This window comes from Ammospiza nelsoni, chromosome 1 (assembly GCF_027579445.1).
Source record: "Ammospiza nelsoni isolate bAmmNel1 chromosome 1, bAmmNel1.pri, whole genome shotgun sequence".
NCBI classification, from domain to species: Eukaryota; Metazoa; Chordata; class Aves; order Passeriformes; family Passerellidae; genus Ammospiza; species Ammospiza nelsoni.
The window spans coordinates 147,624,305-147,768,483 of record NC_080633.1 but is presented as its reverse complement, the minus strand read 5'-3'; the positions used below and the strand labels follow the sequence as shown (position 1 = coordinate 147,768,483).

The window sequence follows — 144,179 nt, the reverse complement described above, 5'->3', positions numbered from 1 at the left end:
CCCTCTGCTCCCCAGGCAGCTGCTCCAGCCCCAGCCATCTCTGTGGGGCTTTGCTGATCTCCTGCACTTTGCAATGTCTTTTTTGCAAAGGGGAGTCCAGCACTGAACACAGATGTGGGCTGAGAAGAGAAAAACCAGACCAACCCTTCTGCAGTCTGACCCTTTTCAATTTGCATCTCCCAGAGCATCAGGTGAAGGTACCCAGAGCCCTCCAGGCTCAGCTTTCACCCTGACTGCTCAGGAGCTGTGCCTGCATTTGCAGTGACAAGTGATCCTCAGATTCCTGGCAGCAGAAGTTGTCAGCTCTCCAGTATTGCAGCTTTTTAGGTCTTGGGGCTATCAGGCTGTCAATGCCATGGGCTGCTGACCTAACAGGGTTGTCAGCAGATGTCCCCACTGAATCCCTCCCCATCCTTGTGACTTCCTAACACATTTTACTTTGGCTTCAGGATGCCTACAGAGCTGCAGAACACATCCTCAAATAAAAAGGGTAACAATGACAGCAACAACAGCAGCAGAAGGAGAAAAGACTCATGCAATCAGTCAGGGAGGAAATTAGGACACTGAGGTTGGGAACTAGGGGTAAGGGGGAATGCTGCAACTGACAGGAAAGCAGATTGAGTTTGAAAAGATTTTTTAGGTCTGTATACAAGAGGACTCAAGAAGATCTCACCTGAGGCTGTCTGAGAGCTCACCTTCTGAGATGGCTTCATTGTCAGCAAGAGACAATGCTTTTGGAAAACCAAGACAGAACATGCACAGGAAATCCATAGTCACACAGTCAGGTGAAATCAGGCTTAGAGAAAAAAACTACATATTTCTTAGACTATCCAAAAGAGTTGCTTCAACTTAGATGTAATCCAGCCCAATGTAGGTACAAAAAATAAAAATAGTAAAACTGACCTGCAGCAGAACTGCAGTAGACTGATTGGTTAACTATAAGCCAAATTTCAGTTTCTCCAGGAGACACATCTGTAATCTTTATGTGCCACTGGTAGAAGTATGAGGATTTCTGAAAAACATTATTTGGGGATTATTTTAAGCTTTTTCTTTCCAAGTTGTAGTAGCTTGGCCCCTGCCTGGACAAGGAATAAAAAATGGTGCTTTCAGAGGCTTTTTTTCCCCCACTGAGATTTGATCTGCCTCTAACAGCATGCTATGAATAAAGTCAGCTAGCAACCTGGTCATCTGGAAACAGGACATCAGAATTAGTTTTTCTACTCTGCTAGTGACTTTGCACTAGACCCTGAATAAATTATTGTATCCCTCTGTTTGTGGATTTCCCATCCCTTCAGGTTTCCAAGGCCAGGCTGAATGGGGCTGTGAGCAACCAATTCTAGAGGAAGGTGTCCCTGCTCATGGAGGGGGGTTGGAACACAATGATCTGTAAGGTCCTTTCCAACTCCAACCATTTTGTGGTTCTACAATTTCATTCTTCTTATCTTCTTTCACTTTCTTTTTTGCTGTGTGAGTAACAGAGTGGTGGTAGCTCCAAGAATTTACAGCAGGTCTGGCTTTAATCTGAGATCCAGATTACTGCAGCATAGCTGGACCAGAGCATCTATGTTTGCTCTAGGTCTTGCATCACCCTGTTCTTACTTGCTTCAGTGTTCCTCATGATGGAGGGGTTTCAGACTACACACAAGCACTGAATTTTTCCTTTTTTACCCAATTCACCCTCATCATCTAACAGAGTCTTTTCCTGGAAGTGAAAGGAAAAATTCTCCACTAGCTGAAAATGGTTCCTAGTTTTTCACTGCTGATTTATGCACAAGGTGCCTGGTCAGTGCTCAGTAGGCTTTTTGGCATTTTGGTAGATGAAATTGGAATCATCTGATCCCTGTCTGTGTTTTTAATTCCCAATCTGTCTCTTTGGCTACATCTTGATTAATGAAATAAACAGGACCAGAACAGCACAGGACTGGAGCCCCAGTGTTGTTTGAAATATAAATTTCTATTTTCCTGCATTCTCCATTTTCACAGAAAATGGTCAGGCTGATCCAGGGAGCAGTGTGAACCAAGAAGCAATTTGGTTGTGTTTTGGAGAAGGGAATTCAGCCCCACATACACAATCTGCAGTGTGCCAGCTCTCTCCATAGCCAGCCAGTATTTTAGCAGAGACAACAAACTTCCATATTTCACCTGGCTTGAATTCTGAATTGCATCCTTAAAGCATTCTAGGAATACTGCTGCCTAATTTTGACTGCCATAGAATATTTGCTCTTTTCCCATCTTATGAGAAAAGGCCTTCTTGGAACTCAAATTTGGGAGTAAAAAACCCTTCCAGAAATGATCTGCAATTCCTAATAACAAGGGACAAATGAGTAGTGCACCTTCCATAGAAATTTTGCTCTCAGTTCCTCTAAGCAGGTCTGAAAAAATCCCTTGGTCTCCCTATGAGATCTCTCCTGTCATGAAATGGAGGCTGTCACAGAAAGAACCTTAAGGAAAATTTGATGCAAAAGCAAAATACAATTATTGCTGAACAGCTTTTAGATTTTACATCAAAATCTTGGGTTTTTATAAGACAAGGAGGTGAGAGGCAGGATCACCACACAGCTTAACATAGAAAATATTTGCACTGGCTTTACACCTGTGCATCTCCACTCAGTTCTGCTGATCTACTTACAGAAACAAGAAAGAAGATTCTGGCCTAGAGAATCAAACATCAAAAACAAAACTAGAGGGAAAATTTGCATTTTGTTTTTCACTTTCCCAACTTTGTTCTTAATAAAACTTTGTAATATAAAAGCACAATAAATACAGATAGCACATTAGAAATGCTTCTCCATATCAGGAAATTATGTTCTTAAAGCAATTTTGGATTCCCACCTGTCTTTACAATGGAGCACTAAAAACTTGTTTGTGCTGAATCTATTGTACAAACTATTAAAAAGCCAATAAGTCCAAATTACATACTAAAATATGAAGTGAGTTTAGGAATTAAGAACAGATAAGAGGAAAAAAATTATGTTTTTCTCTGAAACAATCTTAAAGCCTTTACTGACACTCATTTTATTTTCTCTACTGATTTTATTGAGAGAATTTTGATAAGTTCTCTTTTTTGCTGGGTTTCAATATTTCATGGTGGTTGTCAATCCGATGTTGACATAATGATAGGATTTTATGTGACCCCCAATACTTAAAAGCCAACTTTATTTTGGAAGCAATAGCTGCCAACACTTTAAACAGACATGCACTCCTGATATATTACACCTTTCTTGTGTGGGAGCAAAATATGATGTGAGGTGAGCCACCAAAATCTTTGCCTTGTTTTCCCTTGAATAAAGTTCCCAAGGGAGCAAATGGCTTTTTCTCTCTTTCCTTTGTGTTTATTTATGCATTTTTCCCGTGCTACCATAGTATTACAGGCAGCAGATGTTACAGCACAGCTGGAAAGGGTTCCAGTGAGGGCACACAGAAGTTTTGGGGTGCTGCACAGCAGCAGGGCCTCTGGCCAGACAAGGGAGAAGCCGTATGTGCAGTGCAGTTTTCCAGCTCCTGGTCCTAATGGTCTCCTGTCCTCATGGAACACAGTGAAAGGCTGTGACTGGACAGGGAACCAAAACAAAGATGTTCAAGACAATCCTTCATGTTCCAAATGCAAGAGGAAACAGCATCAAAATGTTTTTATTGGATACTAAGAAATTTTCTTCACTGAAAGGGTTGTTAGGCATTGGAAGAGGCTGCCCATAGCAGTGGTGGAGTCTCCATCCCTGGGGATGTCTAAAAGATGTGAAGATGTGTCACTGAGGGACATGGTTTAGTGGTGGGCTCGGCAGTGCTGTGCTGATGGTTGGGTTTTAGGGGGCTTTTCCAACCAAATGATTCTGTTATTCCAAATGATTCTAAGGCATGGGATCTTAAGGACTGACCCAGTTCTAATACTTCTCCTTTGCTCTATCAGAGAGGAATTCTTTGAGGAAAGGAAACTTCTGAGGAAGTAACAAAGACATCCCTGAATATCCCTGGACTATGCTATGTCAGAGGAGACATAGTCCAAGTACTGAGCAAAATTTTGAACATTGTTCCAATTATAAACATCTGCTGCATCAGCTTCAACAGCAGCTTTAGCTTTAGAAACACACAAAGATACATATTCCCAGGGGCAGCAGTTAGGACCATTTTATGGGGTCTCACTTATACTGACACTTCAGCTCTGTATCGCTCATTGCAATTCTGTCAGCAGATAAACTACTCCAATTTGACTCAAAATCTACATAAGTACAACAATTAAAAGCATCATCTTGATATCTAATTGTTCCCTTATACTATCTTTTGGGACATAAAGACCACGTTTTTCCACATTCTTCCACTAGCCCAATCTGCACATGGGTGTCTAAAGAGCTGCTAACAAGTGGCTCACGCTACCTTTGCAGAGGCCTTGGCATACTCCTCTCATAATTTTTAAGGTACTTTAGCACATCAGCTTCACCACAACAAGATTGACAACTTTGAAAACAAGAATATCTGGAGAAAACATTTAGGCCTTTTGTCTTTTAAGGAAGTAAAAAGCTCTTCCCAGAAAGCCATTATTTTCTTGTTCCTACTGAATGCAACATTAGGGAGCTGTCTGAATACTAGTTATAGTGTTATTCATAATAACTGGTTTCCATTTAAGACCCTAACACAGCTGACCTGATAAAAAACAGCTATTACTGCACATCAGCTCCATGTCTATGGCAATGCCTTCTATTTGGCTGTCAGAGCTTCTCCTCCTGATTAACACATTGTACTTCAGGTCACTTTTATAAAATAGGGAAAATGCAGTTATGCCCATTTTGTGCACAGGAGGTGAGCACAGAAACACTGCAATGACTTACATGCAAAGTCTGTGCCCCAGACCTGCATCACACTTGAGAATCTAAATTGCAACACTACTGTAATTTCCTTCCCTATTCCATCAAATGAAATTTGCCTAAACTAATGCACCAGCAGATGCTCTGTGTACAAGGGTAGTGCTGCATCAAAGGTTTCCCCTCTGCCAGCCACAGACTATGAAAGGGCAAGGAGTCACCTGAGCTAACTTGAGTGATCTGTGCTATAGATGTGCACTGTGATCATGGCAGTGCCATTTCAGATCTCCTAGAGTCTCACAATCTGGCTTTTAGCATCTGGTCTTGAAGACTGCCAGTCTGTGAAGTACTGTCTCACTTCAGACTTGCTTGTTCAGACACCTCAAGCCATCTCACATGGCACTAGAAATCTGTTTGTAGGCAAACAAATTGAGATCCAGCTCGGATCCAGCCAGCCCCAGTGCCTTTAGTTGGTGCAGAGTCACACAAGGAAACAATGCCTTTTTTTCACACCTGGCTAGTCCTGTCCCTTTTAAAGCCATGTTCATTGCCCACTCTTTGCATGGTCAGCAATTTCCTACTCCAGTAATCTTCTAATGTTCCTCCTTGCATTGCTATAAAGGTAATCCCCAATGAGGTGAAAAACCTCATTTCTATGATGTTATGAGATGCCATTTGAAGGAGGTCAGGAGAAGGAGTCCTCATGTTTATTATTAGTAACTGTCAATTTAAGATTTTAGCTGTTTTACCTCCTTTAGCCTCTCTTGCCTTAAGTTTAAGGCAGTGGCTCTGGGATGTGTTCAGCTGTATGAATTATAGCCTGACTTGGAGCAGGAGGTTTAAGTACACAAAGTGAGTCACTAGATTGATGGCTCGTTTGATCAGCTGTGCAGGCAGGGTCCTTGCTGTGCTGCAAACCTGACTGCACAGTCAATACTGCAGCATCCCTGGCTGGCAGGAGGATTCAGGGTCAGTAGCTGCACTATAATAAAATCTGCATCACTGTGAGCTGGTGTCTTGTATCTTGCCCATCTCTTCCCCTCAGCTGCATTTCTTTGTTCATATAAGTAGTCCAGGTAAGGGGGCTTCCTTCTTGTCCTCCACTCTTCTGCTCGAGCCAATCTGTCCCCTGCCAGCTGCAAAAATTCCTGTGGCTTCTTGTCTCCAACTGCTGACCAAGAACAAGGTCTCTGTCGCACTGCTCTGTTTTCACAGGAGTGGATTTAACTTCCAAGAATGTCCCTGAGCTTGAACATAATGGACAGTGAAAATATCACCAGTGAGAGCTGGTCTACTTCTATTGATTTGTTTGGTTTTTGATGAAAGAAAACTGTGTGGAAAAGTTATGTCCTTTCTGTTTTCCAAACAGTAAAACTTACTGTTCAAAAAAAAAAAAAAATTACACTGAATCACAGGGACAGCTCAGCTATCAAGAAACCATGGTGCCTCAAGGGAAAGTGAATACAGGTGAGGACACCAACCTGAGGAGGAGTGAAAAGCTCTGGACTATCTTTTTGAGATTCACCACAGCAGCTTAGATAGACATAATTCAATGTCAAGCCTGAAAGGAGGTTGTGGTGATATGGCTCTCTTTTCCCAGGTAACAAGTGACAGAATGAGAGGAAATGGCCTCAAGTTTTCCCAGGCTTTTTTCCCCACAAGTTTTAGCTTAGATATTAGGAAAAAAAACATGGAAAGAGTTGTTAAGAACTGGAACAAACTGCCCTGAGTGCAATGGAATCTCCACCCCTGGATGTGTTCGAGCTACTTGTGGATTTGGCCCGTGAGGATGTGATGTAGTGGTGAACATAACATGGTGCTGGTGCTGGGTTGATGATTAGACTCAATGATCTTAGAGGTTTTTTCCAACCTTAATGATTCTGTGCTTCTATGAAATATCTCTGAACTGCAATAGTCTGGGTGTTTGCTAGAATGAAATATTTGGATGTGAGGTGGATGGACTTGAAAAGCAAAGTTTCATTTCTACTCTGCCAAGTCCACACCAAAGGTCTGTTCTCTGGCCTCCAAGACCCCTGAGCCCACCAGCAGATTTTGTGGGAAGGCAACACTGACCTCTGCAGAGGAAGATGTGGGTAGGAAGCACTTAAACCAACTGAACACCTTCAAGTCCATTGGATCACAGGACATACAAATTAGCGTGTGGGGAGTTGGCATATGCCATTGCCAAGACTCTTGTCACTGTTTTGGAAAAGCCCGGGGGAGTGGTGGAACCACTGTACACGTGGTACCTGGGGACAAGGTTCAGTGATGGACTTGGCAGTGCTGGGTTAATGGTTGGACTCCATGATCTTGAACAATTTGGAGTGATGGTGTTTGTCTTCCCAAGTAACTGCTATGAGTGATGGAGAGCTGCTTCCCTGGACACTGCTGAACTTGGGAAGTGGTGAATGAATTCCTTCTTCTGCTTTGCTTGTGTGCATGGCTTTTGCTTTACTTATTAATGTGTCCTTATCTAAACCCACGACTTTTCTCACTTTTACTCTTCTGTTTCTCTTTCCCATCCCACAGGGAGCAGGGGAGGACTGGAGTGAGTGGTTGTGTGCTACATAGTTGCCTACTGGGGTTAAACCACAAGCGTATTATATAAAACGCATAATTATATTATATTAATATGGTTATTTTTGTACAACTGGCAGTGTATTTGTTATGAATGCCTCACATGTACTGTGTTCTATGTATGTTGCATGAAGTGCACAGCAGTTCATGCGCAGACACTACAGCAAAGCCTTTTTATAGATATCTACAAATGTGTTTATGGAGTTGGCTATTACATAAAACCACCAGCAACAGCTTCTTGGGGAACCCAGTTCTGTCACTGCATGTTAGGGAATATCTAAAAACTGCATGGAGCTCCTCAGGAGACACCAGCCTTGTGCTGCCTCCTTCCTGCTCCCTGATTGGATTCAGACAAGAGGCAGGGGCTCAGAGAGGGCTCTGCTGAGGCTGAGGAAATTTGAAGAGGCAGGAGTTCAGATGTCACCAGTCTTGAATGCCACCTAAAAACAAGTCATGGGAATGAGATTTCAGAGCCAGACACCTCAGTCTCACTTACTCCTTGAGCTAGTTGACTGCATCTGTGCCCAGATCAAGCCCCCAGGCTGGGAAGAAGACAGATTCATTTCTAAATCTTCCATACCTATACTGTTCCTAGGACCAGCCCCATGATTTCTTTCCAGGCTGCACATTTCCAGCCACTCAAATATTACTTTGCAGCCATGTTTTGAGTCAATTCTCAGTCAGCAGCTTCTTGTGGAGCTTGGTGATTTCACTGGATGAGGTATCTCTCTCCACAAATAAAGTACTGTTGGTTTGTACCAAACCTCTTCAGAATCACTGGAATCTGTCCCACTTGCTAATGCAGAACAGAGAGATCTGAGTAACAGGAAAACACTCTTAATATCACAGATCACTTCTGCATGGGGCTATTTGTCAGAAACTCTTGTGAAGGTTGTGATCCACATTCACTCCTGCAAGATCACAGCAAGGGAGGGTACCAGAGAGTAATTCCTGGAATAAGGAGCAGGTAAAGGGTGAAAAGAGCAGGATAAGCAATGCTCAGAAGCTCTTTGGAAAAATATAAACAATCTGGTAAGGGGGAGGAGGTGTGGGAGTTGAGCAGAAGAAAATTAAAAGGATAATTAGAAGAGGAAAAAAAATGCATTGCTGAGAACATTTTAGCTGGTGAAGCCAGGGATTTCAGATGAAATCACAGCAGACAGATGGTAAAAAGGGGGAAAAAACCACCAGCCAACAGCACACCCTATAATCAGTTCCTTACCATGAATATTAGGGAGATTTAGTTAGGGATAGGGAATAAGGAACTGGCAGCCTTAACACACAATTATTTTGTTTTGTATCTTTGCAACAGAGCAAGAGGGATCAGAGCAACTAGAAAAAAAAGCCAGAGCCCTGGTTTGTTGTGGGGTGTGAGCTGGAGCACTTAAATAACCCTCACCATCCACCTATAATGATATTTTAGCCACAAGTTTCGCATTTCCGTGTGATTGTAGTTGGGATTCTCTTTTTTCCTTGGACATAAATATCTCTGGGCACCTGAAAATTTAATTGATTAAAAAATGGGTAAATAGAGAAGTCTTTATCCCATATCAATAATCAATGCATCCCAAAGAAAAAAAATTAAAAAGTGGAATTCAAGAAAAAAATTATAACCAACTCAAACACGTCAATCCCCCATACTCTGATACCATCAAATAACAGGAGCTATAATAAGCAAAACAGGAAAGAAGGAAAATCGTCTCCCCAGTGACTAAGAAAGCACAGATTTTCCCAAAGCAACAGGGTGAAGGACAGAGTTTTGAAAGCTGCTCTGACTGCAATGCACCCTCATGGCATAGGGCAGAGGTCAAGAAAGCAAAATTGCTTTGGCTCAGCACCATGAATGCTGTCTTGCTTTGGATGCAAACATGACCCACACAAACCTGCTTGGAGATCCCTTCACAGTATTCTCCAGAGCCCTGGATCAACGTCTCAGCCCTTTGAGGGCAGGGGGGGTGTCCCTATGACATATTCTTTGGCAGAAATGCTTCCCTTTGGGTTGTTTCTCCTTTTTTAGTAGCTAAACTGAGATGCTCTACACAGCACCAACTTTCTTGAGGGATATGCTTACAGAGGTGCCTTGTTACTCCTGCCCAGTCTAAAGCTGGACTCAACCTATTCCCAAGATGACAAGAACCCTCATGCAGACATGGAGAGGCCCTAAAAATATAAAACATTTCATTTGGAAAAACAATTTCGCACTGAAATTACTAGCAGAACTCCCATTGATTCAATTAAGGGAAGAACCACAGTGCTTATAGCCCCCAAACCTGCTTAAAGATGAGGACATCTGACTCATGGGGATAGTAACCAGAGGCAAGCTATTCACACACTTTATTTTTCATGGAGTCATAACTCTGGATAGCACAGATGAGACCAAATTGATTTTAAATAAAGAAGCATTTTCATGTAAGGCCAAAGCTTTCAGATAATTTTTCTGATTTCAATAATAATTTAAATTTGCACTCTCATATTAATTTGGGATGTTTTTAACTGAGATATTACAGAAAGTTAAAGGAAATTAAATGGGAATGAAATTTAAAAAGCACACCACCTTTGTGATTCCTCTAGTGGAGTCTCTCTAATGGAGATGATTTGATTTTGAAGTGTTTCAATTTCATGTTATCAGTTCATGCCTGCTTGGAAACAGGTTATAGTTTTGTGTGGTTTGGTTTGGTTTCTTCTGTTTCTGCTGAGGTACCAAAAACTATATAAAACAAACAAGAAGGATTTTCACAAGTACATGTGTCACAGGCAGGTGGGAGATCAGGAGGGAATTTTCCATCCCAGCCATGGATGTCCCACATTTCCCCTCACTCGATGTGGTGCTGCCCATGAGCTGTGAATCCCTGGACACAACCCTGGCTACAAAGACCACCAGCTCCAGGAGAGAGCTGCAGCCCCCCAGGCCTGGTCAGGGGTGCACACAGAGACCTGGCAGGCTCTCCCAAGACCATCTTTGCAGATAACGTCCATGTTGTCCATAGGTTTCCCAGAATCCCTCAGAAACAGATTTCCAGCCTTCCCACTCCCTCCAGGACAGCAGTTCCACCATGTAATGGGCTGCATTAAACATCAGCAGCTGTGGGAAGTTCCACATAACATCTTTGACGTGTTTTCTCCAAACATCTTTCTCTCCCAGCTGTTGGATGCTCCAAGACCCTTTTTTCACAGCCCAAGGTTATGAATAAAATGGCTTGGAGAACCTGAAAATGAAAGAAATGTCAAATGATGGTGGGTAACACTGCTCCACTGGAAGGACAAACCTCCTTTCAAAAGAATTTCTAAAGAATAAAAGTCTCCATTTCACCCTGGCACCAGGCCTGGCTTTGCAACAGCCACTTCCATATTTCAGTTGCTTCTTCTCAGAGGCTGTGATTCCTTGATAGATCGGAACTTGCATCACTTCATCTCCCACTTAACTAATTTGATGAGGAAAATGAAATTGCTGTGGTGGCAATTTAAGCGTATTAAAGGAAAAAGTTAATCCAAAATTTTGATTCGCCAAATTTAAAGTCCATTTCCATTACATTTAATAACTTCAGCCTCTCTTAGTTCATCTGTACTTATCTTTAGGTCTGCATGGCTGGGTGGCATTAGAAATAAGAAGATTATTCATAGTAGGGTGCTCTGCCTATGAACTTTTTCTTAACTCTCAGCAGAGATAAAGAATATTTGCTCAACTGTATATCATTTCATAATCACATGAGTGGTGGGCTCTTCTGTTCTTATAAAATCATATCTCACACCATCAGCCACAGACCTTTCAAAAAATACCAAAAAGGGTATAATTAATTCAAAGAGAGTAATCATTAAAGTATGAGCATAGTCAGAGACATGCTTTTTCATTTCCCTCCAAGCACATATGAATTATGAGATCCAAGTCACAGCTCTTGTAAGGGAGTAGATTTGTGGAGAGGAGGGAACTTGCTGCATGAATTCGCACCTTTCCTCTGCAAATCCATGCACAAAGCATTTGGGTCTGAATCATGATGGAAGAGATGGAAGAGAAGGTGAGGAAGGGAGCCCGAGGGGAAAGCTCTGTAAGGACTGGCACTGGCAGGGCTGGCAGGGAGCAGGCTGGGAGGCTTCCTTGGGCTGGCAGCAGGTGCTTCAGCTCTGGAGGATTTAAGGAGTGACTGGGCATGGGGGGGAAAGTGAGAGAAAAAACTTCCACACAGTCCTGCAGCATCTGGTGCTTCCTGGCCTGTGGAGTCAAGCAGGAGAGCAGAGCCCTCGGAGCCGGCGTGGGAGCAGGTGGGGGAAGGTGCTGCTGTTATTTGCAGCAGACGTTCCTTAGCAACAACCTGGAGCAGATGGAAGGCTGGGTACCACTGAGCAGAGCCTCCAGCAGCAGCCCCTCAGCATCCTCAGCCTCTCCCATGCAGGGGGAGCTGAGGCAGCACAGCAAATTCTGAGAGCTTTTCTCCAGACAAAAGGAAGGGGCACAGAGATCACTTTGACACACGCCAGTTTGAAGCCTAAAGACATGTGAGAAAATTTCATTAAACAAGTCTGATAAATACCAACAATATCGTTTTACTTAAATAGCAGTTGTTACATATACACATACATATATATATGCAAATATATCCTGGTACTATAACTGAGTAACTTGGATTTCCAGGAATGCTGAGAAATCTCAGTGTTAAATATATAGAACATAAATGTGGTCACAAAAATGTGATCTAAAATGCAGGAGGAGATGAGGCAGCACAGCAAATTCTGAGAGCTTTTCTCCAGACAAAAGGCAGGGGCACAGAGATCACTTTGACACACGCCAGTTTGAAGCCTAAAGGTATGTGAGAAAATTTCATTAAAGAAGTTTGATAAATACCAACAATATTGTTGTACTTACATAGCAGTTGTTACATATACACATACATATATACACACAAATATATCCTGGTACTATAATTGAGTAATTTGCATTTCCAGGAATGCTGAGAAATCTCAGCGTTAAATGTATAGAACATGAATGTGATTAAAAATGTCTTTAGGTTATACTAACCACACTAAATTAAAAAAAAAAAAAAAAGAAAATATCAGGTCTTAATCTGTATCTGAAGTAAAAGGAAGATATCAGGTCCTACTCTGTCTGAAGTAAAATAGAAAGTGATAATCCACAGTTAAATAAGGTTATTTGATAATGGACAGTTCACAGATGCAGAGGATTTCAGAGAAAGTCTGCATTGACAGATGGATGTATTACCAAATTAAAGAAAACAGGAACCCTCTGTGGGATAACTAATTAATTTTGTACATGGAGAATGTGGAGAACCATCAAAGTTGAACATAGCTAACAGCAGAGGTGGGGCCTCTTGCAGAGTGTCCATAAAGCTACAAAAAATACCACCAACTTCTGCAGGCATCCCTCTTTTTCTTCAAAATCAGGTGTGAAGAATTGAGCACTCTGATATCCTCCATTATGATATTGCACTTGTAAATATTGTCCTATCATTAAAGGAAAAGGAATTCTGCTGTTTGTATTTGATCTGTCTACATGCCCTTAGGTTTGGCTGCAATCTGCATGCAAAAGCAAGGAGAAACAAAAAACATAAAATTTCATGATCAATAAAGAGCCACGTTGTCTCTAGGGAGAAAGACAAAACTTCTTTTTTCAGAGTCTCTACATAACAGTTTGTATTGGTAATTCTTGTGTCTTGTCAGGGCTAGAATGTTTGAAACACATCTGTGGCCATATTAGAATTATGTGGGTAAAACTCATGCCTTCAAATGCTCTTTTCTATTAATATCACCATCAACAAAAATCTGATAGATTAATTGATTTATCTTCCTTGATTACCTTGATTAATCAGGACCTAGATGAACCTTTTAAAGACGTAGGAATAGCTCTGGAGCCAGCAAAAGAGGATAAACACTTGATTATGTATTCTGGTGAGTCAAGCTCACCCATATGGGATCTCATCTCCATTTCCCTTCTGCTAATCTACCTCTTAGCAACATTTTAGCAATTCCTGTGGGTGATACATCAGTGAACAGAAATTGGAAAATGGCAGATGAGTCCGAACTTCCCTCCATTAAAGACAATGGGTGCTTTATCCCATTAACACCAAGGACACAAGTCTGAGCAATAATGGTATTTAGTATTATTTCTTTAGCAATGGCTGGACAAAAGGAGAAGAATTCCTTTTCTTTTTTTTTTTTTTTTTTAGAATGTAAGCAAAGCAAGGCTGAAGTTTTCTGTCTTATCAGAATTTAGGAATTATCCAAAACTGTGCAATTTTGAGGAGATTGTTACTTTTTCAGGTTTCTCACAGATTCCCTACAGGTTTGTCTAATTCTAACCTTGCAGCCCACTTCCTTGTCTACCATCTTACTAAATTTTCTGATGATTCCCCGTTTCCTGACAGCTCACCTGCCAGACAGGACAAGATCTGAGCATGGAGCTGCATCATGGATCCTCAAGAGCCAAAACTCCGTGTCTGACAGCTACCAGACCATCATGCTCTCAGGCTTTCCAGGGTTTGCACAGCTCCAGAGTCAGGGCTCAATACCCTGTCACAGATGATTTTCAATTGTTATTTTTCCCCTTGAGAAGCAGTAAAACAAAATTTCAGCATATCAGATCCCAGGTGACTGACTTGCCTACCCAGCCGCCTCAATCCAAAACCTGGGAAAAGGGTGAACCAGCTTTGGCACACAGGAATCATTTTGTTGTGGGTGTTGCCAGACAAGTGTCATCTCTTGGTCTCATATGTGGTAATTTCCTAATCTCCAGTTACTGCCCTATCATGTCCATTTCTACAAAGTGTAAAGTGGATTGGATTAAACCAGGGGGTGTTGTGTCTGTGTGTGTGTGTGTAATTTATTTGTTTGTTTATTCAGCCCTGTAACAGTTACAGAGATTTCACAGGCTGAAATGGCCCCAGCCTGGAGCCAACAGGCACCACTGTCCCACACCACTGAGAGGGGAGATCTGGCACAGACCTGGCAGCACCCATCACCTGATTGTGCTGAGCCTGTGCAAACTCCCACTGAGCTCTCTGTGGACTGCAAAACAGCAGATTTAGCATCTCACTAGATACTATTCCCAGCTGCCTTTATGTGAAATAAGTTTGATTTAAACTGATGTAGGAAGGTCCAAGTAGAGATTTGCAGTCCTTTTGGTATGTTGATTGATATCACTCCTTTTCTTAAACAATAACTGCAAGTACTGCAAGAGGGCAGGTAAGGGTAAGATGAGGCAAAATAAGAGCAGTATTACTGTTAGTATTGTTAGCAGCAGTATTATTCCTGTTGCTGTACTTTTAGCATATTTTTCAGTTGCAATCTTTCTCCAATCAGTAGCAGCAATTACAAGATACCATCTTTCAGCAATCTGCTCCAGTGGAAGGTCCTTGCCCATGGCAAGGGGCTTGGAACTTGGTGATGTTTTAAGGCCCCTTCCAACCCAAACCATTCTTTGATTCTATGATCTTCTTAGCCATTATAAGGCAATAGTTCTCAAAATTCAGTATGGGCAGGAACTGAGATTATTAAGCAATCCCATACATGACATCCTTGCCTCACAGCTGCTGCCAGCATGCCCATTTTATGTTTAATTAGGTAATTTAAAATAGCTTCTCCCACTCCTTTTCACACACACAAAGCAAAAGACTATTGATATTTCTAGTGTTGTATCCTTTATTACTTTACCCTCCATCAGGGCTGATTCTTTTACCTGCTAGGAGAGCCAACTTCACATTTTGTAGAAAATTTCTTTTTTATGCAAAGCATTAGCAAGAATGACATTTCAGCACCAATCCTGAGAAAAGGACATTGCAAAGTGTCTTCATGGTGAGATAAATCCAGTGTAGCATGAATAAAAAAATTTCCAGTGCATTTACATTCTGATTGCATACCTAGATGGAAATCTAGATAGCTTGTTTCAATTGTCAGTCTGCTGGATTCAATGCCATGGAAATTGGAAAGAAGTTCTGCGTTTCAGGACCTCCTGTACTGTATCATGTAGAACAAATTTGAATGTGCCTATGACCAGAGCAGAGAAATTTGATTGTGACACTTGTTTTTATAGACTGTGTCACTTTTCATACTACACTGACTTTTCCAGGCTTCAGTTCAACAGGCTATGTTACTTGACTGCAGAATAATTAGTTTGAAATACATTGGGGTTTTTTTCTTTACTTCTGTTTGGGGTTTTTGTGTTTTTTGGGTTGTTTTTTTAAAAGGGGTTTGTATGAGCCTTTTTATAAAGGAGGAGCCACATCTTGTATAATTTACTGGAGTCTTATTGTTAACCTTATAAATATTATTATTATTATTATTACTACTTCTATTTTCCACTCATAAAACTAATAACTTGGGAAAAAGCTCCTTACTTTGTCTTGTGAAGATTCATCCTATTATAGAAATTCCATTATTCTGGTTAATCCCTAAAGACAAAGAGGAAATTTCCCTGCCAATAATGAAGGTATTAAACAGCAAGTGACGCATTTCTGGTGCAATCATTGAAATTGTCACCAAGCACACAGATGGTGACCCAGGGGACATGAAAACCTTGATACAAATTTCTCTAATCCACCCTTAGGTTTACTTTGATTTCAATATGGTTCAGATATTACACAATGACCCAGGATACAGATACAGTGCTGAGGCTTAAAGGAACAATTGCAGAACAAACTTTTATATGTAACTCTGATTTAGAGGGACGAAAGACTATAGTCTCAAAAATGCTATTTAAAAAAGGCTTTCAAAGACAATAAAACCTAAGATGGAAGGGGTAATTCCTGATATTGCATAGTTATTTCATTCTGTTTTGGTTTTGACACTGAAAAACACCATGATATGAAACTCACTGTCTCTCATACTCCTAAGGATATTTTAAAATAGCTGTCTTTTTGTGTGCTTTTGTGGCATTTCTTTCAGTATACCTTTTCCCTTATTTTTAATTTTAAAAGTTGTCTAGTATTAAATATTTTAGCTGTGCTGTCTCACTCTTACTTAAATTCTCCTGGCACTTTGGAAGAACTATTTCCTGCAGGAGTGAGAAGCAGCTTTCACTCCAGATTGCCTTAAAATTCCCCAGTGAAAGCTCCCCTTCTCCTTGTTTACCTTCCTGGAATTAATGTAATGCCACCTTCATGGTACAGGGGCAGATAGCAGCCTTCCCCTAAAATCTTATGTCTCAGCATCACCTCTTGTGCAAGGTAGAGAGCAGGACCTTGGTGAAGCCAGCACACAGAGGCTGGGGGATAAATTATCTCAAACTCTATAGTCAGTTTGTGGTGTAGTCTGAAAGAGCATTGCACCTAAACAAGGATTTCCCAGCATTGGCTTGTCAGGATGCCAGCACAGCTGTAGGTCCATTCTGAGCTCTGTTCTGGACAATTTACACATGTAAGTTGAGTCAACCTATCACTTCTGTTCCCTCATTCCCTTTCCTTAAAGCAAAACTCCATGTCCTTGTCCAAGCCTCCCACCATCAAGAACACAAAGTTGTGTCTTCATGAACATCCTGCAGCCATCACTCCTAACCCAATGCTTTCTCCATCTGCACTTGCATCACCAATCTGTGCCTTATCAATCAAGGTGCTATGAGTAGAAAAGCTGCCCATTTTTTTAAAACGTTGCAGAGTTCACAGGTTGGGCTACTTGCTGCCAGGGTGGAGTTCTAACTTTTTATTATTGTAATCATCTGTCGTTTCTGTTAACTACCTGTTGTTGATGGTTAAGAATTCCCCCTTTTGTCAGTGACACCCTGCTGCTTCCTGGAGGATGGCAGCCAGACAGTGAAGGGGAAGGGACATCGAGTCAACACGCAAATGACCTCAGAACCAGCATGCAATGGGAGATACCCCTCACCAAATCTAGCCAAACCCCTAAAACAACAAGCCAACACAAAACTGATGAATCAAAGCAATGTCTAGAGATGAAGAAGAGAATCTCATATTCACCAAGATCTTTTTACCCCTCACCCTAATCTACAAGATCTCGGCTAGACAGAGGACCTCAAATGTTGACACAAAAACAAAGGGAACATCCATCTCCTCTTGTGAGGAAGGAGCACTGCAGATTTGCCCACAGACCAGTGGACAAAGCTGCACTCTTCCTCCTCCTCTGAGTCACTCCTGGGAGCAGCAGTAGAGTGATCACAGATCCGTTGGTTCTTCTTCCCCCCAGACCTGATCACTTTTAATAAAGGCATTAAAAAGGATAAAGGTTTCCTGGCCGTGTTTATTTCACAAGGCAGGACTTTAGAGAGAGGCACACATGTCCTCAGCTCAGACACACCTCTGGAGAAACCACCAGGTGCAGCTGCCTTTCCCCTTCTGCATTTGCTTGGGCGCTGTCGACAGCACACTCTCCGTGCTTGATAAACTCTGGAATAAACTGTTCCAGACTCCTCAACTGCCTGTCTGTCTCTTCAGTAGCAATAAGGTCATTCTTAAAAAAAAAAGAAATACAAATTCTTTTTAGTAGAAGGTAATGACCTTTATTTTTTGCATGTCTAAGTAAGCTGCATTAAAATAAGATGAAGACTGTGACAGGAGATAACCAAAGATGGTAAATTTAGGCTGACGCTTTGTCCTTAACTTGGACTGTTCAGCAAGAAAGTGTACAGGAAAAACAAAGATTTAGCCTTAAATCAGAATCTTTTGGGATATGTCATTTTGCTATATTTTTAATATATTTTTAGGTATTTCTTGAGCAGCCTGATGTAGGAGACAGAATCACTGGGAAGTCAGGAGTGCTGTGAGACCAGCACTGGGGATCTGAGCCCCTCAGGACCCGATGCTATAAAGTTAAATCACAGCAACAGAGCCCCTGCCCTGTTCAGAGACAACTCTGAAGTTAAATGCCAGAAGGGATACAACAGATGAGTCATTCAGGCAGAGAGGGAAGGATGAGAAGAAAAGGCACTGGCTAAATGGATCTGATAACAAAAAAGAATGAAGATCAAAAGAAAAAGGCTTGTGAGTCTTGACAGGGCAGTTTCTCACAAAGGTGGGAGTTATGGGAAAGCACTAGTGAGCCTGAGGAAGAGTCCAAGAGAAGGAGGGGCTGCTTCTGTTACACACCTACAACAGTCTCTTGGGTCACTGTAGATTTTAGAGTCTATCCAATTTGAAACTAAGTGTTCTGAGATTAAAATCATAAATTGTAAAATATAAAATGCAAAAACACATCAAGTTAGACTTGGGACACTTGGAGGAAAAATTCTCACACTGATAAGTCAAGACTGCTTTCCAACCAGAGCCAATGAAGGCTCTACCTCAAAACTGCTTCCAGTGAAGTTGAAACTGAACACCTGGGTAGAAGTGGAAAAACCAAGAAAACAAAGGCAAAAATCCAGGTTGCAGAGGGTGTGGCTGCATAGCATCAAATTCTTTGTAGGGCTCATGATGAGGATGGACTTTGAGGGTATTTAAGGAGGATAAGGCCATGAATTTTGCCATTTGTAATGGGAAAGAAATGGCATTAAGAGAGAGAGCAGCTAGTGGAAGCTGGCAGATGGTGGGTGGAGCAGAGGCAGGAGCTGACACTGTGATACTGATTGAAACAGGCTGGGGAGATGTTTCAGTTCAGTTCATTTGGTTCAGTTCAGGCAAATAGGTGCTTTGTTTTGGTTTTCTTCAATAAGAAAAGAGACTCCTGAGGGAAGCACAGAGGGACGTCAGGGTGGGATGGTGTGGGCTCAGTGCCTGGGAGATCACTCCTGACAGCAGTGACTGACACAGAGGAGAGGAAGGTCACCTTGTACAGGGCAGGGTGACAGGCAAGATTCTTGCTTATGGAAACAAGAGCTGATGAAAAGCAGGGCAGGAATGTCAGAGCGGTTACAAAGGGCTTTAATGTGGGAAAGAGTGAAACCTAAAATTGAACTCTGCTAAGGAACTGAAAGTTCAACAGAACCTTGGTATTATCTGCAGCAAATAATTTCAGATTATGAATTTAGGCAGCAACATTAATAAGAGCAGGAGATGGACAAGGAGAAGAAATTGAGAAGGAAAATAACTTTTTAAAATGTTTATGTTTTATTTTTCTTTTCCTTTTTTTCTTTGAAGATATGTGAGATAAAGGAGCAGACAGGTCAAGGTAAGTAGGAAAATAATTGCAAGATGGGAGAGTCACTGAGGCAAGAAAAGACAGAGTAGGGAAATGGATTAAACTTTTCTATTGGTGGAAGGAAACTAAATTTAAATTACCAAATTTCTTCATGCTGTGATGAAATTCATAGAGGAAGACCCAAGTTAGTGTCATCCCCAAGGAACCTCAACTTGGGGTATGGTATGCATTCTCCATCCATAGAAACACACTTAATTAGAACAATTATGTTGTCATGAGAGCCAGAGCAGATGTTTCACCACTCACATTTCACTGCTCGAAGCAGCACTTACTAAACAAATACTCAACTACTTAAAATATTCCTCAATTTCATTTTTGTATTGGTTCCTTTCTGATGTATGTTTTATTTTGTTCCTTTTAAAGCAGAGAGGTGAGCTAACTGAAGCACACAAAAAAAACCCTGCAGCTGATGTTTTTAATCACAGCTTTCTGGGAAGGCTGACCAGTAATCATGAGTTATTCAGGGTTTTCATTATTCTTCATGACTTCAACACAGTGTCACTGTTGTCTTACTAACTTAATTGTGCTTGTTTCCTTATGCAGAATGAATCCTGACTGAAGAGTCAATGTTCCTGGTACAAATTCACAAAACACATCAGAATTTCCTCCCAGCATCAATAAGAAAAAAATTATACTGATTGGTCTTTTAGACTGACTGAGTTTCTTTACAATACTATTTTGAACATGGGAAAAATTTTGCCATTCTGAGCAGATAGTTTATTAAAGTTGGTAGGTAACTTAGATTTTGACAATATAAAAAGTTACCACTAGCTTAAAATTGTGACTGTAAACCACACCCACACTGTAGATAAATTCCATTGTGAGAATTAATTAACACATAAATTCTTATATCTTATTTTATAACACTTTATATAATATCTTATATCTAATTTTATTTATTAAATATCTTATTTATATTAATTTTTCCATTTAACAAGAAAGTTTTACCAACGAGGGCTTTTTTCCATCCATTTAGGCCCAGCTCCAGTTTCAAGGTAAGATGTTGGGAAATATTGTATCACTGTGCAAAAAAATATCAAAACAAAGCAGTGGTTCAGCATGACAAGACAACTTATCAGTGCCCAGCTGGGATGCCAAGAGGAAAATCAAAGCCAGCACTGTTGTCTGTAGCGTCCTGCACAAGATGACAAATGTACCCAGTGATCTCAGGAGAAAGGATGAGCTCAGGAAGAGTGCAATGAGCAGTGCTCTGTCTTTGGGAGTCAGCAGCACCAGGAACAATGGTGGTTCCCGTAAGTCTCTGCTGCCTAAAACATTTTTATATTGAGCTGTTGCTAATCAATAGCAGGGAGAACTCCTGTTGCTGTGCATTCCACAGGAAAGACACCACAAGGGCCTCCTGTAGCAGGTTCATGGCTGACAGGGGCCTTGGAGCTCTTCTGAGAGCCAGCAAGGAAGGGCAGGACTGCCCTGGCTGTCCTGGGATCATCCATCGTGCCTTCCCTGCCAAGGAGAATCTGCATCTTCTGCAGTCTCATGGTGAACAATCCTCATTTCCAGTGGAGGGATGCAAGAGGTATTTGATGAGGGCCTGGTCCCATCCTAGGGTGACTCCTAAGGGAGTTGCTGAGGGTCTTGGTGCATGGGTGGGATGTGTTTTCAGTTAAAAAGGGCAATGAGATGGAATAAAGAGGAGAGAGGGGCAGGGATCAGTGCAGGTTGGTGTGGGTCACCTGTGCCCTTCCTCCTTATTATGAGGTGCCTGTCACAGTGCAAACAACAGACAGGAACTGTCACATATTCCCTGTAAAAGCTGTGTGTGATACACTCACAGGAACACATGTGCCAAGTTTCTCAGCTGATCATCAAAAGGAAGAAGTTCCAGTGCTGACTGACCCCAGAAAAGGGCAGGGCAAGCAGTGAAAGGAGGTTGTACCTGGCAGACAGCTGAGTTTTTCATCCCCAGCTATGTAGCAGGATAACATTAGCTCCTGTGATTGAATGGAGGCCTCTACATAGATCTCAATAAATAAATCAAAACCACAAACATGAAAGCTGGGAGTGTTTAATTCAGGCTTGACTGTAACTTTCTTCTCTGCTCCAGGACTGGACCACTGTGAGATATAAAGAAGCATTGACTCTATTAGGTTTGAGCTATTTACCATATTAATCATAATCCAGCTCACCTTTCAAAAAGTAAATAACATATTTAAGATTATCAGACTCAGTTTTGAGCAACATTTTTCTTATTAAACAAGCACACAGGACGGGCAAAAATCAATAGGAGAGTTAGAGTAGCCTCCCTCTAGAGGGTGTTTGTTATCTCCCATAAGTCACAGTAAAAGATGACAAAGCTGCCACATCATGAGGAAAAGTAATTTTACAGGATTCAGGTGGGTTCAAGTTTCCATCTTCTCCCTGTAATCCAGTGAATCATGTGTTTCCACCAGCTAAATGAACCTGCAAGCCTGTCAGACACAGGTGGCCACAGAGCCCAGTGTGCTGATTTCCATTTCCTAGGCCATCTTTCCTTAACTTTCCTCTTTAGCAATAAAAAATGGAACTCTAATTCTTCATGGGCAGTGCAGGTTGGTGTGATGGGGTGGTTTAACAGCCCCCAGCTGCAGGTGGCTGGCTGACCACATCCATACGAGGAGAAGAGAGGAGAGGATCCTCATTTCAGCCGGCAAGAGGAAACTTGAAAGGTGTCCAACACATTCATCAGCCAGATGACACAGTTCACCTCCCTCAGAGTCCCTGTCACCTCAAATAACTAGAAATGCCCATGTAGAGTGAGTGAAATTGCTATAGTTTAGATTAAAATTATCATGTATAAAAAAAGTTTCCAGATAGTCTGATTTTTCTGTGCAGTTTCAAAAGTATGAAACTTTAAAATTAAGAACTGACAGATGTTTTAGGGAAGGAGTGTTTTTTGTTGTTTATTTCTTTGTTCTTTGTTAAGGAGGGGCTTTGTTTCTTCTAAAGTGGAAGTTAATTTTTTATTTGGTATGTAAGAGCTATTATTCATTTGTATTACCATAAAGCATTAGGTCTTGCAGCTGTAGTGGGAGGATCAGCTGGAACAAGATGAGGTAAGGAGCCATTACAGATAAATGTTTCTAATGCAAAGGAAAGGTGGTAAAAGCAGAGAAGGATTAATCAAATGGCCTGTGGTTTCAGAGCATTTTTGTTTCAGGGAAAGGACCCTTACATTTGCCCTCTAGATAGTAAATTGCTTTTAGTGGAAGCTACTGCCAATTGGTGAAAACAAACCTATATATGTAGAGATGTTAAGGACACTGGAAACAATAATAACAGCATTAAAAAGTAAATATGTGGCTTTGCAGTTGTACCTGTTGGCAGTACCAATCTCAGACAGAGGAAAGACACCACTTTTCTATGTCCTCTACTCTTTAGCTACTTCCTGAGTAGAACAAAACTGTTCTACCAAGGACTTTCAAACTTCACAGTTTGCTTCTGTTACCCAGATTAATGGGCTATTATTTTCTGTAGTTGTCTTACTACCTTTGTTATTTCTGACTTGAAGTGTGGCTCCTGATGATCAATAGGATTTCTAATATGCACAAACTCACACTATTAGCAGTACTAAGTCATGCACAGGTCTCACAGCTGAGAGTTCACTTTGTTAGCTCTGTTCTCCAGGCAGTTTTGTAACCTTTCCCTGTCCTCTGCATATATTTTGATAACTAGTATTGAGTGGCTCTCCAAAGTGAATAGTGTACCCTGTATAATGAAATTAATCAATAATGCCTGCTATCCTTGATATTACATTCTGGGGACATTGAATTGTACATCTCTGGGGCACAGGGTTGCTTTTACAGTGTTTTAATATTAATAGCAGGCTGAATTGAAAAACTATTTTTGTTCCATTTTAATGAGAGAAGAATTTCTCCTCATTTGATATAAAAGAGAACTGCGCATTCCATGAAAAGGAAATTATTTGCAGGATCTTTCTAATTCTGATGTGAAATTCTAGGTTTTGCTGCAAATTTCCTGTCAATCACTGCAGCTGGGATATTTACAATCAGGTTAAGATAATTCCAAGCCAACACCAACCTTTGGTGTTAAGGCCACAACATCTGTATAAACGTGTGGTTGATGCACACCACAGGAAGGCTTTCACTGCAAGAAATCCCTATTCAAGGGGGTGTTTGGTCACCCGAAAAAGTGATATGTGGAGCTGTAACCATGGGAAAGGAGCTACCTCCAGGTTTTCTGAGAGAAGGAAAGGTCTTGGCATAAAAACATCTGCCATCTGATTAGTTAGAAAATCCCCAAGGCACTACTTGAATACCCCAAAAAATCACCCTAGATACAGCTATATATGATTGTTTCACAAAGATATGATTCCTGCCTCTCTTTCCTCCACAGCTTTTGATTAAGGAAGACAATGAGTCATGGTTGCCCCTTTGTAGCCCACTCTGAATTTGTCTACAACCAGCAGATACAGACAATGGCTACTTTTCTGAAGTGTCAAAAATAAAAGTTTCCACCTTGGGCTAAACTACTGGCTCTGAGTCTCTCTTGGAGTTCTGCACTTGGTGGAGGGATAGTATCTAGTTTTTAGTTCAGTATTCAACCATGATCAGCAAGAAATCCTCATTTCCATCCCCATATTCTCTTTCTTATCCATCACATAACACCTCATTCCTGCCACCAGCCACGTTCCTGGGCAATGGAGCCCTTTCACTGCTCAGTCCTGATTCATCTGTGGAGCAGGTCCCATACACAGGTGCAATATGTGCAAGTATTTGTACAATCAATGACTGAAATGAACAGCACCAATTCAGCTGTCACAGAAAATTATAGTGATTCCCAAGATATATGTTATGCCTGTTTAAAAAACACATAGTTGTTAGATTTTTTAATGTCTGTCATTAATCGTGATTCTTTCCAGATAAAGAGGAAAAGGGGGAATCCAAACCTGCTTTTCGGTTACAATATGGCTGGATAATTATGCTACATGTGTCTGGGATCATTCCTTGGCACAGATTTGCCTCTATCTGTACTGTTAAACTCTCCCAGCCTTGGAAACAGGGTGGGCATCCAAACTGGTTTCTGGGAATGGTCCTGGGTCTGTGCAGACTCCCTGGCTGTGTCCAGGATGCATTTGGCAGAGTGCCAGCTGGATGGGGCCAAAATCATAGCAGGAGCCTTTTAACAGGACATTCTATCAAGTTCCCATTGCTGGGAATGTTCCCTGGTGCCATTCAGTTAACCAGGATAGATGTGGTCCAAAAGTCTAAACTAATTACCATGAAAAGAGACAGTAATTCAGTGACGGTGCTCCATGGCCATATGCTGGCATCTTTGGAGCCTGGAGAGGAAATTAAAACATCTTAAGGAGAGCTTTGCCAAATGAGAGCTCCAGATGACAATTGCAATAGGGAAAAAAATATTAGGTGTCGACAAATTGTGAGCAGAGTGAAAATCAACAAAAGAACAGAAGAGCCCATGGAAATAGGGCATGATAAAACTGCCCTCCCTTTGCTTCCAGAGTATTTCAGTAGAAAGGAAACATGGTGAAGAACCAAAGAAGCAAAATACTCAATTATTTACAAAGTTGTGCTATTTCATTTAAAAAAAATACTCTATAAATGCTGTGTTTGCTTTGCTGTAGTGAAGAGTTAACCACAGCCTGTTCCACAGGGAGAGCCCAAATCAGCTTTCATTTAAACCAGATTTCAAACTCTGGTATCCTGGACAAAGTGATTTGAGGAACATTTACAAGAAACAGAAGCAGTTTGTCAAGAAGTCTTAGGATGAGCAAATGTGCCATGTACATGCTGGAGCCTTGTAAAATTCAAACTTTCTCAATGAAAATGCAATTGTAAATGAAAATTTCTTCCTCGGGTTGAACCGAAGAGGTTGAAAAATTATATGTGTTTTAGAAATCTCAACTAGTCTTCCCCTGGCACAGATTTAAAAATGGGGTGAGATGAAGTAATCTAGTTGTACATGAGAGGAGACTGCGCTGTGATACTTCATTTTACTACTGACCTCAGAACATTTTTTGTCAGACCTCAGGGCTAGCAAATATTTGGATCATGGGAAGCTACTGCATCAGCAAGGAGATGAACAACTACTGCAAAGCCCATTTCTTGCACTGTGGGTCTGCAGAGTATCAACCACTGGATGTACTTTGAATAAAGCCTCCAAAGGTGAATAAGGAGGGTAAAATCCCTCCTTGTTTACTGGACCACCATCTGGGTATCATAAATTTCTCTTCCTACTCTTGTTAAATGGAAAATATTTATCCACTGAACACCTCCAACTGAGCATGAGAGTGGAAAGAGGAAAGGAAAATGTACACATAGGACACAAAAGTAACCTGGTTGCATCTCAACAAGTTGTCTTTTATCTGGAAGAATACAAAATTTGCTTGATACCACTGCATATCAGAAAGGCCTCACTCCCACTTGTAAGAAGACATTGTCATAACATGATGTATCCACCCTGCTAGCTTTTACCAACTTCCTTCCACTAAATAGTGGGAGATGGATAAAGGTCAATTGTTAGCTGAGATAATTGAATTTAATTGTGAGCCACCTAAGTGAGGGAAGACATTACCACCTGGCATTATATATTAAGTACATCAAACTGACTCTTCTCTGGCCTATAAAGGTCATTGTACATTGTATAGCAAAGGTTGTGCTGTGAAAATGCTAATTGATTTTTAATACTGGCTGCTGACTTTCCTGTAGAGGGTGTCAAGTGCCTCTTGGGAGTACTTACTGACACTCATTGCAAATTCAATCATCATTGTCATCCCATGCCAGCAAAAACAAATGGATTTTTGAGGTCCAGTCCAGCAAAGCTGGGAAAGGACTAAGTGACTCTGTGTCATGGTTTCAAACCAGGACACTCTGTCCCTGAATGACAAAAACACCTCTGTCCAGTTTGGGTAATATGTTTGAATCTCTCATCCTGAAAGAAAGATAATCCTGTCCTGTTGCCCATGGGATTCAGAGAGGGAAAGGGCAGGTTATCACCATTCACAGAACAGGTCTGAGCACTTGGTACCAGGTCTACAGGGGCTTAAGTGATTAATTTGTATTTCAACAGACTTAATTAAGAGTTAAATACAGAATCAATACTGAAAATATATCACCAATCCAGAACAAGTCCTGAGGAGTACTCTGAGGTGCTCAGGGCTGGAATGGAGGAGAGGGTGAGGGATGGGCAGGGCTCAGCATGGAGAGGAGGTGGCCTCAGGGACCTCCCAGCAGCTGCCATGGCAAGGTCCCCAGGGAGATGGAGCCAGGCTTTTCCCTGTGGTGTGTGGTGGGAGGATATCAGTCTCACACTGAATAGAAAAGAGATTTTTCCTCTATGAGGATAGCCAGGCAGTGGAGCAGATTGCCCAGCTACATCGTGCCTTCTCATCTTCAGAGCTTTTCAAGACCCAAATGGATCAAACTGAGCCGTATTTCAGGATCCCATAGCTGACCTTGTTTAGAGAAGGAAGTTTCAACCGAGGTCCTTTGGGGTCCCATTAAATCTGAACTCCTGTTGAGCCCATGAAATGAGCACGTTGGTGCTGAATATTCCATTTGTGTGAGACACCTGGGAGAATGGACAGGTGGGAATATTCATCATTCTCCACACTCAGCACACACAGCAACCAGTATGGGCCAGGTGTGCTTCCAGCACAAAGCTCAAACACCTCTGAAGGGGGATACTACATGGTGGTATTTTGCCTTCTGAAAAGAATTTGTCTGGCATCTGTATAAATGTCCAGTTGCCTACTCCTGACCCTCATCTTCAGTGGCAAGAAATGCATTATACATAGTTATAAAATGTGTATAATGAAATGCATTATACACAGTTATAAAATGAATGAAAAAATTTCTAATGAATGAATGAAAAATTAAAAAATTCAAATCTTCCTGGTGCCCGTCAGTTAGAGTCAGATGCATTTCTAGGAAATCCTGAAAGTCAAGTTTAAGATTTGGAAAAATGTGGTTGGGAGGGCCGTGGTGTGACAGATTTCCTGGCTCACAATGGTGGGCTGCAATGTCAAGGGAATCCCTGGCAAGGCATTGGCAAATTTCTGTGTCCATAATTCTCTCAGTTCTAAAATGAATTCTGGAAGGCTGATCATCATTTGTATTAGATCACTACTATGTAGGAACAACAGCAATCTGTAACAGCAGGGAGACAGAAGTTAATGATGAAAGCACTTTAACATAAAACCAAACCACAGAAACCAACCAACAAAATCCAACCAACTAACGCCCTAAAAAACACCTCACTACAAAAAGCAAAACTTCCATATTTCATAACTGTATTTCTAGAAAAAAAACAGCTCCAGAGCCTCTTTAAATGGCACTTCTAGTAGTTAAGCCAACATTATCATTTATGCAGAACTTGTCACAGCTTTGCACAAATGCTCAAAATTAGGAAAAAGAAAAACAACAAAAGAAAAAACCCAAACAACAAGAGCAGATGAAAAAGCACTAGCAGGGCTTAAAAGGAACAGGTGAAAATAAAATTTATTCCCAGTGCAATCCGAGCTCCTTTTGTCAGATTTAAAGAATTTCATTCAATTTCCCCATTAATCAGCTGATGAAGCAGACCCACATTCTGACATGAAGCATAAGATAATGTCAACATTATTTGCAAACTGCTACGTTACGGTGACAGCCTAATGTTTATTACTATCAAATTACTGTCATTTCATTAAAAAGACCAAAAGCTCTGGCTTAGCTAAGCAGAGCTCCCAGTCCCACCAGAGCAGTGGAGCTGCTCCCTCTCTCCCTGTGCTGTGCTCTGTGATGGAGCACAGCATTTGCATCTGCCTGCACAGGCAGCTCTGTGAACGTGCTGGCTAATGAACAGGGCAGGGAATTTTAAACTACAAGACATCTTTTTTATGAATATCACCCTCTGGTTTTTGATAATTTCTTGTTTGGAGGTTTTGACCTTGTTTGGGTTTTTTTCCCCCCTGAAGCCTTCCTGTGTATTATCCCAACAGTTTGTTCTCCTAATAGCTATCCTCCCTGTGGTGTCTGTGTTGCTGGGGACAGATTCTACTTGACTTCCTCAGACCTTCTCAACTGTGCCAGTTCTGGCACTTGTTAAGTGGTATGCTATGAAATTTTAGAAGAGACGTCACTGTGCCACCTTCTAGACTTGCATCTCCTAGTCAAACAGAATGTAATATTCTCAGGATCTACACTTTTCTAGTGTAAAATAAAAAACACTTGGTAGCAGGTCTGGGCTAATTCACTCCATAGGATTGCACGCAAACACCATAATATTTATTTTGGCATTGTTAACAAGAGCTGGGAGCTAGAGACTAAAAAAATCAACCTTAAAATCAGTGATGATACCCTAGACATAATATTGTTAAAAGCTAGAATAAGCACAATACTTGCACAAGGAAAGGAAGGGCAGGCAATGTCTTCTGTGGTCTTTTAAACAAGGTTTGAGATACTTTTATTCAGCTTTGGAAAGAATTGTTGAATTATTATTTTTGAGGGGGAAAAGACATTTGAGCCTATTTTGCTGAATGAATACAAGCACCAGCAGCAGGACTGGGATCCCTTGTGCTGCACTCAGTGCAGTCATAGCACAGTAATTTAGCTAAGGCTTAATAATGTCTTGCAGTACAAGTTAATGTTATCAGATTAGCACTTATAATTTCCAGAAGGATTTCATTACATTCATAAAATACAAAGGAAAAGCGCATCAAATTCAGGTAATCTGTGCTCCTCTTGATGTGGCCCTTCCCTCCAGTTAGCTTGATGAGCAAACTGCAATTACTGTTGGTTCATATGGGAGTAAGAATGACCTTTTCAACTTTTGTTACAGAGGAAATAAATGTAGCATGTGTCTCTGTACTATTGCAGGAATACACATTCATTAGCATGTCCCACAGCAACACAGGTAATGTGAGAGGTGGGAAATAGGATGGGAATGCTGAGGGAAAAAGCATTTTTTTTGTTTGTCCCTGTTAAACCATCCCAACTAAAATACCCAAAGTCAAGCTCAGTGTCCAAACCAGGCACCACCTCACTGAGTTTTAGCAGTTGATTTCCAGATATGAAATTGACGTTTGTAGAATCCACCATTGCGAACAAGAACCAAAAGAAACTTTGTTAGATACCTACATGGAAACTCCTCCCTCCTGTCACCACTTTGTACAGCCTGTTCAGCTCTTTTGCCCAGAGAAGCTGTGGATGCCCCATCCCTGGAAATGCCCAAGGCCAGGGTGGATGGGGCTCGGAGCAACCTGGGACAGTGGAAGGTGTCCCTGGCCGTGGCAGGGGGTTGGAATGAGGCGGTGTTTAAGGTACCTTGCAATGCAAACAATTTTATCATTCTATGAATCAGAGAACCTCATACTGAACTGAATAACTTTTACTTAACTTATTTAAATATAAGTCTTTGCTTCATTTGGATTTGTTATCTCATATCCATCATTTAGGGCAGCTCATCATCCAACCCAGTCGTGACCATGACTTGTCCCGTTCATGAGACACAAACCTTCTACCATGTCAAATTCTTATTCTACATTGTGGAAATTCTTTCAACCCTCTACTTTAAAAAAAGGAAAAATTGCTGAAATGAAGGTAAGCTATGGAGCTTGCACAGCAGGAAAGTGAATTTCATATATGCACAGAGAATCTTTGTGAGAAGACTATTTTTAGGCGAGCTGTGCACAAAGACCAATCCTGAGGGTTTGGAATAATTAGCATCCTTGAATTTTGCAGGAGCTATTTTTAAGCTTAGCTTGGCTAGTCCTGAAAACCAGAAGCAGCTCATGACTAGACTTTTCTCTGTGACAGGAAGGAGCTTGCATACCACACGTGGCTAATCTGAACGAGCTGCATTGAGGTCACCTCACAGTCCTCATTCTGTGTTGTGTGAAATTGCCAAGATGATACATCTTCCTTTTTAAAAGAAAAATAGGTACTTGGTGTATGGATGTGTTTTGTGGTTTGTTTGTTTCCTTGGATGGTTGGTTGGTTGGGTTTTTAACATCTTTTTTGCATAATAGATTGTTTACTTATTATCTAATTTTACCAAAACACTTATGTCAGATCTCCTGGTATAAATGGAGGAAGTCAGCTGAAAAACTACAGTAGGAATAAACACAAACTCAAATTAAATATAACTCATTACAAGAACAGGCAGGAGGAGCACATCTGGTAGGATTTTAAGGCTATTTTTTTGTTTCAAACACAAATGACCTCTAGTACACTGATATTTAATTACAACTATTTAGTCTGATTTGGTAAGCCTAAAAGACTATTTTGTTTCTTTTCTGTGTGGGGGGAGGCGAAAAGAAGTAATCATCTGCAAGGATATAATAATTTAAGGTTGCATCCCTACCAATATCGGATTTTAAATCTGCAGATGTTTGAAAAAGATTTTAAAGTCAAATAAGGTAGAAGATTAGGAGCTCTTCTCTCCCAGGGAATTTCACATGCTTGAAGAACAGCAATTGCTTTGTCTTCTGCTGAAATGCCACTCTCTCTGGGGTAAAGAGAAGCAGCTGTGTAATAACACATAGTGATGCCACACAGGAACTTGACAGGAAAGGAAAAATTGCACGTGAAAGCAGAGCAGCACCAGGAACTTCGCTAGACAAAACGTGCAGTCATTACCCTTTCAGATTTTTGGGACAGAGATGGAAATTAGGCTTCCTGTAGCACAGGGCCCTTAAACACTTCTCTGTGGCAAAGTCTGAAGGCTGATATCTTATTTGAAGCCTGGCAACCACCACCTCACAGGGCCCTTTGCTCTGCTGCTGCTGCTGCTGCAAGTGCTGTTCTCATGTCACAGCAGCAGATACAAATTCACTCACAAGCAATCTCTTGGTTACAGACAGAGTTTGCTGGTGTAAATAACTTTGGCTGGTTTCAAAAGGGGTGGGGGAAAACAAGTAAAAAAAAAAGGAAGAAAAAATACAGAAAAAAACACCCTGAAAAAATGGAAAGGCAGCAATCCAAATATGAGTCAAAAGCTCTACCACCTACTGAGTCAACAGGAAACTGAAATGAGATAATAAATACCTGGCTCTGGATGAATATTAGATGTGCATCAATGTGCTTTACTCACTTATTAAAGGGGGAAGTGCAGATGAAAATTACACTTTTGCTGGATATCTAAGAGACAAATAACAAGCTTCACCAGAGGCTTAGGAGGTGGAGATGGATTTACCCATAAAAGAATTTTGCTACACCTAATTAAAGCATTTGTAAATGTAAAAGGCACCCAGAGAAAGAGCACTGAGGCAGTTCTTGTGGGGCTCTCAAATCAGTGCTCTAATCAGGAGGAGAGGAGGTGCTCTGATAGATCATCAGAGTTTGGCACAAATAACCTTTGCCTGAGCAGCCTGGGTGGGAGGATTGTGGCACACTGAAACTCACCTACAGGCCTGGGCAGGGGAGCAAGAATCATTGAAACGTGAAGGTTGGAAAATTGAGGCCAAACATTCACCCGGCACTGCCAGGTCCAGAACCAAACCATGTCCCCACGGTGACACATTTTCTGAGCACCTCCAAGGACAGGGATTCCATCACTTCCCTGCACAGACTGTTCCATGCTTGACCACCAGGGAAGAAATTTTCCTAATATGCACTTAAGGTTTAAGTGAAGGATGGAGACACAGCTGAGCCGATGCTGTCAAGTCCCACTGGGGACCTGATCTGTACCCAAAAAACCCTCAACCATTTCCAGCAATTTGTGAGTCAGTTCTGCTCTTCCCATTCACTGCAGATGGACACAGGGTCCAGCAACCCAAACAAATGAGGCATTCAAACCATCAATCTGGAAATTTCTGTGGTAAGCAGTGCTTATCAACCTCAATTAACACTGTGATGGTGATTGCTGAGTGACCACTCCCTACCCACATCTCCACACACAAATGAGACTTTCATTGTATTTTCTTCCCTGACCATTTAAGAAGAAGACTAAAAGAGTAGTTTAATGAGCAAGAAATTAAATGAAATCTTGTGATTTCAATGAAGATCAACTGGGCAAGGTTTGGGCCGTTTCTGTGAATTTCATATCATTTCATTCACTTTCTTGTTTCTGAGATTTTTTTACGAATTATCTCTCATCCTTTTGGAGCATTTAATTTCTTCAATTACTACTCCTGTCTTTTTGTTTAACTTTGTTGTTGCCTGATTTTGGGAATTCAGTGGGAATAATTTTGGCAAGTTTTTGTCCTTTTCACTGCTTTTCATTTTGTCTCAGTCCATTTGGTTGTAGTCACTCCATTTGCTTTTTTTTTTCTCCAATTGCATTTGATTTGATCATATCTTTTTTCCAGAGTGTTTATTCTACTTTTCTTTCCTTTTTTTTTTTTCAATATTTCTATTCCTTTCAGCCCTGATTTGCAAATATGTACCTTATTAAAAATTTTGAAATTTGCCTAAAGGTCAGCAACTCGTGTTCTGATCATGAGCTGTCTAAATCAAAGCTGTAAATCTTTCCAGCCTGTCTCCATTCTAACTAAATATAGTGCGGCCAGGGAATTAAAATTCTGATTTTTCTTTTGAAATATACTGATACATCATGAGGCATATCCTAATTTTTAATTTTGGGCTTTTTAAATTTTAATGTGTCTTACATGGAGCTAGTAGGAAAAAGACATTCACAGATAAATGTACTAATGCAGAGTTGTGTTCTGCTCACTAGACCTGAAATACTCACTAGGTGCTGAGAAGAAAATAAATAATATATTGCAGTCTGCTAGATATTCTGATGCTTTAATACTGAGCTCCCTGAAAAATAGTTGCCTGCATATATTATGAAAATTCTGCCTTGTTCTCTAGATGTACTTGTAGTAGAACAAAAGATCTGCAGGGATAATTAATCTGTAGCACTGTTCCTCAAGCACCATCTGATTAACAGCATTTCCACTTGCACAGTCCTTCACTGGAATGAGCAGAAGAAGGTTTCAGCAGTGAAGGACAATAACAGGACTGGTGGGGAAGTAGCACAAGGAAATAAACACATTCCTGATGACATATGCTGATCACTGTAAACTTATTTTTAATCAGCTCACCTAAAGTCTGAGTTTGCACAGTACAGAAGACAGAGCAGGGAGCACCAACTTAATATTTAGTGTGTTTATTAATTATTAATTTTTTTTAAAATTCTGTTAACAACTGCAATTATTTCAAAAGCCATTTCCCTGAGTCAGCAAGGAGGTGTGAGATAACCTGAGGCACCAAATGAGGCTCTTGGCCTAGGAGCAGAGTTCCTGATGTTTCCCAGCGTAACCAAATCCCACCTGGCACTGCTGCCCCCTCTCTTCAAAGGCTTTATACCACAACTGTCTATAAAGGAGCCTAGAACAGCTACAGGCCAGCCTTAGGGTCACATTATCTGAAACACATAAACCTCAATAGACACCAATGCTGTGCAGATGCTTCCAAACTATTGAAGAAAAGCTGTAATGGTCCTAAGGCCTGCTGGGTGAGGGAGGAGTAAAGATTTGCAAACATCTTTATTTACCTTGATGGATTTGAGAAGAAAAAGTAACAGCAGGAAAGCATGCAGAGTATTTTTAACCTCCTTCTCATGCATTTTTTTTTTACAGAAGCAGAAGAAGGAAGGACCTGTGTCAGTTTGGACTCCTCTCAAGTACCTACATTTGGGTGTTGGGTAAATGCTGACTAAAACACTGACCTGAAAGAAAGACATCCTTTCAAAAGACACATTTTTTGAAAAAAAATTTGAAAAAAATTATTTTTAAATTAAACAATAACTCTGTTCCCTATCCTTTTTCTTCTACAGACCCATGTTTTTCTAGGAAAATTTAAACTTCCAAGGAATATTTCACCAATGCTAAACTTCAGGCTTGCTTCAGCTCTTTTTCTGTATAGTGCAAAAATTATCTACCTGCATCACCACTCCCTTAACAGAACAGTGTTTGAAAGTTAGTGAATTCCTTAAGTGTTATGAGCCACAGAGGCATAAAGTTTTAGATTTTCATTAGCAGAAGTGCTGCATATTTTCTGTTTCCTAGTTAAAAGATACCCTGCACATATTCCAAAGGATGGATAATGTTATTTAAACTACTTTGGATAACTCAATAAGTACACTGGAGGTTTTTATTTTCCTTCTGTGTAACATCTAATGGTTATTAGTGTGGACTGGATACTAATATTTCTAACACTAGACTGAAAGAGGAAAACTTTTACTTCACATTGTTCTAAGTATTTATGCACAGAAATTCACCTGCTTTTTCTGGTCTCGAGGCTTTCCTTCAGATTTTAAAGCTTTCTCTTAAACAGTGACTAACATCTACAGCATAACCATAAATTCATAGAATCACTGAATATCCACAGCTGGAAGAGAATCACAAGGATCACTGAAGTCCAACTCCTGTCCCTGCACAGGTTAGCCCCAAGAATACAGATTCAGAAATTCAGAGAATATCCTGAATTGGAAGAGAAATTCCGTCTTGTACAAGTCCTCTCAGGCAATATTCTACCTAATCCTGAAATTTTAGATGCTTACAACCAAAAGCATGTGGCTGTGCTTAACAGAATTTGTTTATTTGGAAACAAATACTGAGCATGAAAACCTCCTGATCAATGCATAAACTAAGAAGGTTGATAGAGAAATATTTGGAGCAGAAGCCATCAAAAAAGAGTCTGCCTTTCTTTCCTCCTTGCTGTTGTTTTAAAGGTAGCAGCAAAGGTGGTTTTGGAACAGAAATATGAGTGAGATTCATCATTCTTTACTTCAGACATCTAAGGTTTAAACATCCAGATAAGTTTAATCACACACATGAGTCAAGGGGGAAGAGCAAAGTGCTTTCAGAGGGTGAGTCAGCCCCCTAAGCTCAATCCATTTTTCTCTCAAAAAGCTGATTTATCCTTTGAGATTGTTTCTCTTGGTCAATGATAAGGGGAGCCTGGGCAAACAGTCAAGAGTTTGTCATCTAATTTGTACATACATAAGTCAGAAATAAAAAAATCCAGCCTATTTCTTTAACAAAATTAAGAGCCTTCTGTTAATTCAAAAGGTAGATAGTGTAATTTAAAAAGTGTGAGGTTGTGAGGTTACCACAGCAATACCCAGAACTTCTAGGTGCAGCCTGCACGAGGAACAAGAGCTGTGTTGGTGTGTCACATCAGGAAATACCAAGTGATCTCCCCTTCAGTTTGCAAAGACAGTAGGATGTGCAGTACACAGATCACATAGACAGAAATGGAGAATGCATCCCTGTGAGTAAAAGGAATTTTGATAATCTTAACTCTCACATATTACTCTGAAAATCAGTTAAAGAAAATAACAGTGAGAATTATTATACAATAATCATTGATCCATGACTCAGGCTCAGACACAGTTATGAGATCATCCAATCTCGCTGCTACGCAGGAAAACAAAGAGAAGCCCATTCCTTTCATGTAGCTTGCTGCTGTGGTTAATCACTCTCATTTGAGCCTAATTTCTTATTTAAGACTGCAGGGTTTTTACTCAGCATTAGTTCTTATTTTTTTCACTACTAGATTAATTTAGTACTTGTTATTTTCTCCCTGTGCGAGCAATTATAAACCATAATCAAGCTTTTTAAGTCTCTCACAGTAAGATATCACCTTCCGTCCTTTGAATTATTCTTCTGAAGGGCCCTTACCAAAAGCGTTACATTATGTACACATGCCTATAAATATTATTCAGTACACAAAGTGACCTTTCAAAGGAATATTGATTGTGGCATTTACAAAAGTTATATGCTTATATCTTAGAAGTGTATCACTAAAAATTTGTGCGGCTGTTCCTTCTAGGTGTGAAATTTCAATGCCAGACCAGTTACATATAGGCAGAAAAATTAAAAAGAAGTTAGTTATCCCAGGCCATAACTGTGACCTGTGTTTATCTTGCTCCATTGGACTATGATATATCACTTCAACTTCCTTACATCAAATACCTTTAAACTGAGAGTGAGCTTCAGGGAAAAATGGATGGAATAACCTAAACAGGAAAAAAAAAAAAAAAAAAGAAGAAGGAAAAAACATATTAGCAGCTATTGCATGGCTTCCCAAGCTAACTTAGGGAAGATATGTTCTGGAACGTGGTGATTTTCCTCTTCAATTCCAGATTTTGAAATCCAAGTTGTCTTTTAGTATTTAGGCTTCTTTTTAACAACTTCTCAGTTTCCTTTTGTGTAATGTGTTTGTATTATTTTTTACATTTTCATTTCCTCAAGCCTGTAATGAGTGTAATAAGGTAAATGCATTTCATGGTCACCACCATCAAACACTCCACAAAACTTTGCCACTATCCCTTATGCATTCATCCTGTAGCTTGTTCAGGAAAATTGCTTGAGGATCAGCTCTGCTTTCTTGACTTATTAATTCTGTCAGTCTTGGAGTGATCCTATTTCTGATGTCAAAAAAAAATATAGTCTTAAAATGAATAATGAAAAAACCACACACACTTTTCTTATTAGTAAGCTGTATGAGAAAATCATCACTGGAGTATTTTAAATATCTAAGGGAATTTTCTATTCAAACCATTTGAAGTTAGAGCCTCAAGTGCTGTAAAATAATGAAACTGTGCATGGTATATGCTCTAATTTTGAATTTTGAATGCAGGTTTGTTCTGTCTTAGTCGTCGCTTATAATTGAGATTGGCTGAGTTGGTCAGAGCACCTTGGTGCTGGTAACCCCCCAAGGTTGTGGGGTCAGTCCCTGTAACTGCTGAACCTGATGATCCTTGTGGGTCCCTTCCAACTCTCCTTCTGTGAAACTGTAAACTTCTACTAAAAAGATTAATGTCAACTTTCACATGTGGATAATTCAGATAATCAACATTAGTCAGATGATTTCCAGTATGCGGACAGGCAGAAGTCTATTCAGTCTTCTCACTTAACTTCCAACTGTAATTAACAATCCTGAAAGGTCCATCGAATTTTCTAAATAGTAAATATTTATATTGCAACATAAATGTTGCAAAATGGTTTAGCAAAAGCCCAGTCCATGAATGCAGGTTTAGGAGTCTCACTATCTGAAGCAAGATCATCTTCATCCATGGATTTCTGAACTGATAATTGCACTATCAGAAGAATTAACTCAAGGAAAATATATTTTCCTTTTTTTTTTTTTAATATCATAATAATAGTAGTTAATTCTGAGATGGAGTCTACATATCTTCTTTCAGTAAGAAAGACAACAGCTATCTCCACACTAAGAAATTTCAACTTTTAACAGAGAAACAAAAAAAACAAGGCAGGTATTCAAATGAATAAAAAGTGTTTCATCCTCCTGAGATGTTTAGGACATCAGGATCTTTGTGTTGATCTTCATAAAGAGATCAACAGCAAGAGCACAAGTTACCACCAACTCTTTTGCCACTGAAGACAAAAAAATTGAGTTCCCAGGTTACTGCTTGAGTAAGCATTTGGAACAGTTTACTATGTTTTGTCTAAGGGAGAAAAAATCACTCTCTGGAGGTCAGAAAAAAAGCCACAACTTCCCATTAACTTCACAAAGGTGCTGGAATTTCACTTTGGTTGAAAACTGTTATTTTATTCTACTTTTCAGTAGGAACATAAAATTATTTATGCTATTTCATGCCAAATGGTTCTAAGCATAAAGAAGGGGTTTAGTATTTAGCTTTGCAAAAGCAGAAACTATATTCCAAGGACTGATTTATATTTGATTTTTCTCTGCATAATAAGATCAGAATCTTGTTTAGTCAGGATTTCTGGCTCAGTTGCTATCTTGAAAGAAAATGAGTTTCTTTGATTACTGGATATATAGATTCCTGATAAATTTTGCCATAAACCTTTACTAAATTATTTTAATTTCATATTTGTCAAGTACATCTTTGACCAAAAAGTGAAAGTGTCCATTAAGCCTATTTCCTAATGTCCTATTTTTAAGTGTTCACATCTCACACTTTTTTAATACCTTCCCACTGATGGGAAAAACGACCTAAAAAAAAGAACTATGCAGCAAAGCAGCTTTATTTTGGCCCCTGGCTACAGCTTAAACATCTTTAAAATCCAGGTTTGCCAGAGATGTTCTCTTGACTTGCAGTCATGTGGAAAGCCTGAAGACAAGGGTCAATGCACAATGAAGTATCTGAGGCTGCACAAACATTTATCTTCACAATGTCTGCTTTAATACTAAATACCTTCAATAATTTCCATTACCAAAGGGGTTTTTCTCCCCATTAAACAAATGCAGCTGTCTCAGACAAAACTGCTGAGCTTGTGAAAGTAATTCTCAGCCCCTTCATCCAATTAGTCTTTTGCATAAAGTTATAAAGTCAAAGATATTTGGATTCTTGGTGTGTATTTACTTCAGCTGCCAACAATGCTGGTGTTCTTGGACATTGGCAACCTGGAAATTCTTCTACAAATTTGCCCTTTTAGCACACTTTTGTGATCTTACTACAGAAATCCAATTATAATAGCCAAAATAGTTTTAAAAAGATTGCAAAATTCTGTGTGGGGAAATTGGAGCAGAATCACTCAAGAACAGATTTGATTTTATTTATACCAAATCATTATATATGCATTTTAAGTCGAGCTTTGCATTCTGATCTTTAGATTTTCAGTTCCTTTGTTTAAGTTTTCACTTCCTTCAGAAGTATGAAGTTCCAGCATGAAATTTATGTTCTTCAACATCACTTGGAAAGATGTCTGACCTCAAACTACGTTCTAATTCATAGTCATGGAACAAAGATCTTTTCATAGATTTATTGTACCTCACAGGTGGGGTCATCTCCAACAGAGGAGACACAGTGGGACAGGCTGTGATGCAGACTGGACAACTCATTTGAAGTAGCAGGCTCACATCCTTCCTCAGAACCTTTGCAGTAAATTGATGTCCCCTCTGGGAACAGAGCATCAGGACTGTCCCACAGTGAAACATCTGAGGCAGCACAAGGCTGCATGTGTGCTCCTGCAGTGAGTGACAAATGAGAACCAGATTTCACTCAAAACACAATCACAAAAACTTGTATTTTTTACCTAATGATGATAAAACCCGGCAGAAATGGACCCACAGAATCAGAGAATGGTTAAGGACAGCCAGTCCTTAAACTCTCAGTGAAACAAAGCAAAGCAGCTGTAACCCCAACAGCTGGATGGCCACGGGCAGCCCACTTTGACCAGACCCCAGTGGCTCCTCTTAGGCCACTCAGCAATCAGACAAGACCCCAGGAAAGCCACAGTTTCCAGATATCCCTGACAGTCACATAAGTCCAGCCAAAAGTACTTCAGTATTGTCCTTAAACAGCCCATGACTCCAGAGTGGAAGGTGATACTGCATTCCTTGAGTAGTTCACAGCACTCCTCAAATGAGCTTGTGCTGGCAATCCTGGTGTCCAAATTACAGAAAGTGCAATTGCATTCTGCTTATCTGAATTCCCCACACAGTATCTATATACAGTTTTTATACTTGGCCTGCATTTAAAATGTCAGGTGCTGCTCCACACCAGAGGCTCCTGCCTGTCAGTCTGAAGGAATCATTATTATACATTTATTGTGCTCATTCAAAGAAGTTTTTTTTCTTGATTTTGCTTTCACTTATTTAAATAATTACTATTCCTGGCTGTAGAAAATAGTTTAGAAATGCAGTTTTAGCACAGTGAGAGATGAAGTCGGGGAAAACCTCTCCAGATGGCAAGATTAACTGACAAAATCACCTTAAATATTCAGAGGTTAAACATACAGACTTTAATGGTCAGTTTACTAAGTCTATTAAAAACTGCCTTACTCAAGATAATTTGATTGGTGCCACAGTTCATAGGAAATCTTATTTTTATCCACAACCCCACATCTTCAAAGCTATTTTTCAGTAGTCAGTATATGGAATTAGAAGTTATGAAAACCTGTTGAAGAGGCAGCATTTTGGTGTGAAACTGTAAAGTGGTATTGTTTATGTTCAAGCCAGTAACAACACAGACCCAAATTATACTTTTGTTAGCAATAAATTGAGATTCAGTAAAGAAAAATGCATCTGATAGAACCATAATTGATGAATGGGGCACACGTGCTCTGCAAGCAGTATTTATGAAAAAGTACAGAAGGAAATAAATTATCAGTACTTTATTTCTGTTACAAATTATCACAATCACAATTAATATAAAACAGAAAGCACTGAGGAAACATGACTGTTGGATACAAGATTTATCAAGGTGTAAAAGCCTCATCCAAGACTACTACTAGAAAACCTGTGACTGTGTATTAGAGAAAAGATTCCTATGCATCAAACACCAAGTGAAAGAGAATAAGCAGCATAGTATAATTTACAGGGATTAAACACCTTTTTTATACAAGTTTTTGAAGGAAATGGAAGTTGGAGCATTATTTCTACCCAAGAATCTTGTCTGGAGAAGACTTGTTTACAATTAACTATTAAAAAAGCTTCAGCAGAAAACACCAATCTTCATTTTAACTTATCCATGTTGTTCCTACATTAGACAAGCTATTTCCAGAAGCATTTAAGTTCTAGTCATGAGACTTCACACACTCTCTCACACTGTCTGCATAAGGCTAAAAAGATTCACTAAAGAAAAGGAGGTAGCATTATTGCTTTGTAACAGGAACTTAGAAATTCTTTATTGAGCTCCAAATAAAACATTGTTGCATCACTATACAGTTAAGAGTTTCAATATACAATTATTTTTAAAAAGTGTATGCTGTTATACACTTTAAGGCTTTCATACAAGAAATGCTGAGCAGGATTTTCATACTCTGTCTTGTCAGTGTCTGAGCATATGGGTACAGTGCTCTAAGCAGTCCATAATTAACATGGCAGAAGTTCCTGAAAAAGAGCAAAATACACTTTATTTGTATATATCTTGAGACTAGAGATCACATATTCTCTGAAGCCTGACAGAGTGCAACTAGAGGAATCAGACCATTCTGCATATAATAAATGTATGGGGATCTAGGCAAGCATTGCAGAAACTGCTATCATTGAAATTCAGTGGAAATTTTATAAGAAGATTCAATAAAGGCAAATTATTGATATTATGACCATTAACACAACTTTTTTGACCGGTAACATACAGTAACAGGCCAGCGTCAGAATGCAAAACTCTACTAGAATGAAAACACACCTTTGAGTTTCTCACAATGGAAAAAAGGCTGCCTTCTACACTGGTTTTCTTTCATGTAGAGACCTTTTAGATTATTTTCCCTTCTGCTCAAAATCAAATTGATTTAATTTAACAGATTACTCCACAGAAAAAAAAATACCCACAAGAGAAATGCAATAGCAGAACAATGTTTGTGCATGTTATTTGAGGAAATGCCAAGATAAGCTTTGCACTGCAAAAATATAGTTTTGAAGAATATCCAATACCAAACCCATTTTCTTAAGAGAAATAAGATGTAGAGCATTGGAAGAAGGAAGACTTCATTCACATGGTAATCATTCAATGGTGCACTTAGGGCATCTATTTTCAGGGAGACACTTTTTTCCGCCCTGAAGGGAAGCTAAAATAATTTAAGGCTCTCTAGGACTTCAGGGCAGAGTAGCAGAGAAGTGGCAGAAATCACACATGCAGATCACACATTCATCCTCCATACTGGAGGCAATAAGAAAATATTGCATTAAATAAAAGAGAGTTGGATAAACAATACAGAACACTGAATCCACTTCTGACTTACTCATTTATCTACTAGCCACCATTGCTACTAAGTATTTTAGTTTCAACCCCTGAAGTTTCATTCTGTTTATTTAAAATAATACATGATGTTTGCAGATGAACACTTCCTATGTAATTCATCATATTATGTGATTTAAGATGTGACCAGAAGGAGAGACTGTGCCAAGTTTTATAAATATTCTTAAAAGATATTTATATATTCAGTTTTTCCATAGGAATTCTAGCAGCTGGTATTAAATCTTTCCCCTCTGAGCCCCAAAGGGGAGAAATCTTCTTCAAGCTCTGCTACTCTTAGAGTCCTTTGATTTAAGCCCTTAAAACACTCAAAACAGTTCTAAAGCCATTTTGTATGTACAAAAGGTTCCTTTAGCCTGTGACAGCAGCCTCTTAAATTTACTGCAGTACACAGAGGCAGTGCAACTTATGCAATATTTCACAGTATAAAGCTCTGTTTATCTGAGCCTTGTCAACTAAAAACACTGAGATCATGAGGTTAGCAGGAAGAATTACCAGTCCAAGTAGAAAAAAATCTGTTTTATTTAAAATATACACCATCTGAGCATAAATGCAGCTAAATTATTTCTTACTTTATATACTGAATTGACCAGAAACAGTAGAGCCAGCTATTTTTCAGCTAATGTTTCTTAATGGATTTGTTCTCCTTCAATTAATGCCAGAAACCAATCTGCTATTTGTGCAGAAATGCCTGCTTTGAAAATCAGTTTACAAAATGTATTTTTCAGATTTTAGACATGTTTGTTGACCAGATTAGAGTTTCAAATTCCTATTTGAAAACGACAAGCATCAAATTACATTTGGTTTCTTCAGCTTCCCCTGTCCAATCAAAGACTTAATTGTCTGAGATGCTGCCAAAGCCGTGCACACCCCTCAATAAACTGCCAGGGGAGTGTCCACACACTGTGACAGCTTAAGGTCCTGATTAATGAAAGTTTAAAACTATTACTTTTCCTACCAGGACTGAACTCAGACAGTGACACATAACTTAAAGCTTTGTGCAGAATTAAGAACCTGATGAAAAGCTCCATTTTCCATCTAATAATTTCAGAGATGAGCAAAGATACCTACCAAAGCATCAGAAGATTAGGGTTTTTGTTCTCTTGGCTGTCCAAGGAAGTGAGTTTCCTGACAAGAGAGAAACAAAAAAAGATGTTTTTACTAAATTTCAAAGAATTTAAAATAAAAACTAAAGAAAACAATGTAAATCAAACTGTAATTAATAGAAACAATGCTTAAAAAAAGGCTTTAGATAACATTTGCAATGTTTAAGTTACTAGAATTTATGGAAAAAGAATATATTACAAACTATTGGTTATGAGGTTTTACAGTTGTTTAATAGGGAATAGTTTGTCCAAATTTAACTAGCTAAGCTAAGGCTTTTTAGATGACTAACACAAACTAAACGTTTTAAAAGGAGAATTTAGGTGTCCTCACAAGTCTTTCCTACATTCTAAAATGAAACTTTCTAAGTTGTAGCCTCCCTGTTTTTATTGGTTATATTAAGATAACTTAAGTGAGATTAAAATCTTATTTGATTTATTTACCTTTGCAAATGAAGACCGTTTTAAGGGTTACACATCCTCTGCCTCTGACGAAAGCGACCTCAATTAGTCAAGTCAGAAAGTCTTTAAAAGCTTTGTGTTTATTGCTTCCAGCACGGAGCGAGGTGGTCATTAAGGTACCAAAATTCTCATAAAAATTCCAAAGTTGCACTAGTGAAAAAATGCTCAACAAGGTGAAAACTAGTCACATCTTTTTCCAGAAAATTCATTAGCTATTTTAAACCATTTTTAAACAAAAGTATTTTGATTTAATGTGGCACTCAAGCAGATCCATACCATTTGGATATTTTAAACAGCATTTATATCTACTGTGAGTATATAGAGAGATACATTTAGGTTTAAACCATTTGGTTTTAAAAGAAGTTGCACAATGTTTAATATGAGCCTTTTATGCTGATCACTGTTAAACACTTCTCCCTGTTTACTACTATTTATGAAGTTTTATTATAAGATAAAGCATAAAATTAATCTCACACACACTGATTTTCTTTCAAAAGTTTATTTAGTATCAAGCAAGGGTAAAACTTTGCTTAACACTACAGAACATTTCAAGACTTGAGTTACAAAATACCACATTATTCGCATTTGTAGTTTGCTTCCCTTTTTACGCATGTTTGCAAAGAGAAAATCTAGCAAATGGCTGAAAATAAAAGCTAAAAACTAAATTGTTGAAAACCTTTAAAATAAAAGGTTACACTTATGTTAAAAAGAATGGACTAACGTATTTAGTAAACCTATTTTTTGTTTAACACTAGTTAATCAAAGGTTATTTTTTGATCACCTATTTTTTCAAACACAGTTTGGAAATAACAAAGTTCCTTGTTTTACATATCTTTCTGTCCAGGTTGTTCTTTCAACAAAATGTTTAAAGTTCAGTCCATCCATTCAGAATTTTATGCACTTTGAGTTAATAAAAAGGGATTGTTCATAGAAAAAATTACTTTGAACAGTATACAGGACTGGTGGAGATTGGATATTTCACAACATCAGACAGTACAATCAGTATCTGGCATATGGCTGGTCTCTGTAGACTCCTTTTGTTGTCCTTGCAGAAGGTGTCTTGTGTCGTGAGTTGGTCCATTCTTCTTGCCCTACAAGGAAAAGAAAATATGGTCAGAGCCCTTCCAACATTCTCAGATGCTGAGTGTAATTTTTCTTATCTGAGAATCAAACAGCCACATTCTGTGGAATCAAGGTGTACAAGTCTAACACTTGAAACAAGAAATCTGGGTACAGCACATCTATCTGAGCTATCCCACAGTGATTCCTCAGCACACAGGAGCAGGGAACATGAGAGGATAATGGCCAAAATATCTACAGCTGTGGAAATTCAGCTGGACCTGCTTGTTGCAAATGCACAGAAACGTCAGCTCCTGTAGCAGACACACCAATAATTGCAATGGGATGAAATGAATGCAAGGTATGAATTATGTATAAGGAAATAAGCTGCCCTCAGAAATAAGTTTCTCTGCATCAGTGCCAATTTAGGCCCAATTCAAACATGCAAACCAAGCCCCAAGTATCACTACAAACACCTGTGGCTTTCAACATGCCAGGGCCAATATTCCATTTCTCTAGAGGCAAACATAGACATCCTCTGAAATGCAAGAAATAGGAAGGCAGATTAAAAAAAAAAAAAAATAAAAGGACAAGTAACACTGGTTGCTTGAATTTTGGCTATAAAATAAGTTTGTAAAATAAAACTTGTGCTGTATTTAATGATTCATAATCCTACCACCTTTTAATGGTAATAAATATTTTTAAAAAGTAGCAAAAAATATTATCTTAAATGAGAGTCAGATCTACTATGCCAGGCAGTTGCAAAAGGGAAAACATAGAATTAGAGTATAAGGAAACAGTACTTAGCTACACTTTAATGATGTAAACAAATCAGAGTACTATGTCACATCTGCAAGAACAAAAATGAAAAAGCAGCACTAAAGAAAATCCCCCAAAGAAAACATACATTAAAGCAGTGTATGTGTTTCCCCATTTATTTTTGCTGAACTGCCCTGCCCTAAACAGACTGGTGTTCCAGTGAACCCAATGCAATCCAGAAACTAAAGGCAGAATCCAAATGCATGGCAGAATAAACAGAGACATCACTTGGTCTTAAAAAAAAAAAAAAAAGGCAAAAAAAAAGAAATCAACCCCTGCAATCTGAAGGCTGAGGTCACTTGCTCTGACATGAGATATCTGAAATTAGATGACAAGATCCCATATGTCAAGGGTTCAGTTTCACAATCCCTTCGCAGAAGCCTCATCCTAACTGCTATTTAATAATGTAGGTGGTAGGTGGCTGCCTGCAGAGACCAGGCTATAAATCATACCCAGGTGGTCAGGACATTTGCCTAGGAGGTAAAAAGGACACGTTCAAATTTGGTGTAAGGCTGAAAGAATTAAACTTGCACCTCAGGCGATTTCCAGGGGCATCTGGTAACAACCTCTTGTGCTTCTTCATCACACAGAAAGCAAGATTTACATTAAAAAAGAAAAAGACCCCGAGCATAGTGGTACTGGCAGCTGTCTGAGAGGTAGGAATTAAAAATATCCCAGCTTTTAAACAGTGCTGCAAGAACTGATTAAATTACAAGTCTTGGTTACAGTTTAAGGGGAATACTTGCTCTTTCTCAAGCCGTTGATCAAATCAGCAGGGTAAAGAGTTATCTTACTGTTTCTCAGTTTTCATTTTGGTGCTGTTCAGGGCTCCAAATCCCAAAAATACTGATATTCTTCCTACATCCTCTGGATTGTCACCTCATTTTCTCAAAGGAAAAGCTGAGATTCCACCTGGGAATCTTAATTTCCTCCCAGCCAGCACTAGACAACTACCTGCTCACTAGGCAGTGTTACTTATTTTGAGACATCCAATGTTCTTTACATGTAGTGAAGGTGGTTATTAATATCTAACTCTGCTTTTAAGGGATATACTTAAGAAATAAAGTGTGTAACTATTTATATGTGCAAAAACTACAGTGGCTGCAACCTATAATCATTCTTAAAGGTATTTATAGTTTTTCTTTCAACTTGAATAAATACATCACTTAATATTCTGAGTGGCTGTACTTTGATAAATAGAAAACCAATTTTAAATGCAAAAGAAATGTAAAATCCATATTTTCAGCCTTAAATATTGCAATCAATATCTCTCCACATCAGTCTATCTACATTAAGCAGTTTCACACATTGTTCCCCCATCAATTTTGCATTACTGAAATAGTCTTAGAAATATCAGGTTTATAATGGCAAACAGTTTATTTTAATGTTGAAATTAAGATTTAAGCTATATATCTATCAACACCAACTGGGTGTTGATGATAGTGCTGGGGAACAGAGGAATTTCAAGTGACCTCTTCTTTTGATGAACTTTCTCCTTTAGCAAAAGAATTAGTTTAAGCTGGTATATTGGGCAAACTACTGCATTAGGTGCATTTATCACAAATTAGTTAAGGTCATTTTAGTTTCAAGCAGGAAGCATTTCCACATGGAATTAAAGAAATAGACCTTGGAAAATTTCAAGTGGAGCCCCAAAATCATTGAAGCATTCATTACTCAGAATCACATCTTTTACACAGGTTATTAACAACCCTCAAATGTTTGAGATTGAGAGACCTAAATTGTATTTCTCTGATCTCTAGTCAGAGACTTAACATTTATCTCTTAATCAAAGGTGCCTTTTAAAATGCTTTATGCTTCTAACCTGTAACATATTTCTTTAATTAAACCTGTCACTATCACACTCGTATATTTAAAAAAAAAAAGAAAAAAAAAGAAAAATTCTTTACAACTGGCATATGTTTTTTTGCTTCATTAGGCACTGTTTTGTCTCTATACAGAGTAACCCCTGCCCTCCTGTCTATTAGCTACCTAAAATACTTCCCTAACCTTTACATAATGACTCCCTGCTTGATTTCCCAGGACTGATGCATGAAAATGAATTAAAACAAAAGGACCATACAAGGCTAAACCACACTCAATTAGGCCCTAATTCAGCTGGGAGCTTCAGCAGATTCCTACCTTGTACCAAGTCTCAATGCAAGCTGTGCACTGAGACCACACCACAAGCATTTGCTTTTGGCAGCCAAAAGCTCCTGGAAAAAGGTCCTCCACCCCCATTTTTTTCCTTAAATCTTACTGAATGAGACATGAAAAGGCAGCATGCATCATGATTTAAGTTTTATTTTCTCTACATCTTCAGTTTTAGTTTCCCATGACTGCTTTAGCTAACAGACCACAGAGGGCATTTTTCTCAATAAGCACACGCAGAGCTCTGTGACACCTCCGGAATCCCTGAGCAGCCATTGCCTGCTGCAGGACTAAGCATTGCCTCACAGAAATTATCCTTTCATTATGATTTTTTTCTTCCAAGAGTCTGTTGCTGCAGTAATTGAGCTGTAAAGCCACTCACCATAGGAGTCATAGGTGTCTTCACTCAGTCCGTGGCCATAGTCGTAGTAATCTGCTCCACTGCAGGGCAGGAGGGACATGGAGAGAGCAGGGAAGAAAACATAAGAAGAAATAATTACACATTCTACCTCTGAAAAGAGAGCTTGAAGGACATAGCACATGCCCTAAGAAAGGTAAGTGTCCGTGTGGCAGTGACAACTGAGGTCCTGCCTGTTTATGGATTAGAAACTGTATTTAATTTAATTCAAGATTTTTTTTTCATCACTTGGCTACTCATCCACATTGTGGAAATTTTCCTTTTAAAATTATAGTTGGGAAAGTTAAAGATCTTACAAGTGTTAATGAAAAAGAAATGGAGATGTAGGTACTGAACCACCTCATTCATCTATACATTCTTTGTCATCACTTACTAGTATTTTGCTTTTATATCTTCAAAGATATACATCTGATAAGAATGCAATAAAAGGCAAATATTTGGTGATTGGAAGGTTATACAGCTGTGTGTGTACAAGTTCCAGTGTCTTCAAAACAAGACAGCAGAAGACATATATAAAGGCTATCATTTTAACAGGAAGAAATGACAATAGGAACTATGTTAAAAGATGAAATCTGTGGTTGTTAGGATTCAAAAGTGTGGATGAATACCATAATCATGGCCTAACACAGTCCTCCCTTTCATAATGGTTTTTATACTTGTATTAAGACCCCTGAATGGAAACTAAAGAACAGCCCTTATTGCACATCACTCCATTATGCTCTTGTATTTCATCCAAGTCTACCCACGTGTAGTCTTTAACACAGTTTGTAGGATATGAAAAACAAGTGCCTAAATAGCTCTTTTGCTTTTCTTTCTAACCACAGCCAGACTCAGGGCTGACAATATTTGGAAAATACTCTACGAGATGATGCTACCAGATCAGTAGACTCTTAAACTTTTTATTTCTCCTAATGGATTTATTCTGTAAGGAAAGACCTTTTCATAGAATCACCTCCTGAGTGAGAAGGAAATCACTAATATATGATCACTAGCAAGTAATTACTAATATTGACAAAATGTTCCTAACATTAGATTGATTGCTAACAAAATAAACACCAGAGTGAAAATAAACAATTTATAGCCTTCACATGAATTAGCAGGTAAAGCATTTATATAAAACAAACAACACATCACAATTACTTCTGAACTGACAAAAGACTGTTGTGCTTGAGTTTGTTTGTGTATAATTTTGGTTTCTTTTTTTTCCCCCTTAAACTAAATATTTTAAAACCCTCAAAATAACCAGGCCAGGAAAAAAATACAGTTTTGGTGTGTGCATATGAATATCTAAAAAGCCTGGATGAGTATTTTTTATTGCTGGTATAATGCTTCCTAAACAAACACTTAACCAACTGAACTACTGAACTTTGAAGATCCACAAAGAATTATCCCTACAAACCCTTTTCTCTATGGTTTCTCAGGTGAGGAGGACCCCAGAATAAGGGTAAAGTTTGAATAAGAAGTATTTTCTCCCTGCAGCAGCCAGTAATAAAAGTCTTTACTCTGACAATGAACAGAAAACTGACATTCACTATCCTTCCACATAGAACTTATTTATTTTAAGACTGTGATTGAGTTTAGAAGTCTAAAGCAGCTGAGCTCCATCCCTGTATCTGTCAATCTTGTCAGAATGACTTTGTGGAGTCTCATTTCATAGATCTAATACATTTATTAAACAAAAAAAATGACTCACTTTACAGCACACAAACTGCAAAACAAATAAACATCAGAAAGGAAGGAACCTTTCACTTATACTGAAAGTATATATACAACTCATCTTTATTAACAGACAAACCCTTCAAAATTAATAATCTGTTTGAAAAATACAAGGTACAATGGGAAGGAAACTTGTCCAGTGCAATTCAGCACTCCCTGCTCCTAATGCATTAATGTTCTATGAATAATGCCAACATTCTCCAGTCATCTCTGTGTTAAACAAGCCCAAAACTTCAGATAAGAAAACCTCAAGACCCAAAGAAAAGGGTACATACAGATGGTTGTAAGGTCTGGGTGGAGAAAGGAAAAAAAAAGAAAAAAAAAACCTAACTTGTTAAAAAGTCTGAATAAATATTCCATGATGTTCACAACCAAGACTGATGATAATGATTTTTTTGAGTTTTTTTAGAATTACAGAAAATTCTAGTACTGTGTATGAACTCACAGCTTATAGAATTGTATTTTGTTTCAAAGGAACTGCCTGCAAAAAGCAAGCTTATTCAAAGCACCCTAAAGCAATACTGTACTTCTACATTGTACGTTTTAACTCATTAACTGAGATAACTGAGATTGTTGAGGTCATTTCTGCTGCAAAGACTTCAGTACTACATTAAATAATTCTTCCTGTGGACAGAAGATATGATATACATTTTTGCTTTAAAATCATCCTTTACAGTTAGACTCTTTTATATATATTCTCTGACATCTTAGCAGATTCTCTGACTGAAGAATATTAAGCTTTTTATTTCCCTTAATGGGCTTATTCTTCAAGGAAAGGCCTTTTCACAGAATCCCAGAAAGGCTTGGGTTGGAAGGGACCACAAACATCACCTAATTCCATTGGCAGGGACACCTTCCACTACCAGGTAGGTCAAGTTGCTACTCTTCCTTTCATTTTGTCTCATAGAAAAGAAAAAAAAAAAATGTCCACAAACTCAGTTAATTTTCTTCTTTATCCCATGTGACTCCCTCTTTTCACAAAAAAAAAGGAGAAAACATTACATGGATTATTCCCTTCTGAACTCAACACAACTAGACATGGACTCTCTGCTTGGAGTTCTTTTGTTTTCATATGTGAATTGTCTCCATGAAACCACTTTCTTTATTTTCCTCATTTCCTATGCATCTACTTTTTTAGATAAAAAATTGGATTACATGCTATATCCAGCTCAGTCATCAAGCATCTTCCTAATCATCAAGTAAATGGTACAAGTGCAAACAACACTGGAGTATCAGCTGTGATTCTGATCTTTTGTACACACAGACCTTTTGCTTATATCCCCTCTTTTTAGCTTCTTTTGTATTCCCATTCCAGCATAATGGCTTTGGGCTGACAAGAGAGAAGACAGAGATGGCAAAGAAAAATGGTTTTGATTTTCCATGTCAGCATAAAAACTTGAAACCACTTAATGCTACGGAAGGATTAGAAAACAACAATAAATTTAAGTATGTTGTTTCTAATTGCTGAGGGCTGGGCAGTAATCTGACAATGTTCAGAGGAAGTGTGAAATGAGGCTTAAAGAGTGTAAGTAAGGCCAGGGGAAGAGCCTGTTTTCTGTGTTAAGAGAAAAAGCTTCAGACAGAAAGGAGCAAGCTCAGATCCTAGCACAGCAGTGCTGATGAAACAGAAGTGCTTCTCCATGGCTTTATTTAGTAAAGAGGACTGGGAAGCTTCCTGCCATTTCTCTAGAATCACTGTGAGAAGTATCTTAAAATACTTTAATTTAGATGTATTCAACATAAGCCTTCAAAGGCCCTAAGAAAAATGACCACAATTTCTCAGGCTTTTCTACTAAGCTGATTTGTTTCTGAAAATATCTTGATGAACCATAATAGACCAAATGTTTACAAAAACCAAATAGGAATAACTGCTCTCAACATGATGGTGAAGTCTCAAGGAACTTTACCCTTTATACTTTATTAACTATTAGGTTATTCTGCCTAGGGACATTGGAATATTCTCCTAGGACAAATATCTGCAGTAGTTTCAACCCACTCTCATGGGTCCCACAGTACAAGAGAGACATTGAGACACCACAGTGTGTCCATAGAAGGACAGCAGAGCTGGGAAGGGTCTGGAAATTCAGTCCTGTGAGGGCAGCTGAGGGAGATGGGTGAGTTTAGCCATTAGCCTGGAGAAAAGGAGGTTCAGGGGACACCTTATTGCTCCTGAAAAGAAATTTTTTCCTGGAGAGGTCGGTCTCTTCTCCCAGGCAACTAGAGACAGGATGAGAGGAAATGGCCTCAGGATGTACCAGGGAGACTCAGATTGGACATCAGTTATAATTGCTTCACTGAAAGGGTGGTCAGGGATTGGAATGAACTGCTGAGGGAGGTGGTAGAGCCACCATCCCTGGAAGTGTTCAAGAAATGTCTGGATGTGGCACTGAGTGCTGTGGTTTAGCTGACATTATGGTGCTTGGTTAAAGATTGGACTTGTCCTGGGAGGTCTTTTCCAACCTTAATGATCCTGTGATTCCATATCAGAAGAGGTCACCAGGCTATTTTTGGGACAAGCCTAAAACAGGCAGATCAACCACACAGTCCAAGTGTACTTCCAAAAATGCACAAAGGTAGTAAAAAAATATTGCACTTAATCAATGAGATTGCCACAGCTCTTTACATTTGATACAGGCATCCTTTAGAATGGACATTGTGACATTTCTGTGTTTGAAACAGAAGCAGTATGGCAGGTTTCTGCTTGCTAAGGGAAGATTAAAAGGTCTCTGACTGAAAGCTTCTAGTTTACTGGAAAATCCCAGACTTAAGCACTGACAAGCCCGGTTTGAGCACCAAGTGATCTAAAAATTTCTTTGGCTTCTGATGAAAAACAGCCTTCGCCAACAGTTCAGCTTCCAGTAATGCTTATTAGGGAAAACTGACCAAAAAGTTGGGTTTTTCACATGAGTATCAAAAGTAATTTTGATCCCTTTAGGCAGAAACCAGGGCAGTTTCAGAAAGTGACAATAAAACCCTTGCAAATACCAAGGTTTTCTTTTGTGCCAAGGGAAGCTCCAGCAAGCACCCATCCTTTGTGGTCCCACCCAGAGTTGCACTGAACAACAAAACAGAAAAAGCAAATGAGGATCTCTCTAGCAAGAGTTCTTATATGATAGACCCTGACTGAAATGATCACATCTGAAGAGAACCGTTCCATAAGGATAAGCCTCTTTCCATCATTCCTGTCAGTTCTTCATGCCCAGCTACTTCTGATAGCAAAAAGCATCTGTCAACAGCAAACAGGAAGAGCATTCATGACAGCAATCACTGCAGTGAAGCTTCTCACCACTCTGTAATGTCTTGCACATTGGGGAGCTGTTCTCAGTGCTTCTGTGGATCACTAGAACACCTTATTCTGGAACCCAACTTACAGCAGGACAGCAGAAATCCAGAGTATCAAGAGGAGACCCACATCTTTTCTTGCATCTTGTAAATAAATTTTTAGTTAATCCTCAGTTCTGCTGCTACTTAGTAGAGATTTCTTTAGTACATATTTTTATCCCTGCAGGTCAGTCTATATCTGTCAAACAGATAATGATCTCAGAAACCAACTGAGACCCCTACATGAATGCTTTATAAAATACAGAAAAATGACACAATCTTCCTTGAATTATAGCCTATTCTACTCTCAAATGGATGATACGAACACCAGATCTGTTACCTGTAATCCTAAAAGGTGACCAGATTGCTCTCTCAATGATCCCCTTTGCAATCACTATTTAGGAATTACTTTTTATGGCAGAAATGAGAAATGTCACTTCTGAATTGTGAAACGTCCTCAGAGGCATCTGCATTCTGGCGCTACCTACCAGGCACAGATTTATTAGGTATTTCTAGCAGAACTCTACACAGTTGCCTAGAGCAGTTTTACCATGTGAAATGTCCACTTATTTCTGTCTCAACTCAATTAGTCTTTCCCCACTGCCTTCTCATGCCACCTCTCAAGAGAGGAAAGGAAAATGGCAATTAAAGAGGGGACTGAAGCACATGGTACAAATCAGGTTTCTCAGGAACAGCAGCAGCAGGAGCTACAGTTTTACCTTGAAACTATGAATAGAACAAAGCAACAAAACATCCCTGAACATGAGAAATGTTAAACAAATTAATGTCAAAAATTCACTACATTAAATAGGAAAATACCAGCAGAAAAACTAAAAACCCAGGTTGCATAAATCCAGCATTTTGGTTTGGCTGGTGAATTAGAACCAAGCCCCAGACACCCTGCACCTCATCTGTCTGCTTTGCAAAGCAGGGTGTGAACTGCTACCACAGGGAGCTTGATGTTTTTAACTATCTGGGGGTGTACCAATCATATTTCTGCTGCTAAATGGAGAAAAAGGCATGACACAACATTAACATCAGAAAAAGATGTTTTCTTCCCTCTCTCTCCAAAAAGACACATTACTCTGGGCAGTGCAAGCAGCCCAGTGAAGAACTGAGAGATATCAGCCAAAAATTCCTTAGACTATTCACTGCAATACTGGAAAGATCTGGGGTATTATTCCAGGTAATTCTTAGTTATCCCCCAAGTTCTGCATATGTTGTTGTCAGAGATCCAAAATGATGTCACTCGTCACAGACAGGAGTACAAGACAACACTGCTCTCAAAAAGGGCACAGGTGGTTTGTCACCATTCCATCAGCAAGCACAAATACTGCTCCAGAAGATACACATCTTACCTTCTTATACTTTTAATTTACTGAAGAACAGTACAACTTTCAACACCTTTCTAAAAATTTGGGGCTTTACAAGTTGAAATTGAAGAACATTTGAGAGAAAAGGTATCATTCCTTCATGGTTTTATATAATTCAAAAATAATGAAAGTGCCATCAAGGAATACATTTGGTAAAAGAAAGTTTAGGTTTAATTGTTTTCAGGGCTGCATAATCATAAGCTTTACCATGTTCATGACCCTTCCAGTACTTCCCCACTATCCTTTGCACCAGCAGGGTCCAAACCTTGCCTCTCCAAGTATAGCAAGGCAGGACTCATCCTCCCAAGGACAATTCAATCCATTTAAGTGCAAGGACTCATTTCCTGGCCTCACTACTTCTATCTATACTCATGTTTCAGGGGCTTTACATACAGCACTCATGATACAATTACACCAAGATAAATGTGGTTATGATGTTTAGTAATACATTATTTTTCATCATCTATACCTGAACTATATCAAAATCATGCTTAAAAGCACAATTCATAGCCCTCAGTATTTCTACTGAAATAAAATACAAGGACAAACAATTAAGACCATTATAAAGTTTTCCTATAACCATCTCCAATTTTTAGTTGCCCAATTAAGTAGGTATTTCCTTACCAACAGAAAGAAGGAATATTTTTCTTCCCTTGAAAAGCAAACTGAATACAACAGGGTACTCAGAGAGAAAACTGCAACTTTCAATTACTGCTAGTAAGCAGCCAAAATGTGTTGACTGTCAACCAGCAAAACAGTGTCAAATTTTCATCTACAAAAACACGTCTGTGACAAAAATATGTTCTGAGCTGATGCAGCCTGAATTCTCATTCAGCTAATAGGCACTGGCTTCCAAGTGTGAGTTTCCAGGGCAGGGAAGCTCCTTCTCCACTCCACACCAGGGAAAAAAGAAAGTCTTTCCTATATCTATATCTATATCTATATCTATATCTATATCTATATCTATATCTATATCTATATCTATATCTATATCTATATCTATATCTATATCTATATCTATATCTATATCTATATCTATATCTATATCTATATCTATGTATCTATATGTCATTCTCTAGTCTGCAAATATAAATTTAAGATGTCCTTTTTCTAGTCTGGAGAGAATATGTAGTCTCTTTTCCTCATGTCTGTATCTCTTAATCAAACTGCTGGGAAGTTAATTATAATGTGAGATGTTTGAGAAGTCCTTCCTAAATGAATAACTTTAATTTGTAAGATTGATTATCCGTGTTCTGTCTCCAAAGCCCATATATCCAGCACATTTCTACAGCATCCTGCTGATGCCTGGCAACTGGGTATTCTCCCTTTGTCTTTGTTACCTCCATCCTCCAAGCTTAAAGAACCTTATTTTTAAAACAAACTGTAGTTAATTTGAAGCCTTTCTTTAATTAAGATTTTTTTTAGCTGTGACTGGTTCCACTAGTTACACTAACGGGTACAACACAGCACTTCAGGTTACAAAATATTTCCTGTAAATGATTTTTTTTCCTATTTTTGATTTGGAAGATCCACTTTGACCTTTCCCTTCCTCATGTTTTCACTTCTGTAATCAGTCAAGGAAAAAAAATTCAAAATCCTACCAACTACTAATCCTATTTAATTGTATTGTGGAATCCAACCATCAAGTTTAAGATGCTGTAAAATCACCAAAGTAAAATTAAACCAATAATGCAAAATTAATACAGTTTTATTAAATAATGACTTTTCTTGATTCCTCAATAATTGTAATTTGATGTTACTGGGGTTTTTTTACTACTTTGAGACCTGCATAGTAGTTTTTCTGGCAGTTTTCTAAATTTATTTCCAAATGCATTTTTACTTGTTTCCTAAACAAAGAGGCACAGACACATTTAAATTTAATGGCAAAATTAGGAAAAAACCAAATGAATTTTATTTTTTTATAATTAGTAAAGATGAAGAGTAATCCTAACATTCATTAAACAGTGAAGCCATCTACTAATATCACCATGAGGATTCAAAAAATCTTTTCCAGTTTTATGAGTGCACCATGAGATATGCTTGTGTTTTTCCCATCACTACAACTGAATCAGTCATATTCCTTTTTACTGGCATTTCAGACCAGATTTATGTAAATCAATTTAAGAAAGATTAAAATACACTAGATTCACAATTAAAACTATCTATTTTACTAAGGCACTTCTGAATAGTTTACCTTGTCACACCTTAACATGTGAAGGAAAAGGAAAACATCTATCTAAACCTGAAAAATTAGATCTGAAATACTGCAGTAAATAATCTCTTTCAATAATGTAAGAGCAAAAATTAAGCAGGAAACTACATGCCAGGATTTTCATTCAAAAGCTACATTAGCTTATTTATGCTAATGCTTTAAGGCTTTATTTTACAGAATTATAACCTCCAGTACACTCTGGTACATACCAGGTGTTCATAAACAACAGCAACACAGAATGCCAACCCTTTGCACAATCCCCAGAAATCAAACTCCTGCAGAATGATTTGATTTATAAGTCAAAGCATGAAATACAAACAGCTACAAGCATTAAAATGGAGAGAATTACATCTTGGAAAACTACAGTAATAGACACTCATTTGCATATAATGCATATTTATACATCCTGGAAATGCATGATTGCTGACAAACTCAACAACGTAAATTTAAAACACTGAGCATCACAAACAAACTGTTAGCAATTAACTTTCAAATACCAATAGCAACATCTCCATAAGCCAATTTCAAATCCATATGCTCAGCTCTTCATGAAAATCCTCCTATTAAACAGGAATGCCATCATCTTTTGTATGACCACTAAGCGTAGTTTCAAAAAACACCTGAAAATTTGAGCTTCTAGTGGGAAATGAGGAGGGTATTTCCAAGAGCTACATACCAGGAATCAGCTTCTCTTGTAACCAAAGTGCCTCTGGAATAATATAAAAAGCAGTACTTAGAGATTTGAAGGATTTTAGCAAACCAATTTAGTTGTATTCTTCAAGCATCAGTTGAACAATGGCCACTGCTGGATTTGAAGGTGTTTTTCTAAGTCCTTTTCACCCAAACCAACGTCCAGTTTCTCCATTGTTAGGTAACTACCATAAGCTACCAAACACAAAATTCCTCAAACCTCTCACACCACACGGGTTTTGTGCAAAGTCTTCCCTATTACAGAGAAATTTTCTGTCTTGAATCAGTCACTTTTGAAATGAATTGTAAATAAGGTAATGGATGATAAAGAAGGCTCAGGGGGAATCTTATCACTCCCTACAACTCCCTGAAAGGAGGCTGTGGAAAGGTCTTCTGCCATGTGAGAAACACTGGATTATTGGGAAGAATTCCTTCACCGAAAGGGTGGTCAGGCACTGAAACACGCTGCCCAAGAAACAGTGAAAATCTTAAAAGTGTGAGTGTGGCACCTGGGACATGGTTTGGTGGTGAACATGGTGGTGCTGGGTTGACAATTTTATTTGATCTTGGAGGTCTTTTCTAACCTGAACATTTATACAATTCATAACACCTTATGACACACTTTATCATGCCTAGGGCTTACCATAAAGGCATTTAAGCAAATGATCTAACAAAGCTGCAGTGTGTAATTCTTACTTCCCAACACATCAGCAATAACCACAGAATGATTTAGTGGCACTGAATAAACTTAGGTATACTGAAAAGAGTTTGCCAGTTCCCTCAGCTCAAATTAGGTTAACTGTCTGGCTCCAGGCTCACAGGCAACTTGCAGGGGGTTGAATTTATCACATTTTGGTGTGAGTGGAAGTGATAGTAATTATTGCTAGATATGCACAAAGAGCAGTTGAGAAACACTGCTTAAGTCAATGGCAAAATGGTTGCTGCCAAGAGAAATCTATAGCAGTATTAGGTAAATGTGGGAACCACAGAACAATGCAGAAAACTGCAAACAAATCCAGCAATTTCTCCAAGTCTGAATTTTCCCATTTTTATGTGTGTGTTTAGATTAAATTCTGCAACAGAGTGAAGGTGAGATCACCTCGAATGAAGATCTAAAATACTTTTAAATTAAGAATTATAATTAAACACAAAATGCCATTGCTACATAAATGACTCATTCTTGTTCCTCACCAGACACTGGCACACAGGTACACAGAGTGTTCCTCTTATAGTTTAGGCCTCTGATCTCTGTTGTAGGCTCAAAATAAATCTAGAAAAACCTTTTCTTTTTTTCCTAGGAAAACTATCCCATTTTAAATGCTAGCAGACAAGACTAAAGAAGTTCTTTGAAGCTTCTGAGTGCATGAAGCAGACAGATGGGGCTTGTCCACATTCTTTTTTGCACTACAGTAACTGTACTAGCCATCATCTCTCAATAGTAAACCTAAAATCACACAGTAAACTCTCTAATGTTACTGGAGAGGTAAGAAACCCAGCCCCCCCTTTCTCAGGAACCTTGCCACATAATCTGGATTTCAGCACCAAACCTCATTGCCTGGCATGTTAACTCTCTGCAGCATCTGTCACTGCTATGAATGGTTGATCATAAGTACCTCTGTAGTCATCTCAATGCCATTAAGCAGATGGCAGCGCTAAATCCAAATGATGTAGTACATCTCCCTGGTGGACTTTGTTTCCATACACCACCATTATTCTACAATTCCTCAGTGATAAATCTTATGTATTCTAGAGAACATTAAACAGGGAGCTGACAGAGACAATTGATTTATTAGCATCCATTTCCCTTTGCCTCGCATTTCCTTATTGTCCTGGCAAATACTTGTGCAGATCGTGTACGGAGTCACCAAGGGACCAAAAGCACTTTGGCTCAATTTGAAGCCTATTTCAGAGATTTAAAATAACTAGATTTTTTTCATGCTGAAAATGTCTAAACTACAGTTTTAAATGAAGATTCAACTAAATCCTCTTGATCCCTCCACAATACTATTAGCTGAATTTTCATAATAAAATTGGTATAGCAATAACATCAGGTCATTAAAGCACCCTGAACTTTCTGAAATAAATCCAAATAAATCATTACAGTTCTAGACAGGCTTGGGAAGTCCTTTAAGAGTGAGCTAAGTTGTGTAAACATGCATACATGCTGGTGACAAGACCACATGAGTCTGACATAGGCAAATATCAGCACCAGGAGTCATGAGTTTGGCTTTCACAACTCTATTTCATATTTTACCATAACATGCTGACAAAGCTCTTGGCACACAACTGCACACATGAAATTTATAAATATGTAGGTAGGAGAAATTTTATGAAGGAATTCCTGATTACATAACATGTCCTTGACTGCACATCATGTAACCCTAAAGACTCACTGCATATTGGGGCATGAAGTGATAGGAGAAGAGGATATGGCTTTAAACTAAAAGAGAAGAGATCTAGATTAGATACTAGAATGAAATTCTTTGCTGTGAGGATGATGAGGCACTGGCAGAGCTGTCTGGAGAATTTGGGAATGCTCCACCCCTAGAAGTGTTCAAGACCAGGTTGGATGGAACTTGGAGCACCCTGGTCTACTGGAAGTTATTCCTGCCCATGGCAGAGGATTGGAACTAAAAGATCTTTGAGGTCCTTTCCAACTCAAACTATTCTATGATTCTATGAAGAATTTGCTACTCTGATTTTCAGAAAGTGCAATTTTTAAAAAAAAAAATTAGATAATTTCAGGTTTTTATAACAAGATTAAACAATCCAGTTTATTAAACATCCCAGTTTATAGTGATAAACTTATCTAACAATCCCTCTGCAAAAAACTATATATGTAATTTAATCTTCTAAAAATCAATTAGATATCTAGTAAAACACAGTACAGCTTCAAGGGATGTTTTAAGTCTTTTCCACCATAAAAAATAATTCTGTTAAAGGACATCCTGAAGCACTATTTGGGGCTTTGTTCCATGAACAAGCAACAGTGGATAATAAAATGTTCTAAAGGAAAACAACATTTTTTTATATGATTACACGGCATTAAGATACATAACTCAAAATCTTGATGTTTCTCTCTCTTGTTAGTGCTGTGGCAGGTTTTAACTCAAACTTCAGCTTGCCAGGTACAAGGAAGGATTCCCACAATGTCAAATAAAATACTATTAAACTTCAAACCACTGATGATTTCGTGTCAGCTAGAAAGTAGTACATAGAATGGAATACTTTATTTACAGAACAAAGTCTCAACTACCTTAATGCACAAAGAAATACACAGTTTCCTATTCTTCATATCTAAACATGTCACTCAACCTAATCCAGCTCAGATTTGGCCATTATGGGAAATACACTTGAAATGTCCAGATGTAAAGAGCAATAAAGGAGAGTCACACCGTGTGGTGCTGAAGACTGAATTGGGAGAATGCACTCCTGTGCACCTAGAGCAAAAGATTTGCTGTTGAGCAACCTCTTAGAGATCTCCAAAATTCCTAAAGTTATTTCAGATTCTATTGCAAGTTTCTATCTTTAACAGAAGAATCACTAAATAAGCCAAATATTTAAAACAAAAATGAAAATTTTAGCTGTTACTGCCATATCAAATATCATCACTGTACACTTGTGAGCATTAAGCCCTGTTCCTGCACTCAAACTTAGTCATGTACTGAAAACCACGGCAAGTAATTTAATGAGAGAACTAATTTTCAGTTTACTATCTATTTCTCAGATTTCCTCTTTAATACACAGTGTCACTAATATCATAGTATTTCTAAAGGAGTCAGTATCAGAAGAAATACTAGAAATACTATTCAAACTATTTTCAACTTAGAAAAGGAAAGGGTAAGTTATTTCCCCATGCTGGTCACCAAATTATGCATTTTAAACACATCACTGCTCTCCATGTGCAAATGCAGTTTCTTTCCATTTTTTATGAGGGCAAAAAATCAAGAATAAAAAAGGCTAAATTATGAAAACAATGCACTTTGCCTAATTTCCTTCATGGTAAAGGCATTGCAATGCTCTTAAATATGATAAGTATATCATTTTGATTACAAAATGGTATTTTGCAATATGGGCTACAACTTGATATTCAGATTAAGGATAGGAATGTTGGTCTACGTAGCTCAGATGACTGTTTATAGTTATTATTTTTTGCCTGCCAATACTATCCTAAAAATCTTTCTGCCAAGCCAGAAAATATGCCAGAAAATGAGTGTTGATATCCTGTGAGGAAAGTGCAAGTGAAAAATTTCTCGTTTTCTTTTTCCACAGAGCACTAAATAAAATTAGGGGATAAATGTCAAATATCATAAAGAAGGTAACAAATTTGTTATAATCTAACAATATATATTTTGTGAAACTACAGGCAAAATACCAAGTAAAGCAACCATTTTATGAAATGTCTCCTAGACAGCCAAGCATGTGCAAATGTATCTAAGAATATTATACATACTCTTATCTATTAATCGTTTACAAAAGCAATTTCATTCCTGGGGAGATTTGCTTTTTTCCTAATTTTAGTTCAAAGAAAGAAAATCTCAGTGAAAACCTTCTTAATGTGGGGGGAAAAAAAATCAAACCCAAGTAATTTTGAATCAGGCAAATGACTTTGTAATGAAGTCCAAATGTTTGTGTGCAATAAACCCATTTACCTACAGCACAAGCAAGAAGGCAGAACAGAATTGCCAACATGAAAATTGAGGACTACTTTGGCAATTGTCTTTTGGGGAAAAAAAATCCATTACCAGCAACTGTTCTCAAAATGTAACACTCTACAGAGTCTCATATTTTGAAGTTTCTACACTGCAGGTTTCTTAAGTCATATTTTTATCAAGCTTAGAGTCTGTAGGAGCCAAGTATCAGACACAAAGGTAATTTCATTATTGTAGTTTTCAACAATAATGGCACTTGAACTTTCCACTATGCTTTTTCACATTGACTAAGCTGTTGAGCACAGAAAAATATTCTTTTACACAACAAAACTGAAATTGGGTGTGACAACTCTACAGCAGAGCAGATGCCATGTGTAAACAGCTTTGTTCTCAACTTTGCTATGAACAATTCTGTACTATTTCAGATAAAGCTGCATTATAAATTTTACATATTTAGCAGAAAGTAAAAGAACTCTGCATCAAATACATTTTTCAGTTTAATTCACTATAAGGGATTCATCAACAGGAACCTCAGTAACCCTGCCTCAGAGGCAAGTCATAACTTTGCCATAGAATTTCAGGACATTGTCAAAAACATTAAAACATCTACTGCTGAGCAAATTATGAATGCTTGGCCTGAGAGAAAAGGAATGAAAATAAATTACAGCTCAGTAAAATGTGGACAGAAGTTCTGTTTCCAGAAGTGGAGATGATCATCCAAGCTGCTATATTTGTAATGAGATTTTTGCCATGAAGTTCAAACCACATAAAAGAAGTAGTTTTACTTCACAGCATGTTCTCCCATCGTTGGGTCATATTGTTATTCATGGAGTTGCAAAATAATGACTCCTTTAAGAAAGCAAAATTAAAAAAAAAAATCAAAATGGTTTAAAATACTACTGACAATGAAGTGGGAGAAGGAAAACAAATGGCAAGAGATTCAAATTTGTCACAAGGATTTCCAGAGCAGTAAAGCAAACTGACAGGTGTATTTTTTTACAGTCAAATACAGGTAAAATACTTGAATATATCTTTGCAAAAGTAGTAAGAAAATTTAATCAATTGTGTTTCAGAAAAGTTAATACCTCCTATAAAGTTGTTTTTTTTTTCTCCTCTCCCCTTCCTTATCTACTCCTCCCTCCCACAACAAATCTGAACTAAATTTCCCTGAATGTTTGGAACTTTTGAAACTTTGATTTAGGATTTGGCATCACTAAAACTGGTACAAGTTCTCAATTCTGTTTCTTTTCAGCCTCTCACAAATTTAACTTTTGTACTTATGTAATATTAAAGACAAGTAACCTGGGGGTTGTTTCTAAAATCTTTTAATAAAATTTTTGCTGTTTATGATGAAATTGGAAAACTCTAAGTAAAATTAACTGGCCAACCACACAATTTTTCAAATGCAGTTACAGTTGATTTGGAGGCTTACCTTTGTGCTTGAGTGCTATAGCTGTTATCATAGGAATCATAGCTTTGTTCATCATAAGCAGCTCCATAGCCATCATCATACTCCTGAAATGACACAAAAGATGCAATATTAACTTCAAGCACTCTCCAGAAACACAGCAGTAACCCAGTTCTATATGTCAAAGACAACACTCTCCTGAAATATATGTATAACATTTGAACAACATGAAATGGAAAATCTGAATACTGAGATCCCTCCTACCTATACATCTTAGATCATAATTTCTTTAAAGGTATTTTAAGCTATTGGCAACGTGCTTTGGGAAGATTTGTTTTTTAGTTAACACTAGCTTGTGTAGATGACAGTACAAGCATTTCATGTCTCCATGTTCTTGAGTTTGAGTGAGCTACTGAACTTCAAGAAAGCTCCGGGAAGCATCTCAGGAGTCAAAACATCTGAACAAATATTTTACAATTGACTTAGGTAGCTGACTTATTTCTGGACAATAAATTCAATTCCATGTAATTTTGGATAGGAAAGGACTTCCCTAGAGATAAGACTAGCAAGAATGATAATTTTACTACTCTGAATGCCCTCCACACTTCAGCTTGTGGGAGTTTAGCACTGAACAAGAAACTATAAGTAAGGATTTCTTACTTCTCTCCACATTAGTCACACTATTTAAGTACACAAAGTAACACTCTTCTCAACACAGTGCTGTATTTGAACACCAATTTGAAGAAATTACTAACCTCAGCCATACAGAAATTTAAGATAAAAACAAGTGACAGTGATTATGTGTTTTCACAAAGAATAAGCTATACAAATCTGAAGAACCGTCATCAATTTACTGTTTTGTCCAATTAATACACCTAAGTGAGTTAAACACAGGAAAAGCAGAAATGGCACATCTACTGTAATAATTCATAGGATATCCTAATATCTAAATCCTGTCTAAATATGCCAAAAACCTCAGTGGATATTTAGGAGTATGTTGCCAGATAAGAATGAACTAATGAGAAGACACTTTGAAGACTGGGGGATCATTCTTCATATACATATATACAGACACATATATACATATATATATACACACATATTTTTTGTATATGTATATGTGTGTATATATATATATATACATACATATACATATATATATCTACATACATATATATATTAATGGTATTTTCTGGTAAGTGTTGTATCCAGCCCTGGCAATTAAAGGATAAAGCCTCATGAAAGAACCAACATTTTAACAAATGGAATGTTTAAGGATCTTTCAGCAGTGACAGAGAACAAAACCAACAATCAGTATCAATCAATTTAGGTAGGAACGACAAATGATGGATTGTCTAACTCTGGTAGAAAACATTTCCAATGATGGGAATCTGACAGCTTGCTATAGCAGGAGGCAGTGACATCCTCAAAACAACTGACAGAAAACCTAATTTCCTATGAGTTTTTAGCAAGTTTTCCAGTCATTTGAAATTACTTCTTTGGAAAACAGGCAACCTGCCTATCAATAGGGCTTCAGCACTGCTAGATCAGTGCACATGATTGTTTCCCAGCAGTGATTAGGAGAAGGGTGTCTGTGAACATTTGCCAGCACAGTTGAGTGAGTTTATTTAGTGGTTTGGGAGAAGAAACTAGGATTCTTTCAACTGTCAGTTGCATGGGGATCCATGAATAAATAGTCACTCAAAAAAGGAAATGCATTTTGTCTTTCAGTAATTCGCTGCCCTGAAACTAAAAATTAAAACAGACTCTTAGGATTTTCTTGCCCATCAGATAAGGCTTTTCTTGATAAGCCACAGACTAAACCCCAACCCAACTGCCTGCTGGCAGTTATTCCAAACAGGCATTTTATTACTTATTGATGCAGTACACAGACATCTGTTAACAATACAGCCCCTGACCAACAGCAGAAGCTGCCTGAGCCAATTTCTTTGCTCTGTTCCAGAACATTTACATGACATTTGGTCTCTTCTCATAGACTCTCCCAAATGTGAACTAGCCATCCTTAAAACTTCCAAATCCCTTCCACATCCCTTCCAAAGTTCAAACTGGGCACATCCAGCAATGTCAACAAATAAAAGTGGAGGACTGAAATTAACCTTTTAATGTGTAAGGAAAGCTTTGCCCCTAAGGAATCATTAGAGACCTCTTGAGCAATCAGTCCTCTCATTCAGATTTATGTTAACTATTTCACTGAAAAAATGGACCATAAAAGAAAGATGGTAAGAGACTGCTTTGAAGTTATGGTGTTTCTATTACTTCTTGAAAACAGAGGAACAAAATAAATTCAAAAAGAGAAAATCCTTCATAAGATGTTCAGCAGAACAAAAGGAAAATTTGGGTGAGGTCCATTCTGTATCAGACTGAACTACTTCTTTAATTAGCACTTGAGAATTTTTGCCCAGCATTCATCACTATTCACCACTCCATGTGTTAATAACCTGAAAACTGCTGAAATTAAGCCCTGCATTATGATATTGTTCATGGTGGTTCTTAGAAGCCTTGTATGGAAAGACATCTGGTTTGTGGTTTATATGCGGGACTCCTGTCAGAATTAAAATTGTCAAGCTGGGTTTTTGAGATTATAGTAATCTACTTGAATAGATCCATTATCTTTTACTGATGTATTTCATAGAATCACAGAATGGTTTGGACTGGAAGGGACGTTAATGATCATTTTGTCCCATCCCCTGTCATGGACGGGGACACCTTCCATGTGTCCAGACTAGACCAGGTTGCTGAGAGTCCCATCCAACTGGCCTTGAACACTTACAGGGATGAGGCAGCCACAGCTTCTCTGGGCAGTCTGTGCCAGAGTCTCACCACCCTCACAGGAAAGAATTTTTCCCTAATATTTACAGTTATAAACCTCAAAGTTTACACTAAAAACAAGATAAATATGTGCAACATGATCCAAAAATAAAATGGGTTTGCTCTCAATAGCTTGTTCTGTTAAGAAATAAGATATTCAAATTCCAAAATATGTGTTTGCTCTGCACAATTCCTTTGAAGTAGCAATTAGGCAGGAGCAGCTGAAATATGTTTCAAGCTTTCCCTGAACTAGGTCTGACAGTATTTGCTCTTAGTCATGCAGTATTGGAAAACTTTCTCTTTCAGGAGGTTACAAACAAGGTCAACAGCCACAGAATTTTTTGAATTTTAAATTAAATTCATGCTACTTGGTTATTTTCTTTCTGAATCAGACCTCTAGTGGCTTCAGTGAATGTTTTCTTTAACTTTATTTAGTATTTAGGTGAAATATCCCTGGCCACCTGGCATTTTTCAGTGCTATAAAATACCATGCTAACTTAAATGAAAATCATAATTTTTACACATATATAATAAAAATGGACAGAACTGAACTTACACACAGAAAGCTTGTACTGAAGTGCACCTTTGTATTAAGTACATTCTACTAAGCCCAAGCATTGCTATACAGATTTCTTTCTATGTAATAACAAAAGAATTACACTTTCATAAGAACCTTCTCATTACATTTTTCCTGCTGATTTTTTGGCATCTTTCAGGTACTTATAAAAGCATTCACTTTCATATTTAAAGCCATTATTCTTGACATGGATACCAGTGTCTGTATTCCTTCAATCTATGAAATGTAACACAATGGACTTCCCTCTCTATTCACACTACATCTGTCTATGAATAGCTTTTCCTAAATGTACTCAGATATCAGAAAGTTTACTGGTGAACCCATATTCCATCTCCCACTTCAAAACCCAAAAGCCCACACCAGATCATGTCTTCATGCCATGAACAGAAGCCTTTCCATTGTTATTCATTATTCTGCTTTTCAGGATAACCCAGAAAACTCTTATCTGATTAGTCTGATCAAAAGGCAGCAAGTGTGCTGAACACTGTGCTTACAACAGAAATGTGGGGAAAAAAGAGCTGAAAATACTGAAGTCCTTTTAAACTACAGGTATTTATCACCCAACATTTGAAGTATCCACCAGGAAGGTATCAAGAGCAACTGCCTCGACTTCAGGCTTAAGAATCTTCCCCCAGAGTAACAAAAAAGCTGGAGTTACAACAAAGATAATCTGAAAAGAATATGGAGTTACTCTTTAAAATCTCAGAGCTTAATAATAAAGTCCTTTATTAAGCCAACCTATAAGTGTTTCCACTTAAAGAGAGCTTCTGCCTGCAGTGGTCTCAGTGATGGTGCCCACAGGTGCAATAAATCCAAAGAGCAGCACTGGTAGCTGTAATTGCTCCGTGTAAAGAACAGACATTATTCATTAATAGAATCAAAGGCAATGTGTAAATATGCACCATTTGAATATATTAAGTTACTATCATGGGTCAAAAAATGATAAAAGCAATCTTTGCCACAACCCCTGCCCTCCACAAAACATTATAAATCATGCTAAGCCTTGTTCATCAGTGCTGTTTAATTAAAATAGTACTCTGAACAAACTCTTGCAAGTGGAGAATAGGAAATGCTGGTTTTAAATTGGAATCTGTTGGCAGTGACAATGACAGACTACTGTTTGGAACCTCTTTAAGGAAAATGAACAATGTTTCAAAGAACAAGACCGAGAAACAGAAAGAAAGAAGAGGGTAAAAGTGGCTTTTAACAAAGGCCATTTGCAGAGCTGGGAAAAAAGATCATGAAATCAATAAGAAATCAATTTTCCAGCTGTTCCCATCTAAGGAAATCCATCCAAGGGAAAAAAATAAGGACACTACCACTACAGCTAAAATATTTTCTTTTTACACTATTTCTTTTTCTTCATCATTCTCTGAAATTAATACTTACACTAGTATACCATCCCATAACACTAGAGGAGCACATTCACATATTTATTTTAGATAAAAACTATCAAATTAAAAGAAAAAAAAAAAGTTTATGCAGAGATTAACTTGAAGGAGACAGCACAAAACAACATCAGTGCAATGAACTCCTTTTGGCAAATTAGAACTGTAAAGGGAAGGAACAGGCATTTTGTTACATGGGAATAACATCCTCCCCTCATTTAATCAACAGGGAATATGAGGCAATCAGAACAAATATGGGTTGCTACAACCATCTTAAGTCTGAGCACCAACATCAAGGACATTAACAGCAAACATGCACAGGCTGTAAGCTCTTGTTTTGGAGATTTTCATCTGTTTTCATCCAGAAGGAGCATACCCAACCAGAACAAATAAGGTTTTCATGGAATGAGAGATGCAGGAGTGGATTGTTTTTCATGCACCTCAAAAAAACCCTAAGGAGTTGCTAATGAATATAGACAGCAACATTTAAACCAAATAACTATCAGACCAAAACAAGTCTGGTTCTCTATACACAACAGCAGGGAGCAGTGCCAGAATCAGGAGGATTCATTCAATAATACCAAGTTTCAGATAAGCAGCTTAAACTAAAATACTTAGAAAGGAATTTTATGGGAACTTTATAGGTGAACATTGAGTTAGGCAAGGGGAAAAGCTTTTCAGCTTTTTCTGCAAAGCATCCCACATTTCCCATAGCCAATGTCACCCCAGTTCCTGGGAAAATGGAAACATTTTGCATTCTCTCTCCATCTCATCCTGAAAACCCCAAAGAAGATACAAGACTTGAAATTAAACAAAGCAGTTATTTGAAGGGCTTAAAATACAAAACCTTCCCCTCCCTTCCCCCTTTATTGCTTCTTGCTTGTCCTATTTACTATGAAAAAGAACATTTTATTGGAAAGAAAAAGCCAAGAAATAATGTTTTCATGTTATGAACTTGCTTTTCAAAAGTCTCACACAAATTCTCCCTGAATTTAAGAACAGTGTTAGCACTTTTAAAAAGCCAGAACTCAGCAAACAAACTGCTTAGAAAATGGCACAATACCTAAATGGAAACCACAACATTATCCACAAAGGGGAAGAGGGACAGCATGGACAAAAGATAATTTCTCTGCTTCTTAGAGATTGAATCTAATTCAAGCCCTTTCCAGGAACCCAAACAAAGAGCTTCACATTCAAACAACTAAGCAGATAAACTCACTGATTTAAAATGCTGCACATCATCAGGAAGTTATCAACATTCACAAGAACAAGGTAAATTAAAACATGGTGTAAATCTTGCAAAGTGACACTGAAATTACACTTGAACTCCATTATAGAATTTAAATTCTTTTCAAAGTCTTATGCCATCTAGACTAGCCCTTATTTTCACGAATATTTTACTACCTCAACTTCAAGAAGCCTTTATTTGTAAATAAAAAATGGGGTTTTTTTATATGGTATACAGAGATTTTTCTCTTTTTTTTCCCTACAGATCTTACCTTCTTTAACCCCAAACAGCAAGTGAATATCAATGAGAAAACTCCACTTTAAAAACAGTTCACCACTCAAAATCAGCAATGTATTAATAGCTCCAAGAAATTGATTCCACATTAATCCTAATTTTCAGTTTTTCAAAATCTAAATTAATTATGATCTCAATATGGAGACAGGGAATTCAAACTTAAGGATGGAGATTAAAACAGAATTTGCACTGGTTTTCTAAGGAAGTGAACTAAATAACAGGATATAGGGTTTTCAATGGAATGGGCTCTCCCCTGTAAACAGTAAGACTGCAATTATTCTTTTATCCAATGGACACCTACATTCGTATTTTGTTATACCGACTGGATCATGAAATTAATTTCTTAGCCATCCGGACAAATATTATTTGTGAATCAACTTTCCCTAAGGCTTACCAAATTTGTAGGATTTCCTGCCAAACCAAAAGGACAGAAAGTGCTGTGTATGCTGGGACAGTATCCTGGTGGTCAGCACATCATCTCCAGACAGACCCAAGGGAATATGAATACCTGTAACAGGAATTTGATCCACACGCCTCCCAGTACTAAAAAATACTGAGATTTTACTTATAAAAAGAGACAGAACAACACACCATCTGCTCATTATTCTGGGTGAGATTTTGTTAGACAGCAGGTTATGGTAATGTTTTGGGTCTTCCCCATTTCTCATGGGAAACAGGACAAGCACAGTCTCATAGCATTGTAATATCTGTAATACACATGTACTTCACAGTACACATTCAGTGCTAATTACAGTCTCACAACACAGACCTAGTGTGAGAACTACAATCTTGAGTCTGAGATGGGCTTTGTTCATCAGTAAAGCAATGTATTTCTGGAAATATCCACAAATGAATGCTTCAGGAACTATAAATCTTATAAAAAAATCCCTAACCTTTATGGTTTTGCAGAAAGAAGAAATAACTAAATGTAGATTTTAAAGAGTAGGTTTTGAAGTTTGTTGCTATCGGTAACTATTTTGTATCCAACTGTTCTGTACATCCTTTTGAGTGGCCTGTATCTGTATCCAAGTTAAAATACTTTTGAAATCTAATTAGAAATAACTCACAGTGTTCTTTTTAAAGTTACAATTTACTTAACATTAGAAAGGCTCCCTTGTTCTCCTATTGGTAGACATTCCATCTTGGCTCTATTTCTTAATACAGAAAGCAATGCCATTGGAGCTTTAGCTGCTAGAAATTACACGTGGTCAGTGCATCAGAAAACTCTGTCCCTGAGTTAACCCGTTTCTGAACACAAGAAAACATATATAAATTGGCCAAAACCAGAAATAAAGCTCTGCCACAAATTTTATCCAGAACACGGAGGAATATTCAGATCTCACAGTCTTCCAAAGTAGTGTTGAAGCAAGTCTTGGCGACAACATGCTGGACTGATGAGTTATTTTTTAAGTGCCAGAGCAACAGGTTTTAAATCCATGTTTAAAGTTCTTAATGCCTAAAAATATGAACTCAGATAAAACTCACTTTGCATTTAACACAATTAAGCAGCCAGAACAGGACTTGACACAGCATCATCACAAATATATTCATGCAAAGTACAGAAGTGAAAGACTGGTAGAATATTTACTAAGTATTTGCCTTTGTAAAATGAAAAAAGCATCAAATAAAAATCTAGTCTTAAAAAGCTTCAGTCCCACTGTGTGTCGCTTATTTGGAAAAAAGCCTCAGAGGTTGGAAGCTGAGAAGAAGGCAACAGCAGGACGAGGCCAAGAGCAACAAATGTGATGAGGCAGTAACTGAGACTGAGCAGTTCTGATCTAACCCATGCTTGACTCAACATTTGCTAAGGAATTGACCTTACACTCCTGCTTCTTGGAAAATTGTAGAAAAGCTTAAAATATCCAGCTAGTACTTAAATACAGTTTCTATTTCTTATCGTAATGGAATAAGCTGTCAGCTTAAAAATCCATAAAAATATTTTAGTCTATTGCACAGTATAGTTCAATGAGTAGAGGAAAAAAAAATCCCATTTAATTAAGAGAAAAATGTTCCTGAAACCATCTGTAAGTTCTTCAACAAATGTAGCATCCACCTAGTATGGTTTCCCTCATCCAGGTGCTACAAAAATAATCCTGGCCATGCTTCACACGTCACAACATGTTTTCTCCTGACCTAAGCAGCTGAGGAAAGAAAAATGAGAGTCCTGCTAGTCTTCAGAGAAAGTTTATCACAGCAACCAGAGCAGTGAGTTATAAAGCTGGCTGGCTGTAGAGGATGGAATTTTTCCTATACAGGCTGATGCTACAGCTATTAAAGAGTCAGTCTTCAGAGAAAATGATAAGGAACTGTCATTTAGTGGCTTCAAAAGCTTCATCATGGTACTAACAGTGTGGTGGGGTCTCAGGAGGAATGAGTCCTGCAGCTGAGGCTCACACATAAATGAGACTGGCAACAGTGGAGTGGGAAAACTGCTTATATTGAACTGGAAAGATGTGCCACTATTGCTGCTAGTCCAGTATGCTGTGTGACTTCTGCAGAGACAGCCAAAGCATTCAAAGGCCACCAATGCACAGACCCCAGAAAGGTGACAGAAGACAGAGGCAGCTCACTCTGAGCAGAGCTTTCTGTAATGGACAAGATTCTGGAACACTTCCCTGTGGACTCTAAACACAGGACAGCAATGTTCACAGTTTTCTTGATCTTAACTTAAAATGCATCTCAAATTAAGGACTTTTTGCGTGTGATGTTTTCCCCATGTGAAATACTTCCTCTAAATGTAACCCTTCCAATTTTTCAGAATGAAATAGGTATTCTCTTTCCCATTTTGAAGACAACTATTTATAAAAAAACAATCAAGCAGAGGAAGGAGAGATATCAGGATAAGCAAGAGGCAAAACTGAGATCATCACAGATGTAAAAAATTCACTCGTTTCAAGGACTACACAGAGTTAGCAAAGGATTGAAGGAAAAAGGATGTTGAAATTCATTGTCTGTAACAAGGTAGATTTAATAGCACTCAACAGAGGAAATGGACAAGGACTTTACATACTGAAACCCTAAATCACCTTTAAATATTCAGTTATAGGAGTGAGTGGTTCAAAGCTTCCATCCACACACAGTTTGCTTCTTCCTGGACTTGCACAGTTTCACATTTGTTTAAGGAGTACAAAGAAAAGGCTTCTAAACCTAAGGGAATCAAGAGCTTCATGAATCCTCAGGACTTTCCAATCTTCAGTAGAAAGCCTTCTTGTGGTGGGTTGACCCTTACTGGACACCAGGTGCCCACCAAAGCCTCTCTGTCACTCCCCTACTCAGGTGGACATAAAAGCCGCATGGCCCAAGGTTACTCACCAGTTACTGTCACAGGCAAAACAGACCCAGTTGGGGTAAATTAGCTCATTACCAATGAAATCCGAGTAGGATGATGAGAAATTAAAACTCAATTGAGCAACATCTTCCCCTGCACCCTTCCCTTCTTTCCCAGTGTCAACTTCACTCCAAAATTCTCTACTCGTTCCCTCGCAGCAATGCAGGGAATGGGAGCAGGGCCTGTGGTGAACTCACCCCACCTTGCCCCTGCTTGCTCCTCCTCAGGGACAGGATATCTCCCACTCTTCACCAGCTCCAGCATCAGATCCCTCCCACAGGGACAGTCCAACACAAACTTCTCCAATGTGAGCCCTGCCCCTGGGGTGCAGCTCGTCATGAACTGTTGCAGAGTAGGAACCTTGCATGGGGTGAAGTCATTTAGAAACAGACTGCTCCAGGCTGAGATGTTTTTCCTTCCTTTAAATACATTATCCCAGAGGTAGTACCACCATCGGGCTTTGGCTTGGCCATCAGCAGGACAACCTTGGAGCTGGCTGGCACTGGCTCTGCTGGGCACAGCAGCAGCTTCCAAAAGCATCTCACAGAAACCACCCCTGCAGCCCTCTGCTACCAAAACCTGGCCACAAAAACCCAATACACTTCTAAAGGTTTCTCTCTAACCTCTCTGGATATCTCAGTCTCCAAAGCTTTGATGGTGCTTAAAATAGTTTACGGTACCCCCCAGTGTTTCTGATGTTCTCATTCTACATACACTTCTCAATCAACAAGACCTTATTCTGCTCAGGTTGGCAAACTAATGCTTCAGTATTAGATATAACTAAGCAGGAATCAGTAAAGAAGGCACAGAAACACTACTAAAGACTCATACCATGCTCCCTTAACCTGTAAAAGACAGAGATAAGGCACTTAGATAATGTCCTGCAAATGGACAGGTAAAAAACACCAAGCATCAAATTTAACACTGAACATGCAACACACCAATGGCTTATGTCCCTGCTAAACGTTCTTCTAAAGAAAATATAGACCATGTAGGACTGCTTTTCCAACTACAGCTTTAAGTACTATATCTATCTAACTATAACTATCCCTGCAAAGGTATCTTTTTTGGTAGATAAGGGATCCAGTTCTAAAGAAAATTCTTTTTAGAAGTTATTTATTGCAGCACTATTTTTCTGTACAGTGCTATTTTCTAATTATTCTCCCAGAAGCGAAGCATACTTCACGACACTGAGGCAAGCAGCTGTTACTTCCACACCCCTTCTATAGACACATTCTATAAATAGCAGATCATAAAGAAATATGAAGTTACTCAAAGAGGTTTCTATTCTACCATCTCTCTATGTGTTCTAGAATGTATGTCCTGGAAATAGGTGTACAATGAGGATTGATTCCTTGGAAGTCACTGTGAGAGAACCACTTATTTGCAGTACCCACTCTGACTAGTCAAGTATAGCCAGGGGGAATTTAGGCATGTTGGTATTCTTTCTCAAAATTAATGAACTACATTAATTCTGAATTTTTCAATTATATGCATAAATGTTCATATTAACAACACTGAATTTCTTCCCTTATAGAGCTACAAGTGTTATATAGAAAACTGGTTTTCTGCCAAAAGGGAGAAAACCAGGTATTTGATTTAGATGGTTTTGGTGGGGATCTTTGGAAGAAGAGAGGTGAAGATAGGTGAAAGAATGGTTTAGACAAAAGCAAAAAAAATCTAAATAGCAAATTTTCAGGAAAACAGAATCTCTTTTTGTTAGTCTAAACAATGAAGTCCAGAAACACTTGGCTGTAAAGAGGGCACACTAAAACCTTTAGTATTAAAAGCACTGTCCTTGAAGGTATTATTTTCCTAAAAGACTAAATTCATTTTTATCACTATAGTTTTGACTTAATGATCTTTTTTCTCTATCTTACTGCTCTGTAAGTTCAGTTTTCCTTAACAATTCATAACTGCATCATTTTGTCATATACAACATAAAAAGTATTTTGATATGATTCTAATGTTTAATACAATAAAATCAAGATGAATATGTATGGCTTATTGAGGTGCATTGTTAAAATTTTAGGATTAGTTCTGAAGCTTTCATAAAAATATTTTACATGTCTGACCATTAAACTACTATATGACCACAAAGATAGGCTTAGGAAGGAAGATTAGAATATTATTCTGTTTTAGTTGAGAATTAGAAGTCTACAACAATCGTGATTTTTCAAATTTTTTGGAAAGCAGAAACCTAATATTAAACATTTAAGAGGCACATAACTATTTTGCCAAATGTACTGCAAATGTCTTTATGATGGTGTATACATATAACCCAATTTATTTTTTTTAAATTAAGCAGTTCAAGCCTGAAATGATAAAGAGAGATGACCACATTTGTCAGAGATGTTGGGTCAGCACTTAGGTGCTAATTGTACAGAGTTCTGAAGGGATCTGCCCTCTCCAGAAGGACCCATGCCCCACGCTCAGCACACCCACAGCTCCACTTACGTATTCCCCGTAGGTCTCCTGCGCCGGGGGCGGCGGCAGGGGCCGGTACCCTGCCGGGGGAGGAACTCCTCGTGCTCTGGGCGCCAGAAGTCCCCGGCTCCGACTGACGGGTCCTCTGCTGGGAGGGACTCCCCGGGGAGCTGGTGCCCCTCTGGGCACTCCTGCTGGTGGTGGAGGCACTCCCCCACGGCCCCTGCAAACACACGGACCACTGACCATTAGACACCATACCCAGGGCCTCCCTTCCAACACCTCCCTCCCCCACATCCTGGCAGTTCTGCTTTGCTACAACCAGAAAAAGTCTAGAAGAGATTTAGAGTTTGTCCTTTCTCTGTAGGCTTAAATCCGATTGCGCGTGTTATGCAAAAAATGCTGGAAGATACAAACGAGACAAGGGATTCAGTGATGAACCTTGCACTGACTTGAGTCATTCTCACACACTCAGGCACACCCAAAACAACCTGCTGGAATCGGTCAACCTCACTGGAATTTGATTTCTAGTATGTGAAATCACAAGCACAGAGTAACAGCTTTGTTTGAAGATGTAGGCAATATCATACTCAAACCCTGCACAGAGGAATCTGTGCCGCTCCCTTCTGATCCCATGAAAGCTTCTCCCTTCTAGTTCCATGAAAGCTTCTGTATCACAACCCAAAAATCACACTGGTTGTGAGACACTGAGTGCATCACAAAAAGTACATTTTCTTCTGCATCTGAAGAAATTTCCATCTGTTTCAGGAAACAACCAAATGTAATAAAATGTGCAGGGTGATTATAGGATAGAACCTGATGTCCTATACGTATTTAAGAACTCTAAATAACAGTAAATTTGGTCTAAAAATTCTGAAAGCATGATAGGCACTAACTTGCATTCCATTACTTTGGACACTTAACATGAATGAAAAATATGAGACTTCAGTTGAACCAGTTTTCAAAAAACATTTGATCCATTTAGAAGTGGCTTTTCTTCCTACCTCCCTCTAGTCAAGGCAGAGATTTAGAGGTACAATCTGTGAGAAATTTTCATCAATTACCCTTTTAAACAAGAAATCTAAAACATTGCTAATGGACATACCCTTTTTAAGGAAATAATTTCAACCCATGAGCTATAATGGAGTCTGAATGACTGCTGTTGGAAATAGAATTGTTCCAAAGAAGACCCTTATCATACACTCTAACAGATTCATAGAAGGAAACAAGGCATAAGCTCTACCCTATCTTTCTACCTACCAAGCCATTATCTAATCAATCTCAAGCCCATTAATTGAGTAAAAATGTCCTTATTTCAGTAGAACAGTATGACAAAGATCCAGATTTGGTCTTATGATTTCCTATCCCATTTTATACAAATCATATAATTTCACATCAATTAAGAATCACAAAACCAGAAAATCATTTTACCACAAATAAGTAGCATTTCAAAAACTGCATCACTGAATGAGGAATGCAAAAAAATGTAAAAATACAACCAGGGTAGATTTTATTAATTTTATTACTGATCAAAACACAGTCACAAAGTATTTTAAACAAGCCTAGAAAGTAAATGATTTAAAACTGTCCTTATTACTTGGTTTCAGCTATTCTGTAGAATGCCCCCTCAGAATAGGTTACCAGCTGCTTATTTGACTTCATTGTAGCGGGGGCAAGGGTGAGCAGTGAAGTTTCCAGACACAGCCTGCTAAAGTAATATACAGAAATAGCAAATGTGATACTTTCCAGGAGAAGCCAGAGAAAGGGAAATGAACCTAGCGGCAGAGAATATAGTCACTAACAAGTCAAAAAAAAAAGACAAAACTCTCATTAAAAAGATTGAAGAATGATTAGGCATAATCATGACAGCATCCTTCAGGCAGGGTGCAAGTGAAAGCAGGAAATGAAATAGGCTGAAAAATATGGAAAAACATTTAAGGGAAGAAAAAAGGTACAGTTTTTCAAGCCACCATAGATTTATTCTTGAGAAGTAATTAGAAAACCAGATCCACATGATGAGGTCTTTTCTGCATTTCAAAAAACAGGTAATAGGATTGGAGTGGTGATGGGTAGGAAATAATATTTCTCTTGCATTATGAGATCATTTATGATCTTTTCATAACTCTGTTCCTTCCTCCTACAGGACCTCTTACTCTGAGATGTATGGCTCTCATGTTACTGCACCAGGATGGAGGAGGCTGGAAAAGCACCAAGACAGAAAACCCAGTGGCAGGAGAGCTCAATGAGCACCACACGAATTTGAGTTGTATCAGGTCATGACGCTAAGAGGAAATTTTTAGAAACTGTAAATTGTTATTTCTTTTAACTTGTATAAAAGTTTGTAAATTTTAAATCCTTTAATTTAAGAATTATTATTTTTAAAGAAGTTATAGGGGAACTAAAGAAGCTTGACAGACATTTACAATGAACAGACTCAAAATATAGAGGAACCACTTGAACAGGAACCTTTGCACACCTTTGCAAAAACAACAGATCTGTTCAGGTATTGCTTAATTTGAAAAGGGCAGCTATACAACTTATGTTTAAAAATGCTTAAAAGATTAAAATGTGCATATATGATATTGGGAGACAGCAATTCTGTGGGAAGTAAGAGCAAATAAACAACAACTATCAAAAAAGAAAACACTTGAGAAAGGGCAATAGGAGCTCAGTAAAGCTAGAACAGTTTTAAAAGAGGTATCACTTGCAAGGCTGAACCCAACTCTTAACCTCAAAGGAAGAATCCTAACAAAACAATATACTGAGAAAAGCAGGTCCAAGATAACTGAAGTCCTTCAATTGTCCCAGAATCAGGAAACCTCTCAGAGCAAGCCTCAATCACCAGAGCAGATCAATTCACATATATGAATGTCTACATGCACGTGGACATTAAGGTTTTGCTACACAATCAAGAATAACTGAAGAAGTTCCTCATGTAGAGCTGTTCTTACAGTAATCCACTGGATAATGCTGCCAATGGTTTATGGACAAATTACAGAACAAAAGGAACAAATAAAAATACGTGCACTATTTTTCAATAAACTGCAACAGAGGTTCAAATGCCTACTCCAATTTGTAAGTGAATCCCAACCTGAATGTTTTAGAAAATAAAATTGCTAAAAAAATCGAAGTTACAGGAGGGGACACTTGGGAGTTCATAACTACACACATATAAACTTATATATCCTACCATTACACAAACCAATAGGTTCTGCACTATAACTGCCTACAGAACATCAAAAACAAAGATTGGTCCAGAGGTCAGGAAACTAAAAAAAAAAAACAATTTTAGAAAACATAAGAGTACACACAAAACTTCACTACTCAACTGTGTGTATTCACAGACTTGTTTCCTAAATGAGCTTATTTCCTAATTAAAAAACCCAAACATAAAATAACTGGAAGTGCATCAGGAACTGTGTCAAAGATGATAAGCAGTCTAGAACACTTCTCATATCAGGAACAATTAAGTAGATTAAGACACCTCATACCACCAATGACGACTGAGGCTTATCTGATGGGTCCAACAGAAGCATCAGAGGAATGGAGAAGGCTGAGGGGTGCCCTCAGCACAATCTACACCTTCCTCAAGGGGAGCAGTGGAACAGGAGGTGCTGAGCTCCTCCAGACACCCAGGACTGAACAAAACTGAATGAAGCTGATTTTGAAATTTCCTTCTTTCCTGGACTTTTCATCTCCTAATCAACTACTTTTTAAGGGTATCCATCTGCTTCCAAAGCCTCTGAAGAAACTGCACAGAGGGTCTGTTCTCCACTCTTTCCCCTCTACGCTATCTCATCTACAAATAAAAGAATCTTTGTGCAACTGCTAATAATTAGAACAATTATGTTACATATTTTATCCCAGCTTTGTTTTATCACATCCAGAGATACCTTACCATCAAATCAAACTTCTCATGGCTCCTAGACCACTTCCACTGTTTGCTTCTTTGCCCAAGGACATCTTTCTGCAAGCCAAATTTCAGCTGCCACCAATTCCCCTCGTCCTTGCTACCAGACTGCTGATTAGTTTTATTTCCTTTATAAAACCTTTGTAACAAGTTACACATTATCAAAGCTGGTTTGCCAGCCCATTGTCAGCCTTGACTACCAGCTCACTTTCTAAAACATAAGAAAGGTATTTTTTTGTCCTTATTTTCTCTCCTCTCTACCATGGTGTCACCTCTGTCCCTGTAAGAAATCTTTTGAGTGTCCTCAATAAGAACCCCTTTTGAGTAAGAATCCATAAAAACTTCTTACAGTGCTGAGTCCATATATCCAGGCTGATTTGTTGCCTGCACAAATAAGCACTGAAACTCCACAGATCTGTCTCCAAATTTTTTGAGAACTCTGATTGTGCAAATACTTTGGAACAGGGTTATGGTGTCTTATTTCCAGGAAAGGTGAAATTAAAAGGTTCTTGCCAATAACCCCTCAGAGTCTGATACTGCAGTAAACAAGTACTGGAGTATCACAGGGGACTCTAGTATTTGAATTTCTTTTTGCTGTTTTTGAGAAAAACTTTAAGTACCTATTAACTGCAATTTCTATCAAACACACACTAGTATTTAATTATTGGCAGTAAACACATTCAGCAATTCCTGCTGCCTAGCCAGGTGCTGTTATTGTCACTTCCAAAAAGGCATTAGCAACAAAATGCTCACCACCTATGCACTTGAGTCCATTGTGCCCTGCCCTCAAAGAAACATTTTATTGCCAGATTATTACTGCTTCAAGACAATTTGAAATATTTGTTTCATCTTTATAATCACTTTGGGTTTGACTTTCCTGAATTTATTAATCTGGCACTGGTGGATCCAGTGAAGAGGTTAACCCTTCTCCATTAAACACACAAGTAATTTAGATTGTTAAATTCTGAATAATTTTACTCCCAAATTTGGGAGTAGGCTCTGTACTAAAAAAAGGCTTCTATATCTGGGTACCATGGACCAGACTAACTAAAGCAAATCCCAGTCACTCATTTAATAGCTTGTATTTCATGACAAAATGGGAGGAATAATCTAATCTAATTCACCTACCACATCATCCCTTGAAGATACTGTTATGAAAGCTGCTTTTGTTGGAATCTAACTCTCCTCTCATGACATTATTTCACTATTTACACTTGCAATTCAGTGTATGAAAAAAAAGTGAAGCATAATTTCTATAAAACCATAAACACACTAGAGAAGGGGAGAAAAAACCTCAAACAAAAGTGTCAGAAGGTGCTAAAGTGATTTGTAAACACTGTGGAGCAATGATAGATGATGGTTGATGTCTAAAAATGTGCAAATGCAAAGTCTACCTTACTGTGTCCACTTACAGCATTACTAAAGTATTGAATTTTGTGATTAACATCTCGTTGCATGAATCCTGAACTTATTGCGTAAGCAAAAGCATTTCCAAGAAAATCTAACACCAAAATCTAGTGCCACTTAGAACTATGCTACACAATGTTAGACTCAAAACATTTGTGAATGCTCAGAAGGAATTTAAGAGTACTGATCTAATCATTGATTCCCACTGAAAAAGTATTTTACCAACTTATACACTTCCTCTTTGGCCTTTATTAGCAATAATATTTGACATTTCTACTTTCTAGTAGTCCCACAGTGTTTCTAGGATTTATTTCCAGCAAACTAACTTACTGCCCTTGCCCACAGCAGCAGGCACAGCATCTCACTTATACTCATCTCCAGCTGCCCTCAGCAACAGCCACTTCCATAATTTCATATAGCACTTTCTCTGCTCTAGAATCACACTGATTTTTATTTCCAGTTTAGCCCATCACTGGATGGTTGAGTTAGTAAAATTATTCTGATCATGAAACCTCAACTAGAGTCAGTTTACAGCTTTCCTTCACTTTTAGTGAAACAAAAAATTGGAATAGTTAATGGTATGAAGATCCTTTCTGCTCTGTCCCCCCAGAAACATTAAATGGAAGAATAAGTTTAAAATAAAAATACTCACAAAATTTAGGACAGTTCTCAAAAATTACATTAATCAATGAGGAAACACTTGAAATTCCTTAACTGTATCATTCATAGTTCTACATATCTGCAGGGATTTACACTGTTCAATAAATAGATCTAAAAAATTTTATTACCAGATGTTGATATATTATCTTCATTTGAGCACAGACAGCTACATTCAGTGTTCCTCAAACAGTAAATATATTTGTTTTATATTAGACATCTGAAAAATAACAGACCTGTTATTTTGGTGCTGACATTTTAAAATACTAAAACACTGATATCCGGACACAACTCAGAACTCAAGATTCCTGACTTTTCATCCTTCTTGAAGAAAAAAACAAGAACAACAAAAAAGACCCACCATTGAGTTAACACTCTTGCACAAGTTTTATTTCATATTTATATTTCAAAACAGCAATACATATGTTCATGTTTCAATTTTATGGAAAATGGGAGACCACAAAACTAAAACAAAACATGATGAACATTAATAATATCTGCCTTTGGCCTAGATCCTGAGCTGGCTTTGTCAAATATTTATTTTGTACTACAGAATCTTTTGCACTTCACTATCTACATGTTCTCAAGAAAAAAAGCGATTCTTCAAAAGAAGAAACCAATTCATTCCAGACATGGCAGGAAAGCAGCTGGAAGTTGTGAACACACTGCAGCAGTGATCCACATCAGCTCATCTTACTTCTAATATATGAGATAGCAAGTTCTAACTAAAATCTTCTGCAGAAGTTTTATTTTCCTCCAGACAGTGACAGTCATTCAACCATTAGGATCCCAGCCATGCACAGACTGAAATATGAATAATAAATTGGTAAAAAACCCCTCCACACCCTCTTGAAAGCATAAATCAGAAATCTGTCATTTCTTTAATGAGAATCTTGTTTTTAAATACAATCTCTCTTAATCTGAGGTGTGGAGTCAGCCTGCTCTACCTTACTGTGGGCTTTCAATAACTAAGTGGAGCTGCTTATAAGAAAAAGAGTAATTTTTTCAGGGTCCCTACTGACAGGATGAGGAACAGCAGCTTTCAATTGAAGAGGGCAGGTTGAGATTGGACATAAGGAAGAAATTTATGATGAGGGTGGTGAGACAACACTGGCACAGGTTGCCCAGAGAAGTTGCAGATGCCCCAATTCTGGAAGTGTTCAAGGCCAGGGTGGGACTTAGAGCAACCTGGTCTAGGGGAAGTTGTCCTGCCCATGGAAGGGGCTGAAACGGGATGGTCTTTAGGGGTCCCACCCAAGCCAAACCATTCTGTGATTCTAGCACTCTTTTCTAGCCATAAGTGACATGAAATGGTTCCCCCCATGCCACCCCAAGGTATCAAGGAACTTTAAGCCAAATTCTTAGACTTATTACTATCATCCTCTAGAATTTTGCTTTTCTAAAACATCTCAGTTGGAGTCACAAATGAGTGATTCTTGAATCTTATTTTTATTCTTAAAATAGTGTGAAGTTCTACAGAGAAATGTTGCTTTAGTTGCAAAACCTCCTTGGAGGTGTACATTAACATGTATAGAGTCATAGAAAGGTTTGGGTTGGAAGAAACCTTAATGATCATCAAATTCCAACTCTGTTTCCATGGGCAGGGACACCTTCTACTAGAATGTTAATATGTATTTTAATATGTATTTTAAGTCTTTGGTTAATCAGAAATCAAAATTCACATTTTGGTTGCTATCATTTATAAAGCCCTGATTCAGGATGGGAATGCACACGCTAAAGAAACATTGAGTCTTAAAGAGTTACATTTTCTGGTTTCACACCTTAACAGCATCACATTAAACACCATGGGTCCTTCTAAGCTTGCTATCACAATAAATTAAAAAGCAACTGGTATGATCGTTTTATACAGTTGCCTCCAGAAAAGTATTTAAGATCATAATAAAAACATAGGAATAAAAACCAGACTTTCACCACTTTCCCTTCTTGCTGAACAGAAGAGGGGTTATGTCAACATAGTTAAAGTGCTCAGCATGAACACTACAGAAAATAGAAGTGCTGTGATTACATCTGAAGGTAATCTTTAACAGTATTAGGGACACAAACTTGGGGCAAGGGGGGGAGAAAGGAAATATCTATAGGGATCAGCTGTATCCTCTGAGATCAATGATGAGAAAAGAACATTCCTGAATCTAAAGCCTGCAATACACACACAGCTCTTCCAGAACAAATTCCATCCAGCCACCCACAAAACCTTACTTGGCTCTAGAGTCATAAAATTGTAGTCAAGAAAATCTGGAACAATCTAGAAAAAAGAATACAGAGTTTCCAATCCACAAGCATTAGGAAATTACTTACCACATACAGGAATGTCTGTATATGAACTAGAATATGTAAATACAAATGTACTGTTTTCCACAAAATAAAATTTTGTTATGGAGCCAAAAATAGATTTAATAAGATGCATTATATCCAATTCTCACATGTCTGATAAGGAGCAAAAAAGGCATAAATTAGTATTTTTTTTTAAACTGAAACTATTCAGGAGTAATAAAGGTTTCAAAAGTGGGAACTTAAACACACTCAATAGGATGTTTCATGTATAAAGGCTGGTATCATAACACCATTCTGCAGATTACAAAGAAAGGTTAGGATCAAGGTTTTAAACTTCATTTTGCAAGTCTTCTGAGGCTTTGCTTCAACTTCTCCTGGATATCTCAGAGATGCTGCCTATTGAAACTGTTTTATCCAACTCTGAGACAAAGCCTTTAAAGCTTTGCTTCAACAAAAGTATTATTCATTGAAATCCATTTCTGCTAAAAAAGAATCAGAGCTTTATAACTGAGTTTGAGATCTTTAGCTCAATGGCTGTAGAATCTCAGTAGCAACAGAATTGAACTTCACTCAAGGAATATGCTAACAGAGCACTTCAATTTGAGAGAAAAGTGTCTTGGAGTTAAAGACAAGCCTTGAAGTAAGGACAAGTCAAACAGACACAATTTAACTTTCCTTTAGAATGTATGTGAAAAATGGTGATGACAAAACCACAATCTTTTACTGTCATCTCCAAATCCAACACTAATAGCATTTAAACTTACCCTGAAGACACTTAATGGTTGTGTCTTCACAATCCAGCTCTGAAGGATTCTGTAAGTTCTGTAACAGTGTATCTCTTGCATAAAATGCAGATTTGAAAAAAACATTTATGAAAATCCAGAGGACAGAACTTGTGATGTTAGAAATGTAGTACTCTAAAAAAAGACTGACATATGCACATACTAGGTACTAACAGCGTAAATTATTCATCAAGCTTTGGTGATAGGAAACAACCAAAGAATAGCTTCTGTATCCCAGAAATATTACCTGAAGGTCATGGAAAATTAAATAAACTTTAAATAGTGCTGCAAATATATCCATACTGAGAGTCTGTAGCAAAACCATTACAGGCATCTGTGACAAAGTTACAAACAGCTATTAAAAAAAAAAAAATTGAAAAAAAAAAACCAACAACAAATCCCCCCCAAAAAAACCCCAAAACCAAACAAAACAACAACAACAACAAAGAAAACAACAACAATAAAAAAACCTCAATAAACTCCCTCCAAGACCAAATGAGGTCTCCAATTTGAAAGAACTCTTGTATGGGTGATTACAATATCAAGGGGTGAGTCTTGGTATATAATTAACATTACTCAGAACATTAAAATCAAGAAAAGCAGTATATATATATTTACACGATATTACAAAATACAAGAACAACAATTTGATAATTGAGAGAATTTTTTCTCCCAGCACACAACCCACAATAAAAATAATTTCTTTAAATTAAGATTCACTCTGCATTGCATTTGAATCATTTTCAGGATACATGTAACTAAGCTGATCTATATAAATAGAATATTTCCTTAGTGCTGCTTCTTCTAACATGCTTCATCATCTGAGGTAAAATGCTTCAGGGTATTATTAAGAAATTAGTTAAGGAGAAATGCATTGAAAAAAGAAATTAGTTTGCATTCAGAAATGCAAGTTTCAAGGTGCATTGACAAGAACTGTATACAAAACAGAAGAAAAGATCACCACAATTAACAGTCACATTTAGGTGCTGCAACCACAATCCCTGTATTCTGTAACATAAACAGTTATGAACTTTATTTAGGTTTTGTTTTCACACTTGAGACTTTGAAGGAGTTTCAACTGCCATCCCAGTACTGCAGTGAAGATGGGGAATGCTGGAGTAAAAACAATACATCTCCTGTGACAAAGAAAAACAGCAAAAGCAGTGGACTTTGCCTACTCCCAAATCAAACAAAAGCCACTTTTCACAAAGTGCCACTCAAACAAGAAAATCCAAATTCTAACTACTTCTACTAACCACTTCTGTATCGTTTCATCATGACTATGAAAACTTGGTAGTACCATAAAAAAAGAAAAACATTCTGTAAATTGGAGATACTGCCTTAAATTCACATCAGTCAAGGTAAGAGATTCACTGCTGTCAGCTCCATAGGGTCCAAACACAGACTGCACCAAAGGAGCAACTTGGGTTGAAATCAACTTAGAAATCAAGGTGCTCACAGTAGGACTTAACATCTCCTGTGCTGTGCACTGCTTCTTTACAAAGGCAGCATTCAAGTTCCACAAGAGCATTGTTAATTCAGTCCAAATGAATTAAAATTCCATCAATAAATGAAGGTTGTTTCCCCCATCTTTTGCTCTTCTTTTGGGAGTCCTTCATGTTGTACTTGGGGGAGAAATTGTGTTTGAAGGGAAAAGCTTGAAATGCATAGATTCCAATGAAATTCCACATACCTGGACAAAGCAGGAACAGGCACTCCTCTCGCTCGAATCGATGCTTTTCCACGGACAACTGGAACTTCTGCAGTTTCTGAGCCACCATTTAAATATGTTAATTCTTGAAGCTGTGCCTGTCTGATTTCATCATTGTAGTCCTAAAACAAGGGAGAGGCAGAGTGAGAAAAAAATTTAATTGTTTACTCACCACTCTCAGAAAACACCGCTCCTGAAAGTCGCCTCTTAAAAAGTTGAACATTCCACTGAAAAAGTTTAATATACTTAATAAGATAGGAATAATATTCAGTCCAAACATTATTAGAGAATTCTACATAATAACTTCTATTTTTTTACTCAGGCATGTTTTTCTTCCATTTGCATATATTTTTATGTAGCTTTACCAATTAAAATTGCAAAGTTAAAAGGCTGCAGAGATAGGACGAAACCAGAAAAAAAAATCAAGATCCCATATTCTGAACTGAGATCTAGTTTGTAGCTCCAGCTGTAGAATGACTGTGAGCTAAAAGCAGGAAAAAGAGGGGAGACAGAGAGTTGCAAAAGAGTAGAGAATAAATACACTGTTAAGAACAGCACATGAAAATGAAGGAATAGATTAGGAATCCACATTTTTAAAGTCAGGTGTTACAGAATGAACACAGGAATTCATTCAATACACACACACACACTGTTATCTAATAAAAAGAGCTCAAAAAATTAAATTCTATGATATGCAATGGTAAAAATGCCAAGGACATATGGCTTATTTCTGTCTGCACAAATCCTCTACTCTCAAGGTCTAGCAAAAAGAAAGCTCATGTTTTTACAGACAGAATTAATATGGTACTTCTCAAGCACAGTTTTCAGGGACCTTGAGTAAACCTCTGAAACAAGCAGAGCACACAGGAATGAAACAGACCCAGCACTGAACTCTGGAGATACAAGTATTTTTCTATCATTTCTCCTCCACTTAAAGTGAGGCAAGCAGAACGCAGCCATAAAGGTGAATTAAAGATAACTATTTTACCCAAGGTGCATCTGTACTACCTGAGAATCAAAATATTAATAGGTGCTCCCACAGGAACAAAGGGATACTTGTGGTACAACAGCTCTTCTGCAAATCCTCCCATTTCATGAAGGAGGGTTTGTTCTAACACCGCCCGTTTTGCAACTCAATGACAAAACAAAGAATCTGCATCTCACTGCAAATCTGAGTTTATTACATTTATTCACTAGACAAGGACCAAAAAATTGTCAGGCAGTCTTAAAGACTCTGAAACATAACCCTGCATTGAAAGGAGATTAATACTTCCATGAATTCAAATCTCTCAATTATCCTTGAAGCATTCTGCTTCTCCTAGACTTCTATAAATGGAAATGAAAAAGCTGTCCTTTATATGCCATTGCTGAAGGAACTTACTGGTGTTAAAAGAAGCAGCACCATAACAGCATTTTGTCCAAATTGCCTTAAATAGGTTCTGAAATTTCACTCCCAACTGCCCACCTGAGATCATCCTCAATTTAGCAGCAGAAACAAAATAGAAAATATGAAAAAGGTCTAAAAGACTGAAATAACTGTTTCAAATGGCATAATTGAAGCTTTTGAGAAACAGAGTCCATTATTAAATGGCCAGGACCCAATACATAACCAATCCATCACAAGGAGTAGACTAAAAACAGGAAACTGAACACTGTTCTGGCCAGCTACTGTACAGAAACCCACTTTGTATTTTTTGTTTGTTGCTGGATCAGAGCTGGCTACAAATGCAAAAGTCTATGTCCTGTATAGAACAAAACACCAAGACACTGTACCACCAACACACAGTATCAAAGTTCTGGCAGCCTGTATCAGATGCCCTTTATAATTTCTTCACAAAACATCTTTTTCAGAACTGTGCCCCTGGAAAAATACCTTTGATCATTTTTTACTCAATTAATTTAATCTCCTAGCAAAGATGTGCTCAGGTTGCCACTGTGTGTGTTGGGTCCCTTTTTCTTTTCTCCCTGATGCTTTCTCACTTTCCTGCAGCACATTACCAGACACAGCAGCAGCCTTGGATCACAGAGAAGGGCTCCACTGTGCACAGCACAGAACAGAAAACATGGCCCTTATCACAGATGCCAGAGGCAGCAGGAGGATGCAGAGTGAAGGGGCAGTACAAGGCAGCCACGATAAGCTGCAGTGTTAATCCATTAGACTCTGAAATGGATTCCTCAATTAAAAGTAGCAGACGGTCAATTTATGAATACTCACTGCTGGAAACAGTGCACTTCAAGTCAAATTAAGCAGACAATAATCTTTTCCTCACCTAGAAGATAGACATGGAAACCCTTTAGACTGCATTCCTCCTCTGAACAGCTTTGGCAGTGGCAGCACTTGAATTTCAGTCAAATGTTGCTGTTAAATTTCAACTGAACAGATGTACTCTCATTTTATGAATAAATAGCCTACCCTGACTAACTACAGTCTTATCCAACCATGGAGTGTGCATTTACACCAAGATCCATGCAAGAGATTTTCATCCCACCAGTCCCCACACTTACACGATCTAACTAAACTTTCTTTAAAATTTTATCTATGATCTTCACCCAGCCAGATCAACACATTGGCAGCAGCTCTTTAGGATCACTCTAGCTTAAGACCTTATTTCAATTTATCACTCAAACCATTAGCAAAGCTATTTATTTATATCATGTTAGGACAGGTCTCTAAAAAACCCTTGTAGCTTTGCAAAGCACTCAAGTAGATCTCTATCCTGACAGTGAGCAATCAATAATTATCAGGTTTCCTTTTTACACCTTACAGTTACTTGCCAGCTTACTTAAGGAAAAGTCTGTGAGAGCTTCCAAAGGCCACCAAGCTCTTCAAAATGCCATTAAAAGCTATTTCATCACCACATCTAACAAACCAAATATGCAAAAGGTAGGACAGGCTATAGGAAAAGGTTGTGAATTCTGCTCACATTGTCATATAACTGGTATAGATTGTTCTCTCAAAGACATTTCTATACTTGGCTTTATAGACAAGGAAAACAAGAATCTCTGGTAACCAAAGACAAAGGGTAATTAGTGCTGTATCTGTCAGAAAACAAATGACTGCCACTGCTCAAAAATTAAGCAAAACAGGCTAAGTTCTAATGGCCAAAACTGCCATAGCCATAGAAACACAGAATAGTTTGGGATGGAAAGGGCCTTAAAGGCCAGACATAGGCAGAGACACCTTTCATTAGACCACGATGCTCAGGGCTCCATCCAGGCTGGCCCTGAAACCCTGGTATAACACAGGGGCAGGTGAGGTTGAAAGTACCTGGCTTTTTGACCTGACAGAAGTTATTCTGAGATAACCAGTATCAAGGACAACACCCACCAATCTAATACTCAAACAAGAGTGCTGACCACAGAGTCTGGCCAGAATAAGGAGAACTAAAGAGTCTGGATAATTTAAAGGAAGGTAAAAGGATATACTTAAAATCAGAAGCCACAATTCCAACTGCAGAAGAAAGGTAAGACTCAAGGCAACATAAGCACAGCCAAAAATACCCTCAAAACCAGTTTTTATGTTTTGGGTTGAGTCATGTAATAGTTTAAATGAAATTACACCACTGCAGCTGCTTGTGGTTGAATTTCAATGCAAGGATGCTCGCCCATGGATCCAAAGATCCAATAAGAGAGACTGAGGCATTTTTGCTATAGTCAGCTACCACAAGGATATTCTGTATTCTGCATTCTAGCACCAAACACGATCTTATGTTCAGCGCTGATCTGGAAAAGTAACAGTAAGCATATTCATAAATTGGGTCTAGCATCTAAAACTGTAGGAAGTCAGAGTGACTCTTCATTGTAAGAAGAATGCAAATTATGATCATAATCATATATACTCATAGCAGGACATCTTTCCTGAAATAAAACAGGTAATTTCTTAAGAAAGCCACAGTAGACCTTGGAGAACAAAAATTTAAAACCAAGTTGCATTTGGCAGCAGTGAACCAAACAGTTGTTCTAGAGAAGAAAAAGCTGCTCCTTATTCCTTCAGTGGCTGCTGCAAGGGGGGGGCAGGTGAAAGAGATTACGGCATTTAGAGCAATTCTGATAAGCTTACATTTGAAAAGCCAAAGGAAAATAAAGACAGTGTTGGCTTGATCCCACAGTTCAGGAAAGATTATGCAGCATCAGTTCAGCTCAGTATAATAAAGATGCAATGATCAAAAAATAAAGATGGAAAAGTGTATAAGCACCAGTCAATGGAATTGCTCATTATCAGTCTGTAATTCTACTGCCTTAACACACTAATGACCAGGTTTTGATAAGCTTACTTCATTTATGGCAACATTAGGGAAATCAGGCTCAATGAAGAAAAATAAGACCTCTGATGAAGGGGGCATGAGGATCAGGCATATCCTTCCTTCCAGCACGTGCAAGAAGCATTTATCAAGTTAAACATATTTCTATCTAAAAAAGGCAGCTGTTTGCTGCCAATAATTTAATTTTCCTTATCTCTCCACACCATTAAATCATGAATCATGTAAATAGAGAAACCTTTGACATTACGACAGCCCAGCATTCCTACAAAAATTCTGTTGAGTATCCCCTGTCTGATGTGTTAGGCTGTCTGAACAGCAGTATGCTCATTCACCTCTTTTCATATGCATCCAGCAAAAAGCAATTTGGAACCTGCAGACAAATGTACAATGTGAAGCTTGATTTTTTATAAGATGAGAACATAACACTCAGGACATCTTTGCTTTTTAACTGTCCTAAAGTGCATCTACATTAGGGTTATTTCACATCAGGACATATTCCTACTGTACTTGCTGACAATTGTCATTTTTCATCCTTTGGTTCATACCACAGTGTAGTACTGGGGCACATGAACTCACTTCATCCAGACAAAAACAAGTCAGAAGAATCACTCCAGGAGCACACAGTTCCAGTCACCTGGAGACTTAGTTTCATAAAATAGCTTGAGTTGGAAGGGATCAAGAATGATCATTTAAGTTCAAATCCTGGCCCTGCACAGGACACCTCTAGAATCCCACCATTGCCTGAGAGCACAGAGTCCATTTCTTGAACTCTCTCAGGCTTGGTGCTGTGACCATCTCCCAGGGGTGCCTGTTCTGATGCCCAGCCACTCTCTGGGTGGTTACACAGATGTGGACCAGGTTTGGCACAAACTGTAACTCCCAAAATACACACAGGAGCACTGTTAAGTCACCAGCACCAACTGTGCAAGAGACAACCCCAGCTGGTCCCCAATACAGCCACTCTGGCTCCACTCAGACATTTCCAAGCTGCTGTCACTCACACTCATGCCTCAGGAAGCTTTCCTCGGCCAGGTCCCCACAATTCCCAGATCTAACACAAATAAACACTAACACTTGGGTAACATTTTCAGCAGTAAAAATAAACATAAGTCAATGCACCTTGAGAATGCTTTGCTTTCTATACTATTCCTTTGATCACCAATAGAGACTGAAGAAATGTTCCCTTTAACAGGTGGGAACTTCACACAGAGAAACATCACCTCAAGTGCCCCAGAACTTCCTAAGAGAGGCTGGATTTTTTCAAGCTGTTTAAGATTGAAAAGAAGTAAGGTGGCTTCTTACATGAGGAGCAGATGAAGTTATCTTCTAATAGAAGACATTAGAAACCCATTAACTGGATATATCCCAAACCTGGAATACAAGATTGTACTGCAAACCAGATGTCATTTTATACACCCATACAATGGAAGCTGAAGTATACATCAGAGAACAAGTATAGCTCATGTATCACTAGTATGGTGATAAAAATGAAGATCCAAGATAAACCTGTATTGATTCTCAGCACTCAATACTAAACCAGGATTACAGGTGAGAGAAATACTAAAGCTTCAAATGTATTAATTCTTAAACTGATGCTTCATATTTAGAAAGAAAACATTAAAGGCACACATTTTACAGACTTTTACAATTATTTGTAGTCTGTGATACTTTGCATATGACTAGTTGAGCAAGAATAAGTTTCTCTTTTACTGTAGGACAAGTCATGAGATTTGTGCGGACAGTTGCAGATTCACCCAGTGAACTGCCTGTATCAAAATGCAAAGTATTTGACAATCATAATTTCTTTCACAAAGGAAATCAAGCAACATGATCTGACGAATGTTGTGCACTGTTTAGAACCACAGAACAATTAGGGTTGGAAGGGACCTTAAACATCATCTAGTTCCAACCCTCTGCAACGGACAGGGACACCTTTGCTAGACCAGCTTACTCAATTTTAGAGATAACAGTTCTCACTCAAGACTACCAGAATTCTCATTAAAAAAAAAATACTAACAGGGATGAGAAACTTCTTGATTTCTTCCAATGCATGTCCCATTCTGGCATAGGCTTCTGCAGGTGGAGCAAATACTTCAATTAAAACATGTAGGTCATCATTTAGGTGGAAATACTTTGCCTCTCCACTTTTTCTCAACTCTTCCTCCTAGGAGATAAGAAAAAGATTGTTTTTTACACATTTGTGTTTGAAACATTGTAATGCAAGTGTTCAAGTTTCTCCAGAGGAATTTGCAGACACTGTTCAGTCATGCTCAGATGTCAGCAAATAAAAAAGTAACACAAAATAAGAGCCAACAGCTTCTGCTGAGGTACAGAAACTGTAGCACAAGGAGGAATGCTTCTAAGAGCTTTTCCAGGTGCATCAGTTTCACGAAGACACTTTTTTTTCTTGAAAGTAAAGTCTACAGAAACAGGTTTGATCTAATATTCCACAAGAGCAAGCTTCTTTTACCAATATTATTTCAATGTCAGCATTACTGTGCTGTTCACACTGCAGTTTTTATCCAATGAGTGCATCCTTCACAGAACTGTGTGCTATTTGGACATAAAGCTAACAGCATATGAAATGAGGGAAGAGAACATTAGCAAAAAGAGTTCACTAGCTATCTCAGTACCAAGCTTATTTCTTTCATCTTACTTCACCCAACCCACTTCAATGACTGCAAAGCTGAGTTCAATGGAGTAAAGCATAGCTCAGTTCTGAAATACTGACATTCACATGCAAAAGATTCACAGACCAAAAGGGCAGCACTTGCTTTTTTCAGGCTGCCCCTCACCTGTGTGTACTTGACTGGTCCAAAGGGATGAAATCAGCACTAAAACTACTTTCTCATTAAAAAAAAAGTATTTATTACAGTTGTCCATTTTTTTCATATAGGTCCTAAGATGCAATGATAGTATTATATCAAATAATTAGCAGTTCTGTTGTCTAAAAAGCTAACACTCCTCTGCAGCTTCCCATATTTGGCAAGCACCAAGTAAGCACTTCACCTTTAAGATTATTAAAATTGTAAATTGCAATGATAGTTGAAATCTCCCCTGCACACCCCTAATTATGGGTTGAGGTTTATATGTGACAATCCATTTCTGCTCCTCATGAATAACATTCTTATCAACATGATTTGTGTTTAACTATGAAGATGTTTAAAACAGGAAAATTACCAAAAAAAACCAGTCTAGATGACTGTCAGAGCACCCAGACCAAGACTATTAAGAGGTCACTCAGCAGGATTAGACTCTGTCAGCAAAATCATTACTTTGTCAATAAAAATAAGAGATCATAAAAATAAAAAGTAACCTAATATAAACATCACAGCTCAAATGTTTAGTTTTAATAGGAGGTGCTTCTCAGTTAAATACTTTAGGCACAGTTACTCAAAACATATGAGTCACTAGCCCTGGAAGCTAGTTGAGTTCTCCACATACTGATTTTTAGTATGTACTTGTACCACATGTTCCCTCTCCTTTTTTCTTAAGAGGAAAAAAAATCACTGTGCAGTTAGTTTGTGCAGAACACAGAGTGCTAAGAAACTTCCTTCCTCTGTTTATCAATTGAGTTGGCTGATAAAAGCAATGAGCAATATAAGAGTCACCATTTTCTGTTTAGGATCTGGTAAAAAAGCATTTCAATCAGCACCAACAAAACATACAGAATTTCAATGCACGTTTTTTTAAGATCATTCCCATAACCAAACTTTTACGGTCAATCTGTGCTTTTTTTGCTAAGTTCACTTTATTATTGTATTTTATTTTAGTTCTGTAACAAGACTTGGCAATGATTCCATTACTTTCTCCATTATTTGCAAAGACAGAAGCTGGACTTTGATGATCCATGTGGGCACCTTCTAGCTCAGGACATTCTGTGATTCTATGAAAATACTAACACTAAAACTCTTATAACAGCACACAAATGAAAATAAGCTCATTCACTCACTGGCTACATCTCACAACCTCGGGAACACATTATGCATTTCAGTGTTTTTTTTTTCTTTTGCCATGAAGATCAAGACAAAAGCCTCAACTTGTTCCCATTCCAGTATCCCTCTTTGACAGCAATATAGCTCCCATAAAATTCTCTGCCTTCCATTATGTGACATCTATTGGCTTGATTCCACTGCATGTGGAATCTTGGCTTGACTGGCCAAAGAGAGACATTAACCAATAATCAATATTAGGATCTCCTATGCTTTTCATTTGTTCCAATTTTCATTACAAGGTTTGTTCCCCTCCTCAAAAATTTAAAGTGAAATATCAAAACTCCACTGACATAGTCAGGCCTTACCTTTGTCTTGTCCCTCATGGAACCTTTTCCCAAAATAGACATTTTTGTCAGTGTTTCTTCCTGTAAACGCTTTAGAGAATTACCACGTGGACCCAAAAGTTTTCCCACAAAGTTGAACTGTAAGAAAGCAGACAAACAAAAAACCAATACATTAACTTCATTCGATTTTTAATTGTAAATTAATGAGCAATGAGTAAATAAAAGGGATATTTTGCTGAAACAGCTTTTGATCATAGGTGCAAATGATTAGATCATAAATTAAAAAATATTAAGTACAATCACATAGTACAATTAATAGAATGTCAGTGGCTCCAGCAAAACAGAAGTATCTGAACTCAAGGATAACTTGATGTCCAATACAGGCTGCCTGGTCAAGAGGAGCCTTGACAAAGCCACCTTGCTCCAGCTAACAGGAGGCATCGTGCCCAAGGCTTCTGTCCTACTGAGGGACTCCAACCACCCCAAAACCCACTGGAAAAGTGGCGAGGTGAGCCCCAGGCAACCCTGGAGACTCCTGGAATGCATATGGGACAATTTCCTGAGCCAGGTAACAGACAGACCTACCAGAAAGGAGGCAGTATGGCATCTGCTGGTCACCAAAGCAAATGAGCTCAATGGGGACAGCAGGATTGGAGTGCACTGGATGTGGATCAGGTTAGGAGTAAAGCTGGGCTCATGAATTTTAGGGAAGCAGACTTCCAGCTCTTTGGGGAGCTAGTCAGTGGGATCCCCTGAGAGAGCACCCTCAGGGATGAGGGAGTGGAACAGAGCTGGCAGATCTTCTATTGAACACAAGCGTTAGTGATTCCCAGCAGCGAGAATTCAGGCAAGAGACCCGCATGGCTGAGCAGGGACAGGCTGGTCAAACTAAAGGGCAAAGAACAAATACTCAGACAGTGGCAAGTTAAGACAGGTGACCTGGGAAGAGTATAAAGTCTGGTTGTGTAGCGCTGGGGTGAGGAAGGCCCAAGCACAGCTGAAACTGAATCTGGCAAAAGACACAAAGAGCAACAGAAGGGCTTCTCCAGATGTCTCAACCAGAAAAGGAAGGTTAAAGAAGGTATTGTTCCCCCTTTGCCCTGATAAACAGTGCTGGAAAACTGGTTACAACAGATAGGAAGGTTGAGGTACTCAACAACTGAAGTGACGCAATCATGTTAAAAAGATAACTTTAGGCAGAAATAAAATATACTGATGCTGAACAGCAAACAAGCTTTCATACACCCAAATTTATGAAACAAGTTCTTTGCTTGTCCCTCTACTACCATGTCACTGAAGAGCCCAGATGGGCTGCACTGATCTTCCTGTTCACCTGGAGTTACTTGAAAGGATCTAACAATGGGGCAATGGCAGTCCCAAATGTCTTGTTGCTACATTGAAGGGCTGATGGAACAAAGGTCCAGCTGCACTCACCCTACAATGCACAAAGTCTACAGCTCCAGTTCATTTATTTCAGCTTTACACAAAAAGAAAAACAAGTATTACATCTCAACTAAATATGGAATTTAAGTTTATTCCCCTTACTGGTTGAAAATTCTATTCCCGATGTAGACCTGACACAAAACTATTGAGAAAATGGCTTACAGATCACTAAAATCCACAGAGCTTATTAAATTTAAGGTCTTGTATGAACCAGTCTTTTTCTGAAATTATCAGGTCACACCAAAAAGTTCTCAGGGAATTTCTTTTTTTTTATTAGAGTTGTCCATTTTTTTCATATAGGTCCTAAGACACAGTCAATAAAAATATTAATCAGAAAGACTGAACAGATACAGGCAGAAATTTCCCTTGCTGAGAATATTCAAAACTCAAGGCCACTGATGGGGTCCTGTGCAATTTAATTTACAATCATTATTTCAACAGAAGGTTGAACATCTGAAGGCACAGATGTTCTCTAGAGATTCCTTTATCTTGGACTTCTGATTTTACTGTTTCTGAAGATATAACTAAGGAAAGCAAACCAATTGAAACAACTCATAACAGATTTGAACCTCGAGATGTCAACTCCTCATCAAGAGTTTTCTTAAAGGAAGCTCACAGTTCAGCTGAAAGTAAATCTTTCATGTAGAGGAACACCACCTCAGTTTTTCAAGCATCACTTAAGATTACTTATGTCTACTTATAACAGTCTTTTAAGCTACTGGGAACAAAAATAAATACTTACTCTTTACTGCAGCTATATTCTTTCAGTTAAAACCAAGTAGTTTAATGTTGTGTAAATCTAAAACTTGACACAGCAAACTTAAATACCTCCAAAAGTTGTCACCTTTTAAAAACCATGAAATCTCTAGTGCCAAAGTCAGACACTACCAAAGCTATACAAGGACTGCACAGATGACATGCTCTAGACACATTTAATGAACATGAAAATGTATTGTCTGCATCCTGAGATCCACTGAACTATTCTTTTCTGAGCACCGAGGCTCCAAATATCTGATTTGACAAGTCTGAAGCATAAGAAACTTGTGTTGCAAGTCTGAAATTCTGCTAATTTAAAAGCACAATGTTTCTAGGTGTAGCTTAAAAGCACAAACAAAAATTAGTAAAATATGGCTTGAAACACACTCACAAAGCATTTTTGCTCCCCCATAACAAAACTGAGAGGCTTTGGAACATTTCAGTTAATTATTCCATAAATAAAATTCATTTATGATATTGAAGGAATCCTTACAGTAGAAAAGAGATTATTTACTTTGAACATGTAATGCATTTTGTTCAAACTATTTGTTTATTTCCCTTTTACATCAAATTGGAAGATGTGATCAAAGGTTTATTTTGAGATATTTCATAGATACAGACACACTCAAATTATCAGTCACTAAGTTACTACTATTACTTATACACTGCTTTCAATCATATAATAGAATATCTCAAACCTAAAGGTACAAATCCAGCACACAGTAAAAGAAATGTTACTTAGAAATTAACAAATCCTGTTTATATGCTGGTGTTACAGAACCAAGTAAGCCTGGCAGATCCAGGTAAGCTCTTACACAAGAATTCTCACATACAAGTTGCTATCCATGTTCCACCTTTAGGGTTTATTTGCCCCAAGAGCACAAGAACAAAGAATAAAATTCATGATTATTACTGAACTCAAGCTTATACACTATCTCTGAATTAGATACAGTGGATAGTAACAAACAGTCATCTGAGCAGCTCTGCCCCAGTCAAACCAGCCACACTCACTAGTGCTGGAACAGAATCAGACATGCCAGACTCCCCTCTTTACTCACCCCTCTCAAACAGCACAATCACCTCCAAACTGTTGTATATACCAAAAATTGCCCTCACCTTCACCAACTTCAGCTTAACATTGTATAAAAGCAGTCACGCTGTACTCCAGTGCAAGCTGGTGAAGTTTTCAGTTCTACAGGACAGATGAACTCTTAAGAGACAACCATAAATGTCACTCTACACTGGATCACCTTTGTCAAATTAGGAATTGTCTCTGCACTAAGACAGCTTCTAATGTAGAAGGTAAGTTCCAGTAAACTATGGACAATGGCATATAAAAGAGGAGATAAAGTCCCCAACTCAAAATTGCTTCTAGACCAGCTCTGAAGGATTTGGCAAATATGGTATCTCAAGCAAAATTACATCTTCGCAAAAACAATATCAAGACTGATAAACAGACCTGGGAGGAAACAATTAGATAAAATGGGAAAAATTAGCATCTCAGTTACACTTCTAACCAAATAATACTCTGCTGTTGAAAAATAGTACCTTCTGAACAAAGTATCATCTGATAATACATTTGTTTGAGCAAAAGGACGCAAGATTTGAGAGGAGTTCTTATTCCTAAAATCTGAGAACTAGTTTACTTGGTGGGTAAAGATACAATATGCAGTACAACAGCCCTTCCTCAAATCCCTGGGACATGGGATTTTTATCTTGACCGTGGTGTCTATTGGCTGGCAAATACTGGTTAACTGTACTGAAGGAGTGTATCTATTTCCCTTTTACAGATTATCCTGAAGTCTGTAACAAAAATCTCCAATTTAAAATACATCTTAAATATAAAACATCTTTCACAACAGAAGCAACAAAAAAAATTATTTTAATATTTGCTTCAAAATTATCTCCTTTCTCAGCTGTTCATAAATCCTCATTTTAAGAAGCATTTTTTCAGTTATCATACAATGGAGATTATGGGCATCACTCTGTAGCACCCATTTCCTCAGAATCACCAAATCAAAACATGAGTTGAACAGTTTTCTAGAGATTTGCTTCCTTACCATAGCACTGCTTGAAACTATTCCCTGAACACATTTCTGGAGAAACACAGTTACAAAGAACATTCAAATAACATTATATTCTCTTCAGAACCATTTGATCTACTATATGAATTATAACAACAACAACAACAAATCTAATGCCAGTGTTACCACATTTTTAAATGTATATATTACAGAAAAGGGGATATAATAGAAAAAGTAATCCTTGTTTATCCCCAACCAAGGCAAGTCTGCTAAGAATTGTTCATCCAGCTTAAAACACTTAGTGTAAGTATAAATGCTTGACCAAATGCTTTCCTGTAAAGCTTTAAGCACTCCATTGTTATTAAAGCCATGGAAAGTATATTCATATATTAGTTTTCTGCAATGGTTTCTCTGTGACAGGGTCACTAGAAAAAAAAAAAAAAGTTAAGATTCAGAGCACTTTCCCCTGGAATGACCTGAAACAAGGCAAGCTTCAAGGTTTTTCCTATTCATCTCAGAAAGATAAAGTTTTTATAGAAAGGTAAGTGCTTCAAGCATCAATGTTACACCACAAACTACTCTGCTTCATGTAACATGATAATAGGTCTTTAAACATTTATTCATAGCAGAAAGCTTGGTCAATTTTGCTATAAATCTGCTCAAAAGTTTTCTCTGTGATTACTATTGATGCTTATTTCTCCACATTACTTCTGGTTATGCAGTGACATTTTCTCATTTCTGCTTTAAGAAATGAGCTATTATGAAAAATTGCTTTCTAACTAGTCATGTGATTAAAATATTAATCTCTCAATGACTTTACATAACAATGACAGATATATTGTATATGACAGTGATATTTTAGAACAGGTATTTTCACTTTAAAAGTTGAGCTAAAAAGCTTAAATGGATACCAGTTCCACAAGTCAGTAATTTTTGAGAAAATACATTTAAAGTATCACTTTGGGGAAAAACAGACCATTTCTTCCTAACTTCTGAGATTTACCCAGTATTTAAGTGTAGATCTATGGGCAATTTTTAAAATGGTAGCCTGTCAAAATGGAAATAATTATTCCCCACAGTTTTGATCCATCTCATGGAAAGCCATCATGATTCCATTTACCACCCATGGAAGCTATTTCTTCCACTTAATTCAGAACACCCAAGTTCAGCAAACTGTCAAAGCAAAATCAGATTCTGAGACAAAACTACTTCACAATGGAGGGGGTAACACCTTCCTGCCTCACAAGTACACAACAAAGCTCTGAAACACCTTTCACACACGATGGCTCGTCATAGCAGAGCTGGGACAGATCCAGAGTCCCTCCACAACAGCATCAGGACCTTCCTTGAGTGGCCAGCTCACTTTGTATGCCTTTAAGTCCATGCAAGTTTGAAGATTATTTTCAAGCATGAAACACAACAGAAATACAGGTTTAAGCATCACATTCTCACAAACAACCCAGAGTCTGCCAAGGTATTCAGCAGATCGAAGATCAAGTCACTCTAACCTCAGTGCCCTAAGCTAACAAGATCTCATTCCACTACCTGCAGCTTCAACACCCAGCATGCACATGGACTCCTCTCTACAGGTAACTTGATTTAGAAATCAGTTCTACCTCAAAAAGTTGGCCCTTTTCCTATAAGGCTGCATAAAAGCCCAACCTGGCTAATCCTTACTTGTAGTAGATGTCCCAGTTACAACAGGATTGCAGACAGCATTACCAAAGCTTATTCAAGCTTCCCCTAAATACCTCAGATTAATTTCTGTATCACAGCTCTTCAGGCCTCTTGGAGGCATCTGCAGAGCTGAACCAAACCAAAAAACTCTAAGACCCTGCACAACCATATTTTGAAAAGATATGACTGGGCCTGTAATCTATAAAGGAGCTTCCATAAGGTTTTGTCTTACCAGGTAAGACCAGCTATCTGTCACCATATCAAGACATATTAAATCAGGGACTTTTTTTACAGAAGTCTGTAAATAACACAAGGAAATTTATTCAACTAATAATTCAGTGTCAAGGAGAAACTGAACATAACTCCTGGGACTAACCATCTTGAGTTATTTTATAGCACAGACAAAATTCAGGTTGTCTTGGTTATTCCATCACCTTCTATCAAGGCCCAGGTATGGAAAAATCCCATTTAGACCAACTACCTGTAGCATCAGATTAAGCATGTTAACTAACACTGCCAAGGGTTGAGTAAGACAAAGGTTCCCAGCTAAAGTATTTAATTACAGAGCATCACAGAAAGAACCAAGAGCTCTCAGGCAGGAGGCCAATCAACCACATCACCAGGAACACTCAACTATTTGTACACTAAGCAAAAGATCAAAACCTCATCATTTTTCAGAGGTGAGCAAATATGCCCAAAAAAGTGCAATACACACTTTTGAATGTGAGGTCTACCAGTTTCTTTTCCAACAGAAACCCAGCTGCTCTGCACTTTAGTTGAAGAGCTTCTGCTGCACTTAACCTGTCACCTTGCAGGGCTGTCAGAGGTAATTGCACAGGACCCAGCCATGGGCTCATGAGAATGGATGTGACAGGACAGGAAATGTGAGCAGGCATTACCATGCCAGGCTGATCTCATCAGAGCCTGCACTGCCTGACCTGTGCTGAGGCTATTATGATTTATTCAAGGAATCAGAGTTACAGAAAAGTTTTAAAGAAGGAAAAGGCAATGTAATAGACATTTCAGGTCTAGCAAGTTGTCTTGCTTGGGGGCAGGGCACTGATGGGTTGTTTTGGTTCACAGACGTCTTTTATAACAAAAAATTACGATACGATTAATTAAATATCAATATAAACAAACAGCAGAGGCATCTTTCTTTCCCAGAGTCATCCCTGGAAAATGTAAACCAAGGAATAATTATCTACCAACCCTGTCAAAGGAGTTTACCAGTTTTGTCACACACAGCTTGTCCTTAGTGAAGCCACCTTGGCTGTCACCAATCAGCCAACATGGATAAATATCCAACACATGCACTCTACATAGAGTTCAGGGGAACCAGGATGATTGGAACAACCCCATATCCATCACACAAATCTTGACAAAGCATCTCTAACTTCTGATCCCTCCTCTGAACACATAAAATAGAAATAGGATTAGCACTTCAAAAGTTTATTGATGCAAAAAGATTTTGTTCTCCCATGTTCAGGCATCTAAAACTCATGTCACTTACTGCAGACTACAGTATGCCAGGATAAGATTCTTAGCTTGCCATGTTGAAGTTATGTAATTTCATACAATGTATCATAATTTATCCAATCTCAAAAATAAAACCACAAGTCTGGTTCTAATACCAAGTGACAGCAAATTGCAGTGACTTGCTGTGGTTTAGGGCAGGTGCTTTTCAGAGGTATCAGGAGTACCTATCATAATTCTGAACTGATACTCCCTTTACAGCGAGAAATTTTAGTTCATTTGACTCTACAGAATCTTTAATGAGCAACCTTCATCAAATACCCATTTACATGCAATAAAATGGAAATTTCTGAGAGAAACTGAACTCCCAAATATTGGGGTAAAATTATTCTTAATAAGTATCTAGGATTTTATTCACTCAGGCAGAAGAGAGATTTATGTGAATAGAGATATTTTCCTTTCTGTGGAGTAGTCCTACTAGAGATGCAGAAACTCTCATGACATGTCTGTTCTGCACAGCTGCTTTATTTTGCACCTGTGGACCTGCCTGGATATAAGTTCAGGGTTCTTTCCACAGCACACAGCAGGCTTTATTCCAGCTCAGTGTCTTTATGGCTCAGAATCAAACAGCAGAGCATCTCTAGCCATTCAAAATATGGCAAAGGTTTTCCTACTAGCTATCCTAAATAATTTCAGTGTTTAGTCCTATAAGGAAAGTTGACACTAGATAAAGAAGCAGAAGTATCTTTCAGCAGGCAGTGTTTCCCTTTTTAATGGCAAGTTTGCGTTTCTTGCCCCTGAGCTCAAGTATCTACATCTCAACATTTAGAAGAAAAACATCCTGTTTGCAAACACCATGGACCATTGAATAAGGGGTTCATGTATTTCACCTTCCCATCCTCATGTTTCTGCATGCTCATTAATAGCTCTACTTAGCCATAAAGATGACTTAAGTCAGAGTTCCAAAGAGCTGCCCACATGATGTGCAGCCTTGCACTCACTCAGAGAATATTTAATGAAATTTTGAACAGCAGGAAAGAAATCCCTGCAAGTTATCCTGCACAGGCCTGAGAGAAAAACACTGATACTATGCATAAAAAAAAAAAAACAAAAAAAACCAAACAATTAAAAGGCTTTCCTAAACAGAAAGGAGGAATGGTGACTTTTTTCCCCTCCATGAACAGATAGTCTTGAAATTTCTAGTAGGAAGAAAAAGCCATTTCAAACAAATTAAAAAAAATGCTAATCTGATTGTCATAACATTAACCTTAAAATTCTAAGCAGCACCAAAATAATAAAGTTCCACAGCCTACTGAATGTTGCATAAATGCTTCCAGGCAGCAATATTTTAGTGCAGGATAATACTTGGCAGTAAAGAAGTGTTAAGAACTCATGGTGGGCAAAGATATTAATGAAGCAGTCTCTACCCCTCCAGAACAGACTGCATAATTTAGCAGTCAAGCTATAATTCATTCAAGAATAACAATGGCTGAAACTTAAGAGGATGAGAAGAAAATTTTCACAATTAGTTCCTTAATGGTGCATTTTAAGCTGCACTTCCAGCTACAATAAGAAAGTTTCAAAGTCTGGCATCAGATTCAACTTCAAAACTTGTTTTTCCTCTTGATATTCAGAAGAAGAGGATCCTGCTATCCCAAAAACATGGCTCAATTATTGCTCTCAACATACTATTTTATGTGACCACCACCCCTTTCCTGCACATTTATTCCAACAAATAAAGAATGTAGGAGCTCTAAGGTAGAATCACTTCTACCTTAGTAGAAGTAAGGTAATAGTTTCAAATGTTACATTAAAGAATAGTTAAGATACTATTGAAATATCTTTTATAAGAACTAATATTTATCAAATATGAAAACTGGGCTTACCTTAGGGAATTGTTTTACTGGAATCAGAACTTTTTGTCCCAACTTCATATTCTTATTGATGACTACATCAATATACTTTTCTTCTTCCTTTCCTTCCCCTTTTTGGAATTTCTCAATTTCTGTTAAAGAAAAAAGTTATTTTTTTAGTTTAATGCAACAATTTAGTTTAATGCAACAAAGCCAAGAATCTTCATATTCAGTATAAATACATTTCAAAGCTAATACTGCAGGGCATACTTATGACATATTGTGTAATCAATACATGTAATTGGTTATACAAGGCCAACAGGATAAAGCATGTTTCCCTTTTTTGTATATTCATGTTTATATCAGCACCTTGAATTAGCATTGCAAATACTGTACTCATTTAACACTTAGGATACATTTTTTATATGGCTCAATTAGTGAAAACTATTCCTAGATACCTTTGAGCATAATTTAAAAAACATAGCATAGTTTAATATTCAACAATTTTCTTCCTCTTCTATAAATAAAGAATCAGTTTTAATGGTGGCTTTCTACAGCGGACTGAGGAACAAATGTCAAATTAATCTTTTAGAATTTCAGAAATGTAATTGAGGCACATAGATGATACCCAAAAATCCGAGATTAGTGTTATACCAACAATGACATTATTAGGAATGGGATTTACAAGTTCAAACCCTGGCTTGCATGACTCAATTCATTCCAGAGATACACACAAAACTGACTCTTGATTATACTTTTCTCCAAATATTGACTCTCCAGTGTGCTAATGAAAAGCTGCAGATTTCATTTCATTAGAGAGGATTCATGAGGAGCACACAGGGAGATGAAGTGAAGCAGTTTTGTGGACTGGGCCCATCATGCTGCAGCATTGAAGATGTTAGCATACACCAAAACCCAACCCATTTCACAAGTGCCAGAGTAGCTCTCCCGTGGGAATCTAGCACTTGTCCTCCACAAGCATCTCCACAGTTCATCTGTTACAACAGGAACACCCTTCTACTCTACTGGACCACTAGAAATTAAAGACATTCATCAAGACCCTGCAGTTTCTCTAATGGGAATGTGGTATTAGGCTGAGAGGAGACTGTAATGAAAACCTGAGCACAAAGAATCTAATCAAAAATATAGGAGAAACCAGCCTTTAGTACACCTTCAAAGACAGTCTGGTTTGAAATTAGGTCCAATGAAAAGCAGAATAAACCAACAAATTTCTAACTATGGAAAAAATCCATGCGTTATTAGCAGATTTGTTTTATAATATCAGTCCATTTCAATTTACCACTACAGAATTAAGATGCCAACGTCTTTTTTAATAACTGAGACTTATCTTCCATGCAAGCTTTAACTTCACTAACACAAAACATGAAATAAACAATTTATCCAAGTTACTGTTCAGTTCTGAAAATTAAGGAAGTCAAGCCAGCCTCAGACTATCTGAAGGCTTCTTGAAGGAAAAGAATTCCCCAGCTGTACTTTTAAAACTTCTTGTCAAGTCTCTATGAAGTTTTGATTCCTATGGATTGTAGCAATGTAAAAATTCTGGAGAAGCCCTATCAAAGCAACCTTACTCCAGCATGTCTTTTGTTACATCATGCTCAATAAAAAAAAAGTCTCCGGCACCATTATCCCACCAGCTAACAACAACTGGAGAACATTCAATGTTCAAGAATATTTCAATATTCCAAATTTAGGTAAAAATGGAAATTTGGAAATGCCACATTACCATAAATAGGGAATTATGGGCAATTAAACAAAGTTACATCAATTTCATTTGGAACTCATTTCCAGGTGAAATTAAGACTAAAATTTTATAGTGTGATTAGTGTGATGTTTCCATTCAGGAATCAGGTGACTGGTACCATTTAAAAGTCAAAGTTTCAAAAGATCAGATTCAGGTGTAAAACCATAATACTGTCACAGCATTCAAATGCAGATATACCTGTAACACTGCTCTTTCCTCATATAACAAGGGCAGCAGTGACAAAGCTTTTTGATTTCTCTTGAAAAACAAGATTAGGTACTTAGAGGCTTTTATGTTACACAAGTAGAAACACAACACTAAATTTTAAGGCTGCTATTGGTATTACTCTGTTAGTATAAACATTCAAAGCTTAAAACTGACCAGAAATTTGTTAATCTTTGGAAATATTTTACACCATGAAATGCTGATTATTAAAACTGCAATAAAAACACATCCATTTGTAATGAATGAGGCAAATGCAGTTGCAACAAAACTTGATATGATTTGATTTAATATTGATTTTAAATGTTAGGACTAAAATTTTTCTAAGTCAGAAAAGCACAGGTAAACTCCATTAAATATTAAATTAAATAAATGCATTTTGCTGTATTTTTTTTTTGTGACAGAGAAATGCACCAAGACCTCCCAGGCAGTTCAACTGATCCCAGCCTGATGTAAGACACTTAGAGGACTTTTCAGTCACTGTAATCACTGTTACAGTAAAGGACTTTTTCCTGAAGAATCTAAACTTACAAAATAAAAGTACCTTCAGCATCAAAGCCCACCAAATTTTTATGAACTGGTAATGCTAAAAATTTGTTTTCTCATGTTGAGTCATATGCTGTTATCCCCAAATACACAGCATGGCATGCACAGCAATCCCCCTGCCCACCTGAAATTGAGAATCACAACTTTATGAATCAGCAGTGGCTTAAGGAACTTCCTAGAAATTGCCAAAAAATATTACACCTGGAAATGAGTTGTTTCAGACACCTCAGATGCACTTAAAATGCAGTTGAAGAGTTAAGCACAGAGTTCTACCTCAGTAACATTCTTCAGCTGAGCCAGCTGCATAAATCCCTTAAGAGATCAATACAGTGCTAATTGTATTTCCTAAACACTTTAGCTCAGAAAAGTTATTTGAATTGGTATTTGAAGGACTTGGCTGCAACAATGTGATTAATGCTAAATATGTTCATAATATGGGACTACTTTGAGCTGATAAAAAACATAAGACCATTCTCTTCTTGCTCTGGTAGATACTGAACTTCAAGTCACTAAAGTAATTATTAAAAGAAACACATTACTTACTCCAAAAATCAGTTTTCCTAAGCCAAGTATCTATACACTTTATTGACCATTTTAAGCAAAAACCCTTTATTCTTTTACTTGCACCGTTTAAACAACTTCTTTTTTGCTTGAAGAAGCTACTGAAACCCATTAAGAGGCTGCAAATCTGCTCTCAGCAAAATGGATCACAATTTTCCCCGTTTGTTTTGAAGACAAATTACTTTAGTAACAAATAGCTATAGCCCATTGCCAAAGCAGTACAAAGTAAGATTAAGTAATTTTTTCCTGCTATGGTCTAATGTTAATCAAACTGATTTAAGACTTTCTTCCTCTTCATTGCTGTTCTAAAAGACTTGGGTTTATATGAACAAAGTCCAGTCCACTGATCACATTTTATCTCCGATTTTACTGGTTTTTATTTCTCTGCACTTCAAATCTAAGATGAACGTGAAATACAGCACAGCACTGGAATTTTATCCACATCTGCACACAGCTCTTGAAATATCATTCACATACCCCAAGCTTTAGATAATTAGGGAAAAATCATGCCAGATCACATAGGAAATCCAATCAGATTTTCAAGGTCAAATGGATAGGAAGATTTGCCTTTTCTTAATCCTTAGATTACATTTTGCACTGCTTTGCTATATGAAGCAATGCCATTTCCTAGATCACAAAAAGTAAATAAACATGTGATTAAAGCTTCCCATAATGCCAGAGATTAAAATCTCATGTTCTCAGACCAAGGATGCAGCTAATGCAACAGGAATTTAACTGCATGCAGTAACAACTGCATGGATGGATTTTTTTCTTTAGATTTAATCATAGCAGAGATCTAAGCAATGATTAGTCCTCATTTAATTCACCAAACAACAGTGGTAAATACATCAGATAATGATGAAGTAGAATTGTTTCATATTATTCTTCAATTAGAATTAATCTTCCTTGGGCAGAAGTACAATCCAGGATTCCAGCTCCCTCAGCTAAGCCAATATAAATACTTGTATTAAATGCTGAGCAAAGTGATGCCCTATTTGTCTGTAGTAAATCAATATCATAGATATAAGAACTAATGTCAACCTCAAAGTAAACAGAAATGTTTACTGCATTTGTCCTTAAGGCAATATTTCCTTTACACAAGATCAGGAGAAACAGGAACCAGGTCAATTTGCCTGCAAATCCTTAAGAAACTTTCTACTTTAATTCCTGACATTCAGATGTCTTATCAAGCACACCATTATATCCAAATATATCTGCTTTGGATGGAAGAAAATGTGAAAAATGCAAGGCTCATTCAAGGATATCCACATGATCACAGCTTAAGAGAACAGGGCATTGATGGAACTGCACTGAAATTGCACTAGAAATAGTTTCCACGTTCATTTTGAAAGTGAAAATATTCTAAGAATTACATTATCCTTTAAAAATACTCCTAAATCAAGTGGGTTTGCAAATTACTAACATCATACAATAGAAGCAATAGATTTTGCTTTATTTAGGCAATTTTATTGCCTTGTATCTAAGAAAAGGAAACATCAAAATTTAGACTGACTCAATGAAGCATGTTGTGCAACTACTGAAGCATAGCCCAACAGCAATACATTTCTCAGTGAATTCTCACAAGTTCACAGTTGACTTAGAAATGTCACACCCTCCTCAATTCAGAAAGCTCTTAAGTCAAACTGAAGGCTAAGTATCTTTACATATTTCCCCTGTCCTTTTAGCTCTTGAAAGCTCACTGCTTTTGCCCATTGATGGAGACAGAACACTGAGCTCGATGGCCATTTCCCCTGGCAGCCTGATTCCTTTTGCTTTCACATCAGAAACAAATCAAAGTGATGGCACTACAAAAAACAGACCTTAACTTAGTAGTTGGTATTTTATGAAGACCCCCTTTAAAAAACACAGTCAAGCTTTGGTAAGAGACAAGCTCCCAGAGGAAAAGGGGACTCCAAATCAGTTGTAGGGGAATTTCAGAGAAAAAAAAAATCCTTAATGGACAAAAAACTGACAATATCAGCATTCCATACTGTTTATTTGGAAATTTTCACTGTGGCAAAACCCATCATTTATCCAAGAAGACATATTTTAAGAATACCTATTCTTATAAAATAATAAAATGAAAACTTTCCCAATGAAGCCAAGTCATAGAAATCTGCTGTGCTGGATGCTGACTAATTGCCCACAGAGACTAATTGCCTTCCAGGAGTTCTGTAAATCCAAAGTACACAAGATGGTGAACCCAATTACAATTCTAAGTTTGATTAAACTGATGAGAGCTTAATCTCATTATTGTTGTGGTAAAATGGTCTTGATTGTGCTTTAGATTTCACATCCTTTACCCTGGACTCCTTTAATCCCTGTCCTAGTAGAGGATGATTCAAAGTTCTTTGAATCAGCACCTCTCCAACCAGTATTTCTCATGTTTTGAGCTGAAAACAGCACTGCACAGCACCAACTTGAACTAGAATCACCACACCAAGGCTTTAATGCATTCCAAAAAGCTTGCTGAAATAAACCTCATAGACTTCCTTACAACAGCCTCTAAGAGACCCACTGCTCATTCCCTGTCCTCTTGACCAGCATGAAGCTGCACAACCTTCCCAATTTCTGCACTAAACAGAAGACGCAACTTTATCCTCCTACTTTTGAGCATCTTAAAACATGTCTAGCATAGTTCAGTTTGCTTCAAAGCAGTTTCTCCATGTAGACACACAAAAAAAAATTGCAGAATTTCCCAATTTCAACTGTACATGGCATCCCAATACCCCAGAAAAACAATGTCTAGTTGCTGATATGAGTAAATGCTTAGACAAATATCCCTTTTTCTACCCTCTGTTTCCAAAGTAAATACTAATTAGTGTGTCTTCATAAAAAAATAAAAAAGGGAAAACTAGGGAAAGAGGGAAAACCAAACAAAAATAGCTTCAAAATATTTAAAATAAGGAAACTAATATATGTGGAATGGCAACATTTAAACTCATCCTGAATGGGTCTAAAACACAAATAAAAAATGCAACAGAATTTTCAATTTTTAATGCTGTTTTTCTATTAATGTACCCACCCCCATTCCTTTAAGAGCCTCAGAAAACTTCATATTCTCCTCAGCCAACATTTTAATCCTTTAAAAAGTCCTTTCAAAAACTGCAAGTTTTGCATCCATAATAGGTCCTAATTCTGAACTGGCAGAGAAAGTAATGCATTAAGAGTGTGAATTGTGCATAAAAAAAACCACACTAATTTGTTTCAACTAATGCTCATTATTACAATAGCTGAATTCCAAATAACTGTCTTTCATATGCCACCTTAATTTTGTAAAAGCAACTGACAATGAATCTAATTTCAATTTACAATAAAATAAGCAGTTCATGCCAGAATGATGTCTACAGCATTCAGAATCCTCAAATTAATAATAATATCCCTGTTGAAGGATTCAAACCAATCTTTATTTAAATTGCATTCACAGGCATTATAAGTTCTATTTTACAGTCTAGGTACTACTATCTGCACTAATCTGAAAATACATTGCAGTCACCAATATGACAAATATTTTGAATGTGCTTTTTTATTTAAGCAATTCAAATCTAAATGAACACCTATTACCTTCACATCAAAAATGACTCCACTAAAATCTGTTTGAGCTGATTAATATTAGCAGTAAGGGAGGAAGTACCACAGTAGGAACTGTCAAAATCATGTATAAGGTATTAAGAGATGTTTACTCAGGAAGAAAATAAGATGTAGATGTAGACATCAGTCCCATATCCTCAACCTACTCCACTGAAAATTATTTATCTCATTGTGAAGATAACTTATAACAAAATGCTAAAATCTGTGATTTACCCACTGTACCTACTGTACATTTTACCTACTGCAGATCTTTCTCTAAGCATGAATATTTCTAAATTAGCAAGGTCAAGCATTCACTAACTACAAAAAGTCAACTCATTTGTTCTGTACCTTAAAAATAAAATCCAATGTACAGAGCATCTTACATAACTTGTTAGATGTGCATAGGACCCAGGCAAAATGAAATTAATATTCTGTATCAAGAGTCCTTACAAGCAGCTGTTTCACCTTTTTCATTCCAGCATATGAACACAGCCAGGTAGCTCTTACACAAGATTTCACTTGACATTTTGGTGAGACATCAAGAAGGGCCTATAATCTTCCTTCCTTATCATGTACATAGCACTGCAGAGTACTACAAACTTTCTGTGACTCCTCTGACAACTTTCACAAGAAAAGGTGTAAATCAGATCTCAGCTGAAAAATGGACACAACCTGCAGCTCTCCATATGCAAATATCACATTTTAAACTATTGCCAAGGTGAGGCAGTAGCCATAGCACATCCAGCTGTTGACCCTTAAATAGACTTGAGCACTATTAAGACCACACTTTAAGGCACTGGCAAAGTCTGCAGTCTAAGAATCTGCCAGCAGATTGAAACAAACCATACTTAATACTAGAAGATAGCTATGCTAACAAAACACATCCCTGTGTTTTGTATAACTGATACTTACATAAATAAGTGTACAGCTGTTTACTTAGCATTATGCAAGATTTATGTAGCCATCAGCAAGACCAAGAAGTGTTATCTTCTACTTCTCTAAAAATCATTTTTAAGCAACTAGAGCTTTGCCAGAGCCTCCATCCCAATGACAGAAGGCCAGGGTAGAGCCTCACACTCTGGCAATCCTTAATTCAGGAATGTGTCATATCCCACTGATAAACACCAGTAAAACACAACTTACAGCTTCTGTAAGTCACAATTTACTTGAAACCATCACTACAGCAGAAGTTTCAGGAAACATGGCCAAATACTGAGGGATCTGGCTGATGCCATCAACAGGCCACTGTTTGGTAAGGACATGGTCATCAGGGAATGTCACCGATAACTGAGGCAAAGCAGTCCTGTCTTCAGGAGCAGGGAGGAGGATCTGGGACACCACAGCAAGGTATGTCTCACCTTGATCTCTTGGAAGGTGATGTAGTAAACAGCTCTTGAAAACCATTTCCAAGCACAGAAGGTCAAGATGAGAGCAATTTGCACAAATTTATGGCAGGGAAGTCACCCACACTAAACAGCACTATGAACAATGTGAGATGAGAGAGAGCTGATGTGTCCACCCCATCTGTAGTAGGGCTGTTGATAAGCTTCCCACACCCCATCCTCATGTGGACTGATGAGGCACAGGATGGAGACATGAGGCAGACTGAAAAGTGCAAACTGACCTGCCGGGCTCAAAGGACTCTGTCAGCGGCACCACAGACAGGCCAGCCAGGGGCCGGACAGCAGTGGTGAGCTCAATGATATTTTAACATCACCATCAGTGACCTGGATGATGGCACAGAGTGCAGTTCCAGCAGCTTTACACAACAGAAAACCAGGAGTGATCCAAACACCAGAGGGTTGTGATGACACTCAGAGTGCCCGGAAGAGTTGGAGGAATGGGCAGCAGTCCTGTGCACTTAAAGGGAAGTGCCAAATCCTGTGCCTGTGGAGGAACAACTCCATACAAGAGAACCCCATGCTTGGAAACCAAACACCACAAGCAGCTTTGCAGAAGAGGACCTGAAGTTCAAACAAGATGAGCACCATCAGGAAGGTGCACTTGTAAAGGCCACCAGCACCTGGGCTGCACCAGAACAGCACTGCCAGCACTGTGGAAGTGGTGATCCTTCCTCTCATGCAAGTTTTAGCAAGATTTCTGCTGTTTTGTTGAAGAGTTTTGGAATTTTTTTTTGGAGGAAAGATTTGTTCCATCTTTGGTATTTAAAAAAAAAAAAATATCAGTTTTAATAAATCCTTACCCTAGCCCAAGATTTATTTCTCGTGACATACTGGAACATAGAAAGCCATGATTTGTTACCTGAAAGCATGGTAGAAATCAATGTTATTCATTCATCATAGAAATGCTAAAACAGTTCAGAGAAACAGATATGGACAGACCCAGGGTACAGCAGTCCATTGTTTTCCCTCTCCAGTGTCCATGGCTGAAAATGCACACAGCATGCAGCTCTTCCCACTGCTTCCCAGAATGCAATATTGTCCAAAATGCATTTTCTGTCCAATAAAAACTTGTCACTGTCCATATTTCACACAAGATTAGGGAAATGAAGAGAGATAAAGCTATTCCAAGTACCTATAGTGCTTTTTAAATTCTTATTATCCTTATATTTAAATTATATATATATAATACACATATATTTCTTATATATTATATATTCTTATATAATATATATAATTCTTATATATTTAATTCAGTGAAATTCAGAGTTAGCACCAGACACTGCTATAACTTAAACTCACGCCCACTGATGCTACAGCTCTACCAACAAGTATAACTTCAATCTTACTATAGAATTGATACAAAACATCTATATATTCTGTGGCATTGTAGTGATTGAATGAACTCAAAGTGAATGCAATCACTGCTAAGAGCCTCTAGAAGATGAACCATTGAAAACAGTATAGACTGGAGTAGCCTTCATGTACAATCTCTTGTTTCAACCTACTGTTTGTAACTTTCTCCAATTGCTGATTTTTAACACAAGCTTCCTGCTACTTTGATGTAAATTTCTCAGAATCCTGAGAAATTCCTTGTCTGAAACTTTGTTTACTAAAGCACAAACAACTGATGTGCAAGTGTGCTGTGAAAAAGTAATCTTGTATAGAAAGAACACAAAACCACAAAAACAGGTGTATGCTATGGGTCATAAAATAGATGAGTTGCATATTTTACTCTGCAAAACAACAAAAAAATCACAAATTTTAAAAATGCTTTCATAATATTTATGAAAAAAGTAACAACCTAAAGCATCCTAAAGAATTTGTGCATTCCTACCCACAGATGTAGGAAACAAACCTACAGACTGTAGTTGGCACATGTAAAAGAGAAGTGGCTAATTCCAACACGCCATCCTGGATTAGGTTAACACAACCCTAATCCTCTAACCTCAAAGCCAGGTTGGATGGGCTTTGGGCTTTAAACAAGCTGGTCCTTGTTTGTGGAAGGTGTCCTTGCCCATGGCAGGGGGGATTGGAACCAGATGAGCTTTAAGGTCCTTCCAACCCAAACCACCTCATGATTCCTTCAGAAGGCCATGACTTCCACTGCCAGCAGATAAAAGAGGTAAAGAACCACTTTTGACAAAATTATTGTAGACAGTATTTTTATTTTTTGTCACCCATTACAGTCCTGGGCTGCAGTAATGCAACTTGGCAGGAAAAGGCAGCTTGCATATCTACTGTCCTATGGGAAAGTGCAGCTTAAAGAAATTTGCGTGGTTATTTTTTGTATGAGCTTCAACATAAATTGGATGTTAAAAACTTCAAACATCCAAGTTAAAAATTAACTAGCTGAGGGATAACATTAATTACAATCCCTTCCATGTGCTCAAAAGCAAGCAAATCTGAATTATTTTCTGTGTAGGAAGACATATATTACACAGAATAATGCATATTGCTACCGCATTCAATTTTTTTCCCAAATATTATACTATTAAACTTATTTTCATGAAATTAGTTGAACCACTTTGCAGAATTGCAGAACAAGATCAGACTTCCCTAGAAGTGTTATAAAACTTGAAAGTCCCATCTTAGGGACTCAATCCAGCTGTAAATCTTAAGGAAAGGATCAAAGATCTTTCAACAGACCAGTTTTTGCAGGAAAGCAGCCACATCTACAGCTCCAGATACATCTCTGCCTCTGTAGGACCATGTGCCTGTCCATGCAGCACCTTCCTTGAGGAAGGAATTCTTCCAAATTTCATGGCATCTATGAAGAAGGAGGTTTTTTTTTTTTCTTAAACTAGTATTTCTAGCATTGACCTAATAAAACATTATGCATCTTTCCAAATTTAAGAAAAACTGAAACAAACCATGTTTTATACCTAAAATATCTGAATTAGCTACCAACTTATGCCAGTAAGCTTTTGCTGAAACACACCTTACAAAGCTAAAATACACTACTGTTTTAGCAGCATTTAAGGTGTGGGTTTACTTGTGGTAAGAAACAGCTCTGACTCAAAATCTTTCTCTAAAGAAATTATATTCATGTTTACCTTAAATGTAACTAAGCAGTTAGTTCTGGTTAAGTTGTATTTTCACCTAGTAAATTTGTTTACAAAAAGCATCTTTCTTCAGTAAAAAGTATTTTTAAAGGTCTAAGTTTCTTTCCAACATACATGGTTATGGTGTAACTGTAAGAATCAGGAAAACTGCATGTTCTGTGCAACTACTCAGCAGTCAAGACATTGCAAATTCATTTGTCTTAATGGTTTGTTTTGAAGACAGTTTAAAATCAAATGTTTATATAGAAATCTAAAATGTGATGCCTGAGTTTTACTGCAGCCAAATTATGTCACACAATTATTTGATAAATCAACTTCAGACATGTTACTGTTTTAGTTTTCATCCAGCTAATTTCAGAATGCAAACTTTCACTGAACACTTTTTCCCAGTGATGAGCACATGTGTTCTTAGGGGAGCAATTCCTATATTCAATAGTTTAAATAGCATATTTCAGTACATTTCTACAGATTACACACTGAAAATCAACTACTACAAAGCGTCACAGGCACAAAACAGCTGACACCTTTAAGTGCAGTAGAACAATTCACAGCCAGGGAAGTTCACCTACAATCAAGGTGAGACAGCAAAAACAAAACCAGTCATATTTTTAACACTCATGCTGGGAACCTGCAGAAGCTGCTTCTAACCAGACACCTGCCCTGCCTGTCCCCCACCTGCCTTCACAGCCCCATATATTCAAGTTTCTGCTCCTTCATCACTTCTGTCTGCCAAGAAACAATAAGAAAAGTGCCAACGCAAACTACCTGAGGTGCCATTACTTCTTGATTCAGTGATGCTTAAATTGCTTTTATATGGGAAAGAAAATGTCGATGCTCCATTTTCTGAAAGTACAAAATGAAGTTATTTTCTAGATGTGGCAGAGGACAAAGAGAACGAATTTTAAGAAAATACAACTGCTTAAGAAATTTGGAGTACCTAAAAGACGAAGAACAGCTGAGACAGCAATAACCAATTCATGGGTAGACTTCTATTGCTCCTTGCTACTTGAGAGAAACAAAGAAAAAAGTGCATTTGGGAAGAACCTCCAACAGTTGCAATGGGTACTTGCGCACACCTGAAGTCTTCCTAGAGAAAAGGTCCTGTGTTACTAAGTCTCAAATCTCACTTCCCCCTCGACCTTAGAGCAAGTGCAGGAATGCCATGTCCAGTCAAATACAGAATAACCACCTAAAGAGGCTGGAATGCGTTATTTTGCATACACCCAAGAAATAAAGGTGCTTCACTGAACTCAAAAATCTGACTGTCCACTCTGAAAAGAACATTTAACCATAGGGAATAGAAACTCTTCCTCGTGCCAACAGGAGAGACACACTTACAAATCCCTCTACCAAATCTGACATGTGGGTTTAAAGACTCAATCAACAGTGTGTCACAGAGTCAGAAAATACCGGAAATGCTACCATGAATTTCCATAGATCATGAATGGAACTAAATTCCCAGAGCTGCTCTTTTTGCAGGATCCCTTTATAAAGCAAGACACAACTAATTTAATAGATTACTACTCATATTTGCTCTAACTGTAACTTTAAAAATACGAACATTACACTAAATTATCAGAAAGAGCTGGGAACGAAGGAAAGCTTTTATCACTAAATTCATACAGCTTTTACTTTATCCTTGCATAATAACTATGTATTGGCAGTACCCCTTGACAAAAGCATGAGATTAACTATGTAGCTGGCCAGGAATATCTATTCTGTTTAATCTATTTTTCTGAAGGGGCCATCTGCTCTTATTTCTTCATCTTGTGGCTCAAATTGAAATTGCATTCACTATTCTGTTAGGATTTCAATTAGGTACATGTAGAATTTCTCCCATGACAGGATGGCTGTTTTGAGGATGAAGTACTGTAAGGGGAAAAGGTATTACTACTAAAAGTTGATTGACTATCATTGATACAGCTAAAACAGCTGATTAGTCATCAATAAAATGAAAGAAAAATAATGCTAACATTTGTTTTATTACAGCACAGCTTGACATCCATTACTAACAGTATGCACAGCCATATTTAAGGTTCCAAACCTGAATAAAGGAACTACATTTGCTTTCTGCATTCCCTCCACTCAGCTCTTTTCCAATGACTCTGCAGAAAAGCTTCAAATCTCAGCTTTGATAGCAGCAATGAAACCTTTCCAAATGAGAAGCCAAAAAATACCTCATACAGATGCTGACAAGACATACCTATGGGATTAGCATCATTTGCACAGACTTCGAAATAATGAAGTCACAGCTAAAACACTTACTGAAATACAAGCTACAGGGTTGAGCTCCAGCCAGTTACTACTACTCCAGTGCAATAATACAAAGTTCAGCAAAATAGTCTGAAAGAACAGTAAAGAATTAAACCTACAGTTTTACCTTGTACTTCATCCAAATGGGAGAAAAAGTACTTTTGATTTAGTTATTTCCTATCCATTTCACTGCTTTCCCCAGAAAAATGACCAAGCAGGAGGCTATCCAGCAAGTTGAGTACTTTAGCTATTGCCTAGAGTAACTAAATAAATACTCAGCACCAGCCTCATGCAAGGCATCACAGCAAGCAGCCTCCAAGCCCAGGCAGTCATTGGAAGCTTTGGTCATTGCTTTGAACACAGGAACAGGAATAAGGGATTGGTACCTTCAGGACCTACAACCTACTCAGAGGCAGAAAATACATTATGTTAGCACAGTGCTCAGCACACCAGTGAAGTCTAAACTATAACCTAAAAGTTAAGAAAGCAAATCACATCCATTTTCCACTATCAGGGCATTAATCTAAAGGATAATTCACTTCCAGTTCTTTATAGACCTGATCCCACAGCCAGCTACTTGCCACTTATGTGGTAATGAAATACACACCAGTGTTTTTAATTAATGTTATACTGAACTATGTGAACTATTACTTAGGGTTACAAACAAGGCCTATTATTTCAGAGCTCCAAACTATATAAGTGCATCTATAAATAAATAATTTATAAATACCATTATGGTAATTTCCCCGTACTCTCCATTTAATCAGCTGATAAAAAAGGAATATTCTAAGAACTTCAAATTCAGAAGTCTGAGAAAGTTTCTTCTAAAATTTTATTCAAGATTTTTCAAATTGGACGACAGCAGTCTTAACAGTTCAAGCATACATGAAGTAAACAACACAGGTCAAAGCTACCAGGTCATACAAGGGTTTAGGGTGGAAGTGACCTTAAATATCATCTAGTTCCATACCCCCTGCCATGGGCAGGAATGCCTTCCCCTAGACCAGGCTGCTCAGAGCCCCATCCAACCTGACCTGGAGCAGACTCCAAGGGATGGGGCTTCCACACCTTCTCTGGGCAACCTGTGCCAGTGCCTCAGCACACAGAGAGGAATTTCTTCCTAACATATAATCCAAATTTCTTCTCCTTTAGTTTAAAACCATCCCCATGTATGATATGGTGTCATCCTCAATGATGTGGCTAGTAGGGTTAGGAGAAGGGCTCAAGTGTTTAGTTAGGATGTGTTTGGGCTTTTGACGATTTGGTCTTTTGAGTAGAACCCCGCTAGAAGTGGTGCTCCTATTAGGGTGAGGCTGCCGATGGTAAGGCATGCAGTGGTTGTGGGTAGTATTTTTTGGAGCCCTCCTATTTTTCAGATATCTTGTTCGCCACTTAGGCTGTGAATGATGGAGCCTGAGCATAGGAAGAGCATGGCTTTGAAGAATGCGTGGGTTGAGATGTGGGGCAGAAAAAATGAGGGGCAGAAGGAAGTGGTGAACATCTGGAGTGGGAGGAATAAGGAAGGGGGAGGATTTTCCAGGTGGAAGCGTTGGTCTCCTGGAGCCACAGTCAGGTGTGATGGAATCCTATGTTCCTGGAGATGGCTGAACACCTGCCAGCTCATGGGAAGCGGAGAACGGATTCCTTGTTTTCATCTGCTTGCGTGTGCAGCTTGTACCTTGCTTATCCAAGTATCCTCTCTTCACCCAGAGTTTTGTAGCTTTTACTCTTCCGATTGCCGCCCCCATTCCCTCGCGGGGGCTGGGGTTACAGCAGGACAGGGACACACCTGGGCTGCGGGCTGGGGTTACAGCAGGACAGGGACACACCTGCGCCTTGGGGACAGACAGGACACATCTGGCTGTGGGAGCTGCTGCCACAGGCCAACACCGATGGCACCGGCACCGCCTGGCCCCGACCCCGCTCTCCCGAGGGGCTGGCACCCGATCCCAATCCCGCCTCTCCCAGGGATCACACCCGCTCCTACAGCACCAATCCCCGCTCTCCCGAAGGGCTGACACCCGAGCCCGGCTCCCCCGGGGGGATGACACCCAAGCCCGGTCCTCCTGAGGGGCTCACACACGATCCCGGGAGCCCCAGTCCCGCCTCTCCTGGTAGGCTGATGCCCGACCCCGGGAGTTCCGATCCTGCCTCTCCCGGGGGATCACGCCGGATCCAAACAGCCCCGATGCCGGCTCTCACGGGGGATCAGACCCGTTTGTACAGCCCCAATCCCCGCTCTCCGGAGGGGCTGACACCCGAGCCCAGCTCCCCCAGGGGGATGACACCCGATCCCGGGAGCCCCAGTCCCGCCTCTCCCGCTGGGCTGATGCCTGATCCGGAAGTTCCGATCCTGCCTCTCCTGGGGATCACATCCGATTCCACAGCCCCGACCACGGCTCTCCCGGGAATCAGACCCGTTTGTACAGCCCAGATCCCTGCTCTCCTGGGGATCAGACCCGATCCCGACTCTCCCGGGGGATCAGACCCATTTGTACAGCCCCAATCCCGGCTCTTCCAGGGATCACACCCGTTCGTACAGCCCTGATCCCGGCTCTCTCGGGGATCACAACCGATCCCCACAGCCCCGATCCCGGCTCTCTGGAGGGGCTGGCACCCGAGCCCGGCTCCCCTCGGCCCTCCCGGGGGCCTCACACCCGATCCCAATCCCGCCTCTCCCGAGGGATCACACCCGATCACACCTCTCCCGGCGAATCACACCCAATCCCGTCTCTCCCGAGGATCCCACCCGATCCCACAGCCCCGATCCTCAAACCCATTCCTACAGCCCCAATCCCGGCTCTCCTACTCTCCTAGGGATCACACCCGATCCCACAGCCCCAATCCCGGCTCTCCTAGGGATCACACCCGATCCCACAGCCCCGATCCCGGCTCTCCCGAGGATCCCACCCCATCCCACAGCCCCGCAGGGCCGGGCCGCTGTCGCCCCCTCCTGGCACCGCTCCAGAAATAATTCCCGAAACGCTCTAAAACCCTCGCGAAACGGCTCCCCCGAAAATGAAGCACACACAATGCCTTCTCTAGTAACTAGTGCCCTAATCATAATAGAGTTGCCTGGCAAAGATGCATTCAAAAATCGTTCTGCAAAAGCTGCATCGTCAATACCTATGCATCACTACATGGAAGGTGCTGTATTAGAAGGTTGTAGGAAAACCCACTGTGGAATGCTTCTGCTCTTTCCAAAGTGTGCTCATATTAATAGTTTGCAATCGCCCAAGATCCTAAAGTTAACAGATCATATAAGGCTGGAAAAATTCTTCAGAGGTCATTAATCCTCCGTCATGGTTTAGCCCCAGCTAGCAGCTAAGCCCCACATAGGTGCTCCCTTCCCTGCAAGAGGATGCAGGAGAAAATTGCAAGGGTAAAATTAATAGACTTGGTGGGTCGAGATAAAGACAGTTTAATGGTAGATAAAACAAAATCCATGCCCATAAGCAAAGTAAAACAATTCACCCCTGCCATGGCCAGGCAGGTGCTCAGGCATTCCCAGGAAAGGAGGGCTCCATCACACATAATAGTGATTTGGGAAAACAAACACCATCACTCCAAACTTCCCCTCTTCCTTCTTCCCCCCAGCTTTATATGCTGGGCACGATGCCATATGGTATGGAACATCTCTTGGGTCAGTGGGGTCAGCTGTCCCAGCTGTGTCTCATCCCATTCCTTGTTCCTCCACAGCCTCCTCGCTGGTGGGGTGAGGAGCAGAAAGGGCCTCTGTGTAAGCTCTGCTAAGCAGTAATGAAAACATCCCTGTGTTATCAACACTGCTTTCCTCACAAATCCAAAACAACCCCACACTGGCTACTGGGAAAAAAACAAATTAACCCTAGCCAAAACCACCACAGGCCTCACAAGCATTTTATGACTACACTTACATCATTCCCAGCATTTGTTTCACACGGTATTAACAGGATTGTGTTAAGACTCAGGGGCCTGCAGAAACAAAAAGGTCTAAAGAACAGATACAGCAAGCCTTAAAAACATGATAAATCTTTCGTTGTATGCTTTTATACAGTAGGCCAATAAAAACCTAATCATTTTTCCAGACCATGGATGCATGGTGTAATAAAAAGGTCAAGGGTATATGATAAGCAAAAAGAATCTTTAAGACTAATCTGTGTAACACAAGACAAATTGGACCACAAGAGCCTTTTGCAGTGTTTAAAGATCTATACCAAGGTGCTGCATTTCACCTTGCAGACTATCCAGCCTGGGATATTACTGGGATAACTCCACATAGGGAGCAAGTGTTAACAAGGGCTAAAGGTATCACTGCAGCCCATCTGCTGTGAAACAGCTTAGCTCCTCCAGGCACACCAGGCTTTAAATGGAGAAACTGAACCAATCATTAAGAACAAACACTTTTCCTCTGAGAAACATCTCCAACTACCACGAAGATTTTGGGGAATCCTTTAAAGGAAGGCAGAAAACTGATCTGTGAGCAAGTTTCTTCAAAATTGGGACTTCTTGAGCCTAAAATAATAGGCTGGAAGTAGTCATGAAGCAGTTGGATACTTAATAAAGTGACAAAATGCTTACTGAACTTTCATGACTCTACAAATGGATCAAGATCATCATATTTGAACTGTGCTTCTATAGCTGAGAAAAATCTGCTTTCCCTCAAGCTCAGGAGGGGAGATGGGGTAGAGTTAAACACTATAGAAGTCAAATAACCAAAGAGACATGAAAACCATAGTGCCTTTCCCTTTAACAGAAGTGAAATTTATCATTTAGCAGCAGCCTGGAGGTGGACAGAGAAGGAAAGGGTGATTTTTTTACTTCACTGCTTTACCCCATGGAGCTGTATCACTGAAGTCAGCATAGAGGGCACCACAACATTTCTGCTTAACAGCAGAAAAAAAAGCAACAAAAATCTCCTTAACCGTCAAATACTGCAGGGAGCAGAAACTCTTCCCAGGGACACATCAGGATTGGTATTGACCACCTCTAGTTAATTAGAACACGGATCAAAATGAACCAGTAACAAAAACCTTTGTCCACTACCAGCAAACAGAAAAGGACACATGAAAGGAAGAATGACCACATTAGAAGCAGTCCTTCCATTTCTACATCTGAAAATAATAATTTTTATCCCAAAGCAGTAGGAAAAATTGGCTGACAACCTCTAAAACCTTTTGCTTTCAAACACATCTGCTTCCCAGAGTAGTGTTACTGAATGGTTTGAGGCAATAAAAGGCTACAGACACATTTCTTCTCTAAGCCTTCAACAAATGCAGCAGCAGTGAGAGGAGAAGCAATTTACAGAATCATAGAATATCCTGACTTGGAAGGGACCCACAAGGCCTGAAGTCCAACTCCTGGCCCTGCACAAGACCAGCTCAAGAATCCCACCATGTGGCTGAAACTTCAAATATTTCTTGAGCTCTGTCAGGCTTGGTGCTGTGACCACTTCCCTGGGGAAACTGTTTCAGTGCCCAGCCTTCCCCTGGGTGAAGAACATTTTCTCAATATCCAATCTAAACCTCCCCTGACAGTTTCAGGCCCTTCCCTCAGGTCCTGCCACTGTCACCCCCAGAGATCAGTGCCAGCCCCTCCTTTTCCCCTCATGTGGATGTTGCAGACTGCAATGAGCTCTCCCCTCAGTCCCTTCTTCTCCAGGCTGAACAGACCAAGGGACCTCAGCCACATCTCAGATGGCTTCTCCTCCAGACCATTCATCTTTATCTCCTCTGAACACCCTTTAATAGTTTTATATCTTTCCTATATTGTGATTTATATGGTGGGGTCTGAAACTGCACACAGTGCTTAAGACATTTTCCTATACTCTTTGTCTTGTCCACAGAAAGGCATCTAACTCAGACTGGTCCTTTTGAACAATCCTGATGGATTATTAAACCCAAAGAAAATCAGTAAATCCTCAAAAGATTTGCAACTTCAGGTTTTCACTGTCACTATAGTATACCAAGATCAGCACAGCAGCAGTTGCTATAACAAATTTTCTGTTGGATCAAGTACAATGGGTTTACTGAAATGATTTCTAATCTTTTAGGTTTCCAATTACTTTGTCAACAAATTCTTCCCAGAAAATAAAGATCTATAAAAGAACACCTATACAAGCCAAAAAAGTGAAAGATTTACCATCTACAAGAATTAAACTGACATTTTTTTGCTGCCTTGCAACTTTGTTGAAGTTGAGTTGCTACCTGCAGCCAAAAGTCTGATAAACACATCAAAATAAGAAATGAAAGGCATCCAGCAAATAGCAACGAGAGATGGAGAATAGAAAGGAAATCCATTTAACTGCCTAGTTTCTTACTAAGTTTGTCTTGACAATAAGGAAAAAAGCTGAAAAACAACAACACAACATAAAAGAACCAGAAGTGATAAATATGAAAAAAACAAGTTTAAGTAAAGGAAAAATTTAAGATAGGATAAACACACAAAGAATAAAACATGCACTGCTCAGCTATGGAGGTACAAAATACATCAGTCACTCTAACAATGCTTCTTCATGCTACCTCTCCAGTTACTGCTTTTTAATTTGCTCCTTGGCATAAACAGCCAACCTACAGCTACTGTACAGCCCAAGTCATTGACAGTTCAAAGAGCTTAACAATTTAGCAGGGATCAAATATCCATACATGAAACTCATTCTGAGGCAAAGATGTCAAGGCACAAAATCTACTGGTCCTTATATCTGCTTTAAGAGTTAATCATCTATTGCTAAAGCATTGTGCATTTTTTCATTTGTACTTCTTGGCCAGACATTTCACCATTGGTTTTCAGAGCCTCTTTGCACCTTTATTCACTCTTGCAGGCAGCCAAGCTCTCAAAGCACAAGTCAAAGACCCCTTTCACACAACAATCAGACTAGCAAGAGGCCTACAGACCTTCTCAAACTTGCAAAGCATTGTATTTTTCCATGATTTCCTCAAAGATTAAGACATACGGACTTCTGCAAGTAGAATGTCACAAGAAAATTAAATTCCTGAGTCCATATGCCCTTATGGCCTTAGCTTAAGGCCATAAAGATATTAATTTTCTAGCTACTGTTACACTTGGGGGAAAAAAAAAAAATCACACTTGGCTAGAAATATATGGCTGTAAAATAATTCCCAGAACTATCACCACCACTACCAAACAGCTCCCATGGCATGGGTGAGACTTGCCTTCGCAGGACTCAGAGGTAGACAACTCCACTTTATCAAGATATTCCACATGCCCAGTACAGAAGCCCTGTCCTTTGTTATCTTCTATTTGAAAAACAGTATTAATAATGTAAACATTAAGCCTGCAAGATTCCTTCACAGCTCAGCTAAGAACAGTCAGTTAATTCACCATAAAATATTAGGTCAGTTACCAGTTAATCTATTTAAACATGCTTTTTACTGAACCCTGCTAAATACTAATTAAAAAGTCATGCAGTACCACACTGAATACTTTACAGACTCTTCTAAACTCTGAACCTCGATACCTGCTTCTTTCAAACAAAAGTGCATCCTAAATTCTTTTGTTTCTTAATTACACTGGAAGTCAGAAGGCAGAAAGGTCACATACATAAATTTTAAGTATATGCAAGAAAAGTCAAACAAGCCACAGGCCAGAGGAACAGTGCTGTGACCTTCTTCCTGATTTCCCCAGTAAATAAGTACTCAGAAGGTTACAGCTTTAATTTGCATGGCTGGTGTCAAAAAGGATTGAAAGTGACAAACCATGTCAGGCTGCATTTGAAACCTTTAAATTCAATCTCTCTCATTGACTGCCAAAGTGAGTGTGCAAGTGAATTAGGAGTCAGCTTTACACTAACTGTGATTGCAGTGAGTGGCTCTAGGCTCAGTCAGGCTTCAGAACAGATGAGCCCAGGGGTGAAGAAAGTATGATTATCTTCAGCTGCATTTTGCAGAAGCCCTGTTAACATGACTGGAATATCTGATAAACCACTTCCGCAGCCTTTTAAGAGAGCAAGATCGAAATCTAACTTTTAGGAAGCCCTCTGACTGCTCCAATACAGTTTCACTGTAGTAAAAGCAAAGAGCAATCATAATAAAAATGTGAACTTCTGAAGTTTTACCAGATACAGATAGCTGAGATGAGAGACAGACCCTGAAATATCCCTTCTGCCCTCCAAGGGTTTCTACTTCTCATGCTGCTTCAAGAAAACAGAAATAAAAGCCAAGTCAGCCTTCCCTAGTTTGATGGTGCAACCATTACATCATATCCATTCCTATTACTACCACTTTAATTTTTCATCACACTTGGCCTGTAAATATCCAATTCCACCTAAATGTTTTGCTTAGACTCTTGTCTTCTAGTAATCAGACTAAAACCACAAGACTATTTCTGGTTAACTCCTAAGAATAGCAACTAAAAGTGACCAGCTGTCTGAAAAAAACCTGAGGAGAACAAAACTTACTATATTTCATACAATGCTCCAAGTAATTTAAAAACACAGTCAGCTTTCTCCAGCCATATCTCATTTTCAAAACACCTATAACCTTCATGAAGTGCTCTGAAATCCTCAGAGAGTAGGACAACTAGTATTGTTTCTGTGATCGATACTATAATGACAGAAAAGAGAGTTTGGGGTTACACTGATGGTGATTCAACACCATTAGTGACTGAATGAGCAGCACCATGTGTCTGTGCCATGCCACAAAACTTGTCCACACAGGAAAGTGGGTGCTTCAGTGTCATTACTTATGTTACAACACAGCTACGTCACTCCACAATCACATTTATTTTTGATAAACTAAAGAAAAGCACAAATCCCCTTGCATACCTAGATTTATTCAAAGTTGTCCTGGTTTTGGCTGGGATAGAGTTCATTTTCTTCCTAGAGCCTGGTACAGTGCTGTGATTCAGACTCAGTAGGAGCTGACAACACAGTGATGTTTTGGTTGTTGCTAAGTAGTGCTTACTCTAAATCAAGGACTTTGCAGTGTCTCACGCTCTGCTGGGCAGCAGGTGCACAAGGAGCCCAGAGGGAGCACGGCCAGGAGAGGTGACCTGAACTGGACAAAGGAATATTCCACAGCACAGGATGGATGTCCACTATATAAACGGGGGGGAGTTGACTCAGAGCCACTGATTGCTGCTCAGGGACAGCCTGGGCATCAGTCAGCTTTTGGGGAACAACTGTATTAGGCATTACTTGTTTCTCTTGGGTTTTAGTCCTCTTTTTAATTTCCAGTATAATTATTATATTTTACTTTATTTCAGTCATTAAACCCACAAGTTGTACCTTTTTTCAATTCCCTGATTCCACCGAGGGAAAAGCAATGAGTGGCTGCACAGTACCTACCAACCAAGCTGAGCTTAAACCACAACAAAAACCAGTAATATATATGGAACCTTAATTTACTGCTTAGCTCCTACTTCAACCATTTTTACAAAGCCATCTCTACTAAAAAAAAAAAAAAAAAATCAGACCACTAATATCCTCCACAAAGCAGAAAGTGAGTACACTCCCTTACATTCTATTCTCCCTGATTTTAGGGAGGTACAGCTCTGATTACTGAATTCCAAGCAAAATCTGACACAAGAGACAGCAATCCCCAGCTGATCACCACTAGCCACGTGGCTCAGGGAAGCCACTCAACACAGTTAGCACATACAGCCATCTACTGATAGCAAGGCTTGGTATTCCTGAACATCATCTCATCGACATTCTAAAGGAAGCCTTGCCAAATTCAGATACTACAAGTCTCAAAACAGCTAAAATGAGCTCATAAGGAAATATTGCAGAGGTCCAGTCTGCACAAGAGAGTTGTCTTTCAGCAATGGAAGCAACTCTAACTTTCATTATGCACACATTTAATTATCCACACAAACCAAACAACTTCCAAGCACCCATTTTCACATCTCCCCTGTTGGAAATGTGTCTGGTATCACCATGTTTTATTTACAGTTTGCCTCTTCCATCTGCAGTTTCACATACTTCATTCAACATTCACTAACTGCTCGTCTTGAATCACTACTATAAATAAACATGAAAGAAGGTAAAGTAACTTTTCTGTCTCAGATCTTTGAGTATTTTTAGAGCATCACTCGTGAACCAAGTTATGAGAATCAACACTACACTTGCACATTTACCAACATTTACAAACAACCACAACTGCAAACACAGCCTTTGAAATAAGGCTGGATTTCAGAACTACCATCACTCTCCTAGAAAAATATTTTTCAGATTTTGCATAAAGATGAGCCCATGAGAGTTGAAAATAGGAAAACAAATGTACTAAGCTCTTGTTTCTTCATAAAAGCCCATCTTTCCCCAGATTCCTCATTTACAGAACTTACTATAAACTAATAACTGGACAAAATTCCAGTTCCCAGTGTCTGATACCAGCTGCAAATTAATCCTATTAGCATGGTCATCTTACCACACATGCAAATAAGTCCATTTCCAATCTATAACATGCTTAAGGGTTTATGGGCAAAAAAAAATTCCTCTTTTTAGGATGGCTTAATGTTCAATTATACAAATACATCTTCTTAATTAGAACAAGGGATAAAGTCTAGTCTCCTGGAAAAGATTCCCACTGTTCTACAATTTAAACAGCAGTTAAATGTTTCAGTGACTGCTTAAAACAAATTTAAGCAATAAGTATTGTTTTTCTGTCTCAAGGACAGAAAACATCAAATCCTTGAACAGAGTTCTCAACAAGAAAAATCAGGACTTACCATGCAGGAACATTGAAGGATACTAATATTTGATTTTAGTGCTTTCCAAACAGTATTTCAAGGCAGAGAAACTCCTCTCATATCTTAATTCAGAAAGACAGATTAATAATACTGCCCACGAAAATATTCTTACAGCATCTTAGTTATTTCCACATTGTTCTTTTTTAACTGAAATGTTACCCAGGAACTTGAAGCAGGTCAAGCTTCACTTTTTAAATTTAAAATTATGTAATTTGTGTGTACACAAATTATAATGTGTAATTATAAGCATAATATGCAAATCCATCCACTTCCATTTGAAAGCTGTAATTGCCACATTTCAGAAGTCTAGACCCAGGATTTTCCCTAGAAACCAAATTTCAACATGACTGGAAATTTGTTAGCCATGTGGCTCTTTTGTGTAAGCAGCAAACACACCTCAATTACTTCAGCATCTCAAAAGGATTCTTCATCCATACAACTCTTACAAATTACTCTTGAGTTTCTGAAGAAAGCCAGCTGATGTACAGTATTTCAGTTTAAGTAAATACAGATAGCAAATTTAATGCCACTAAGACACCAAAATGCTATTACATAATTAAGCTGGTTATTTAAAGCACTTAAAACCTTTGCTAAGACATACTCTCACAGATACCCAAAAGAAGCCAAACTTAGAAACCTATTTCATTCTAAACTTAAAAGATAAACAAACCCAGTTAAAAAAAACTAGACAAGCTATTTCATTTGCTTCCACATGAACTAATATAGAAAATACTCAGTAGACCTGGCATACAAAATCCAAGCCACAACCATTACATATACATTTGCACTAACAACTGTCATTCATTTAAGTGCATAGAATTATTACAATTGAGAAAAAAACCAACCCCTGATAAAGTTAGTATCATGGCAGGATGGGTTAGTGAAACATCCCCTCCTGAAGTCATATTTCCCACCTGTATTATACAGGGACTTCATCTGATCTGGCTCTTTGGGGACTCTACAATTAAACTATTATACATAGATATTATACAAACTTCCATTTTAAACTGGAGCTAACCAGTTGATTAGTCACCTTCAATCTTTCTTTTCTCCACCTCTAATGTGTGAAACACTTCAGATATAATCCAATCCAAGACTTGGCTTTCAAACTAAACAAAAAAATCAAGACACCTACTAGATTACAGAGGTTGGATGCACATACATCTGCATTTTTACACTGAAAATATAGGTTCTTTTTCTGGAGTGGAATATATGCATGCAGATACCATAATGAAAAGCAAAAGTTTCCATCCTCCAATTTATCATTTCAATGAGAACCTCAAAAAATATCACAAACTCAGTCAGAAAGACAGATTTACCTTCTTTAACACTGTTTACAAAATAGTCAATCACATGGCTCTGTAACTCCCTGGGTTAATTTACACATGCAAAAAGATTCTTCACTACCTGGAGAGGGACTTCAATAATTTATAGCCATCAAGTTTAATTTTTACAAGTTTTTTCATTTACAGCAAATAACTGGTTTTTTAACATAATTCTCCTTTTCCCACAATCAACAGGGACATTTTTACAGATTCAAAGTTTGGAAAAATATGCAATATTCCATCCACCCATGGACATGGACCTTCAATTCTTAGCATATGCATTCTACAGCTTAAACTGTGACAGCTACCCCTAACTCCAGAGTGTTTCAGACAACAGCAATTCTCCTTCTGATTCTGAGACAGGCATTTGCACCTACTACACAGCAAAACCTACAACATATTAGAAGAACCCACATCAACTTAAACTTGTTCCTATTACAGAATGCAAAGCACACCAAGCACGGCTTAGTAAACATTGCAATTAAAGCCAAAATCATTCTGGCTATCACTATGTTTGGTGTGTTAGAGGATCAGCTCATAGCTTGTTTCACTTGAGCATCCTAAGCACTAGAGCAAGCATTTGTCTCTCCAGAGCTGTACTTGAAAGTCGCCTGCCAATTATACAGTATGTCCAAATGTACACTAAATCATACTTTAATTCACACAGAATGACTTTTCTAATCAGCACTGCATCACTGAAACAAAAAGACAGCACTTTAAAGCACATCTGACTTGACAGATGCAGAAGGGGTGGGAGTAACTTGTTATCTGGAGTTATATAATTGCAAAACAAAATATGCTTTGTGTTTTTATAACGGTTTACTAAGATGTAGCACAGCCCAAAGTTTCTAGGAAAGGCCATTGGCAGCAGGCTCGTTCTTCCGAAGGCTCACACACATGTAAACAATCGGCTGCTCATTGTTCACAAACGGGGTAAAATAGGAAAACCGTCTGGGGTTTTAACTGACATGCAGCCCGAGCAGAGCACAGCAGACACAGCCATTCAACTCGGAGTAATCTCTAACTCGAGCAGCGAGCGACGGCAGAGAACACACGGAGGGAAGAGGGGCACAATGCGGGCGGGCACCCAGCGAGCGCGGCTGCCGGGGCGATGCTGCCCGGCCGGGGAAGGGGAAGGCGCCCGGAGCCGGCAAACACCGACAGCCTGAACACAACACACCCCCCAAGCGGTGCCAGGCAAGGGTGAGCCCCGCACCGAGAACCTCAACACAACAAACCCTTCCAGCCGGTGCAATAAGGGAAGGAGAACCTCGGGGTGGGCATCCGCCGCTCACTCCGGCCCGTCCCCACGGCAGGACAAGGAGCCCCGCTCCGCCCCGCCGCCCCTCACCTTGGTTCACCAGCCGCAAGGCGTGGGTGAAGGACGGGTCCAGCGAGTCCTTCTCCGCCATCAGCTCGGGCAGGTACTTCTCGTCCATGGCAGCGGCGGCGGCCCGGAGCTGCAGCGGAGCCGGGGCGCCGGGTGCGCCCGCGGGGAAGGAGCGGGTCCGAGTCCCAGGCAGCGGTAAATCCTCGGAGGCAGCGCTTCCCCCTGGCCGCCTCCCGCCCGGGGCTGCGGGGACGCATCCAGAAGGAAGCGCCGCAAGCCCCCGGCCAGGAGGGGGGAGAAAAGGGGCGCGGGCTGGGGGGACGCCCCCCCTCAGCGGACAAGGGGCGCGGACAAATCGCTCTGCGGAAGCGCACAAGGGAAAAGAAGGGAAAAAGGCGCGCCCCGGGAGCCGCTGACCCAGGCAAGACGAGAGCCGCGCACACAATAAAAGAGACAGGCGGCGGCAGGGGCTGCGCACAGACCAACACCACAAACAGCCCCGCCGGCGACACTGCGCCCACTGAGCACAGAAAACGCGCCGCACCAGCTTTATATACCGCCCTAGACCACGCCCCCCTTAGGCCTTTAGCCCCGCCCAGGGGCGATGCCCCGCCCCAGCCCCTTCCAATGGGCGGGGATAGCAGAGCTCCCCCAGTGTCCCCGCCTTGCTCAAGTGAAGGCTGCTATTGGATGGCGTGGCCTGTCAGTCAGAGACTAGCCGCAATTTCTCATTGGTCGCTGCTGCTGGCCCCGCCTCCCAGCGGTCGGTGAGGGTCCCGTGCTGAGGGGCGCTCCCAGAGTCGCTCCGCAGCGCGAGCTGGGCGGGAGCGGGCTGGCTTAAGCGCAATGTCTGCACTGGCGAGACTCACAGAGCCCCTCAGACCCCACAGCGACCCTTCCCACACACGAGTCTTCTTCGAGACCCTCTCCAGGTCCGTAGGATCTGTGAAAGGGGTCGGGGATCCAGGACGGTGTCCTTTCCGTCCCTGTCACATTTACGGAGAAAGGCGGACCTTGTGTTGCAAGTAGCGCAAACGCGATTTTATTTTTTTTTTCTCCCCTCACAAACAGCGTATTCTCTATCCAGCGTTCTGTGCTTTTGCCTCTAGTAATACAAATCACTTCATAAACACTAGCCAAAAAACTGTATTTCTGATGCTCAGATGTGCCGCTCTAAGTGGGTTTGGGGTTCCCCCTGCTCTAAAGCAGGAAAGAGAAGCAAAGTTTAAAAGACGCTTGCAAGACTTTTAGGACCTTAAAAAGACCTTTTTCAGAGGATGCATTTGTTGTTCTAGGTGGTGATTCGCTCTGTTCTTTAGCTTTGATGCTTTACATCGCTCCCTTATTAGTCCTTAGGTGTCTCATCAATGAATCTTGGGTGACAAAAGCCCGGAGGAAACCGGAGCAGCTCTGCTCTGTCGCAGAGCACAAGGGCAAAGCAGAGGAAAATTACTAAATCACTGAAGCCAAAGCCATAAAGTAGCATTTTAAATCAGTGTTTACTGGGTAAGCCAATAAGGGACTTTGATGATCTAGACTTAAAAGGCCATGAAAAAATACTCATATGTCTGTGAATTGAATAACCAAATGTTTACTTCTGTATTTCATAGGGGGAAAAAAAAAATCTGCGATATATCTTACTCATATCCCTGCAATACAGGGAGGAAAAAAAGCTCTGAAAAGTAAACCAGCATGCGAAATGCTCATTCAAAGCTTGGAAGCAGAGGTTAAGGCTCCCTTCTCAGAACTGTAAGTGCTCTTTCACTTTGATAACCAAAAGACTATATTTTAAGGTGTCTTATTCCTTGTTGCATTTCACAGATTTTAATGTCCCATGAAACAATGTCTGGTATGTTACAACATGAAATATACTTGATTTATACTCTCTGTACAACCATTCCAAATAAATCTTGATACAAAATAAACAGGAGCAAATTTGCAAAGTTCTATTTAAAAACTTCTTTTGCATGACATCAAGCTCAATGGATAGAACTAAAGCATACAAGCAGCTGGAAGAATTTGAATTAAAATGAATGTTTTTTTCAACCTTCCATATACGTCTTCTATATAAAAGTACCGAAATGCAGCCATCTGTTGTGAAGCAGGCAGGCACATACAACTCTTGACACAGAACAATATGTAGGAGTGTAATCTTTATTGAGTGACCTGGAGCAAAACAATCCTTATTTTTCCAGTTAAGCCTAAATGTACTTAAAGTTGTACTAAAGCATGCAGGACCTCAGACAGAACAGTAGCTATTACAAATTGTGTAAAAAACAATGCACCTTTCTTGGAAAGAGTCTTATTCTCCCTGGTAACTGATTAAACAAACATTTGTTGTTTCAAGAAACCACAGTATTTCTTCCCATATTATACCAATTCCCTCTGGCTTTCAACAAAGAAAGACTTACTGGAAGTCTGAAGACTTGGTTCTCTCCAGGTCTGTAATAATATAGGAGTTATAAAATTATCCATGTTGTACCCTATTGTTCAAACTCAAACCTGCACATAACAAATGCAGGATATTGTTTTCTCCAATGAAGTTCACTAGGATGCAATAAAGTAAGACAAGGCCAGACAGGATGGGAAATTACAAGCCTTGGGCCCTAGAAAGCAGCCCAGGATGTGCTTAGCTGGGAAAAGCCTGCTGAGCATCACTTTTACTGTCCAGGAAAGGCAGGAAACACCATCTTCTTAAGGATTGATTGCTTTTTTACTGCTGAAATCTATGCAGAGCCTGCAAAGCAGCGTTGCTCAAGGAGCTGCCCAGTAAATATTAGCTGTAGGATTCATGAATATTGAAAATCCATGAGTCCAAACTTCTAAAACTCATGACTGAAACGTGTTTTCTCTCTAACAGTACACATCTACTTTGCTGTTTAATGCCTGTGGTAGTCTCAGGAAGTTAGTTTGGTAGGTGGACATCAGTCAGGAACCATGTCAGACTAATATTCATTGCTGCCTTTTTAGCACCAGTTATCTGACCTGACAGTGTGTCCATCTACAAGCTGAAATTGTAGGTGCCAAAATTAATACTCATATGTGCTAGAAGCATTAGGATGTGTTGGTATCTTCACTCTTAGGAGTGAGATTCACTTTCTTGTACCAGCAGGCTGTGAGGGGACCATGTGTAAAGAGGCAGAAACTGAGCAGTGTCCTCTCTCTGAAATATGGATTCCATACAAATTGATCCACTTACGTTTTCTTTATTTGTTGGATCAACATAACAAGCAGTGATTACAAGCAGTAATTTCACCAAAGTCTTTGTTCCAACTATTGCAAGTACAACTAAATATTTGTCATTTCCTTGGAATCATTGAATGCTCTGGGTTGGAAAGACCATCTAGTCCAACTCTGCTCCTACAATGAGCAGAGACATTTTCAACTACATCAGGTTGCTCAGAGCCCCATCAAAACTGACCTTGAATGTTGTCAGGGATGGGGCATCTATCACCTCTCTGGGCAGCCTGGTCTAGTGTTTCACCATGCTCATTGTAAAGAATTTCTTTAAATCTAGTCTGAGTCTACTAACTTTTGCTTAAAAACCATTACCCCTTGTCCTATCACAACAGCTCCTGCTAAAATGTTTGTTCTGATCTTTCTTATAAGCCCCCTTTAAGTGCCAAAATGCTATAAGGTTTCCCCAGAGCCATCTCCTCTGCAGGCTGAACTGTCCCAACTCACTCAGCCTTGTCTTCCCAGGGAAGGTGTTCCAGACCTCTGACCATCTTGGTGGCCTCCTTAGGACCTGCTGCAATAGATCCAATCTTCCCTGTCCTGAGGACCCCAGAGCTGGATGCAGCACTGCAGGAGGGGTCTCATGAGAGCAGAGCAGAGGGGCAGAATCACCTCTCTCTGTGCTTCCCACAGGGTGTGGATGCAGCCCAGGACAGGGTTGGCTTTGTGGGATTTGAGCACAGCAGTCAGTGGCAGCTTGGTGTGACCATTGAATGGATGGAACATTTGTCACAGGAGAGGAACCAAACAGAGTGGGCAGTAATTTAGGCAAAATCAACCTTGTGGCTGGAATCTGCCACAAGGCACCTGATCAAGGGGGGTCTGTTGCAGCACCCTCACTCGGATACAGAAGGCACTGCACCCACAGGCTCTCACCCTGCTGGGGTGACAGAATTTCCAATTCTGTGGCAGATTTTACATGCCTCTAGTGTAGTCCTTGCTTCTGATTAACTCCTGGGTTCCTCATTTAAATCTCAGACCACAACAGATTGGTACAGAATCATTATTTATTTGAGACCTCAACTCACTAAAGAGCACAGAGCTGAAGACCTGTAGAAGCAGGGTCTCTTTGGATAAATGGTTTGTCACAAATACCACATTTAGTGATTGATGTGACTCACCACAGTTCTGACTAGCATGTTGCTAAGTGGGTTCTGGCTTCCTTAATATTGCAGTCTGTTACTTGCCAATTTCTATTAGGCGTGATGAAAGCACCATGGCACTCCTTTCTCCAATTTTCCTGTGGCTTTTTTCTTTTTTTTTTTTTTTCAACTTGCATGTGTTTCAAAATATGAAAAAACCGCTAAGAGAGTGCTGTCATATCAAAACACCCATGACAAATGGTTTTCAAAAGCTTTTCTCTAAAAATTTGCATCTTTCTCTTTTATACCTTTTGCCTCATAATTCAAAGTTTAAGCTTTATTTGGACCTAATCAAGGTAATCAGCCAAGTGAAGGTAGAACACAGTACATAGAATGGATGAGACCTGTAGAGAAAAACAATTACATCATCTAGAGCAGATAAATTTTATCATTCTACTTTACTTTCTCTCTAGGTCTAACACACTGTATCAGAGGAGTCTCTCTGATTTCTAGTGCAGTAATTGAGTCAATACATTGCAGTGAGTTCACCACCTTTGTCATTATATTCAAGTATGCCATGATCTGAAGGATTTTTTCTTTCCTTTGGATATTTTGCTAATGGCAGCTGTAGCAGTGGAGCTGCAGTGTAGTCCTGTGGAGCAGTGTAGTCCTGGAGCTGCACACACACCTGTGTCTTGGTCATATGATGTGCCTGTAGGCATCTTGAGGAACTTTGTATACTCTGCTCTGAAGCATTTTGTAATATTAAAAGGGTCTTTTCTAATCTTGCTTTGAATAAGGTACAATGATTTTACAGCACATTATTTGTTTTGTACAGGTATTTGTTAAAAATCTAGATTTTTGGCATTTTCTATTATGTACTTGCTAATACACACTTCCTATAGTTCTAATAATGCAAAAGATATTAACATTATCATGGCAAGAAAACTTTTTCTAGATAGTCTTTTTCTCTTGTGTCATATTTGAATATAAATACTTTTTTAGTAATCCTTTCTTGATCTTACACTGTAACTATAAAGGAATGTTGTACCATTGCTAAATTCCTCTGCTAGGAGCTTTTGCAAAATTTTGCACTCTTTAATTTCCTATATTCCTGCCTAGTGCACTTACAAAAGTGGTTTGCTTTGAGCACTTTGTGACTGCCTTCTCTGGTGCTGGGACAATCAACGTGTATTACAACCCTTGATGCATCTGGTCCTCCCACATAGCTCTTTTATTGCTCCAAACGTGGGGGATGCCAAATCCAGTACACCCTTATCTCTGTTATACCTGTCCTCTTCCTGCTTTCACATCTTTTAGCACATTGTGTTGTGTGCTAATGAATGTTCTCTTTTGTTCTTAGGACAGCTTTTTACAGGGTGAAATTGTTTGTGGCTAATTTTTTCTTCTTATATTCAATCCATTAAAAGCTTGTCTCTCACAGACTGTCTTTCCTAACTGCCAAGGCTTCATCAGCCATAAGTTATCTGTTGTCTTGGTAAGACTGTGATGTGGCTCCCAACATTTATCTTTGTATGGTGATGTTTTCTTGAAAAAGAAACAGAACTCAATTCAAAATTGTAATCTGTGTTTTCCTGTCTGCTTGCATGAGTTCACTGGAAACTTGAGCTTTGAAAATATCAGTGCCTTTTTCCTTGTTACTGACTGGAACCAAGGTGAAGAATATTAGCTATTCCAACCCTGAAATAAATCTGCTGCCTTAATATCTTCTATATACCACTATTTTCTGCAATATTTCATTTCTGATTTACCCATGGCCTATTTCTTTCATTATTGTGCATGAAAACCACAGTTTCTTTTCTTCTGATAATATATCAGAAAATAACACTGTTCAGACTGCTCAGATCCTCAGAGAGTCAGAGTAAACTAAAGTTATTATATAATAGAGGCCATTTGGTGATGGTGGTTTATTGTATTTACTTTTAAACTTTAACTCTACACAGTAATAGTAAAGCAGTCTTAGAAAAAGCATTTCTTAAGCTTCTCTTAAGAGGGAGGAGGGTTAGCAGTAAAATGTCCACTCTTCTTCTGGAATAAAAAAATCTTATTTAAAAAGTCACAGGGTGAGCCAGTAACTCTGCAGACTGTGTTGAGACCAAAGCGTGTACAAAAGTAATGCTGCTTTTAAGTGGCCTTGCATACTTGAAGTGAGATTATGAAGCAAAGCAGCAGCTTTAGGAGACCCCCAAAAGAAGCAATTTTCGGGGGGAGGAGAAAACAAACAAAAAAAGGCATAGAGCATTTTCTGTTTGGAAATGGATCCATTCTCCTTCTGTACCTTCTACAAGGCAACAAGTGACAGAGGAAGTCACCATGTAAGACAGCAAGACTCAGCTCCCACTCAAAGCACACATGCAAATCAGTCTGTGAAACGTGGATTTTACACACGCACCCACTCTGCCAGGACACAGTGGATGGATCAAACAATGCTAAATGTTCTCAGCATCCTGTCCTTGCTATCTTTTGTGATGCAAAGAGTTAAGGAACAGAGAGAATCATCAGTCTTTGCCATGAGAGGCTTGCTCAGCTCACCAGCAGTTCCTGAGGAGACTGCTGTGTTTTTATGTCCAACTCCAAATAGTGCCATTTGCACTTATAACACAAAATAGGTCTAAATGTTTCTAAATAGGTCTAATGTTTTCTAAAGTCAATTTTTTCAATCTACCTATCAATACCATCTCCACAATGTTGATATGACTGTTGCCTGTGTATCTCATTGCTTAATTTTTTTAATATCACAAAGCCAGGTAGAAGATATATGCAAAACAATTACTTTTAAAAATATTTCAGCTGTGTGTACATTGGTAAATGCTAATAATTTTAAAAAATATCTTGGATAGCAAGGCAGAGTTTTGTCACCTGCTATATTTGTGAATTTTATCTCACAAGAAATCTGTTCCTTAAATCTGTTACATAAGTTTAGATTAATTTCTATTGAAACTTCTAATCATTTTGTTTTGGTCCAATATCTTGAAATCAAATCTTTACTTACTTAAATTTACTTTAAATTTTTGCAGTAAGCAAACTATGTATTTAAGTTAGTACTTCTTTAGCTTTAGACAGTACATAGAATGATAGAATCACAGAATATTCAGAGTTGGAAGGGACCCAAAGGGATCATTGAGCCCAACTCCTGGCCCTACACAGGACACCCCAAGAAGAGTTGGCACTGCATGACACGGCAAGAAGAGCTGTTGCTTTAGGGAATGTTAAAGGAAATGTGGCAGTGAGAAGAGAAATAGGAGTCAATAGAAAAACAAAACAAAATGAACAAAAACCAGCAAAACCCCCAAACACCTCTTTCTATAAACTGTGCTGAGAATTCAATGGGTGATAATGGCCTGATTTCAGATTTTTAATTTAGAACTCAAATGGAAAGAAAATAGTCCTGACCATACATTCCCAAGTATCGCAGCACTTCCATCTATTTATTAAGTTTTCGCAAAATGAGGGAAAGTAAGAAGCAGGACAATTTCATTATAGCAGGACTATTTCATTATAGATCAATGTATAAAGTGAAATGTTAAGGCAAAAATATATCTTTGCTTTCCTGCTGGAATATTTTCATTAGATGCAGTGTCCTTCCCTCATTTCCCTCCCCATCATTTCCCCTATTAATTTGGGATTCTGACTTAACGCAGTTATGTGACTTATATTGAGAAATAAATTTTTGTCAAAATAAGTTACTAAAAATCCATAGTTTGAATTTTATTCATGCACTGCCTTATTTTGGCAGTGAACAGCCACAAATGTAAACTCAGGTGAGAAGTGCTTATTAAGGCTTAAAATGTATCCAAGCACACACTTCCTTAAAAATAATACCTCAGTAGTCTAATATCTCAATCCTGGGTCTTATTTAGGGGCCTCTAGATATTTTATTATCTTTTTTTCAAATTAGTGGAAGATTAGAACATAGTATTTCCCAAGGAAACCACTTTTGTTTTCATAAGGAAACTGTTAAGTTTTATTGACTTTTGAAGAGTTTTACCTCTTACAGAGTTCAAGTAAAAGTGCAGTGCTTGAAAAGTAGGGTATGAATGGGTGTTTGAAATTACCTTGAGAAGGGAATGATATCTTTATAGCATTAGTATTTGGTAATTGATGCCTTCATCCTAAAATCTCTACTTTGCTGCTCCAGCAAGTCCCAAAAATTAGCATAACAATCCTAAAGGACAAATGGGTCCCTTGCTGTAAGTTTATCAGCTACTGATTTTTTCATTCATTACTGTGATTTTTTTTCCTGGTATTTTGCCACAAATCTCCTGTTCCCATGATACCATATGCAGTTAAAATTATCTCATCTTGGATTTGTTTTTCAATAAACAGAATGTGTTACACAAATGTGCCATATTCATGGTTGTATAATAAAACAAATACTATTCTCTAAATGACACAAATAATTAGATTTTTAATATCCATTATTGTTTGGGTTTGTGAGGGTTTTTTTATTTTTGATTGCTTATATTGTAGCTATAAGTACAATAATGTAATCTCTTATGTTCTGCATTGCATTAGATTTCCACAGCAAGATTAGGAAACAATACTAAAAATATCCAATGCTAAGTATAACCAGATACATTTCCATTTCTTTTTTTTTATATCACAGAAATAGAACAGCTATAATTTTACACTAGTAACAGATCTAATTTCAGTAAAAACACTTCAGGTAGGCTGGGACAAATTAAAGCATAGAAGTGGGAATGTGTGAAAGAAACATATGCTTTCATTTCAAGATTATGGTATTTATCTACAGCAGTGTTAAAAGTCTTGCTGGTTTTTCAATATGGAAGACTATTCAAATGTCCTTAACATAAAAGGTTAGTGGTCAAGTGCAGCTTTATAAAACATTGCTTTGCCAGATGCTGTTGTCTTTTACATGCAGGAAAAATATCAACATGAATTTTTTTTTCTTGACAGCACAAACAGCGCAATCTTACAGGGAGCTGCGTGATACAGAACCAAAGAAAGGGAGAGTGAAAAAGACCCCACAAGGTCATCTGATCCAACAGTTTGCCCAATGAAAGAGTCCAGGGAACAGTAATACCTGCTGAACGGCCTGGCCAAAACTTGGATACAATGCCCCCAGTAACAGCCTGCCCTTCACTTTCAAACCTCCTTTTATGTAAAGCATGGGGGGCTGCAAGTGCACCAGGACAGAGCTCACTGCAGGACCTGAGCTTCTGCCCTGAAGCTGTAAGACAATAAAGTTTATCCCACTTGTTCAGGTGTGATTTTATGCATCCTGTGTCTTGCTTGGTAATGTTCACCCAACCTAAAGATTGTAAACTATTATGTGATATTTTTCAAACCTAGAAGTGCCCAGTTACCCTTTTTTATGTCAAACTATAGATAAAAGCCTAAATTTACCTGCCACTATAGTACCCCTCACTATATATGGAAAATATTTTCTGTAGTCTCATTATGCTAAATCCTTTAGACCTAAAGTGCTGATCCAGTCTCAGGATAAGTTTGGCAAGGGCATCCACTCTGAACTTTGAGAATCAACAGGAGGATCTCTGTTATCCATTGCATCCCTTACTTTTTTCCCTCCTTACTCATCTGTGTCCCTGTTCCCTCAGCAAAACTCTTCAGAGGTTACTCCTCAGCCAGTTTTTATTTGTGAGCCTTATTTCTATAGTAAGTAGTAGAGTGAATCTTGCCACCAAACTTTGCCATGCTTTTGCAAATTGATATCAAACCTGTTTTTGCTGATCCCATGCTGGTGATTCTTTAGGCACCCTAAACCACTCATTTGTGGCAGCAGCAGCTAGCTTTTCCTTATTTACATTGAACTCTCAACTTCTGTTTCCTTTTGGGGCTTTGTTTGGTTTGGTATGGGTTTTTTATTAAAGAAAAGAAACCTATACATCATTTTGTACTGATTACTTTTATCCAGATCTGCTGACACTGCAGGAGTCTTTACTGGAATTATTTCTAACCTGGTTTAAAAAAAGCTATCAACGTCCACCCTTAAAACCCACAAAACCCTAAGGCCTCACACACATCTATTGCTTTTTATAATGTGTTTCTTTATCCAAATTGAGAAAAAAGAAGCCCTGAAGTTTTCAATTAATTTCTGCTTCTGCAGTGTCTTAGAACCAACCCACCAAAAAAGGGCATCAGCACCAATATCAGAAATTTTGGAAGAAATAAATGTTAATATGCATTAAAAATGTGAGAAATAATACTATCTCATATTAAAAGACCCTTTGTGTGTGTTTAAAAAAATTTAAAGCACCCCCAAAAAGCTCACAATGTAGCCCTAGATGATTCCCATGCCACATGTCATTTAACACTTCCCGAGCTGAGGAAATTCTTAGAAAATTTTATTCCTCTTTTAAATTTTGTTATGAAGTAGTTCTAATATAAAGCAGTGTACAGATGCAACAGTGGAGTAAGCTGGGACAAGATAGGGTCCCTGTAAGAACCTAATCTTTTGTCTTCATTTACAAATACCTGAAAACCCTGAATTGAGAACAGCTCTACAATACCAATTGTATTGACTGATTCAATTGGGTCTTAAAATCCATTCCCTGACATAGGTTCAAGAAGAAAGTTCTCTGTTATATGGATCTGGACAGGTATTGAAAAATAACTGCTTTGCCAAAAGAAGACCACTCTGGGAAATGTAGTTCTACTGTTGATGGTTATTTTGCTAATTAAGCCTTATTAACACCCTGGGAAAAAGGAGATGAAGAGTTGGTAGTGTGTTGTAAAACTGTGTCTTACAGTTAAAGAGTGTGACACAAGCAAGGGAGCCTTAGAGTGCAACAAGGATCCATAGCCTTGTTTGTGGTCCATTTGGTCAGGGTTATCTGGTGGGTTTAGAGCCTGTGTTTTGATTTCTTTCTGCAAAGAAGATTTTTTTATTAACATCATGTAGGACCATTTGGTTTGGGTTTCATTCTTTCCGTCATAATAGGGTCTGAGAGCAGCATGCAATAAATCATCTGTTGAGCTCTTGTTTAAAATAGGTGGTGTTTTGGAGGGTTTTGGTTTTTGCTTTTTTTTTTTTTTTTGGTAGTAGTAGTTGGAATCCTCACATTTATGCCATTATTTCAATATTCAGTGAGGTGATGCAGCTTTTGTTTATACCCCTCTGTTGTCTGCAGGGTGTGGTTTTAGTACAATGTGTAAGTCTGTTTCCTGCAATGCTCCCCTGCAGGCAGGTGTTGCTCTACCACTGGAGAACAATTTTAGTGTGTTGAATCTTAACAGAGGAGAATTTCTAGGAAAATGAGACTTGCTATTTACTTTGTGAAACAGCAATCTCTTATATTTTCTAACAAGGTCACCAGAACTGTGTGACATTTTTTTTTTTTTAGAAATTCTCAGTGAATTCCTTTTGCTGTCAATCTGAGCCTAGTAATGGATGTTTAACTCAAAACATTAATTTCTAAACTGGGTTTTGCATGAGCTGTGTCTGAGAAATAAAAATGTATAGTTTAAATTTTGTACATGAAAAATGATTACCTCTAGCTAACATCTTAGCACATAAAGGTGAAGGAGGGAGAATAGAGGGCAAGTAAGAATTGCTGACAATCGTGGGTCTAGTTCTGGCTTCTTTGTTTGAATTACTGACCATCAGTAAAGGTGGGCAGTGAGGTCACCACCTGTGCTTCAGCACTGAGCACACAGCAAGGACTGAGCTCTCTTTCAGAATAAAGATGAAACAGTATGCACTTGGCAGGGAGGCAGGGACCAAACACATGTCTGATGTGGCATGACAAATCTGGAATAGCACACTTGACCTCCAGCTTTATGGAATATATACATATAATTGATATGTGCTCCCTAAGATGCAATTTTATATATATATATATATATATATATATATATATATACACGCACATCTATCTATCTATCTACATGTCTAAGTGTCCACACCATAGCATTTAGTAGCACTAGATGCTTGTGCTTACACAACTAAACTGAACCCTTTCCCATCCATCAAGAATTTTCACCATCTCCTTTTACACAAAATGGTTGGAATGATTGGGATTTCTCATCTTAGTGAAGGACACAAATATATTGATTTCAGACAATATTTATTCTCCTCTAAATGGCTGAGGTATATCCAATGGCAACACAATGTTTCCTTGATGTTAACCCCACAGAAATCTATCATAAGATGATTTGTTCTCACAGATTAAGTCTATTCTGTAAGGTAGTGATTTCAAAAATGTCTAAAAAATGTAAATACTTGTTTACTTTTTCCTCTGTGGCTTAGCCATATTTTTTTTCCTGTAGGGATTGAAGTTCTCCAGCAAACTCTTCATGTCTGAATGGTGTTTAAGGACATTACAGTTCTTTGGTAGTCTCTTATAAACAAACAAGGATGAGAGCAGATAAAAAATAAATACCAAAAAAACTGGTAATAGCTATGACCTTGTTGTGCAAAAGATTGTGTAGTTGTTTAACTTCAAACATATGTGATGGACTCGTATGATGGACTCTAATGAGCCCAGTTATAATGGGAACAGAGAGCCACCAAAATTTTAGCTGAAATGAAGCTTCTGTGTCTTCCTGCTTTTCTCAAGATTGTGGAAGTCTGTGGATGACTATCATCTGCTTCAGTGAGCAGAGTTATCCAGGAAGAGCTGATCTGCTCAGCTATATTCTATGGCAGTACTTCAGTTAAGTGGGACTCCATCAGAATGAACAACTTGGAGTGAAATTGTCTCACACCAGCACACCAAAGACAGATGGATAAAGGACTGCAGTGATTTTTTGCAATGTTTTTTTTTTAGGTGCCTGGTCCCAAGAAATGGAAGCCAGAACCTACCATATGCCTTCTCTGCAATGCTCCAGGAAGAACTAGCTCCCTTGAGGAGACAATCAAATTCACTGGGGCACTGCTGGTACCTCAACAGTTTCCAGTGGAAAACTCTGAGTCATTTTTTCTGTCCTTTTTTGCAATTTAGGCACCATACAGAGTTCTGTTAAGAGCATCCTAGATAACCTTCTGAGAGTCCAGAGTCAAAGCCAATTGTGAGGAATGATGTCTAATCTAAAACATGGGAAAAAAAATTGTGCTAAAATCATTGTGATGCTCTTGTGCAAAATATCCTGCTGGGTT

The 144,179-nt window shown here is 38.7% G+C and overlaps 1 protein-coding gene across 2 annotated transcripts; it reads right to left on the bottom strand.

Moving 5' to 3' along the window:
* Positions 1–40,461: 40,461 nt before the first annotated feature.
* KHDRBS3 (KH RNA binding domain containing, signal transduction associated 3) lies at positions 40,462–131,261 on the bottom strand. 2 transcript variants are annotated; one of them, XM_059488600.1, is made up of 11 exons: positions 130,782–131,261; positions 104,071–104,189; positions 94,833–94,949; positions 92,550–92,696; positions 86,253–86,392; positions 75,542–75,734; positions 63,465–63,547; positions 48,033–48,091; positions 43,607–44,715; positions 43,131–43,187; positions 40,462–41,194 (listed from the first exon to the last, which is right to left on the bottom strand). In XM_059488600.1, the coding sequence occupies exons 1-9, from the start codon at positions 130,867–130,869 to the stop codon at positions 44,624–44,626; spliced, it is 1,038 nt and encodes a 345-aa protein (XP_059344583.1). In that variant the 5' UTR covers positions 130,870–131,261; the 3' UTR covers positions 40,462–41,194; positions 43,131–43,187; positions 43,607–44,623. The 2 variants fall into 2 exon arrangements, with proteins under 2 accessions (XP_059344583.1, XP_059344593.1); XM_059488610.1 differs by having other exon boundaries at positions 44,566–44,715.
* Between the last annotated feature and the right edge of the window lie 12,918 nt (positions 131,262–144,179).

Coding starts and splice junctions, on each gene's coding strand:
- KHDRBS3 (XM_059488600.1), bottom strand. CDS start 130,869: ATGGACGAGAAGTACCTGCCCGAGCTGATGGCGGAGAAGGACTCGCTG. Junction 92,697..94,832: donor CCATGAGGGACAAGACAAAG/GTAAGGCCTGAC, acceptor CTTATCTCCTAG/GAGGAAGAGTTGAGAAAAAG. Junction 75,735..86,252: donor CCTGTTCCTGCTTTGTCCAG/GTATGTGGAATT, acceptor GTGTGTTTGCAG/GGGCCGTGGGGGAGTGCCTC.